The sequence below is a fragment of the Narcine bancroftii genome, chromosome 2, assembly GCF_036971445.1.
Source record: "Narcine bancroftii isolate sNarBan1 chromosome 2, sNarBan1.hap1, whole genome shotgun sequence".
Classification (NCBI taxonomy): Eukaryota; Metazoa; Chordata; class Chondrichthyes; order Torpediniformes; family Narcinidae; genus Narcine; species Narcine bancroftii.
In genome coordinates, this window is record NC_091470.1 from 42,575,015 (window position 1) to 42,686,886 (window position 111,872).

The following is a 111,872-nucleotide window of genomic DNA, read 5'->3' on the forward strand; positions in this document are numbered from 1 at the left end:
TTCCTTCCAATGTCTGTTTTCCTCCTGGTCACCAAGGGTGGATGGTACCCTTACCTTTACTAATACCTATGTTCACTCCTCACCTGCTCCCTTTTCCTGTGCTTGGCTTTGGATATGTGTGAGCTGAAACTGATGATCTTAACAATGTTTTCTACAAACTGGAATATTGCTTCCGCAAGGAATTGCTCGAAACTGACATGGCACAACATCATACATTGAAGAACATCTAATCCACTGTCCTCCAAGTTACTACACTGATCTGAACAAAGGAGTTCAATCCTGAGGGGGCCTGACATAATAATTTTGAAATTATTTTACAAATGGAAAATGTCAAACAAGGCGAAATAATTACAAGATACAGAGCCAGTCAGGTAAAACTCTCTGAAATAGATAGCTAGACATGATCATTTCGAAAGATGGGCAGGCTTGAAGAGCCTGATGACCTACTCTACGCTTATGTTCTTGTGTTCTTTGTGTAGCGAGCAAGTTTACAATCTTGAGTAGTTGGATAATCAATTCCAAAGGAGGAGAATTTGCATGGATGAGAGGAAAGAATGAAATACCAACTGGATTGATGTTTGAAGAAGACATTACATGCTTGGAAGTCTGAATGGCTGGTTCTGTGCTGTATTATTCTGTGATTCAGATCATTAAGCAATTTACTTCTGCAGAGATAGTCTAGATTTGCTCTTGTCTGTGAAAAACTATTTACAGTAAAACCCATTAATCTGGAATTCATGCAATTGGCAGTGTCAAGCAACCGACAAAAAAAATTGTAGAAAATAAATAGGTAAAATTTACGGATTTAAAATTGGCATGTCTCGCCGTTAGTTCACCAATCATGTAACATATAATCTCATTCGGAGAATTCACTTATCTGGCATCTACCAATCCTGATAGGTGCTGGATACCAGGGGTTTAACTGTAGTTCAAGTTTATTTTTTTTACTTTGTGGAATATAAGCATATCTGAACAGCTAGTAATGAGGTGCCTCCTTACCAAAGCAGAACAGTTGTTGAAAGTATTCCAATATGGTCTTGTATTGGGAGTTCAGAATAATTATCTGGAGATTGCAAATGAATGGGGTGATCTCCAGATAGGACACAACCAGAAGAAAATATGGAGGTGTTGACAATCCAAAGCAAAAGACGTGTAGTCCTACCAGTGATAGTTGTGATTTAAAGAGTAATCCGATATCTGATGCACAACCCATCCTTGATGGTGGGGGAAATGAGAATATTTCAGATAGGTCAATGAAGAGGATTACCTTGTTCTGAATCTTTTTTGTTCCTTGAACTGACCTGAAGTTACACTCTTGAACTTTGCAGAATAGTGAAAGGGGTCTGGAGTCCCAGTTTATGATCCTCTTGCTACAAAATACCCAGCTTCTATCTGCATTAATGGTTGCATTCCTTAGAGGCGATAGTGAATCCCATGGATGTTGATGGTCGGAAATTCAACGGTAGTAATGCCATTCATTGTCATGGAGGGGAGCTTAAACTATGACGTGAAGTAGATGGTCATTGTCTGGTATCCATGTTGTAATGTTACTCATCACTTTGACCCTGGATTTTTTTCTTGAGTTTTCTTCTATGGAGGCATTAGCTTCATTTGAGAAGTGGGAAATCCAACTCAACTTTCATGTCAGAATTAAGCATTCCCATTTCCAACTTCCATAGGTGTAGTTCATGGTTGGGCCTCAGCAGCTTTTGCAATGATGACCTAGGACTAAGATGATTAGTACTCAACAACTCTCCATGCATTGGGAGTTGTACCAGAATGACGCAGTCACCACGTGAAGCTGTAGTATGTGCATATTTAACAGCGAAAATAGTGTACAAAAGACCAAGATTGGGAAAAAAAATTCCACACCTGTAAACCAGATCAAGCTTTTCAGACCTGCCAAATCCAGTCCTGAATGTTGATGATGGGCATGTAAACAACCTGTTGAAAAACCCGCATGAGGGGTGAAAGCTAAGGTTGCAATAGTCTTCAGTCAGAATTGCCAATCAGTTCATCCATCAAAACTTTCTACTTTGATCCCTTCCTGTGCAGAAGCCAGTCTTCAGCCCACATGAATAACCATCTGAGAATACAATAAAACCAGCAGGACAAGACAACAGCAACTATTTTTGCTAAAATATACTTCAGAACAAGATGTACCTCCAGCCCAAATGCTGAGGTGACGATGTGGAAAATTGCCCAAATATGAAAAGAAAGCTGGTCAGTTACCATCCTATTGGTCTACTCAACAATTCAGTGATGGAAGGCATCATCAATAGTGCTACAAAATAGCAGTTAACCCATAACCTGGTCACTGATGCATAGTTTGAGTTTCAATAGTTATCCTGATTATACGACTGTCTGAATCTAAACATGCACCAAGGTGCTGAATTCTAAAGGTAAGATGAGGATGAAAGCAGCATCTGAGTATGGTATCAAGAAGCTCTGGTAATACTCGTTTCAATACTTAATTTGCGAGTTTTGATTTGCCCAATTTATTCTCCTAATTTGTATGATGCTGGATTTAAAGATAAGCTAACCATGTCCTTAAATATCTGCAAATATTCTGTTTGGAGCAACGGAGGATGAGGTGATTTAACAGCAATGTATGGATTATGAGAGACATAGATAGGGCGGGTGGGGAGGGGACAGCCCAAGGTAGCAATGGCCAATACCAGAGGATATATGTGTAAAGTAAGTGGAGCAAAGTTAAGGGGAGATGTCAGAGGAAGGCATTTTTACATCAAAAATGGTGGGTGTCTAAAGGACAACTCAGGAGGGGATGGGGAGATTGGGGCTAAAGAAGTTTTAAATAGGAGAATAAGGAAAATGTTTGATGTTTTAGGAATGTTGTCTTATAAAGGGTTCAAAACAAGAAAACAGAAATGGATAAGAAGGAAAGATAATGATGGAGAAACGGAAAGGGAAGATAAACAAAGTATAAAATGGCTACGTTGAACTATATGACTTTAAATATTAATGGAATACATAACCAAATTTTAAAAATGGTGGGTGTCTGGAATGTCTTGTCAGATGGTAGAGGCTTTTGCAATAGGAACATTAGATAGACACATGGGTGGAAAGAAAATAGAGGGTTATGGCTGTGAGAGGGGTGGGGGGGGGGTGTTGATTGATGGTGGAATAGATTTGTATAGGTCAATACAACATCATGGCCTGCAAGTCCCAAACTGTACACTGTTCTATCTTCTAAACTACAGGTGGGAAAAAGGTGTGGAGAGCAGGCACATAGGAAGTAGAGGAGACATGTTTGAGAGTCCTGTCAACTGCAGTACAGTTAAAGCCACATTTAAGACAAAAGGAAGGTATCATAGATGCACCAAAGTAGAAAGTATCATCATCGGAACAGATAAGATGGAGAAAGTAGTAAAATGGAATGAAATGATGAAGTGCTGGTGGAGGTGTATTCAAAATAGGGGTGGGAGCTGTGGGTATGTAATGGATATTGGTTGTGATTGTGTTTGGAAAAGTATCAGATTTGGTGGGTTCATAGGGAGACGAGTCTGGACACAGGTCTTAAAATCAAAGGTAACTTTATTGAAACAAACAGGAAGATATCAAACGATAATTAATTACTCTATTAAATAAAGAGTTAACCGGACTAGGAGACCGATACCATCAGCAGCCAGCCTTTATTTAAAACCAACAATTTGGCCAACTCTCAGTCCTGGCTCCTCCTGGCTATTGTTACAGAGAACCAACACAGGCATACATGGCATCCGTTTAAAGTAATGGCATCCTGGTGTCAGACAACAGCCCAGAAAAATGGGGCACTCCCATGAGAATATGGGTAATCCCTGGATGTACACAAGCCAGCCTGTCCCCTGCCTCACCATGGGATAGCACAGTGACAGGTGCTCAAATGTGAAGCCAAGGCATGACATGGGATGTGCTAGCCAAGAGATGGCTTTGGTTCCTTATGGATGACCTTGCACTGTCTGCTCGCAGACATTGGTGGTAAAGGTGAACACATATGCCAGCTAAGCCACAGAAACCAGGCATGCGAGTCTGAATAGACAATTTTCTTACTCTTTCCCTCCCCCCTCACACTGGGGAGCAGTTCCCACAGCCCCCTGCTCCATCAGGAACACAACAACCCTGTGTGGCCTGTTTGGTGGTGAGGCATAGGGTGGGTGGGGTGTGGAGATGGTGAGGCACTGTCATTGAGTTTGATAATGTGCCTTGTCCATCATACAGAAATCACTCATGTATATATTGATCCTCTTGGATTTGTGTTGTTTTAAACATTTTTTGAACAGTTACAACATTTTACTTAAATTTTGTAGTTTAGAAACCCTTTATTGTGTTTGCAGTGATTGGTGAGTGATGTGACTTCTGAGGGGTGGAATGTTGTATGTGGATTGTGAAGGAACATGTGGCCTCCCTGTCTGGAACATTGTGGGTTGTGGTGGTCACATGACCTCTCTGAAATCTAGTCGGAAGTCGCATCACCTGACAGTCAAGGTTGGACTCCGGCCACCAATTAGTGCACACCTTACCGTTGGTCATTGGTCAAACTTGCAAAGGCTCAGGCACATGGGGGAAGGACATGTCATTGGACTCAATTTCCTCATGGTCATCACCATCCATCCACACATACCCATCCCCCAACCACATGTTGATCCCTTCCCTCCCTCCTACTCAGACTCTGACTGGGTCATGGTGCTTAGCCAAAGCAGCTGCATTTTAATCAACTTGCAAGCTGCCTCCATGCCTTTCATCGTAGTCTCATGCCCTGAGGCTCCCTTACTAGATGTGGGGCCCTTCATGCCAGTCCTGTTCATGAGAAAGCATCCCATCTCTCTCTTACACAAACAACACACACACACGTTAATATAAATTCAAACATTGTTAATCGTTATATGTTGAACCCTGCTCGCAATGTCATTTGTTGTGTTTGGAAATTATCAGGTTCGGTGGGTTCACAGAGAGATGAGTCTGGATACAAGTGTTACAATCACAGGTAACTTCATTAAACACACAGGAAACAAATGGGAAGTTGTCAAATGATACTTAATTACTCCGATACTTAATAGCTATATAGACATTCACATCAGACCCATGTTGGACTTTAATATCAGCCTATCTTCTACACCACACATGTCAAACTCAGGCCCGCGGGCCAAATTTGGCCCGTGATATAATTATATTTGGCCCGCAAGATCATATCAAATATGTATTAGAGCTGGCCCGCTGGCCACCACACCAGTATAGCACATGCACAGCTAATACTACAAATCCCAGAATGCTTTGCAAATGCGTTGGCGTCAGCCCGCTAATCGCCCCCACCTCCTCTGTTTACTTTCATTAGCATCTGCGACCTGTCGCCCAACTCACACGTAATAAACCCCTTATGAAAAATGGCCAAACGAAAGAGAAAACAGGACCTTTCAAGACAGATGGGAGGCAAACTGACCCCAGAGTTTGATGAACTTGCATCTAAGAAGAGATGCCAAGTATCTGCTTTAGACCCAGGTGCATCAGCGTAAATCACAGTGTAGCAAGCTAAGCTTGGATTAATATTTTCTTTGGTTCACTTTGGACTGTTCATAGTTGAAAGATTGGATTTTCATTGAAGAAAGTTGTTATTTTTTTGACTTGTTGGCTTGTGAAAAAAAAATACATTTAAAAGGAACTTAAAGGCTATAGAGAAATATTATTTATTGAATATTTTATTTCTCATTTGTCAATGCTTCTGGAAAGTTTAACCAAAACTATTATTAAACATTTATTTTAATAAGAAAAAGTTTAACATTACATATGTTGAAAGAAGAGAAAACATGCAGATGTTGTTGAAAATTTTCAATAAATATTTCGTTTGGCCCACGACTTAATCCAAGTTTTTAATTTTGGCCCTCTGTAAATTTGAGTTTGACACCCCTGTTCTACACGGTACAAGACAAAAAACTATAACAGTGTAAGCAAACACACTGGGCATAAGGGTCCTCAATATCAGTAGCTGCTTAACCTACCACACTCTCCCGCACATGTACACACTCAAATACACGGACTTCAGCAGACACTCGATTCCTGTACCTCAGTGTTAAGTAACATACAGTTTCTAACACACTCTAACAAGATGGGCTTCAGCAGACAGTCCTGATCCCTGTACCTTGGGGTGCAAGTGCTAATTAATGTAAGACAGAGACACACTCCTGGTTCCCTGTACCAATGCAAGGTGGGGGGGGGGGGGGTGGGGGGGGGGGGGTGGTGGCACTCAATCCTAAGTACTGCCAAACAATACTATGGCCCTGCACTAAGTATGGTGCACACCTTACCAACAACTCCTCTAGCGATGTCCACAGTTACTCAGCCTGGTATACAGCAGCATTCATAATCAGGACCAAGGAACAGAGAGAGATAGAAATGTGGCATGCATCGATGTTCTGAGCTGAGTTTCTGGCCAATAATGACTCTGAATTATTTAAATTAACCAATGGTAAGGTATGCACTAATGGGTGGCCAGAATCCAACCTTGATTGGCAGGTAATGCAACTTCTGACAAGGTTTCAGACAAGGAGGTCAAGTAATCTTCTACAATCCACATATAACAGTTGCCAGGCTATCATCAGAGATGGAGGTAAAGTCAAGAAAGGGAACAATTTGTTGTGAGCATTATGGTGGTAATGAAATTTTAGTTCTATAAGCAGCACCAATGCTGTCAACACACAAAAACAGTTCAAGGAAGTGGGCCCCAGATAGACAGAAACAAAGACTGTCCTCAATATCTAGAAAGAGACAGGTTTCACATGGGCCCCAAAGAGTACCACAGCTGCATCTTTGGTTTCAAGAACAGAGCAGTACATTGTCTATTAGAATTAGATGAGAGTGACAAAAGGATTGTGTGGAGTATAAATGCTTGTAATCCAATTTACCATACCTTGATGAAGGGCTCAAGCCTGAATTGTTGGTGATGTATCTTTACTTTTGCTACATAAAGGCACTGTTTGACCTGCTGAAATTCTCCAGCATTTGTGTTTTTTTTCTCCACATAACCATGGTGTCAACAGAATCCTGTGTTTTACTCCCAATTTACCATCCAAGCTCTGTTGCACATTCCAGGTAGTTTTTTTTCCCCTCTTCCTCAGACACCAGATTGTCAGTATTGTAGTAAAGCCCATGTTATTAGGACTAAAATATTTATAACTGTTCCAAACTAAAGGTGATATTCTGACTAAAAATCCTACAGATGTATATATTTGATTAGGTATTTTGAGGAAGGAAACTGGTTAAAAGATGAGGATAACCTCATCGTTCGTGTGCATGGTTTTTTATGGAAGCTTCTGATTGTTACAAGATGATATTTCCCTCCAAGATAACATTTTGTGAAAATATTGATAAAACTCTATGAAGCTATGGTTGACTAAGATCTGGCTCAAAGTTAAAGGTTAGAAACAAACTTTCATTTACTAATTTGAATGATTTTTATGTCAGATACTGATATAGTTAGAATGGAAACAAGCTTAGTTAATAGTATTTTAATTAGAAAAGAGTAGAGTTGTGGTTATGAGTAGATCAACTGCAACTGTACAGAGAACATTAAAAGTAGTGATGAAAAGAAATTTGATGTGAATATTTTAATGCAGCTTAAAATTTAGAACTTGTATCCTGAAATTGTATGCAAACAGAAAAAGTGTTGGATGACTTTGTTGCTCGTCAGATACAAACCAAAGTCAATTCTTTGCCCTTGTGCTTGATTTCTCCTTTCATATTTATTTGAAGTATGTTGTGTTGGTTTTAAATACTTGGGCCAGATATTTTTGAGAAATATGGAGTTTTTAATATGAAGTTGACAAAAGTCGATTTGTTCAAATCTTTTGTTTCAACGGAAAAGCTTTGATAGGACCCAAGTGCATTCGTAATCTACATGTGTATAGTGTAATTAATCTATTCGGGTGCTACGTGATCTGTGATTATAGTACAATTAATTATACAATACCTCAAAGGAATTAAAAAACATAACAATGTTACATTTTGCTGTATGTAGTAATGTGGAAATTTGACATCCCCAAAGTTGTAATTGATAATAATAGAACTAATAACCAGTCAGAATTTAAAGATTGATCCTCTCATGTTGGAATGGAAATGTCAATGAACTTATAAAATACCACAAATTTTTTTTAAAAATAACTCCAGTGTTTTGGCCCTGCTCAGTACATAAATTAATCCATCAGACACATCATGTGATGGGCTAAATTTTATGCTAAACATGAAGTCTTCTAATCTTGTTGGTGGCTTGGCCTTGGATCATATGGTCTCTTCCAGTGAAGCCCTAGCTCAACCTACCAAAGGTGGTTTGCTCCCAAGCTGTCAAAAATGTAAATGACTAGGCAACAGTCATTTTACTTTACTCTTTGCTCTTTTTCCCTTGCATTGGAGCCACTGAAATGATGAGCAGAAAACAAAACTGCTGAATCAGAGAATTGCTGAGGAACAAAAGTTGTGGCAGTGGATTAAATAAAAAAGTTTTGGCCAACTCAGGGTATTTTTACTCAAGAATGCTGCACCTCCAACACGCTTTCTACACTATCGGAAAAATTTTTAACCTTCATAAATAACATAAGATTTTTTGCATTTATTAAGAATAAATGCATGTTTTAATATTTTAAGGAATCTTAAATTTAATTCACTTTAGAAGAGCTGAAGTTCAGAACAAAAACACAATCAAGAAAATACTGTAAATAAGCATTTTTTTTTATTGCCAAATAGTATTAAAACAATGAAAATGCTTTTTGTTTTTGGATTTATGAGGTGCTAAAATAATATCTAATTTTTGCTTGTCATTTCAATTTGTATCTCATCCATAAGCATTCAAAACCAAATAGCAATTGCTGCCACCATAAAAAGGTACCTGTACAATATAGAAAAATGTGGTTAAAGTTACAAAATGTATTAGTTTTCAAAAGTAAGTTGTAAAAGTTTATTGGGATATTAGCCACAATTCAGCTTTCTATATTTTAAAATATTCATTCAATTTTGCAAAACCACAAGTAAATGTAACATCGAGATAAAGATGCTTGGCCTTCATATGTTTTTGGAATGCACTAATCCTTAAAAATGTGCCTTTTTGAGGAATACCAGCATAGTTTCATACACTGCGAAACTTAATCCGTTGACAGGAAACACACGGATACAGTTCAAGCTCAAGCCTTTAAAAAAAAGCCTTTATCTCTTCTTGTCTGAAACTTTGTGATAAAATTATATTTCTGCTGTGCCATGCCATCCATCTGCATTCGCAATTGATGACATCCAGTGGAGCTGCCAACGTCCAGTAAGTTGTGCCTGCACATCCACCAGCCATTATCTTGTTCAACCAATATGATTATGAGAAAATCTTAATAATTCCAAATTTTTGGTGAGTAAAATATTTCCATATTTTGTCACTCTCCAATGCCAGTCCAAAATAGCATAACAATTTACATGTGTACTCTGCTTATAAAGTTTTTTTTTAATCCTAACCCACTTCACAGAAGCATAGATGAAAGAGTTTTTTGAAGAGATTAATGAAATGCTAATGTTACAGCGATAAAAGAGTTTATGAACCCAAAGAGCACAAGGATGACAATTTGAAATAGGAATAATGTGATGAACAGGAGCTAAATTCAAGCAATAAGGTTGGAGGAGAGATGGATGGCTGTCCTGGTCTGGAAAGGACATCAGGTGGCAGAGCTTCATAAACAGAAGATGAGAGTTGGTTTTATGGCGGGGGTGGGGGGGGGGGTACAATAATAAATGCTAATGATCTCTTTATTTGAAGTATTAATTTTCCTTTAAAACGTGTTCAATGTGCAAGCAGTTAAGTAATTTGATACGATAGATGCATAGAAACTGTTTCTTATCCTAAGCAACACGGAATAATGGACACAATCTTAAAGCAAGTTATTTAATAGCAACACAAATGACCTCCAAGTGTAATTACCTGGTTTATGTTGCCCTTGTGGAGTAATTTGTTCACTGAAAAATGAGTAGGACATAAAATATAATCCAAAACATGGGATATCTCTCAACTATAATGCAGTCATACCTCTGTACAACCCCGATAAGCCTTCCTCTTTTAATATTGTTATCAGGCAGTGGATTGGGCCTCTGTATTTGGGCATTGTTATCAAGCCATGAGATAGAAGACCTTAATATGGCTGATGAGGATGTGTCTGATTCTGCTGCCTTATCTTGATTAAGCCAATGGGAACAAACACCACAGCCTGGATTTAAAAAAAATAAAATAAATATTGATTAATACACTATGATGAATTCAGTAATGAGCTCTGAAATTGGTTATGTGCTCTGAACAGATTTTACAAAATCGATAATATATTGATGTAGAATTCAATTTACAGAGATTTCCCCAATCTAACAAAATTACCTTGGAATTTCTCTCCCTGTAATCAGTCAAAATAAAATGTTTTGAACAACATCAGTTAAGAGTAAAATTTCCTCTATTAAGTGAATTTTCCTCTCCAAAAATCTCAATTTCTAGAGGATTCTCAAGATTTGTTACTCTAACAAAATGAATAGATTTTTTGACTCCAAGGAAAATTAGTGGGGGGAAAAAAAAGAGTTGCTCCAGGATCAGCCATAATCCTATTCAATGGCAGAACATGCTTGGGATAGTGTGAAACACGAACTTCTGCAAACACTGATTGTGGTTAAAAACAGTTTTTGGGCATTGTTATCAAGCCTCAGTAGGTTCTCAAACATTTTTATGCTTAAGGGAGTTGTATAGGCTAATGTTGTTCCTATTTTCAATTCTCTATCCATATTTAAAACAAAAGAACAGGGACATTGACAATATATGACATGCAAATCAAAATAAATATCTTCCTTATGTACAAATCTTATCCTCCATGTGACCTAGAGAACTTAAAAGTAAATGATCATATGGCAACTAATTTTGCATTGGAATAAATTACCAATTAATATGTTTTTGTAGTAGTAATTGAGGGATATGTTTTTTTTATTTTAAATATAAATTTAGATGTACAGAACAGTAACATGACCTTTTGGACTGGATGGTGTCCTTGTGTAAAGGGGTGTCATAGTGAGCGCAGCAAGTTTACACAACGCTTTTGCAGCACCAGTGATCAGGACCAGGATTTGAATCCTGTGCTGTCTGTAAGGAGTTTGTACGATCTCCCTGTGTCTGCACAGGTTTTCCCCGGGGGCTTTGGTTTCCTCCCACCATTCGAAACACACTGGGGGTGTAGGTTAATTGGTTTTAAATTGGGAGGCATGGACTCGTGAGCTGAAATGGCATGTTACCTTACTGAATGGCTAAATTTAAGAAAATTTAGGAGCCTGTGACACCCAATTGACCGACAACCCCATATATTTTGAATGGTGGGTGGAAACTGGAGCACCTGGAGGAATCCCATGTAGATATGGGGAAAAAGTACAAACTCCTTGCAGACAGTGCCTCCAGTTGCTGGTGCAGTTACCACTGCACTAACTGATGAACTCACTGTGTCACCCAAGAAACTGCAACAGATTCAATTTTCTTCACTAATTGCCATTGTACATGTATGTACTGTGAACTGGAATCTTAGTTTGATGGCTCATTTGAAGGAAAAATTTTTAGCAGCACTTCCTCTGTCCTACACCAAAGGTGAAACTTGGTTGAGACCTCATATTCTGCAACTGATCTCAGACGCCAGCCCTCCTTGGAAAGTGATAATTGGCAGAGTGCCCCAATTTTCCGCTGATGCACGCAAGTTAACAGGCTGCTGTTAACAGCGTCGTCATTGTCAGGAGATCTAAAATCACCTTTAAAGCTCACCAGGCATGGGAATGGTTTAATCTAGTGACAATTACTGGACTTTTGTGATTGTTTTGTTGTAATGGAGACATCTTAAGTGCAACAGAGAAGCCATTACTTTAATTTTTAGGACTTTAACAGCAATTCTAAAAAAGCCATATCAATCTAGATTGTAAATTTTCAAACATCTCATCCAGTCGTGAAATGTCAGGTTGGGGGTGGGGGGGGGGGGGCCTGTCAGGCAGCAACTCCCCGCTGCCTGACAGCCCTTCACCGCACTACCCGAGACTCCCCACCCCACTGGAGAGGGGCAGCTGGCGGGGGATGTCAAAGTGGGGGCCGTCGGGCAGGGGAGGTCTGCGGGGGCCGTCGAGGCAGGGGAGTTCGGTGGGCACTGTCGGGCCAGGGGAGGTCTGCGGGGGCCGTCAGGCAGGGGCGGCCAGCGGGGAACATCGGGGCAGGGTCCATGGGGGGGCAGGGGAGGTCTGTGGGGGCCATCGGGGCAGGGGAAATCTGCGGGGGTCGTCAGGTAGGGGCGGCCAGCAGGCGACATCAGGGCAGGGTCCTTGAGGGGGCAGGGGAGGTCTGTGGGGGCCATCGGGGCAGGGGAAATCTGCGGGGGTCGTCAGGTAGGGGCGGCCAGCGGAGGACATCGGGGCAGGGTCCATGGGGGGCAGGGGAGGTCTGTAGGGGCCATCGGGGCAGGGGTGGCCGGCGGGGGACAACACACAGGGTTCCCAACCCATAATCCCCCATGCAGCTGGAACTGTTGTGGGAAACACATGGGGGATTATGGGTAGGGTAGACGGCCATTACTAGGCCACATATTTATGACAGGCGGTGCTGCAGGGCATTACGAGGCGCCTCTGATCGAATAGGCCCTTTCAGGTCGACCAGGTAACACTGCAAGCAGCCTTTTTAGGGCAGCCACCCGAAAGGTGAGTTAGCAGTTTAAAATCCGCTCCTGCCACCGCTAAAATAAGTTACAGCACTTCAGGACATGTTAGACTTGGTCGTGAAAATTTAACAATGGTTCTGCTAATCTCCAATACATTTCGATTTTTTTTTTGTAAATCTAATTATCCCCCTTTGCTTTGCCTAATCTTACCCTTTATTTTTCTTTCCTACCCTTTATCAGACTTACTATTTTGTTCTTTCCTGTTCTTTCTTCTTAATGCACAACTTGAAATCTTAGTCCTCTGATTTTTTTTCTTCATCAATGGACATGAAATGTTAACTTAAATTCCTCTGCAGATACAGTAGGAGCTGCATTATTTCTAAAGAGATGTTACTCTATCAAAATCAATAGATTTTTTTTGACTCCAAGAAAAATTAATGGGAACACAGAGTGGCTAACGAGGATCAGTCATAATCCTGCTGAACAGCAGAACATACTTGGGAGAGTCATATGAGCTGATATTGCTCTTTCCCCAGATTAAAAACAGAATAGGGCAGTGAGAATATATAACATGCAAATCAAAGTAATCACTTTCTATTTGTACCAAATGTTTCACATCCTCATTGTGTTCCAGAGAGCTTCATAATGAATGAATTTATCATGCAATTTTCAACATTATCTGGTTTTATGTCATTTTTTAGGTGATTTATACTTATGACTGAGTTCCCGCCTTGCGCATTTGTTGCAGAACGAATCAAATTATCTAATTAATAGGCTAGAACATTTTTTTTTTAAATGCTCATGAACAAAGGTCAAGAAAATTATTGCATTGGAAGCATCTTACCTCAGCAGCCCCTGCAGTGCAGCCTGCAACATAAACATCAAGCCGGGATAGTTTCAGGGCAGAGCTGAAACTGAGGTATAAAGTGAAGATGTTCCAAAACTAATGGAGCTGCAGAGCAACACCAATAGAACAGGCAATACCATTCCTTTATAAAATCCATAAACCTGTGTAAAGGCAACAGAAAGATGGTCATCTTGGTTCAGTTTATATTTGGTTACATTTTCCCATTTCTGCAGTTGAATTAATACTGTTCCAAATCATTAACATTGAAAAATTAGGTGTTTTAAAAAAAAGTTCATTGATTGCCATCCTTTAAAACTGGAGGGGTAGAATAAAGATTGGAGGATATTGTGATACAGCAATTAAAAGACCTATTCAGACCACATCTATATTTAAGCCCTAGAACGAGTCTTCAAAGAAAGTTGTGCATCTGCACCCAAACGTTGTCAAGGATCTAAGGCAATGGTTCTCAACCTCCCCACCCCCCCCCCCCCCCCCACTCATATACCATCATAAGTAATCCTTACCAACCACAGAGCACCAATAACATAGGATTGGTTAAAGATGGGAAAGGTTAAAGACTAATTGGTTTCAAGTTTTGTGATTTTTGAAATGACTGATTTAAGTTTTTTCTGGTGGTGAATAATTCCAGGACAGATGAAAACAAAGGACAGGATTGTTTTCAAACTTTCTGTTCAGCCTTCCCCAGTCCTCATTTTCCACACCTGCAAAGGTCCAAGTAGTTGCCCCAAAAAGGAGAGCAGCAAATAAGTTTTCAGATGAAGATCCTGGCCCTAATGGCCAGTTGACAGCTTCATCTTCAAAAGGTATTTACATGATTTCCAAATGTTTTTGACAATTAGAAACATTATTAAAAATTGAAATAGGTGTTTTTTAAAAAAGCAAAACTGAAAACACATTTACCTAATATAAATTAAAGACTTTTTTGGTACAAAAAACTGCCCTTCCTGATTAAATGGTTTTGACCCAAAACATCAACTGCCTATTGCTTTCCATGGATTCTGCCTGACATGCTGAGTTCTTCTGGCATTTTTTTTTGTGTTATTTAACTACCATTACTTATAGAATCTATACTATGGCCTTCTTCAACTGCTATTTATGGTAGCTGTGGTTGACACAAAGAAAATGGCTCAGATACAATGTGTACCCTTCCCTCGAGTCAGTATGAAGGAGCTCCATCCCAAGAGCCAGGTAGTGGAATGAGAGGTCAGGTATGCCAGCATCCAACCTTAAACATGATCCTTAAGCACCTGTGAATTGCAGTAGGGAAGTCAGAAATATGCTGGCATGTGTGATGATCCTTACTGGTGGTTCTCTTCACAAATGTTGGCCAATGCATGAGAGAATTTTAGATACATTTCTTCTTGCAAAGGATAGAAGAAATGTGGAATTGTCTCCCATAAAAGACAGTGGGAGGCTATCTCAATGAAGAATCTGAGATCAATATTCTTTGCTGATGTAGAATTTGTGAATGGTGTTAGATTACACATTAATTAATAGTGGTTTCACTGAATGGTGGAATTATATGTTCAAAATATTCAATTTTAAAGAAAAAAACCCAAAATAAAACATAAACAGGTCAAGAAATTAAGCGAATCGGAGATCAATCACCTTTCACTTCAAATAATTTTTTGTTCAGTTTTAATTAACTCTGTTGACCAGCACTTGGCTACCTAAATTAATTTTCACTTTTGAATTGTTGCAGCTTGTGATTTCAGCATATGACATTGAAAGTAATTCAATTTTGACTCAAATTGAAAACCATACAATTTATGATAAATTATTATCAATAAATGAGTTTTATAGACAAATGTATTTTCACCATATATTTGTACAGTATCACTATAAATTAATAATCTTTCATTTCTGGAATTTTTTCACTTTAGAGACTGTAACATTCAAGAAATTTATTATGAAGTAAAAATGATTAAACTATTTCTTAAGTAAACACTCCAAATTTAATTGTTGTACAGGTTTACCTTTTCTCTCTGATAAGTTGATCGAATGCAGTGCCAAACATTTGTGTACATTTGTTGTGTCTGAATTCTCACCTGGTGAGAGAACTGATATTAACTACAATATAATCTATTACTTCTAACCGTAATTCTTATCAATACATTACCTTGATTGTATCCAAGGTATATCCCACAAATGTAGCAAGTCCACCTGTGGTTGCAATATATATTTTACAGCAGTGGGTACAAAACTTCAGTTGAATTACATTCTCATATAATTGGAACTCTGTAACATATCCTATGTAACATTTCTAAACTATGGAACATGCCATGGAATCTACCAAATATGAAAAGATAACTATGTACAACGTGCACACTAAATAAATTGTCACTTAATTTGCACTGTATGTTGATAAAATGAAGAAAATTATATTGCCGCCAAATCCATCACAACTATTCAATTAATGTTTTGGCATTCATCCATAATTAATGTCACTACAACAGAAGCAACTAATTTCAATCCTTAACTCTCAATGTATTATTCACCAAAGAATCAAGAAAAAAAAACAAAGATCAGTTACAGAGTAAACACTTATTCAACTTCATTAATCCAGATCACATTCTGACCTTTCATTTTGGATTTAGTTTTGAATAAAAATGTTTAAAATCTCTCATTGCTGCTGATAAGCCAAAGGTCTACCTAAAAATGCAAGAGAACTTCAAAAAATTGCTAAACACCATATGCTGGAGGAACTCAGCAACATCACTGGGGAAAAAATGAATGGTCTATGCTTCAAACCCAAAGTCTTTATCGAGACAACGTAAAGAGGACATGGTGGAAGAGGGGTCAGAGTCCCCGTGAGGGATTGATGAACTAGGTAGCGATAGAAGATGACTGAGTCAGAGGATTGGCAGGTGGCAGGCAAAGGGGGAGAGAGAGAGAGAGAGGCAAGAAAAACCCGGGTCAGGTGGAGGAAGATGAATCAGACAGGGTGGAGTGGATTACAAGATGCTCTCCCAGTGTTCAAATCTGATGAGAACAGAAGATGAGAACGGTGGTACAGAGAAAGACCAGATGGAACTTGGGGGAAGGAGTAGGGGAGAGCAGAAGAACCCATTGGGGAGTTAAAGGTGGAGGGGAATGATTATCCCACCCAAAGGGATAAAAAGGAAAGGGGGAAGAGCAGAATGGGGTAATGAAAAAAAGAAAGATGACTCATTACCTGAAATTAGAACATTCCACCCCATTGCACCTGAGTTACCAACAAAACTAAGGAAATCTGCTAATTTATTTTGTTATCTGCAGTAATTTGAGAGAAAAATAAAATCAGATAGCATTGGTTTTCCTGGGGGAAAACAGCTTAAACTACAAAATAATTCTTTCATTACTTTAAAGTTAGATCATGACATTCCAATCATGTTTCTGGAAAATAACCATTTATTTCTTTATGCAGTCCAGTTTATTCCTCCAATGCAGCCACATTATTAGTTTTGTTCAATGGATCAGGAATGACTGCGATTAGAAGGACCAATAGCAAGCCTCAGGAGTGACCCAGAAAAGGTGAAAGCACCCAGAAGGGGTACAACTGGGCAGAGATATTGCCTTCTAATTTCACCCACCTGGATTGAATACTGACTTTTTTATGATGTCTGAATGGAGTTTGGTCATTCTCCGTGTGACTGCATGCACATTGCTCTCATGCACTAATTTCTTCCTACATTCAAAGGTGTGGAGATTGGTGGGTCAATTGGACACTATAAATTGTCACCTTGTATGTAACAAGTAGTAGAATCTGAGGGAGTTGTTGAGAATGTAGGGAGAATAAAATCACATTATAGTAAATGAGTGTTTCTGGTTAGGTGCAGATTCTGTACATCAAATAATCTGTTTCTATGTGAAATGACTGACTCATGATTGGCGTGATATCCATCGACTTAAAGCATAATTGCATAAATAATTTAATGCAAAATATTTCCAGTGCTTATTAAGCTCTTATGCTGTGCAAACAGGCCATCCCATCTTTCATTTGTCCAATTATACCATTCCACTGCTAATGGAGTGGCAAAAAATGAAAATCTAGACACTGTGACTGTAGTTAAAACACAAAAGTTCCACAGCGTCATGAAAGCCAAAGATAATGTAACCAATGTTTCAGTTCTAAGCCCTTCGTCAGGTATGAGGAAAAAGCAGGGAGCTGTCTGAATAAAAAGGCTGGGGAGGAGGATAGAAGTGGCTGGAGAAGGATCACAGGCCAACACCCAAGAGATAGACATGGATAGGAGGGAGTGAGAGAAAAGCTGAGAATTGATCAGGGGAGAGAGGTAGTTCTGTAAATGCAGAGCTGGAGGAATGGAGACAGTGTGTGGTGAGCTGGAGATTAGTCTGCCACTGGGAGATCCAACTATTGTAGCGGAGAGACCCGTTTCAATTTCCCACCCCATTCCTATACCAATATGTCAGCCATGGTCTCAAACACTGTCAAACTGAGACCACCTGCAAATTGGAGGAACAACACCTCATAAACCATCTGGGCATCCTTCAACCATATGGCATTAACATAGACTTCTCTAGTTTCCATTATCCACCCCCCCCACCATCTCTCTCTTCATATCCCTATGTCTCCTTTCCGACAGGTCCCCACCTCCTGTCCTCTTACTACTCTCCTCCAGCTTTGAATTCACAGATAATTTCTTCAGCTTTTTTCATCTTCTTGGATGTTGTCCTATGCTCCTCCTCCACCCCTTCTTCCCTCCTCCCCCATCCTTTTTAATCAGACCCCCACCTGCTTTTTGTTCATACCTTAACAAAGGGCTCAGGCCTGAAACGTTGGTCGTACATCTTCACCTCCTATGGTCACTACAAGACCTCCATCACTTTTGTATACTAAATAGATTTAAGCTGCTATCATCCCTTCCCTGAAGATCTTCCCTCAACCTTATTTCACCCCGATTTCTTTCCATCTTTGCTCATCTACTTGGTATGGCCATAAGCAGTAGGCTTTCCTGTCATACAGTCTTGCAACAAAATTAAAATGTGTCCTGCAATTAATATCTAGTGTATTGTTATGACCTAGACCAGGAGCAATAGAAATTCACCAAGTCAATGATATCTTTAAAAGAATAATTTTTATTAAAAACATAACTCTAACTGCTATGAGCAAGTGTGTGTGTGTGTGTGTGTGTATATGTGTGTGTGTCAAAGCCCAAACCATTACAGATTAGGCATAATTCTGAAGAAATTATTTGAAAGTTTAGTCTCAGAAAACTTTTGTATTGAAATGCAAAATATTTACTACTGTTCAAAAGTTCTCAAACTCACAAATTCTTATAGGTTTGTTTTCAGAGAATTGTTTCTTCATATGAATGATTTCCCTCTCTTGCATGGAGATTCCAGAACTTATTTTACACGTTGACTTCAACAAGCAAGGATTACATAAAGTGACCATTTAAAAAACAGATATGAGAGGCTTGCCCTCTTTTAATAAAGAGGCAGCGAAGTGGTTCTTTCACTGCCACTGATTTTGTGCATCTCCCATGACAAGGAGAATACAACACAACAGTACCTCCCTCAGTGAAGGCTACTCCATTTCTGTCCAGGTCAAACTGGTTCAATATATTAAAAATATCTCCTTGAAATGTCTTTAATCACATCGCATGACATCACTGCTGATATTGTTTGGAATTCTTCTCTTCCAAAAGCATTTATGAGGCAATTCCTCTGATCTTTCTCCACCAGTCATTGAAGCAAAAGCCTGTTTGTTTGAATAGATTATACAGGTGTTTCTCTGAGTAACTTCAACATTTCAATGGACAATCAATCCAGGTTTTATGGCTGTTTACACAGCTTCAACCAACAATTGAACCAGTATGCATTTTGTTTCTCAAAATGGTTTCTGTGTGTCCCTGTTCCCCCCCCCCCCACCCCAATAAAGCCTTTTCTATATAATTTTCCTAAAGATTAATAATAAGACAAGTCTGTAACAGTATCAAGGAAAGTTTCCATTTGGATGCAAATTTCGGAGCCAAGGACTCTGACATTTTTTCCATTGTCCTTATGATGTACCTGTAGAAAGGAGCCATTTGGTCAGTTGAATCTAAGGAAGATTACAAAACAATCCTATTTTCATATTTTTTTTCTCTGTGACCTATTTTCCCCACATTCTCATCAATCTTCTGCCAGTTAAAGATCTTTATAAAAATGGAAACAAACGATATTACTACTGTTAAGATGGAAGTGTTGATTTAACTCACAACTACAAATATTTTTATTCATTATAATTATCTAACCAGCATACAAGTAATATTTATATATTTTGGCATGAATTATCAGCAATCCAATTCAACTGAGGAATAGAATATTGTTTATCAACTTGCAGCCCACTAATTTAACAATTTATTGTACCCTATTTATTGATTTATAAGTAGAATAATTTTTGTGATGTATTAATGACTTCATTGCTTTCCTTTATATCCCAACACTATTTTTCAGAGATTGATCAGTAATATGCTAGAAGTGTGCCACTTCTGCAACTAATCTTACGAAATTTCATCAGGTTAATCAGCCCTATCGTTGTTGACCTACCCACAATGTATGACACAATCAATTGATTTTTAAATAATTCCAAGACTTTTATCTTTATTATTGCAGAATCTATTGCCTAAAGTAAAATCTTCTAAATTTCAATTTGTCTTATTGGGAAGAGTATCAGGTTCGGTGGGTTCACAGAGTGTTGAGTCTGGACACAAGTGTTACAATCACAGTAACTTTAATTAACACACGGGAGACAAAAGGGGAGAACGTTAAATGGTACTCGATTACTATTTAACTTAAGCAACGATATACACATTCACTTCAGACTTAGGTTGGACTCCAACAATAGCGAACCTATACTCAACGCACTCGCATGCTTGAGTAGACACACTACAAACAGGGACTCTTACACACACCTGGTTCCCTGTACCAACGAGGGTGTGGATCTCTGCAAGTATTGATCTATTGCAATCCTATGGCTCAGCTTCAGGACACACATTCCAGACAGGCAGGGAGGCCATGTTTCCTCCACACACAACTAAATTCTAAATCAGACTTGCACTATTTAGATTTTGTATCTTATATCTCCAATTTTAAAGTAATTACTCAAATCTGTGCTTTTACTTCTATCATGGAATCTGCAGACTTTAATGTTTTACTTCTCTCTAAACCTTTCCAGTTCATATAGCTATCCAAATATTTTTTAAACATCAAAATAGTCTCCATCTCTACCACTTACTCTGGCAGCTCGTTCCATACACCCACCTTCCTCTTGTGTGAAAATGTTGCCCCAGAAATTTTAAATATTTAAACCTTTCTCCTATGCCCTCCAGGTTACTCTGAGGCAAAGGTTGTAAACATTTGGTAATCTATATCCCTACTGATTTTATAAACCACTATAAATTCCAAAAACAGGAAGCATCTCCATGCCTAACCTGCAAAGACCTTTGGGAAATCTACAGAGTTTCACAGATTCACTTATATCTGGGAGAAGCAGTTCCTCTTCATCTCTGCTGTACATCTACTTTTAAATCAAGTCTGGAGGCCATGTCCCCTACTTCTAGTCTCATCTACCAGTTGAAACAACTTTCTTGCTTCTTACTTATCAATTCTGTTCATATTTTATATTTTGCTACATGACCCCCTCTCATTCTTCTAATTTCCAATGAGTATAATCTGAAGCTACTCAATTTATCCTCTTAAGCTACCCCGCCTCATTTTTGCAACAGAAAGCTTTAATTTTGTTTTCACTTTTCTCCCACCCCATCCCTAAGATTAAGCAAATTCTGAGCTTTGGGACAGACCAGAAGATAAACTATGATGTGAAGAAAGGAGTCCTCGCCCATGCCTTAAGGCTGCTGAATGTGCGTTATGTCAGGAGTAAAACAGGAAGCCGACTTGTCACGTCAGCTCAGATCATCAGAGAGGGACTGAGGGACACACCACAAAAGAGGAAGGTTGTTTTAAATCAAAGCAGGAAGAGACAATTGGCCACACAGCACCAGGATGTTGCCTGGATTGGAAAATAAGTCTCATGAGGCAAGGTTAGCAGAGCTGGAACTTTTCTCTTTAGAGACCAGAGGATGAGAGGAGAATTAATAGAGGTCTAAAAGATTCTCAGAGGCAAAGATAAGGTGGACAGCCAGCACCTTTTTCCCAGGGCAGGAATAGCAAACACTAGGGGACATCTCTACAAAGTGAAGGGAAGAAAGTTTTGGGAGGACATCAGGGGTATGTTTTTTTTTTTTTACACAGAGAGAAGTGGGTACCTGGAATGTCTTGCTGGGGGTGGTAGTGGAGGCTGAAACATTAGGGGCATTTAAGAGATTCTTCGATAGGCACATGGATGAAAGAAAAATAGAGGGTTACAAGATAGCAAGGGTTTAGCACATTTTTTGGTAGGAATATACAAGTCGGCACATCATTGAGAGGGCTGAGGGGCTTGTACTGTGCTGTCATGTTCTATGTTCTACATTAAATCTCTTGTAATGTACTTTAATCTGCCTAAAATCATCTCTCATACCCCTCCTATTGGTGCTTACTCAACTCAACTGTGAACATCAGCATCACAGTTAAGATTCAATAGTTTACATGAATATATTTTCACATCAAGGGAGGCCACTTATCCAGTTGATTCAAAGCTCTCAATACAATCTCATGAATCCCATTCCAATGTTTCCTTATAACCTATTCTCTCTTGGAGGCCCTTCAATTGTCTTCTAATTTTCCCACTATCCACCAATTATAGCCACCAACCAACAATTTGTTAGTGTACTGAAGCACTCAGAGAAACCAAACAATCACAGGAGGAAAATGCAAACTCCACACAGACAGCGCACAAGATCAGAAGCAAAATAGATCGTTGATTCCTCAACCACCTCCCAGTCAAAGAACTTATTCTGATCTAGACTGCTTTCATGAATTTCAAACTAAGGAGCTTTTATTACATGAAGCTTGTTTCAGAAGAAGAATTTATTACAAAGGTCAGAAGATTGGTGTCATTGAGGACTATTCCTTTAAGATTATGAATGAACTTGTTAGATGCAAAAAGATTATGTCAGAAAACTATAATCAAGGTTTAAAGCCTGCTTTGCTTTTTCCAGAGTACCCTCATATAACACTGAAGGACAATTCTAAGAAGTGGTTTCATACCGTTAAAGAAACCCAGAAATTCTTAGAAGAAAAAATTCTCACTTTAATCAAACATGTGAGAGGAGTGTTATCTAATTGGTCACCCCCTTCTTTATCATTTGTTGGCCAAGTCGACTATTAAAATGAATATATTACCTAAATTTATATTCTTTTTTCAGGCTTTTCCTATTTTTACTCCTGTCTTTTTTTAAAATTCCCTTGTCTCAATCTTATCTCCTTATTTATGGAAGACTAAACACCTTTGCCGAAACAAAGTCCATTTACAAAAACTTAAAAAGAATGGAGGTTTAGCCTTACCAAATTTTAGGTTCTAATATCGGGCAGTCAATATACAAAAACTTACATTTGGTTATATATTACCATGAAGACGGTCCAATTTGGATCTCTTTGGAATCTAGTTCTATTTCCCTTCTCGGATCCTCACTTCCTATATCTAATATATATTTGTGCATGTATATCTGTTTGTTTGTTTTCCATGAAAATCAATATAGACCACTCTAGAAATGTTCAAGGAGGTTCAGTGGGGGTAACATTTGATGCTGAATGTCATGACCACATTTAATTTAATCTTTAGGGTTATATGAAGTTCAAAAGTTTTCTGACCAGCTTACACTGACTTGCATTCTGTTCATTATACAAGTATTTACTACAACTGACTTGCATTACTGTTGTTATGGGCCAGAGGATCCTAAAACCCAGCAGCAATGGAAATTCATGGTTACTTCACAAATGGTTACTTCAACAAAAGTTACTTTTAATTATCTTTAAACATTAAAACTTTAAATTAATACTATTAACATAACCTGACTTAGCCCCCTTCTAATTTTAAGCACACATGTATGTAATATATATATATAAATTCAGAAAAATTATTTGATTCACAGTCCAATCTCACTTCTCAGTCCTCCAAGTTCACTGGTATCAGGCAAATCTTATACTGTGCACAGAATTTAACATTTATGAATCTTCACCAGGCTTTGGTGCTTGAAATATAATGAAGTAATCTATATCTTACATTAATAATATTTGTCATAACTTCTTTACACAAATTTTTCCAATCTTCTTGTTCCATGGTGATATCTAAATCTTGTTCTCATTTTTCTTCTGAATTGAAGAAACCTACTTTAGCATCTGTTCTTGTAATATTTATGCAATTGAAATAAACTTTTACTCATTCCATCAACCATACTTTTTTCCAAGTTTGATGTCTTTTAAAATAATTTCTGGTCCTAATTTTTCTCTTAGATAAGCCCTCAACTGAAATTAACCAAATAATGTATTATGAGGAATATTATATATAAGCTTTAACTGATCAAAAGACATCAATCTAGTATTATAACAATCTCCCAATTTGGAAATTCCCTTATGACACCATATATTTAAAAAAAGGATTATCCTTTGAAAAAATTAAGAGAGGATTGATTAATGGTGTTTGTAATGAAAGAATGTTCCCATCAATTTCTAATTTAATTTTATTCCAAATATTCAACAGGTGTCTTAATATTGGGACTTCCTTATCTATTATACTAGATTTAGGTTCCCATTTATAAATAAATTCATCTGGCATAACTTCTACCTTACTTAACTCAATGTCTACCCATGATGGTCTAGATTTAACAAACATATAAGCTAAAAACCTTAATTGAGCTGCTCTATAATATTTCTTAAAATTAGGAAGTTGCAACTCTCTTGGTTCATATTTCCATGTTAATTTCTGTAAAGACTTTCTTACCATTTTCCCTTTCCAAAGAATCTTCCTAAGCTGTTTATTTAAATCTAAGAAAATTTTTTGAGGTAAAAGTATAGGCAAAGTTTGAAATAAATATTGAATTATTGGAAAAACATTCATCGTAATACAATTAACTCTCCCTATTAATGTAATTGGTAAATCAACCCATCTCATCAAATCTTCCTGTAATTTTTACATATTGGTACGTGACGGTCCACCACCACGGAGATCGAGCTGGCACATCACGCAGCACACGCAGAAGTAAACAGCAGCATAACACACTGTAACACGTTCCTTAACACAGTAAACCAGCGCGGATGAAAGCTGGAGCAATACAAGACCAGCAGCCCTAAAATGGCCAAGCTCCCAGCTAACAGATCAGTAACAGGCTGGGGAAGAAGGGTATTCACATGCAAGAATGTTCCCACCCACTATTGTTATTCATGCAGCTGATGTCAGCCAATCAAACAAATGGTGAGAACTCAAACTGTATAAAAGGAGCCTTTCCAGCCTCAATAAATCTCAGAGCTTAATCTCCCACACTATGAGTGTGTGTATTTCTTTGTAGCAGTTGGCTACAAGTATGTAATTTAATTTATATAAATTTTTCAAATTAGTTTCAATGCATTTACCAAAATATTTAACCTCATCAGTCCATCTAAAATGAATGGCTTCTCTACAATGTGAATAGTCTCCTTTAACTAATTCCATCACCTCACTTTTATCCCAATTCATTTTATATCCTGAAAGGTTCCCATAGTTAATAATTGTTGATAAAGTCTTGGAAATGGTGTTTGTGGTTGAGTTAAATAAACTAATACATCATCTGTAAATAAGATAATTTTATGCTGGGTCTGATCTATCTAAAATCCCCTTAATTGTTGATCATCCCTAATCTTTTGTGCCAATGGTTCTATGGCTAAAGTAAATAGAGCAGATGATAATGCATATCCCTGTCTAGTAGATCTATTCAAATTAAAAAATTGGGACACCTGTCCATTTGTAGTCACTTTAGCTTTAGGACTTCGATATAAAGCCTTAACCCAATTTATAAAGTTTACACCAAAACAAAATTTACTCAGCACCTTAGACAAAAAGTCCCATTCTAACCTATCAAAGGCCTTTTCTGCAATCTCAAGCTACAATTCGGCTCAAGTCTTTTTTTTCTGAGCTAAATAAATCATACTTAACCTTACTATATTTTCCAAAGTTTGTCCATTTCTAACAAAACCCATCTGGTCCATTTTATTAAATCAGGAAGATAGTCATTAATTCTATTTGATAGTACTTTTGCCTCAATCTTATAATCTACATTCAATAAAGATACATCTATAAGAAGTTGTTTTAATGGATCTCCATCTTTTTTAGACCTCACAGGTTGGAAAAAAAAATTCACTCAACATGAAATTAGAATGACGATTGTCCTCAATGCAGGTAACTCCCTCTCCTCTCCCTTTCCATTTCTTCTTTTACCTTCCCCTATTAACTTTTCTCTCCACTCTCCCTCTCAAACTGCATGCCACTGTCTCCCAGCTGCAAGCAATTGGATGAATCCCTTGTCTCGGCATCATCAAAGAGAACAGCTTCCTGAGCAAGAGTGGGACCTCGGGCTCAGTGGCGTTTCCTCTCCTCCCCTTCTCTCCCTTCCACCTCGGCATACCCAATGCCAACTCCGAACCTTCCCTTCAGCCTACTACTGCCGGACTCCCCAGTGTGCATGTACAGTAGGCCTAGGGGAGGATTCAGAATCAGGACTTGAGCGTCATGAGCTCCGGTGACCGGGAAGACAGGAGCCCGTTGACTCACCAGTGAGTGTTCCAATGGCCTGGGAAGCCTCCCCATGGATTAGCAGTAGCTATGGGGATGTGTCAGGGATTGGCAGCGGCAGTTGGGAAGTCTCGGTGATCAGCAGCAGTGTGGAGGGCAGAATTTTTTTCTGGTGAGGGTTAAACACTATTTTAATGCTTAAAAAGCCTTCCCTTGTTTTTTTTGGTTTAAATATTGATACAACAGATTTGCTGTTGCTACTGGGCTGTTTTTTAAAAAATTACCAGTTCTCTAAAAAAAATCATTTATCCGATATAGGCCTGGTCCTGACCATTTTGGATAATCGGAGTTGCACAGTATTTTTGTTATTTACAGTTAAGAGATTTTTTGCAATCTCAGTCACTTACATTCCCCAAAGGCACTAATAAGAAGTTAATGGATGTAATTTTTAATTTACAACCTTTTTATAATGGATCATTATTTAACATTTATGGCATGTTGTTGGGAATAAGAGAGTGTCCTTAAGATAAAACTAAAAAAGCCTGGGAACAGGACCTACAGCTTTTAATCTCTGAAGAAACATGGAATGCAATTTTCATATTGGTTAATACCTCACTTTTATGTGCCTACCACTCCCTCCTACAATTTAAAGTAGTCCATAGAGCTCACATGTTGAAAGTCAAATTATCTCATCATTATGCAGATGTATCTCACTGTGGTAGATTCAACAATGGAGATTCTTCATTAATTCATATGTTTTGGACATGTCAGAGCTTTGAGAAATACTGGGATGAAGTACTTCAAACTTTTAAAACTTAATTTTAAGCCTAAAACCTTTAACTGCCTTATTTGGTATTGTTGGTTGGAGAGAGCGGCATAACTTTGTCAGTATCTGATTTTCATGTTGCTCAGGTGGAAGGACATTGCTCCACCTACTCATGCTCAATGGCTACAAGATGTCATGTCGTGTTTAAATTTAGAGATTAGATGCTCAATTTCTGATTTGAATTTTAAATTTCAAACACTGTGAGGACCTTTTATGAATTATTTTCAGAATCCCTGATTTGATATGAATGCAGAAGTGTTGACTGATAAGATAATTTATTACTTTAATTTGGAATTATTTCTTCCTCTCCTTGCCAAACAGCTTTGTTTTTGGTCATGGGGTTAGATCTTTTATAATAAAATATTAGTGTAATATCATTTGTTTAATTGAGAATGCAGGTACAACTTCAATTTCAATAAAAATATTGAAAAGTAAAAATGAAGGAAACCTAAGTTGCTGGAACTGTGCGGCAGCTAAACTGCTTGCTGCAGTATGCTGTCCTTTACGATTCAATGGCCAGGCTACTTTGTATTTAATAGATTTAAGTTTGGAGACTTACCTTCACAATCCAGACAGTCTTGGAGATTGCAGGAAGATTCTGAGGTTCCTAGAGGTGAGTGTTTTTTGCTGCTTCATTTGCTGAGGCATTGCAAACAGAATTCAACATAGTTCTTATCTTAGGATAGAAAGAACCTCAACAATTCCTCCACATTACCCCACTTCTAATCATGCAGTCAGTAGGTATAAACAAGTTTTGGAGGAAGACTCAAAGAAATGTTTTTGCGTTTATTTCATTTTTCATCCGTTGGTCAATTTAATCTTTTGTACATATCATTTTGTACATCTCATGTTCCCATAGATTTCATTCCAGCAAAGATGTTGAACTAGCTGAAGTTGATAATGTGCACACTCATAAGGCAATAACTGAAACAAAAGCTGATGGGAACACGTGAGAGAAACATTCAGACAATTTGAAAAGTGAAAGATGACCATGTATGACATAAAACATGGAGTATTAGCTAGACAGTATGAGTCTACATTCCAAAATAATATCTTGTACTGATTGGAAGTGAGGTCTGAAGAGTCCATGTTGTCCAGATGACTGCAATAGGTGACATATCTGAGCAAAGTGGAAGAACGTGGTGAAAATTTATTCCAGCAGTGAATATAGAACTTACAAATGAAGAGAAAATGCATATAGACTGTAAATTTAGTCAAGATATCATTCTTCAGATCAACTTGTAACTACAATGCCAGAGACCTAAAGACAATTAAGAAAGTATAAGTGACTAAGAGAGCCAGTTGACAGAATTAAATCTCATCTGATTGTTTCCCACAAAGAGGGAAAACAGCATTGTGCGTAATCATGTAAATAATTAATATGAAACTGTAAAGGATTATGTCATATCTATAATGCAAGCTTGTGTGTCAATTCTTAATTTGCAACAAAATGCAATTCTGTCTTGTAGCTCCGTCTGCCTTCCTAGTTAGAATGTAACCACGTTAGACAAATCACCTCCAAGTGCATCACAGTCCCACATGGTTTCTTTTTTGTAACCAGTAAATTCTTCATTCTCAGATAAAATGCAGACTACAACTAGGGGTCATAGCCTCAAGATGAGGGACTACTTTTCCCAGAGGATGGTGAATCTGTGGAATTTGCTGCCCATTGAAGCAGAGGAGGCTACCTCAGTAAATATATTTAAGACAAGGTTGGATAGATTTTTACATAGTATGGGAAAATGGCAAGTAGGTGGAGATGAGCCTATCATTAGATAAGCCACAATCTCATTGTGGCAGGGTAGGCTTTATGGGCCTGATGGCCTACTCCTGCTCCTATTTCTTATGTGTCTAACTTTACTTAAATAAATCTAAATTTATTTAACACCTTTTCAGACCTGTCATTCTATATTCTGAGAAATCTTGAGTCTATCTAAACTTGAAAGCATCTAATAAATAACCTCTTTATGATTTCTGGTCTTAATTTTTCCAACCTCAACTTATAATTGAAATCCTAGCCAATAGTAACAGCAACGGTACCCTTTCCAACCCTTTAGATCCTTTGAAGGAGATGTCCACTACCATTTGTCATAGAAAAACATAAATGCTGTAAAAATGCATCATGTCAGGCAGAAACTGTAGAAAGTGATGGGCCCTGGATCTGAAACATTCACAACTTCTTTTCACAGATGTTTTCGCACCTGCTGATTTTTTTTTCCTGATTCTACTTCAGATTTCTAGTATCTGCAGCTTTTTATTATCATTTTTACTAACTAGAAATTTTTCTTTGATTTTAAATTCTACTCATTTACCAACTCCTGAATCAACTTCACTGTAATAAAATAATGTTGCCTTGGCCCTGGACTTGCTGATCTATTTCAGTAACTCTGCACTCTGTACTGTTTTTACTGGTGTACAGTGTAATGATTGTCCAGCTGAGGTGCATGTAAAACAAACTTTCCCATTGTACTGCAATACATGTGAGAATAAACTTGATCTATTAATCCAAGTAACTCGTATATCTTTTTACTACTTTACAAACTGACAACTTCATGCAATTGTATGAGATATTTTCAAAGATATCTCTTCAGATTTAGTGCACCTGAAAAATATGTGGTTTCAACCAGCTAAGAAACAATATTGCTAGGACAAAGTATATAAAAGTCATATCCCACAGCACCTCATTATGACCTCTAACAGTTTTGTTGAAGCCCTAATAAACCACAAATCTTATAAATACACAATATCAGCATTTTCTTTCCCATCTAGTAAAATAATTGAACTGTAAATCCAAATTTCATAAGCAACATTTGAAATGAATCTACAATTAACAAATGCATACAAATAAATTAGTAGCAGATCAATCAATTTGCAGAGTGAGAAAGCTACACGCAGGCCTGGGAGGTGTTTAAAACAAGGAACATTTCATGGATCTCAATGCATTAGCAGTGGCCCAATCAAGTCGCATAGCAAGAAAGAAACACCCAGGTAGGTGTTATCAGGAAAGATGACAGGGAAAGGCTGTGGATGTTGTCTATGTGGAATTTAGAAAGGCATTTGACAATGGAGGTTAGTCAGGAAGGTTCAGGGTGTTAGGTATTCATGGTGAAGCAGTAAACTGGATTCAACAATGGCTGGATGGAGAAGCCAGAGAGTAGTGGTGGATGATTGCTTCTCAGACTGGAGGCCTGTGACTCTTGGTGTGCCCCAGGGATCAGTGCTGGAACCATTGTTGTTTGTCATCTGAATGATAATATGGTAAATTGGATCAGCAAGTTGGCAGATGACACAAAGATTGGAGGTGTTATGGACAGCGAGCAAATCTTTCAAGAGGGATCTGGATCAGCTGGAAAAATAAGCTGAAAATGGCAGATGGAATGTAGTGCAGACAAGTGTGAGGTGTATTTTGGAATGACAAACCAAGATAGGACATACACAGAAAATGGTAAGACACTGAGGAGTGCAGTAGAAAAAAGGAGTCTGGGAACAGATGCATAATTCCCTAAAAGTCGAGTCACAGGTACAGTAAAAGAGAGCCTTTGGCATATTGGCCTTCATAACTCAAAGCACTGAGAATTGGGGTTGAGATGCTATGGCAAAGTTGTACAAGACCATGGTGAAGCCAAAGTTGGGAGTGTTGTGTGCAGTTTTGATCATCTAACGACATAAAGAGATCAATAAGATTGAAAGAGTGCATAGAAGATTTACTTGGTTGTTGCCCGAATTTCAGGAACTAAGTTACAGGGAAAGATTAAACAGATAGGACTTTATTCCCTGGAGTGTAGAAGAATGAGGGGAGATTTGATAGAGGTGATGGCGACTCGCATCAAATCACACAAAGCAGAGTGCAGGTAAAACGCTAGTTTTAATAGATTAATATATACAGCTAGGTCTGTGCAAGCCTAGGCCAGAATAAGGGGGGGTTGGGTCTCCACCATTTTATATATAACATACCACCACAAGAGATATACAAAATTATGAGGGGTATGGACAGAGTAAATGTAGATAGGTTTTTTTACACTGAGGTAGGTAAGATACAAACCAGAGGACATGGGTTAAGGGTAGATAGGTTTTTTTTTTTACACTGAGGGTAGGTAAGATACAAACCAGAGGACAGGGGTTAAGGGTGAAAGGGAAAAGGTTTAGGGGAACCATGAGGGGGAACTTCACACAGAAGTGAAGGTGGATCGAGCTACCAGCGGGCTCAATTTTAAACTTTAAAAAAAATTGGACAGATACATGGATGGGAGAGATATGGAGGGCTATGGACTGGGTGCAGGTCAGTGGGAGGAGGCAGAGTAATGGTTCAGCACAAACTAGAAGGGCCTGTTTTCTGGTTCTAAATCTATTTGAACTCTTAAAAAAAAATGCTGTATTAAAATCAAATATTGCCTTTTGTCGGTTCTTTTCAGTTGCGGAAACTGCCAAAATGTTTGGCCTGGAAGTCAGCCTGAAGAAAACTGAGGTCCTCCATCAGCCAGCTCCCCACCATGACTACCAGCCCCCCCACATCTCCATCGGGCACACAAAACTCAAAACGGTCAACCAGTTTACCTATCTCGGCTGCACCATTTCATCAGATGCAAGGATCGACAATGAGATAGACAACAGACTCGCCAAGGCAAATAGCGCCTTTGGAAGACTACACAAAAGAGTCTGGAAAAACAACCAACTGAAAAACCTCACAAAGATAAGCGTATACAGAGCCGTTGTCATACCCACACTCCTGTTCGGCTCCGAATCATGGGTCCTCTACCGGCACCACCTACGGCTCCTAGAACGCTTCCACCAGCGTTGTCTCCGCTCCATCCTCAACATCCATTGGAGCGCTCACACCCCTAACGTCGAGGTACTCGAGATGGCAGAGGTCGACAGCATCGAGTCCACGCTGCTGAAGATCCAGCTGCGCTGGATGGGTCACGTCTCCAGAATGGAGGACCATCGCCTTCCCAAGATCGTATTATATGGCGAGCTCTCCACTGGCCACCGTGACAGAGGTGCACCAAAGAAAAGGTACAAGGACTGCCTAAAGAAATCTCTTGGTGCCTGCCACAATGACCACCGCCAGTGGGCTGATAACGCCTCAAACCGTGCATCTTGGCGCCTCACAGTTCGGTGGGCAGCAACCTCCTTTGAAGAAGACCGCAGAGCCCACCTCACTGACAAAAGGCAAAGGAGGAAAAACCCAACACCCAACCCCAACCAACCAATTTTCCCCTGCAACCGCTGCAACCGTGTCTGCCTGTCCCGCATCGGACTGGTCAGCCACAAACGAGCCTGCAGCTGACGTGGACATTTACCCCCTCCACAAATCTTCGTCCGCGAAGCCAAGCCAAAGAAAGAAGAAACTTTTACCAATGCTCAAAATAAAATGGACATCGCTATAAAATAACAACTTCACACCATGAATAAATTCCTCGCTGACTTGGAAATTATTTTTATCAGCGATTTCCTACCTGCGACCCACCCAGCTAAAAAAGTCAATGAAATGCACTTTACATGAACTGTCAACAGCTCCCGGGCGTTTCCGTTTTGCCGTGGGCATTGGGTTCTGCCCACAAGAGCATCCTTTTGAGAAAAAGGGGCACTCCGACCAACACACGCTGATCATCGGTCGCCCCGCCTGCAATACAGTTCTCTAATGGGGACAAGCGGGGTAAACAGTACGAAGAGCCGAACGACGGCGGCGGAAATAGCCGAATGACGGCAGCGGAAAGAGCCGGACGGCGGCGGCGGAAATAGCCGAATGACGGCAGCGGAAATACCCGAACGGCGGCGGCGGAAATAACCGAACGGGGCCGAGTGACTGCGGCGGGAGGGTGGCATCTTGGCGTCGGCGCTGAGTGAGGCAAGTTTTCGTCAGTGGTTGTTCCTGGCGGAAGCGGTTTCTTTTGATGCTCACCTGCGGATTCGGGGCGAGGGCTGTATTGAGACTTAAAGCGGGCCCTGATGATCGTCAGAGGACGAGAAGCGGCCGAGTAGCCGGTGAAGCTCCCTATTTTACTTCACGTTTCCAAAACTTTTTGTTTTCCACGTAAATAAGTTCACGGTCGCGCCGAGATTCGCCCTTGGTTTTCGGAGAATCCTTCTCTGGGGATCAGTTCCTTCTTATTCGGCCACAGGCCCGAACTGTCAACGTTTCTCCAGCACTTTCAGGCCCTGCTTCAAGCATCAAAGCCGGTTCTGTTCAGAGGCTAGTCCTGTTCTTCTCATGTATTGGGCCAGTACCCCGTTTACATTAAACAACTAAACAGCTCAGGGTTCCTTCTGAATGTAAAAAAAAATCTTATTGCTTCTATTTTCAGCTCTGCATCTTTTTATTTCCTGTGCCCTTCCTTGCCCAGTGTCGTGGATGGTTCCGGATTTCCTAATCCTTGCTGGGATTGAGTGCAATAGTGGAAGGCCGGCCACTTGTCCTGCTGCTCTGATGTTATGTCCCCCAATAGAGAAGATTTATTCTGCAGAGATTTAGAAGGATGTTGCTGGGACTGGATTGCAAGGAAAGGTTAAACAGGTTGGGGGCTTTATTCCCGGGAATGTAGAAGAATGAAGGGAGAATTGATGGAGGGGTGCAGATAAATCAGAATTTATTGTCAGGAAATTCGGTGTTTTTCCCCACTGACGTTATATGAGACAAGAGCACATGGGATAAGAGTAAAAGGGGCAATGTTAAAAGGAACATGGGGGGGGGGGGCTTCACACAAAGTCGTGAGAGTGGAAAGAGCTGCTGGCTGAAGCTCCATTTTGGCATTCAAAAAATATATGGTCTGGGTATAGGCCATTGGGACAAGGCAGAATAGACGAGATGAGCTGAAGGCCCTGTTACTGTGCTCTCTAGTAGTGTTGGTGAAAGATAGTAATAATTTTGTTTACCTATCTAATATGTAAGTGAAGAATGGCTTTAATTCTAACTGATCAATCACCAGATCATCTTACGAATAAACACAAAGCCATGTTCTGAAGATGTCATCGCGATTTGGGTTTTCAATGTTGTATTCAGGATTGGGTGAACCCTGAGCAAACTAGAATCTATAGCTGTACCTGACACAGCATTCCATTCCTGTCATAATGTGATGCAACTGGATTATGTTACCAGTACTGTAGTTCCTTTTAAGGTATTGTGGCTGTCCAGGGGATTCCTGACCCTGGCCTGTCGTGTTTATTGGTTTTATTGGAAAATTAACATTTCTTATTAACATAAAATAGAACAGTTGCTGGAAAATTCTGAACAACACAGGACTATGGCAGCCCTAGTTGCAGTTTAAAAAAAAAACTCTTGCTACTTTGAGATCATCCAGCAGTCCAGAATGCTACTTATTTTCACTTGGGTTGGATTGCAGTGTCTTCTCCAATATGACTGTTGTGTTGAGTTTGATGCATCAATTAGCAACTTTGGAATCATGCATGCTTTTTATTGGTACCATTGATGATATATTGTATTGTGAGCAATGCATACAATTCATGAATGAGATCTTTAAAAATTCAAGAAGAATATTGTAACATTAGCTGTGTTTAATGGTGCCAAGTTCATTTTGGATGGATAGATGAAAATTTGGTTAAGTCTTATTTGATCAGATGTTGAATTCTGCAGCAAAATTCAATTGTTTCTGAAATGAATTTAGGAGTGAATTAGAAATTGCTGCTTAATAAATATAGAATTTGCCAAAATAAAATTGAAATCTGTATTAAAGCTGTATGTTTCTAATAGGCAAGGCAGGGACATTTTCACTCTTCATTTGTTCTTACTTTTAGTATGTTGTGGTGGGGAGTGCAAGGTCTCTGCAGCAGCACTTTGAGTGTTCACGTCAGAGACTCTGGCAGGACGTAAAAGAGATAATGCAGAAAATATTTGTGTCACTAATGTATGGCAGTGTGGATTGCACATCCAATTATTGACATCTGATCAAGAACATAAGAGATAGGATCAGGAAGAGATTGTGAATCTCTTGAGTCTGCTCTACCATTCCATAAAAACATCTCATCTCCACCACAAACACCATTTTTCTTGCCCTACCCAGATATCTCTTGATTCCTTTAACATACAGTAATCTAGTAATTTCTGTTGTAAATTCACACAATGACTCCGCAGCCCCCTCTCAAGAAATCCAAGAACTGTTTAAATCAGACATACCCTTTAATCAGAGGCTGTAATCTCTAGTTCTATATTCGTTAGCTGGGGATCGTAATAATCTCTCAGTGAGCTCTGACTGAATGATAATCATGTGTGCGATCAAATTTCTACACCTAGATGCAGCCATGCAGAATAAGTGATGCAGCCTGAAGGAAACTTGTCTAAACAGATGGGATCTTGAACATCAAAGAGTTAATTGTCTCAACTTAAGACCATATAGTATACAGGTACTTGCAAAAGAAAATATTGGCAGGGAGATTTTTGAAAATTAAAGGCTGTGGAGAAGAGATGCTGGTAGGAAGATGGTTAATGCAGAAACCAGAGAATTCAAATTCACATCAGTATCTGATTCAGCATGGATGGTAAAAATGAAAAAAATCATGGGGTTAATGTGTGAACAGAGAGGTAAATGAGTCCACTGAAAAGTGTGAAAGAGGAAACAAAAGACATACATCCCTAATTTTGACATTTTAAATTTAGGATTATAACCTTAATATTACAACAGTAAAACTATTGTTTTTTAATGTCATAAGCGCTTTCATCCCTAACGTCGAAGTACTCGAGATGGCAGAGGTCGACAGCATCGAGTCCATGCTGCTGAAGATCCAGCTGCGCTGGGTGGGTCACGTCTCCAGAATGGAGAACCATCGCCTTCCCAAGATCGTGTTATATGGCGAGCTCTCCACTGGCCACTGTGACAGAGGTGCACCAAAGAAAAGGTACAAGGACTGCCTAAAGAAATCTCTTGGTGCCTGCCACATTGACCACCGCCAGTGGGCTGATATCACCTCAAACCGTGCATCTTGGCGCCTCACAGTTCGGCGGGCAGCAACCTCCTTTGAAGAAGACCGCAGAGCCCACCTCACTGACAAAAGGCAAAGAAGGAAAAACCCAACACCCAACCCCAACCAACCAATTTTCCCCTGCAACCGCTGCAACCGTGTCTGCCTGTCCTGCATCGGATTTGTCAGCCACAAACGAGCCTGCAGCTGACGTGGACATTTACCCCCTCCATAAATCTTCGTCCGCGAAGCCAAGCCAAAGAAAAGAATATGGTAAGAGCTAAAAAATTACTTGCCTTAAATTTCTTGACTAGCAATGCTCAAGTAAATAATTTATCAAATGATTTTTTGTGCCAATGTAAACATTAACTATTGATACAGTAATTGTTCTTAATGTGACATTAACAAGTTTGTTTAAGATAATCATTTTAAAATTCTATGGGTAATTTAAATTGTAAAACAATAAAAGGTAATGCCTTGGTGCACTTCAGTAAATATTAAAGGGAGAAAACACAATGGCATCTTAGTAGATCTAGAAAGTACTTTTCCTGAAAAGGTTTTCCAACTTTACATTAAAAAAATACCACTTGCAATGAGGTCTTTGTTAAGTAAGCCTGCAAGATGTAATATACAGGTAATAATGGTATTGCAGTTAATAAAGCTAACTATTACATCTGAGAACATAAGAAATAGCAGTATTAGACTATTTGGCGTCCAAGCTTACTTTACCACTCATCAGGAACATATCTGAACTCCTATCTCAACACCATTTTCTTGTACTTTTCTCATAGCCAGAAAATACAATTCATCAAGTGAGCAGAATTATGAAGTGTTCAAATAGATAGCATATTTCTACACTTCAGAAGATGCTTCCAAAGAGCATTTTTATTCAGAATCTAACACGTAGTAATTAAGGCTTGTAATATTTTTATTTACCCTTTTAGAATTTTGGTATTGCTGACAAGACAACATTTGTTATTCATTCCCTTAAGATGATTGCTATCATCTAGGGTTGGAGCAATCCTATCTCTTGCTGCTATTGGGGAGGGAATTCTAGAGTTTAGACCAAGTAACAATGAAGAAACAATTAAGTATTTTAAGGATGATGTTTGCCCTCTTGAATTACATTCAGGCAGTGTTGTTCCCATGAGCCTGAAGTCCTTATCCTTGGTGCTGAGTTCAGGGTTTAAGTGGTGTTGCCTAGTTGAGTAACTGCAGTGTATTTTGTCGGGAGTACATGCTGTGGCCATTATGGGCTGGTTGTGGAGGGAGTGAATGTTGAGGTTTGTGGTTCAAGTGCCAGTCAAATGGGTTGCTTTATTAGATGGACAGTCAGTGCCAATTACTGTAGCTACACTCATCCAGTGAATGGAGGGTAGTCATGTTTCAGACTTATTGTAGATGACAGAAAGACTTTGGACATTTAGGAGTTGATCACTGGCTGCACGATCCCCAAAGTTAAACTTGCTTTCATAGACACAATATTTTTACTGTCATGTACATAGGTAAATATAAAAATGCACTGCCATTCTTATTTTCTCTATCTGCAGGTGCATATGATGCACCAACTCTAATAGGATAACTTAAAATACCATAATATGCCAAGACAGAAAAAGCCAAGATAAATATAGAAGAATGATAAATAAATATTCACAGTTGCAGTTAATATAATGGTTTCAATAGTGCAGATAAATATTTTCGTGGAAGTTTAGAGTTAATGTAGTGTGGGGAAGTTGGAAAGCCTGATAGCTGTTAGAGAAAAATAAACTGTTCTTGAACCTAGAGGTGCTGGAATTCAGGCTACTGTGACAGGTGTGTAGTCCCTTGGCCTCCCTTCTTAAAGTCCACAATAAGCTCCTTGGTTTTGTTGATGCTGAGAGCAAGGTTACTATTCTGGCACCACCCAAACAGGTTTTCAATTGTCATTCTCTATTTTTACTCCATCATTTCTTATTCATCCATTAATGTGGGCGTTGTCAGTGAATTCATAGATTGCATTTAGCTGAACATGACTATACAGTTGTGACTATAGAGGGGGAAACTAATCATGCAGCCTTGAGGTGCCCCTGTGTTGATGGTCAGTAAGGAGGAGATAATGTTGCTGATCCATTCTGATTGGGATCTCCTGATGAGGAAATTGAAGATCTTGTTGCAAAAGGGCAAAGAGAATCCCAGTTCCCTGAGTCTAATTATCAGTTTTGCATGTATGATGGTATGAAATGTGGAGCTGTAATCAATGAACAACTGATGTTGGTATTCTGTGGTCCAGGTCTAGGAGATTTAATGCAGAATGGAGGACCAGCAAGATTCTATCTCCTGTTGAGATGATAGCCAAATTTACGTGAGACAGGAGTCGATTTGCTCTATATTCAAATCACTTTATCAAATCACTTCCTCTGGCTGATAGTTGTTGAGCAAGGTTACCTTGCTCTCCTTTGGCACCTGCATAATGGATTTCCTTTTGATACATGTGGGGACCTCAAAATGTAGCAGCAAGAATGTCTGCAAAATCTTTAGCCAGTTGGTTCATGTAGGTTTTTGTGCCAGGTACACTGATTGGGCTGAATGCATTTCAAAGATTCACCTTCCAGATTATTCTTTTCACTTCTGCCTCAGAAACTGGAAGATCAGAGTCACTGACGACTGTGGGGGCTTATGAGGATGCCTCATTATTTTCCCATTTGAAGTGAGCATAGAAAGCATTGAGCTTCTCTGGAAGAGATATTTTGCTGTTAATGATGCCAGCTCATTTCACCTTATTGGATGTGGTAGCGTGCTAGCCGTGCAATAGCTGCCGAGTGTCCATTTGAGTTTCCAACTTAGTCTGGAATTGTCTCTATGTTGGAAATGGCCTTTCAGAGATTGTACCTGGACTTTCTGAATGTCTCTGAATGTCTGATGGGAGCACCATAGAGCTGTTCTTCAACAGGTTGCAGATCTGTTGATTCATCCATGGCTTCTGATTAGGGTGCACTCAGGTAGTCTTAGTAGGATCAAATCAATAGCCAAAATAAATTCTCACCTTTCCTCTTATCATACATATTCAATTAATGGATTTTGGTCTGGACTCCTTCCCCTTCCATTCTTACCCCTTTCTCTCTACAGTGTCCAGTCTTTATTTAGATGCCTTCCTGTTTTTTTGCTTAAATCTTTTTTTTTCTCTTTCCACACCATAAATCACATTAGCCATGATATACACTATTTCTTTTTCACACATATACAGTGACTTTTTCTCCCCCCCCCCCCCCCTTTCCTCCCAAACCACCCCCCCTCTCATCAATTTTAGGTATACAATCTAGGTTGCATTAAGCCAGTCAGACAATGTTGTCATTCAACAAAATTACACCAGAAATTCTACTGAGTCCATTCTTTTCTTTCCTTCTCCTTCCATCAACTTAGGTAATGTTTGTCCCCGGTAGGTTTTCGCTATTGTATTTAATGTAAGGCTCCTATACTTGTTCGAATATTTCAATATTATTTCTTAACCTATATGTTATTTTTTCTAATGGAATACATTTATTCATTTAAATTTAGTAGTTTCTTCCTTTTAATTTGGTTATGTATTCCATTAATATTTAAAGACATATAGTTCAGCGTAGCCCTTTTATATTTTGTTTATCTTCTCTTTCCGTTTTTCCATCATTACCTTTCCTCCTTTTCCATTTCTGTTTTCTTATTTTCAACTCTTTATAAGACAACATTCCTACAACATCCAACATTTTCCTTATTCTCCTATTTCTATCTTCTTTATCCCCAATCTCCCCTTCACCTCCTGAGTTGTCCTTTATCCCTTGTCGGACAACCACATCTCCCCTCTCCATTTGGATTTGCGAATCCACTCGCAAGCGTCAACTGATTTTGCAGTGACCGCTATTTCCCCCCACCCCACCTCCCCCAGAAAAGATTTCACTTTTCATATGTCACAAAGGTCACTCTTTTAATTCCCTCCTTATTCTCTCTATTCCATTACCTTCCCTTATTAATTCTTGTCTATACTATCTATATTTTCCTCTAAGTACAGATACATTCATGTATGCTCATTGTCTCTATTCACTCTTATACCTCTTTACCCGCATACATATCAATCGTGATCATTTTAACTCTCATTACCCGTCTTCCTCCCTCAGTCTATTTTTGTAATTGTTCTTTTTTTTGCTTAAATTTTGAAGAAAGATTCAGCCCTGAAATGTCAGTAATATATCTTTACCTCCTATGGACACTGTGAGACTGGCTGAGTTCCTCCAGCATTTCTGTGTGTTTTTACTTAGTAGGAACACAAGCACCCATGCATTTTCTAATAAAGTCAGTAATAACTGTGACATATCCATTGAGGTCTGTCGCTGAGTTCTTGAATGTGGTATTCCGCAGGAAATCACATAGCTAGTCTTCTGCCTCACCAAACTAGTTCTCTACAGTTTTCTCTACCAGTGGAGTGCTCTTTGCTTTCTGTATGCAGTGTTATGGAGTCCAGAGAACCCCAAAACCCAGCAGTAATAGATATGCACCACAACACAAAGGGGTACTCAAAACAAAAGTAGTTTTTAATTATATTTGAACAAGAAATCAGAATTAAACTTTAACTTATTACTATCAACTTACTTAACCTACTTAATCCCGCCCCCCATCTAATACTAAGTGGAGGTGTGTGTAATGTGTATATAGGCTTAGAAAAGTTCTTTGGATCGCAGTCCAATCTCACTGGTTGCAGGCAATTCTTGTACTGTGCACAGAAATTAGCATTAATAAAGTTCACCAGGCTTTGGTGCTTAACAGGCAAATGGTTACCACTCAGCAGGGTTCTGGTTGGTTTTCTGAGAGAGATTCCTTTTGTTCCAGGACATCCATACCTGATTCCTTTCCAATTAGTCTTACTGACGAAACTTGCCCCCTTCAGGGTTCTCCAGCTGATCCTCTTTCTTTCAGGTCACCTTTCAGACAGCTAGTCTTCTCCTTTGACCAGGCATTCTTCCAAAGTTTGCCAGCTTGTCCCTCTGGAACGGATTTCTCTGTCTCTCCTTCTCTCTCAGCTCCCTCCCTCTGAGAGCAAAGCTGTTCTCCCCTGCCTGCAAAGATCACATGCTCTCCCAGGCACAAAATAGTCCTGCAATAATTCTGTGTTTTAAAATGTTTGTGTGCAACCTGCTCTAACAATTCCTCCCAAACCACCTCTAAATACTCTGTCACAACAGGAGGGAGAAACATAATCATATGGTCTGATTTTCCTAAGAGTGGGCACTGAATGGAGCAATAGGCGTTCTTGATGATAGGCCAAGTATGTCGGATCCCCTGGAACTGTGCTAGTGGTACTCTAGGAGAACCTTCTTTAAACTGGCCTGAAGTCCCTGGTGATAAATGAGAAGGCATCAAAATATGCTGTCTGATGTTTGTTGATCACAGTGCTGGCTTAACATCTACATGTGGAGGAATGTAGACTGTAGTTTGGACACCACAGGTGAATTCCCTCAGGATGTAAAAGGGTTGGCACTAGAGCAAGGTGCTCCAGATGAGGGAAGCAGACACATCTGAGCACTATGTAGAGTTAACCATGATGGAGAGACTGCCACCTCTACAAAAAAAAATTTAACTTTTTTTAATTTAAAATTTAGACCTACAGCACAGTAACAAGGCATTTTAGCCCATGAGTCCATGCCACCCAATTAACTTGCACCCCTGGTATGTTTCAAATGATGGGAGGAAACAGGAGCTCCCTGGGAAAACCCATGAAGATATGGGGAGAACATACAAACTCCTTACAGACAGTGTGAGATTCGAACCCTGGTCCTGATCATTGATGCTGTAAAGGCGTTGCGCTAACCGCTATGTCAACTGTGATATCCCTTAATGTAAGGATATCGTCCAGATTTCAGATTTATTGTCAGAGTACATACTGTATATGACATCACATACAATCCTAAGATTCTTTTCTCTGTGGGAAAGCAGAATTACCTTAGTGGTAGCGTTAAAAAAAATATACACAGCGTATACATGTAAACAAATAAAGAACTGTAAATAGATAATGAATGTAAACAAACTGCAAGACAGAGAGAATTTTAAAAAATCAATAAAATGCACAAGTAAAAGTCCTTAAATGAGTCCCTGATTGGGTTTATTGTTGAGGAGTCTGATGGTGGAGGAGTAGTAGCTGTTCCTAACCCTGGTGGTGCGAGTCTTGTGGCACCTATATCTCTTTCCTGATGGTAGCAGCGAGAACAGACTGTGTGCTTTATTGTATGGATCCTTAATGATTGCTGCTGCTCTCTGACAACGGTGTTCCTTGTAAGATGTTCTCAAAGGTGGGAGGATTTTTCCTGTGATGTCTTGGGCTGTGTCCACTATCTTTTGTAGAGCTTTTTGCACAGGGGTATTGGTGTCCCCATACCAGACGGTGTTGCAGCCAGTTAGCACACTTTCCACCATACTTCTGTAGAAATTTGCCAGGGTTTCCTCCGAAAACTCCTGAGGAAGTAAAGGTGCTGACGTGCTTTCTTTACGATGCCATAGTGCGTTCGGTCCAGGAAAGATCCTCCGAGATAGTGACTCCCAAGAACTTAAATTTGCTCATCCTCTCCACCTCTGATCCCCCAATGATCACTGACTTTCCTTTCCTGAAGTCAACAATGAGCTCCTTAGTTTTCGAGACATTGAGTGCCAGGTTGCTGTTGGTGCACCATTCAGCCTTTCAATTTCCCTTGTGTATGCTGGCTCACCACCTCTCTATACAACCCACTACTGCGGTGTCATTGGCAAATTTATAGATGGTGTTATTGTCATACTGAGCTGCATAGTTGTAGGTGTAAAGTGAGTAGAGCAGGGGGCTATGAATGCAGCCCTGTGGTGCTCTGATACTGATGGAGATTATGGAGGAGATGTTCATGCGATTAACGGTGACTCCCAGGAAGTTTATTCTTATGAGAGCATTGGTGATGCCACTGAAAGGCAAGAACAGATATTCGTAATCTGGCAGCTTTATGGCATATTATTTGACATTTATGAGCCCAAGCCTGAATTTTGAGCAAATTCAGGAGTGGTGTAATAGTTGGGGAAGGTTATCGTGATAGGAAAAAATTATGCCCAAGAAGGGATTTGAAAATAAGAATCAGGAATTGGCAGTGATAATTGTGGCCATCAGTTCATTTTGAGAGTCGAGCATTGCTTTGGTTTGACTCTATTTTAATATCGATATCAATATTTTAGGATAATAAACAAATCTTGTTAATAATGCAGTAACATTTGCAAATCAGTGTGGAAGCTGGTATGCAATAGGCATGCACATTTAAATAATTCACACATGGGTATCTTTAATTCCTCAAACCAGAACAATAATAGAAACAAGTTGTCCTTGAGCCTAAGGTACCATTTGAGAAGAAAATATATTTTGAGAATAGATCTAGTTTTGTTACAGTAGAACAAGATTGGAATTCTTTTACACGTAATCTGATAATGACATCAACATTTAGTCATTTTTCAATCATTTTTGCTTTGTAAATCATTTCAGTGTGTTATGGATCTGTGTTAATATTAATATTTAGGCTAATGTTAAGCTCTATTTCTTATAAATATGTCAGGTTAGGTTTGTTGTGGGTTGGTTACAGGGTTAATTACATACACAGGTCGCAGTACATTTACAGAGAACCATTGTACTCAGAAAAGAGGGTTAATTCTCTGTTGCAGTGAATAGGAAGACAGAGCTAATGGAAGTGGAGTAGACTTTAATTGATTTGAGAACAAAGAAGTGTTTGCTTTATTGAAAACTGAAGTATTCAAGTACTCAAATAAGAACGACTGAAGGAAGCTATCTGTTTTGAACAAACCAAACCACTTAAGGCTCTTGGAACAGAGATAAAGTTGTAATGCATATGGAATGGTTTTGGAAAAGATAATAAATTTTTGCAGAAATGAAACTAAAAATGGGACTGACCATGTTGATGATAAATTGTCACATTATTTGGAGAAATATATTATTAAATTAAGACATTTTTTGGGTCATTTTCAGAAATCAAAATCCTGTGACACACACAGGAGTTGGAACCTTGTGGAAGACGGTAACCAGATGTGAGCTGTTATGTGTTAGTATTAATAAAAGGGGACACAGAATAAGTAAATTTCAAAAGAGAAGCCTACTTCTGACTGTTTCTTTAAAATAAAGAGGGCAATTTTATCATTTGGGAACACAGATTCCAAAGTCTTCATTCAAAAGAAGAAGATTTGATCTCCTGGAAAGACAGCAATTGTATTATTCATTTCATAGGAGATACATTTGTGGCCCAGAAGATGGTCACTTCTGCTTGAAGAATATCTCTCAAGGACAACTCATTGAAAGAATTGTGAGTTTAAAGAGGTGTAAAGATATGATATTTAAAAGTGCTTTATTTCTGAACTGAGAATTTACGACCTTCAAGCAAGACTAAAATTATGCTGAAGTTTTAAAAATTGACTTTTCAGAGTAGGACTTTATCTCACACACACACACACACACACACACACACACACACACACACACACACACACACACACACACACACACACACTTACATTGTGCACAGTGAGGTTAAATTTAGAGATAAGTAAAAAATGTTATGTTATTAATAGTTTAATAAAAACTGCTGTTCCTTTGTTAATGCTAACAAAGACCCTTTAGTCCCAAACAAAATTTAAAAGGGTGTTAATTTGTAACAAGTGTATTAATTAAATACTGATAAAATTAAGACATGCTTTAGTGGAGCTAGAGATTACATGGATTATTTTGGTAAAATGGACAAAGCTTCATATAACTTCTCCATTGTTGGGACAACTAACATAATATTTCTTTGCTTCACTAAAAATCTCAGAAAGGAATTATTTTTCATTATTCCTCTTGGAATATGGAATTGGGTGGAATTCATCAGAGAAAAATTGCATATTGAAAGCACTCACCAGTCCCTCGGACCCAAGAGAGCCAGCAATCAGCAACCATGGCCAGTCTTGGTAAGACTTTTGAGTTACTGGGAATGGGAAACAATTCGGTGAGCAGCAAATGAATGCTCTAAGCAAAATAATGGTCCGCCCGAGATTGACCATGAAGGTTTTAGTCCAACTTTGATTAAGCAAAGGAAGGAGTTTGAAGATGCAAAAAGACAACTGCATTCCAAAATCTTAAAATATTCGATGATATACCCCTCGACTCTGAGGGTCAAAGTAGCAGAAGATAATCGATGATTTTTCAAGACAAGGTGGAAGACTTCCTGCGTTAAGAACTTTATTATAAACCACAAGCCAAAATTATAACTAACAATCAGATGTCAGCGGGTTTTCCCTTGAGTAGATCGAGTAAACAGGGGTGTTCTTCCTCTGTCTCCAACACTTTTTATCCAAGCTATTGAACCATTGGCGGAGATTATAAAAAAAGATCTGGATATTAAGGGGTTCAGATTAGTTTATTTGCTGCTGATGTGCTATATATGTCTGACCCGGCTGAATCCTTGATAAAATTACAAACAACGTTAGAAAAATATGGAAGAATATCAGGTTATAAAATAAGTATGGACAAGAGTGAAATATTGAAAAATTTGATTATAAAATATATCAAAAAAGTAGTAGATTTAAATGGAATTAAATATTTAGGAAGAATGACAGATAATAATTTACAAAACTCATTTAGAAAAAATACAGAAATGGAAAGACCTGCCAATTACTCTAGTGAGAAGAGTAAATTGTATTAAAATGAAGGTGATGCCAAGATTGCAGTGTCTTTTTCAATCATTGTCTATTGCACTACCTCAAAATTTATTTAAATTATTGAACAAGTACTTAAGTTGATTTCTATGGAATATCAAAGTGCCGAGAATTTCATTGGAAAAGCTAACATGGGACTATAAACCGGGAGGACTTAGACGTACGTACTTTAAGAAATACTATTTATCAGAGCAAGCAAGATTTCATCATTCTTTTTTGAAGAGGACAGTCTTCCTTCTTGGACCCGAATAGGATTGAATTCAATAGAAAAAGAAACAACAAAGGATTTTATTTATGTGGAATGCTAAGTTAATAACAAAAAAGACAGATAACCCTGTATTAATACATATGATTAGAATATGGCAAGAAATAAATGAGTATATTGGGGAAAAAAAAAGCAGGTATATCATTAAGAACACTATTATGTAAAAATGTATTGATGCCTATGAATCTGGGTCACAAAATATTGAATTCATGATATCCCAAAGGAATAAAGATATATTGATGATTGTTATATGGAGGGACCTCATGTCTTTTGAACAATTAAGAAATAAATAGAGTAGCTAATGGAACTTTTTGTTTTCTCCAACTAAGATTGTTCCTAAGAGAAAGATGGGGGCAAAACTTGACCCCACCTGAAATTAGTGATAAAGAATGAATGATTTGGCTAGGGAATGCGCCTAAATTTATAACCAAGATGTACTATGCTCTCCAGAATGCAAGTGTCAAACCGGGTTTACAGAAATTGAGAGAAAGATGGGAGTCAGATCAAGGTGTTGTAATAATGGAAAGAAGTTGGTTTGTTTGGTGTTTGGATAGCATGACGACAATTATAAATGCAAGATATGGATTAGTGCAATATAATTTTCTACACCAATTATATCTCACACTACAGATGTTGCATACATCAAAATCGGAAATGTGTGGGATAGAAATGGGAATGTTTTTACATGCTCTGTGGTCATGTGTGAAGGTGAAACTTTTATGGTGGGATATTACTGAAATATTAACAAGGATAATGGGGTGGCCTTTACAGACGACCAGGAGCTTGGGCAATTTCATTGAAAATAAACTGAGTAAATTCCAAATTTCATTTGTTAAAATAGCCTTAGTGGTGGCTAAGAAATGTGTTGCGATTACTTGGAAATCCAACTCCCCATTACATATAACACGATGGACTGCTGAGATGAATAGTTGCATACCTATGGAAAAAATTACATAAAACTTAAAGAACAACTATGATATATTTATTAAGATATGGCAGCCATATATTGGATCATATAGGGGCCCAATTGTAATTATAAATACAATAATATAAAGGATAATGATATATGCTGCTATAGTATAAATACAAGTGACTTCCCCAGATAGAATTTTTGATGATCAACATAAATATGAGCCCTGACAATGTGTGGATTTATAATGTGAAAGGGGGGGGGGGAGGAGTTGTTTTGTTTTTTTTTGTTAAGAAAAAGTTTCATATATACCAGTATATATTTAATATTGGAGAGTTTTTCTATGTATATTTATTGGAAAAATACAAAAATAAAATATATAAAAACCAAAAGCAATAAAAAATGATACCAACTTCAAAATGAAGATTCTTTGACCTTAAATGTTGGACTTTTTACAAAATAATGAGTAAATATTTACAGCATTTTTTTGCCTTTTTTCAGAGTATTAATTTTTTTGAGTTTCAATTACTGAAGAAGAGATGCTGTGACAGATGACCAAAAGCTTAATCTAACAGGCATAAAAGAACAGAGAAAGATGGAGACAAGAACATAATTTAGGGTTAAAGCAGGTGAGAGTATTGCCAGTAATAGTAGAGTGACATCTGGAAGAATTATTAATTGGAGAAACGTGGAGACCTTGAAACCTTGGTGTACCATATTTGTGTTTATTGACTCAGATTCTGGGATCTGGGTTTTGCAGTCAAGGCAGCATTTTTTTTCCCATCCCTAATTGTCTTGAGGTATTTGTGTTGGCTATCATCTTTAGTTGCTGGAATCTTGATTTTAAACATTCTGATGGAACATTTCATATTACATTTCTTTTTTTAATATTTTATTTATTAGAAAACCAAGTAATAACCACAATTACACAATTGAAATATTAACAAATTATCATAAGTTGTGGTGACAGAGAAAAGAGCTAAAAGAAACTACAAGAAATCCGAAAGAAAAAAAACCCTAATCAAACCTTACCCCTCCCCTTGCCAAATTCTAACCTACCTATCCCCCTAATTAGCTAAAGAAACTAAGAAAGAAATAGATAAGGAGAATAACTCACATCATTAATTTACTATATGATACGGAGATCCACCAGCCTCAAATTTTCAAATTGAAATAATCTGAATATGGGCTCCAAATCATTTTAAATCCATAATATTTATCCCATAAATTATGTCATCTTCTCCATTGGTATACAGGTCCTCATTTCTGAGTCCTATATTTGTAAATTAAGCTCCGTTTGATCTTTCCATGAAACAGTTATACATTTTCTTGATACTGCTAAAGCTAATATCAAGAACGCCATTTGAAATTTATCGAACTTATAAATCAAAGCCATTTCACTAACTTCCCTAATTAAAAAGATATTTGGACCTAGAGAAAATTGTATTTTAAAGATTTCTTGCAAACAGTCTCTTAATTTAGCCCCAAAACCCTTAACTTTCTCACAAGACCAAACTGAATGCAAAAATGTACCTTTTTGTTCAATACATCGAAAACACAAATTGGAAGCATTCAGTTTATATCTTTTCAGATGCTCTGGAGTTAAATATAGTTGGTGTATAAAATTATAAGTCACCAATTTATACCTAACATTAACTAACTTTGTCATAGTATCTCTATTAATCTTCCTCCAACAATCCATTTCAATCCAAATCCTTCTCCCATTTAAGTCTCGATTTATGCAGTTCAATCTTAGGCATTTTTTGTTGCAACAATTTATACTTTTCCAAAATAAACCCCTTCTTTCCTCCATCTAAGATCAAAACTTCAAATGTCAATTCTTTAGGTAAATTCATATATCTACCTAAACAATCATGCAACATTGATTTAAGTTGATAATAACAAAGAAGAATATTATTAGGGATTTGATATTTTTCCTTCATCCAGTCAAAAGTTAAAAAAATGACTCACCTCAAAACACTCATTATTCATTTTAATTCCTTTCTGATTCCAAATTTTAAGATGGTTATCATCAATCGTGAAAGGTAGACCTTTATTCTGAAACAAAGGGGGTATGTTTAGACAATCCACCCGAAAATCCAATAATTTTACTAACCTCCTCCCACATACTTATCAAATGAAATAAAACTGGAGATTTATGACTACTAATAGTTTTACTATTCCATTTATAAATAAAATGGTCCTTTCTGTCCTCTCCAATTCTCTTCAATTCAATATTTAACCAAGTTACAGAACTATCTAAGTCAAACATTCTATTAATTATTTTCAATTAGGGAGCATTATAATAATTTACAAAATTTGGAAGTTGCATACCACCTAACTAATATTTCTGATTTAAGTTATGCATAGAAACCTGCGCCAACTTCCCCTTCCACAAAAATTTCCTCATCAACATATTTAAATCCTTAAAAAATCTCTTCGGTACCTTACAAGGTATATACTGAAAAAAAAATTGGCGTCTAGGAAATATATTCATTTTTATACAATTCACTCATCCTACTAATGTAAATAATTCAAATCCACTCATTGATTTTTTTTCTCACTTTAATACCTAAATATTTAATATAATTTGACCACTAAATCCTACTATGCCTTTACATTCAGAATAAGCAGCTTCCGACAACGGCACAAGTTCACTCTTATTCCAATTCACTTTATAACCAGATAACTCCCCGTATTGTAACAACCTTTCCTGCAACGTCTTCAAGGATTCTTTTGGGTCAGTCAAATATACCGATACATCATCTGCAACTAAACTAATCTTATGTTCCATTAAACCTGATATAATCCCCTTTATTTTATCTTGTTGTCTTATTAATTGTGCTAAAGGTTCAATTACCAATGCAAACAAAGCAGGTGACAGAGGACATATTACATTTCTTAATTTAGGATTTATAAAAATAATCAAGTAATGGTAGAAAAACTGAAAAACCATTGTGAAAAATTAGAACGCTTGATATGGTGCAACAGTTCTGCAGCAATTTTGATTTTCTGAGGAAATAAATGTGATATTTAGACTTATTTCAGAATGAATAAATTGTTTCCAAAGTACTGTAGCCGACCACTACAAAGGAAGACACACACACACACACAAAGTGTGGCAGGTTAAGCTCACTTATGTATTAGGGCTGCAAAGGCTGTTTTTATACTGTTCAAGTTCCCGCCATTTTTTCTGATCGACTGAGTCAGCCGTATTTTATTGTTATCATACTGCAATAGCGGGCAGGAACATCCATGCATATGAATGCCCTTCTTCCCCAGCCTGTTTCTGCTGAGTTAGCTGGGAAGCTTGACCAATACCATTTTAGGACTGTTGGTTTGATGCTGCCCCAGCTTCTACCTCCGTCGGTTCATTGTCCTGGGAATTGCTTTAGCGATCTCTGTCCGTGTCTGCTACCGCGCGATGTGCCGGCCCGATCTCCGCAATTGCAGGCCGCCACAGTACAACAATATATTTAAAAGGAATTGCATTGTGTTCAGTGAAAAGAGCACCAGATGAATTTTATCAAGTTCCTTGCCCGTTTTGCATGCTTTTGTTGGAAATTTGCATGGGGAAGAAAGCAGATGTTAAGGTGGGCCAGGAAGGTTTTTCCCATTTGACCACTGCAGATTTAATACTTTCAGGGAAGTGGTCAAAGGAAATTCCACCTTTTCCTGCAGAAAGATCCTCTGTCAGTAACAACATTCTCTTCTAAAACAAACACTTGTTTTCAGTTAGTTCAACCAGTAGGAGCTCTGCACACTTTCAACAGCCCCACCTATTCTAACAAACTCCATGGATTAAATTCAGGAATAAAATAATCTGTAAAATAATAGAAATTAGACTTTAGTGACAGGGAATATGTAGTATGTGCTTTATATCAGTTGAACAATTGTTATGAGCATTCTGCTTCATTTGGAACAATTAATGATGATGCTGCTTTTGTGGGAGAATTCAGAGCCAAAATAATTAACATTTAAATACAGGTTGATATGTTGGAGTGGATAACAATTTGCTTTATCTGTTTAATTTAATCTGCAAATCAATTGATATCTACTGTGACTTAAATCAAGTAAAATCAAGAAAAGACTTTCTTATTTCCAATAAGAAAAGTATTGTTGGTTTATTGTTTGCTAGCAATAGGAGCTGAAATTACAGCAAAAAAAAACTGCTGAAGGAACTCACCCAGTCAGGAGCAGAATTCCTGCCATTTTTATCTTCTACCTTCTATATGTTTGCAGTCTCCATGAACTGCAACTAGGCCATTAGTAATTCTACCATCTATGGGGGACTAATTTATCAGTATGTACTCATGTGGTGAAAATGAAAGTACTTTACACAATAGACCCTTTTTGCAGTGAAAAAAATAGTTGTGCCCTACTCTTATTGTTTTGTCAAGCAATTGGCACAATCTTGTTTTAAATTGGAAGTCCTATAATCACTTGACTGCCTGATTAACTATATGAATAGAACCTTGTTTAATACTTACATCTCTGGTTTTATTAAGGATTTTGTGTAATGGGACAGGGTTTACTTTTGTAGTTTAATAACTTGGAAAAAGTTCCAGAAATTCCAGGGCATACATAATATGTGTTTATATGTGTGAATCTACTGCACTTTGCTCTGTTAGTAGAAGTAAATCTGCCAAACAATAGGACAGTAAAATTTCATCTCCTGGTGAATTTTAAACATAAAAGTCCATGTGGTGGTGGATTATGAGTCTTCTGTGGCAAATCAGCAGAAAAATTATGGTTGACCAGAACTTGATGGGGTAAGGAAAAGGATTTTAAATGAGCTTGTATTTACGAAGTATTGCTATCAGGAAGCTAGTAGGAGAGCATTGAATGTCTGAGTGTGTGATCATTTTGGGAGAGGATTCAGCATAGCTGAGCTATGTTGACAATAGACAATATAATAGAGATAGAAATAGGTGGCCCAAATGATGGGAATAGTTGGGTTGGTATTTGGAAGTTCAGGTTCACCATCTTGAACTGTCTGGTTTTGTCTGCTTCCAAACCATAAAGGGAAAGCCATGAGTGAAAAGCACTAGAGTTGATGTTTAAGCAGCAGTGTTTAATTGAGGAAATTTCAGTCCATCTGGATGTTGGGTTGACCAACTGGACAACATACTGGCAGTGGGATCAAGAGGAGGTGGTTAAAAAAAAAAGAGATGGAAATCAGCATAGTGGAACATACAGAAAAACCTGGACAACATTCAAATTAAAACTGTTAATATTTTTTGTACACAAATGTAGGCAACCGTTATTTCCAATGTGGAGAAGCATTTGACATCAAATGGGAATGTTATAATCATTGTGTGGGTTAAAGTAGACTATAATATAATTAGACTAACCCCAACACACCCCTCAAATCCATGCACCGATCCAAATTTCTCTTAAATATTGAAATCGAACCCTCATCCTCCACTTCCACTGGCAGCTCGTTCCACACTCTTGCCACCTCTGAGTGAAGAAGTTCCCCCTATTGTTCCCTTAAACTTTTCACCCTTAATCTATGTCCTTTAGTTCTCATTTCACCTAACCTCAGTGGGAAAAGCCTCCTGAGTATTTACCCCTCATTATTTTGTAAATCTATCAAATCTCCCCTCATTTTCTGATGCTCCAGGATATAAAGTCCTAACCTATCCAACCTTTACTTATAACTCAGCTTCCTTGTAAGTTTTCTCTGCACTCTTTCAGTATTCTTGATATCTTTCCTGTGAATAGATGACCAAAACTGCACATACTTCTTCAAAATGGCCTCACCAATGTCTTGTACAACTTCAACATAATATCCCAACTCCTGCATTTAATACTTTGATCTATGAAGGCCAATGTGCCAAAAGCTCTCCTTTTGACCTTATTTACCTGTGACACCACTTTCAAGGAATTGTGTATCTGCATTCCCATATCCCTCTGTTCTATTGCACTTTATAGTATCCTATCATTTAATGTGAAAGTCCTACCCTAGTTTGTCCGCAAAAAGTGCAACACCTCACACTTGTCCACATTAAATTCTAGTTGGTTCCGATCCCGCTGCAAACTTTCAATGTCTTCCTTTCTCTCTATTATACCGCAAGTCTTGGTGTCATCCAATTTACCACAAAGTCATACACATATTGATATTAGATGACAAACAATGATGCGCCCAGCACCCATCCCTGAGACACAATATTAGTCACAGGTTTCCAGTCAGAGAGGCAATCTTATAAAATCACTCTCTTAGTTTCTCCTACAAAGCTAATGTCTAATCCATTTTACTTCCTCATCCTGGGTATAAAGCATTTGAATCTTCTTGTCCAACGTCCCATGCAGGACCTTATCAAAGGCCTTACTTAACTCCATATAGACAACATGCACTGCCTTTCTTTCATCAACTTTCCTGGTAAACTCCTTGAAAGGCTCTATAACAGGGGTGGCCAAACTCGCTTAATGTAAGAGCCACATGTGATAAACTTCAGATGTTTGAGAGTCACAAGACATGAAAAATATTACAAACATGTTTTTTCTCTTACATGCACATTTAGTTACAAAAATTTTATAAATATTAGAAATACATGTACGTAATAATATTTATTCATGTACATAGTTTTTAAACTGCTACTTCAAAAAGTACACATACCAAATATTTTCAATCACTCGTCATTCCCTCTACAAATACCATTGTGAATACTGGCTCATAGGATTCCTGTCTCAGCCAACATATTTACGCAAGCTGCATATTATATGTCAAAGAGCCACAGTTTGGCTACCCTCGTCTCTATAAGATCGATAAGACATGACACACAAAGTCATGGTGACAATCGCTAATCAAGTCCTGTTTATCAAGGTTTAAGGTTCTTTTTCTTGTCACACAATAAGACATTAAAAATATAACAGACATACTATATAATTTAACTTTTGCCTACCGTAAGGCAGAAAGAGTCAGTGTTAGTATTGCCCAGTGCCCCTCACAGTAAGAGAGAGAGAACCAAAAGAGTTCCCTCAGACTCATTGAAGGTCTGTGGATTTGACTCCAATGCTCCCACATTCTCTCCAGCTACACGGACTCCTGTTTGATTCATTGGCATCCCAAGCTCCAGATACAAACCTCCAACACGATCAGGAAGTCTTTAGAACCTGAGGCTCTTCAGGAGCCCTTCTTGCCCTCAGTACCCTCTCAAAGCTCGGCTCTGACATCTGGTTCCATGAGCTAGTTTGTAGGAGCCTGCAGCCCATGCAGTTCCCCGACTACATCACCTGCAGCCTGTGTGGGGCCTTCAGCCACTGAGCCCCTCACTGGTTTGTTGCCATAGTTAACTTCTGTTTAGGGTCCTTCACTGATGAGCCCCTCGCTGGTCCACTGCTGTGAACACTGAGCTGTAGGGTAATTTCCCATGCTTCTCCTTCTCAACAGGAGTTGTTCTCCCCATATCTGATGCCCTTTGCTAGTCGGCTGCTTCCCAGAGTCTGCATAGCTGCTGCTGCAGGCACTGCCATCTTGGTCGCAGATCTCACAGTTACAGGATTTGACTTACAAACACCGTCCACTCCTTTAACAGGCTATTTAAGGCCCGTACAGAGCTGCCAGAATTAAGACCAGATGGCTGAAACCTTCAGAGCACTGCTGTGTCTTTGCTCACCTGGGTCCACACCAGTGACAGCGCAGCCAAGAACTTGTACATCCAGTCTCTTTAGATACATTCCGATAACTTGGCCATTACTGATGTCAGGTTCCCTGGCCTATAATTATTACCAAAGTGATTCTTAAACAACGAAACAACACTAGCTTTCCTCAAATCCTCTGGCACCTCACCCATTAAGTATAATGCATGTTTAATGTTAAAAGTGATCCTCTGTATTAGTTTATTTCACAAACTTGTTTCAAAGCCCAAACTAATATTCTTATGTCAAAACAACACGAGAATAGATGTGTTCATAATTTCAAATTCATCATATTGATATGGAATCTTGTTGAATTTAAGGACAGTTGCAGCATTTGTCTTTACAGAACTGAACTTCAAAGAAATTGATTGAATATGAAGAAATTTGATAAGAAAAAGATTTCAATAAGAAATGAATTGAAATGCACAAACTACTTCTATGCACTTTATGTGAAATGATATTTCAAAAAAAAAAGAATGGCCAGAGTTGTTTGCACAACTACCAATATAATTACTTTATCAGCTTCCCAGAAAAAGTTACTTTCAATATGAGAACCATATGAATTAGCTGTATTTCGTTCACTTCCTTCTTTCATTGACAGGAAAAAAGTAGCATTTTGAACAATTTATTATACAGTATTGAAGAAAAAAAACATTGTGAAATCACATATTTAAGTGCTTTTTTATTTTAATCCAGAATTTTAAAAATGTTAATTTCTAGAATTGTCCAAGTTTCTGGATCAAAGTTGGTCTGAACTAGGTATTTCATCATATTACCACCCACCTGTCCATTTCTACCTCATTGCCTTTCAGGGTCTTATTTACTAATAACATCTATGATTACATGCAGATATTTTTCTGGGAGGGAATTCTCGCACGATGTTTAGTTGATCGGAGCAGGAGTGCATCTTCAGCTTGTACTCCACAGAAGCACTTGAAAGAAGGGAAATTAACCAAAGCTTGTCGTAACTTTGGTGAGAATACTTTTATATAATAATTTATTTATAGAAACCAAATTAACAGTTTTGAATAAATCAGTTTACCCAATAGCTTCCATTAACTCCAAAGCCCTGTTGCCATTCTGGTAAGCATGCACATGTACAATCTTCCCCAAAAGTGAATGCAGCTCTGTAGATGGGATGTGAGCAAGGTTTCAAAGGTATGAATTTCATATAGTGATCATTTTGAATATTTGATATACCTGTATGTACAGGTATACAGGCAGTATACTGTATACTGCCAGTATTCAGGTATATACAGTATGTACAGTATTCAACAAACTTGAATTATTTATTGTGACATACCAAGATACAGTAAAAAGTTTTGTTTTGCCTGCTATCAGGCAAATCAGCTCATACCGCCAGTTAGTGTGATAGTAAACAACAGCAAAGGGAGGAAGTTGTATTACAATAAGTCAAATAGTGCTAGGTAGAGAGACAAGTAACAAAAGTATAAAGCAGAATGTGAAGAAAAGTTCAGTTAAAAACAGTGCAAGGGTGTCATCTTTTGCCTGTGAGAGATCCAATTAAGTCTGATAATAGCAAGAAAAAAAATCTGTCCTTGAATCTGGATATTTGTATTTTCAAGCACAAGTATCTTCTTCCCATTGGAAGGTCAAAGAAGAGTGTGATAGATGGTGGGTCCTTTAACATGTCAGCAGCTATCCTGAGGCAGCAGGAGGAATAGATGGAGTTGTCGGGGAGGTAGTTTCCAAGGATAGGAATGCATATGTTAGTATCCTCTCCAAGCCAAGGTTTCCATTATTGAGGCTCCAATTACACTTCACCTTCAGTAATAAGCTAGTCACCGTTCACACACATAACAGTGAGTTCCTGAAACAAAAACTTACTCTGAATTCTGTTACATTATAAAGTTACTAGGATCTGGATCCCCATCAAGTCTAATGGCATTATTAAGGAAGAGCCTGATGACCTGGGAATATCACTTATTGCTTCCTGAAACAAAAAGGGGATTAAGGTAGACAACTTCAAGCTGAACACAAAGCTAATTTCAGATTTGGTATAAACACCATATTGGAGCAACTCAGCAGATCAAACAGTGTCTTTTATATAGCAAAGATAGAAATACATAACTGATATTTTGGACTTGAGTCCTTCATCAAAAAATAGAAAAATGTTGGCAGGAGTCTGAATTAAAAAGATAAGGGGGAAGCGTGGGGGGGGGGGGGGGGGAGCATGGTAGCAAAGGGAGGAGGTAATAGGTGGAAAAGGGAAGGAGGCCACACCAATAAGCAAGGGGAGAAGGGATAGCTTGGTAAATAGAGAGGGAAGAGGGAGAGCTGACGGAAAGAAGATGGGGAAAAGGAAGGGATGGGGAGAAGGGAGAGCAGGTTAGCAGAAACCGAAAAAGTCAAATTCAGATTTCAGATTTACTGTCAGAGTACATACATAACATCACATACAACCCTGAGATTCTTTATCCTGAGGTAGTGCAAAAAAATAAACTGTACACAGTAAACAAATAAAAGATAAAAAATGTAAACAAACTGACTGTGCAATATAGAGAAAACAAAAGAAAATCAATAAAGTGCACAAGTAAGAGTCCTTAAATGAGTCCCTGAATGAGTTTGTTGTTGAGAAATCTGATGGTGGAAGGGTAGCAGCTGTTCCTGATCCTGGTGGTGCGAGTTTTGTGGTACTTATACATCTTTCCTGATGGCAGCAGTGAGAACAGAGAAAGTGCTGGGTGGTGTGGGTCTTTGATGATTGCTGTGCCCTTTGACATAAGATGTATTCAATAGTGGGGAGGGTTTTGTCTGTGATGTCCTGGGTGGTGTCCACAACTTTTTGGAGGGTTTTACGCTCAGGGGTATTGTTGTTCCCATACTAGAAAGTGACGCAGCTGGTCAGCATAATTTCCACCACACCTCTGTAGAAATTTGCCAGGGTTTCTGGTGTCAAACCAAACCTCGGCAAACTCCTGAGGAAGAGGAGGTACTGATATGCTTTCTTCACGATGCCATTGGTGTGTTGGGTCCAGAAAGATCCTCCAAAATAGTGACTTCCAAGAACCTAAATTTGCTCACCCTCTGATTTCCCTCAATGATCACTGGATTATATACCTCTGGTTTTCCTTTCCTGAAGTCAACAATTAGCTCCTTAGTTTTGGTGACATTGAATGCATTATTGTTGTTGATTCAGTCAAGTTTTCAATCTCCGTCCTATATGCTTTATACAACTCCTTTATATAACTCCTTTATACAACTCACTACCAAGGTATCATCAGGAAATTTGTAAATGATATTATTTGTCATACTGAGTTGTAGGTGTAAAGTGAGTAGAGCAGGGAACTGAGAACACAGCCCCATTGTGCTCTGGTACTGATGGAGATTGTGGAGGAGAAGTTCTTACCTATCTTCACTGATTGTGGTCTGAAGGTGAGGAAATCCATGATCCAATTATACAGTGGGGTGTTAACTGCCAGATCTTGGAGTGTGCTGATCAGTTTTAAGGGGATGATGGGTGTTAAATGCCAAACTGTGGTCGATAATGACCATCCTGATGTATGTCTCTATGCTGAGCAGGTGTTCCGGGTCTTTGAGTAGAGCCAATGAGATGGCATCTGCTGTAGATCTGTTTCTATGATAGGCGAATTGAAATAGATCCATGTCACTGCTCAGACAGGAGATGATATGCTTTATTATCAGCCTTTCAAAACACTTTATCACTGTTGATGTAAGTGCTACTGGTCAATAGTCGTTAAGGCAGCTTACTGTCGATTCCACTGTTGATTCCATTTTATTACTTCAACCACAGTTTTTGCAGACTTTCTAGAGATAGCATTTACAAACCACCAGCACTGAGTGCATGCCCAGGTCTGACTAAAACAGCTTGCTTTGTAGGCAGTAGACTTGAAATATGACAAGAAATCACAAAAATAGGTTATACATCAAAAAAAGGTACACGCTTAGAAAACTTTACGGTGATTTTCAGCATCCAAAAGCCATAAAGTACACCCAAAAGTGTTCAGGAACCAAAATCTTTGTTGTCCAGTGTAATTATCCTGCAATCAACAATGGTTAAATAAATGTAGGAGGAGGATGCAGATGCCTGAAAATGAAACAAAAACAAACAGCTTGATGAATTCAATAGGACAAGCATTAGTGGAGGCAAAGAGATGTTTAATGGATGAATAGTTTCAGGTTAAGCCTCTGCATCAGGACTAAGAATGAGGGAAGGTGGTCAGTACGTATAAGTGAGAGAAAGGAGTTCAAATTTATTTATCATCCGATTATAACAGTATAATCCAACAAAACAGCAATTTCGAATCCACGGTGTAAAACAGTGCACACATACAAACATATATATATATACATACACGTCTTATATGCATATATTAAAAATAAATATTATTAATAAATAGTAGAGTCTCAAGGAGTTGTTTTCATGCTTCAGTAGTCATTCAGCAATCTCACTATCTGTGCAAAGAAGCTGTTCCTCAACCTGGTGGACATAGCTCTAATACTTCTGTATCTCTTTCCCAGTGGGAGTTCTTGAAAGATGCTGTGTGCGGGGTGGTAGGATGAGAGAGAGGTTGTAAGTGATAAGTGAAACTATATTAGAAATAATTAGGCAAATGGATTTGGGTGAGGAGAGGATGGGGAAGGGATGAGACAGTGGAACCTAATCAAGGATAGTGAAGGGAAAATGTTGGGAGAGAGGATTGGAAAGATGATAATCAAAGTTAAAGAAATCCAGGTAGATAAGTATGAACATGATGGGCAGATAGAACCAGGTGGGAGAGGGTATATCTAGATAATGAGATGGGGAGGGGTGAAAAAATAGGGAGAGAGGTCCGAATTGACTGGTGGGGATAGATAAGGAAGACAGGGGGAGTTGGAAAATTCAATGTTTATTCCATTGGGTTAAGGAGGTGAATCTCTGTCTCACCTGGAAAAATGATTTAAGTCCTTCATTGCATGTCCACTTCCTCCAACATGATCTATTGCATTTGATGTATCCTCCTCTACACTGGAGAGACCAAGCGCAGATTACAGCAAGAAAAAGTTAAAGTATATCATTTATGTTACATTTTTAATGTATTATTACATGGCAATAAAAGGAACCTTGAACCTCCTACCTATCACCTCACCACTGGTTCCATCTGCCCATCATTCTTAACTAGTTCCATTGATCACCTATCAGTCTCTGTTTTAATATTCCTCCTACCACCTGACTCCATCTGCCGATTATCTCTTCTCTTCCTCCCCCCACCCCGCATCCACCTATCACCCTCCTCCATATGTCTCGCTGCTCCTGTTCACTTCTTTATACTGGCCATCTACCTTTACATTCTATGTCCTGATATTGAGTCTTGACCTGAAATGTCAACCATCCTTTTGCCTCCACAGATGCTGTTTGACCCATAAGGTTTTGCCCAAAAGTTTAGTTTTTACTCCCTTAAATGAATTTCATTACCACATAGTTATTTGTTGCAGTTTGTTGTAAGAAACTGTGGGTACTAAGTTTCCTACACTACAATAGTGGCTTACACTAAAATATTTTGTTGGCTCTGGTGAAGACTTCATATTGTGCAAGTTTTTCTTTTTTGGTATGTGAGAAATGATTTGTTTGCTCAATACAGAACTTCCTGAGTGAGGGGTTAAGTTGAGAAATTGTGACTTCAATGGCTTCTGAAAAGTTATTAGGAAGGAATGAATGTAAAAAATTAATTCTTATGGAGTCCTCCTGACATCATGCTCGGATCAAGGTCTAGAGATAAGCAAAACTGTGTTTCATCAGAGAATCACATACACTCCATGGATTGCTACTGGCTGGATCAAATCATTGTCTAAATAAAGGTCTGAAGGATATCCATGTTACAAAACCATGGGAGCTGTTGACAATTGCTGCACTGACTGCCACCTAATCTGGTGTGCCACCTCCATCAATTGGACCCCAATTGAATATTACAGTACAGTACAGACCCTATGGCCCACAATATTCTAATGGCAAGAAAAATGATACTGCAGGGGAATCAGTGTTGACGATCTCATGAAAAAGGTTCCATCAACTTCCTTACAGAAAATCTGATGATCTACAAGAGCTGCAGAATAACTACTATTCCCTTGAAATGAAATCCACCATCATTAGTAATTAGTGAGGAGACTCTTGGCTTCTCTACCAGAAAATACTATGATTGGATTGCTGAAAATGACCACGACATCCAGGAACCAATTGATGGTAAACAAGTCTTCTTGGACTAGAAACACTGACATCTCAACAGAAAAAAAATGTACACCTCAAAGTCTGAAGGTGAGAACTAACAAAAAACATTAGACCTAAAGATCAGATGTTGGGTGGAACGCATGCACGAGTTTCTTCAGTATCACTAAAACCATTTACAGTTCAAAAATCCAAAGATCTCCCTGCTAAGAGCAAAAAACAGAGGAGAGGTTATCAAGGACCAAGAAGCAGCCAGTGCCTGCAGCAGAGAGCACCTCAAAACCTTTCAAACAGCACTCTTGTTTCTGATATGATTCTCCGTGACTCCTTTTCACAGCACATATCCATGAATTTCTGATGATGTACCCCACCAAAAGATTGAAAATATTATATGACAGCTAATGATCAACATTGCCCCTGGATCACATGAAATCTCTGCAGAAGAACCAAAATTAGGTGAAGTTCTTGAGGCCCACATCATTCATCTGGAGAGATCATGCCAGAGAATATTAAAAGGAGACAAGTCCAATTGTGGTAATTACATAGGGTTGATCACCATATGGAAAGCTATCATTCCAAGGATTTTCCAGTTATTTCTTCCATTGACCAAGGAGTTATCCCCAGAGTCATGGCACGGATTCCATTGATCAGAAAATGCAATAGACATGGTCAGCCCTTACACCACACGCCCTCCCCACCCCCCAACATGGTACATCTACCCACATTTTTACTCCAACTTTCAATCCTGATCATGTTCCATCCCTGCTTCCTATTTGCATACCTAGCTCCATACCCCTAGCTTTCCATTCATAACTTAACCCAATTTCTATGCCTGGCCTCGTTCTTAGCCAATACTAGGTTGCCACACTTGCCTCATTTCTGACTCTGCTTCATCTGCACTCACTGCTGAGTGCTCGTCTTCAGGCTTCTCTACCTTTTCCCAGATGAGAGTAGAGTGCAGAGGACATGGCCTGGGTGGAGGGGGTCCTTGAGGATAGAGGCTGTTTTCTTAAGGCACCGCCTCTTGTAGATGTCCGCGATAGAGTGAGGTGCCTGGGATGTCGCAGGCCGAGTTATCAACCCTCTGGACTTTTTTCTTGTCCAGAGCATTGGCACCTCTGTACCAGGGAGTGATGCAACCAGCCAGAATGCTCTCCATGGTACACCTGCAGACGTTTTTGAGAGTCTGACATACCAAATTTCCTCAAACTCCTCATAGTGGAGGTTCGAGGACCAATCCTTGGTGATGACACCCAGAAATGTGAAGTTCTTCACCCTCTCCACTGCTGACCCCTCGATGGGAGTTAGTTTGTGTGGTCCTGAGGTGAACAATCATCACCTTGGTTTTGCTAACATCTTGTGGTGAGACCACTGAAGGAGCTGAACCATCGCCCTCCTGTCCGCCTCCTCACTGCCGTCTAATCGAATGACAGGAAATATTTCACAGGGGGCACAACATTCTTTCTGAACCCCACTCACTCACACGCGCAGTATCACATGGGGCATTCTTGCCTCAAAGTGTGCAGCTCTTCCGAACCGACAGAGGTGTTTTCATCCCTGTGGACTGCCTAAGAACCTCTTCCTTTGGTTTAAAAAAAAAACGATTAGTCTGCGAAAGATGCAAGGAGGCGCGTGAGAGGGAAAATTGTGAAACGAGTCCGGGGGCAGTGGAATTAGCGCTGGTCTTGTGGCCCATATTGAGTCTGACTGCCTGGTCTCGCAAGGAAGAAGCAGGCCAATGAAAAGAAGGGGCGGGCTGGTCGCCGGGGGGGTAGGGGGGAGTGTTAAGTTACGAAGGTTTGGATTGGCTGGCACTTGATCTAAAAAAGGCTATAAACTCCCGTCGGAGATTTTCGAACTGGAGAAGTTTGATTGCTCGCGTGCACTGTGGCTGAAGCGGAGAGAATCCGCATTGGATTAAGCTCGTAAACCCGAGAACCAGATCTTCTGTGGGCGTTCCATTGATGCATTGGAACCACAGGAGCTCTGCAAACCCACGGCTCGTCACGCCATCAGGAGCCGACGAGGGTGAGGGCCCGGTAGTGTGAGCGGCTCTCGTCACCGGACGGTCCCATTCACGTTCAGCTCCGGAACGAGACATGGCATTGGATTTCGTCGCAGGGTGTCTGGGAGGTGAGGCTGTGCAATCTGGAGACGTGATGTGTCCCCCCCCCCCCTTTTTTTTTCTGGGTGCTGCGAGTGCCACGTATTTCCCAAGCGGGTCCTTTTCACGCCAGGGCAGCGCTCGGTTTTTGCGGCGGCTGCGATTCAAGGTCAGCGCAAGCTGCGGTGGGAGCCGGGGCGGGGAGGGGAACGATGTGGGAGGCGAGGCGCAACCCATCCCGCACGGCACTGGCGGCGGTGCAAGATTCCCTCTCTGTTCCGAGTTCAAGCGTCGGAAACGCGGGGATTATTTCCACGTTCTGCCTTGATCCTGGTGCAATCCCAGTGGCCAATGCCGATCCCCCACCCCCCTTGCGGCTATTAATAGCCGTGTGATGGTCGTGGAAATCCGTGTCGGTGGCTCGTACATTTTGTTTTGGCAACAAACTTGAAATGTTTGAAAAAATACAGCGAAATGTTACATTCCGTTGTCGGTGTTTCTGCAAAGTTTCTGGTCCATTGTTTTTGTAATCAGCGATTAAGAACTTAGTGAGTCGAATTTGTTAAATCCATTTGGAGTATAAAGCGATCTGCAAACCTGTCTGATCAGCTCGAGTCTCCTGCTTGTGTTTTTATTGTGTCGAAAGGCTAAAGAACAAGAGGGTATAAATGCGAATTTTGCGAACCATGTCTTTCGGGTTGGCGTCCCGGTAGCGGCAGAAGTCACGACAAACAGCCGTGTAATCTCATCAAATGTTCAACCTCAAACTGCAGAAGAGTGGCCAGAGCACACGTCTTGAGTCATTTGTTTTATTCGCTCCATTTTTTAAAGGGCTTGGTGTGCTGTGTTTCCACGTGTTCAGCTTGCATGGCTCAAATGGTGGGCTTTGGGGAGGGGATCGAAGGCAAATAAAGAGAGATGATCTTGGGGTTTTAACTCCTGCCATTCAGAAATGCTCTCTTTGAGAATGGCACTTGTTAATTTGCTGGACCTGGAGCGCAGGTCAATATGAATGTGACAAATGAATGCCTGGCTGTGTAAAGCCCCATGAATTATTAAGTTGCATTATTTGAGTTTGAAGCCTATTAAATTAATGCACTCTTTTTCTTGAAGGAAATGCTTAGCAAATTTGTTGTGGCTCCTTTTTATTTTGTTTCATGGTTTGAATTGGCAAATTATTATTTGTTCTTGCAACACATTGGGTCATACATGGTCCTAAGCATGCAATTTATAATATTACCTCTCCACCATGATCCTCATCACTCAGCCCACAAGGCTCTTTTCTTGGGGCCCCTCCTATAATATCTGTGCGCCCTTTCACTGCAAGCCTATACAATACTCCAACTCCTATAAATTACTGAATACCACCCACATCATAGGCAGGATGAAAAATTGAGGTGGAGTACAAAAGAGATGGGCATTTTTGGCTTAATTCCAGGACAATAACCTCTCCCTCAATGTCAACAAGAATGAGGTTACAGGAGGAGATGGTCACTTCCCAATACATACTGACACTGCTGGTGTGGAGTTAGTAGAAAGCTTTAAATGACTAGGGATAAACATCTCCGGTGTCTTGTTCTGCTCCATCATTAATGGCACAGTAATTTGGCTTGTTTCCTGCATTCCTTAACAATTTCTGGTGTGATATTGGATGCATTCAATATCTCTGCCCAAATCTGCAAGAAGCTGCAGAGGGTGTGAAAATGGCTCAAGCCATTTTTATTATCTATCTATTTATCTATCCATCCTTGCACTCCATCTACAAATCCTGCTGCCTTGGAGAAGCAGCTAACCTATTAAAAGACTCATGCTACTCAACCACACTCTTTAATCAACTCTTGTCCGTTAGAAGATTCACCCCAATGAGATCTCGCAACACCAAATTCAAGGACAGTTTCTTTCCTGGCATTTTCAGGCTCCTGAAGGAATCATCAAATAGTAACATTATATTGCTTCTTAGCTGAAACAATTGATCTTTCTCTGTAACTCTGCAGAGTTGTATTATGGATATACGAGATGTCTAACATGTCTGCTTGCATCTTTGGTATATATGACAATAATCATTATAGTTCTCTGGCTTACAGGTGTAGTTCTGGACCATTTAGTCCAAAACCATGTATTTGAATTGGATCAAGGCAGCTGGGGAATTTAAATTCAAGGAATTAAATAAATCTAGAATTTATAATAAAACTAATCAAAGATAATGAATTGCCAGACTGTTGTAAAATCCCATTTGATTCACTAAGGAATCGTCCATCTTGTTCCATCTCGTGTGCGACAACAGATGCTCCAATGTGGTTGATTCTTCCTCAATTCAGGGACAAGTAGGAGTAGAGAATAAATGCTAATGTTGCCAAGGAAACTCATATCCTAATGAACAAATTGAAAGTTCTCACCATGAGATGAAATGTGGACTGGTGGTACAATTAACAATGAGGAAGGTGCCCAAGGTTATGAAAGGATAATGATTAGCTGGAATTTTATTCTGACAAAACCAGGCAGATGTACACACTGAATGGCATGGCATGGGGGAATGTTGTTGAAAAATTTAAATTTGCTGCCCAATAACACCCAATCCTACCTCCCCCATATGTTTTTGGAGGGTGGCTTGGTGCCAGGACAACTACCTGTCCCTTGATGCCATCAAGACTAAGGAGTTGGTTATTGACTTCCTGCTGAGGGGCACATCAATAGTGCTGAGGTCTAGATAGTAGAAAGTTCCTATGAGCATTATCTCCAAAGGGTGTACAAATACCTTACAGATCGTTGGCGCTGTACCTGAGTTGCTCTAACTTCCATGCTGACCATGTTCAAGTTGAAGTGCATTGTCACATATAGTGAGGTGCAGTGATAAACTTTGTTTTGTGAGTAGTTTGGCTTGTCAACCCATAAACAGCAGAGTTATAGAGACAGGTCAGTTAGTACAGAGTGAACGTACCATTACTTTACCAGCCTGAGGATCATTTAGGAGTCTGATAAGTGGGAAAGAAACTGTCCTTGAATCTCCTTGGTGCCTGATCTTACACTCATGAGCCCCCACCCAACAGAAGGAGGGTGAAGAGTATGATGAGCATAGGATGAGACTTGATATATTGGCTGGAGAGGGGCATATCGATGGAGGGGGATTCGAGTAATTTGTGGCGGTCTTGGAACAAGACAGGTTGCAATACTTGATCTCCTATTGGGGAACAAGGTAGTTCAGGTGACAGATGTATGTGTGCTTGAACATTTTGGGTCCAGTGACCATAATGTCATTAGCTTCAAATTAATTATGGAAAAGGATAAGTCTGGTCCTCATGTTGGGATTCTAAATTGAAAGAAGGCAAATTTTGTGGAAATGAGAAAGGATCTAGGAAGAATGGGTTGGGATATGTTGTTTTCTGGAAAGGGTGTGTTAAGTAAATGGATGGCCTTCAAGGGTAAAATCTTGAGAGTGCAGAGATGGCATGTTCCTGTTAGGATTAAAGGCAAAGTTAACAGGCATAGGGAACCCAGTTTTTCAAGGGATATTGGCGATCTGATTGTTAAGAAGAGGGAAATGTATGGCAAGTATAGACAACAGGGAGCTAATGAGTTACTTGAAAATACAGAAAAAGCAAGAAAATACTTAAGAAATAAATCAGATAGGAAAAAAGAAGACATGAGGTTGCATTGGCAGATAATGTGGAGGTAAACCCAAAGGGCTTGTATAAGTAGGGACACAATTGGCTCCCTAGCGGATCAGAGTGGCCAACTATTTTCGGAGCCTCACGTAATGGGGGAAATCTTAAACAGATTTTTTTGTATCAGTATTTACTCAGGAAACTGGCATAGAGCATAAGGAAGAAAGGGAAACAAACAGAAGGTCATGGATCATATGGAGATTAAGGAGGAAGAGGTGCTTCTGCCTTACAATGAATAAAGGTAGATAAATCACCCGATCCGGAAATGATAATCCCTTGTACCTTGAGGGAAACTAGTGAAGAAATTGCAGGGTCTCTGGCTGATATATTCAAAATGTCCTTGGCCACAGGTGAGGTGCAAGAGGATTGATTGGAATGTTGTTTAAAAAGGCTCCAAAAATAAAGCAGGTAATTATAGGCCAGTGAACACAAAATCATTGAGGACCCCTTCCATCCCACACACAGCATCTTTCAGCTGCTCCCTTCGGGAAAGACACAGGAGTATCAGAACCGACACCCTTCCATCCCACACACAGCATCTTTCAGCGATACAGGAGTATCAGAACTGGCACCACCAGGCTGAGGAACAGCTTCTTCCCATGGGCAGTGAAAATGATGAATGACCAAAGGAATTGCTCACACAAACCATCCGAGACTCTCATGTTCATGAAACTTTATCTGTATATATGAATACTTGTCCTGCTTGTATATTATTTGTCTGTATGCATATTGTGAACCAAGGACTGGAGAACACAATTTCATCGGGTTGTATTTGTGCAATCAGATGGCAATAAATTTGATTTGACACCAAGCCACAAGTCCTATGATCTCCCTTCTCCATTCTGAATCGTTGAATCGTCATTGTTACAAATCCTGCCTACCACCATTGTGTCATCTGCAAATTTATAAATTGAATTGGAACAGTGTTTGGCTAGGTAGTCATAGGTGTACAGAAGGGGCTGAGTAGGTGTTGAGGATGATCATTAAATTGGTGTTGTTACCAAACCTCACTGATTATAGCCTGCCAGGCTGAATGTCATGGATTCAATTGCAAGAGGATGTGCTGAGGCTAAGGACAGAGCTTAAGGATGTGTTTATTTGATGCTATTGTTTTGAAGATGGAGTTGTAGTCGAGAAATAATACTCTTAACATGGATGTCCTTGTCCAGATGTTCCAGGGCCAGGGAGATTGCATCTGCTGTGGGTATTTTGTGGCAGTAGGTGCATTGGAGTGGGTTGGGGCTCACTGAGAGGTTGGAGTTGATGTGAGCCATGACCAAACTCTCAAAGCACTTTGTGATGTGAGACATCAGAGCCACTGGCATTTAGACCTGTCACTTTGTTTTCTTTGGCATCAGGATAATAGTGGCTTCTCAAAGGAGGTGGAGAGGTTGGAGCTATTTGAATACTACCTTTTGGAACTCCATCTGGCCTAATTGCTTTCCTCCATTTCTTCCGAAGGCCAATCTGATGTCTGCAGTAGTGACTATTGGTGCAGGTGTATGGCATGGAGGCGCAAACTTTCAGGACAAGAATAAATTCCAAAGGGTTGTTAACTTGGCTTGCGACATCACAGGCACTAGTCTTCACTCCGAGAACATCTACATTTTAAAAAAAAAAAACAGCCTCTATCATCAAAGACCTCCACCACCTTCTTCACTCTGCTACTATCGGGGGGAAAAGTACAGGAGCCTAAAGACGAGCACTCAGTGGCACAAGGACAGCCTCTTCCCCATTGCCATCAGATTCCTAACGAATCAATGCCTTACTTTTCATGCACCATTATTTTAATTTTTTTAATAGTAATGTTGTAAGATGGCTATCACATGAATGTTTGCTCTATGATGCTGTCACAAAGCACCAAATGTCATGTCTTATTTATGATTCTGAGGTGTGCCTCATGGAATGAGTTGTCAGAGGTGATTGAGGCATCATGCAAGAGGCATTTGGACAGATACTTGAGTGAGTGTAGAGGAGGATGGAAATACAGTAATGCAGGCAGGTGAGATTGGTATTGATGGCTGTGAGGGCCTGTTTCAATACTTTTAAACTCTGAATGGATTGTATCCGTTGGTGCGGTTAATTGGGGATGTGGAATGAGCTTCCGGCAGACGTGGTCGAGGCGGGATCATTGGTTACATTTAAGGAAAGACTGGATCGTTACATGGATAGGAGGGGACTAGAGGGGTATGGACCGGGTGCTGGTCACTGGGACTAGGAGGGTGGGGATTTGCTACGGCATGGACTAGTAGGGCCGAACTGGCCTGTTCTGTGCTGTAAGTGGTTATATGGTTATTAATGTTTGCAAATTTCTTGATAATTAATGCATTGTACTTTTAATTTTCAGGAAGTATTTTCAATTAGTTACAACTTAAATCACATTCCCCAAGTCTTCCACAAGTATTCAAATAAAATGAATTGCTATCTGTAATATAGTGTGTCTAAACATAATGGGCAATCTTTCCATTGCAGCATCCATTAATGCTTTTTCCTAGCATTGTCTCTAGTTTTTTAAGAAGATCCCTCTAAGACAAAACAAATGGAAAGAAGTACTTGGTGCAGGTAAATGGTGTGATCAAGCCTAAAACAAATGAAAGAATTGATACATTAATGTATCTGTTCAATGTAGACCTGAAAGGATTAGATCATGTGACTGTAAGCGAATAATCAAGGAAGATGATGGAAGATGAAAAGGAGGCATCATTTACAATCCCTTTGAGATTGATGTCACTGGTAGACAAATGTATCCAAGGAAGACGAGGTCAAGACCAGAATTTTGAGGGAGATGACTGCAAAAGTATTGTTGAAAATCCTTTTCTATGTTTGGGTACACAAGGAACTATATAAGGAATGTGACCTGAAGCTGGATGATGGAGGAGAAATATTTGTGGCAAAAAATGTGGTCAGCTGTGTTGAAGATATGAGAGGTTAATGAGGATCCAAAAAGTACGGATATAGTGACTGAGAATATGGTTCACTTTTCTCATTGGGTTTGTTTTAGATTTGGAGGAATTCTAATTGGAAGTCAAAGAAAGATCTACTTATTGTTTTTAAAAAAAATTACTCAACCTTAGATGAGCTGGAAGATCAATTATTTGTTTTCCTTTTGGGTACTAAAACATAGTTGTCTGTTTCACTGTGTGTATTCAGGAGCAGGCTGTACTGACATGAACGGAATTGAGTTTCAGACATGGGGTCCATGTGCAGCTGGCTCCTAAATATCCACTTTAGTGTGAGAATGGCCGCATGCAAAGCAGTGATTTCAGATTTATTATTTGTTGAGAATATAAATTAATTAAAATAATTGGCCATTAAGTGTTTTGAATCCTTAAACCACCTCATGAGTGAACATAATTTGACCAAGTTAGTTATGATACTGGGCCTTTTGATGTGTAGTCACATGCCAAAGCTTCTGTTTTTCTGTTGTTGTGGAGAAGTCTGTCATTTAAAACAAATTATTTAAATTGTACATGCTGTAATATGATGCAGCCAGTTGGCCCTGGGATAAACAATGCCCCATTATCAAGGTGAATTTAACAATTAGGAAATGTCTATAGTTAGATACTAAAGAGGAGAACCTACATGAGCAACCAGATGTAATTGTCTTTCTTTTTCTTTGGCTTGGCTTCGCGGACGAAGATTTATGGAGGGGGTAAAAAAGTCCACGTCAGCTGCAGGCTCGTTTGTGGCTGACCAGTCCGATGCGGGACAGGCAGACACGATTGCAGCGGTTGCAAGGGAAAATTGGTTGGTTGGGGTTGGGTGTTGGGTTTTTCCTCCTTTGCCTTTTGTCAGTGAGGTGGGCTCTGCGGTCTTCTTCAAAGGAGGCTGCTGCCCGCCAAACTGTGAGGCGCCAAGATGCACGGTTTGAGGCGTTATCAGCCCACTGGCGGTGGTCAATGTGGCAGGCACCAAGAGATTTCTTTAGGCAGTCCTTGTACCTTTTCTTTGGTGCACCTCTGTCACGGTGGCCAGTGGAGAGCTCGCCATATAATACGATCTTGGGAAGGCGATGGTCCTCCATTCTGGAGACGTGACCCATCCAGCGCAGCTGGATCTTCAGCAGCGTGGACTCGATGCTGTCGACCTCTGCCATCTCGAGTACCTCGACGTTAGGGGTGTGAGCGCTCCAATGGATGTTGAGGATGGAGCGGAGACAACGCTGGTGGAAGCGTTCTAGGAGCCGTAGGTGGTGCCGGTAGAGGACCCATGATTCGGAGCCGAACAGGAGTGTGGGTATGACAACGGCTCTGTATACGCTTATCTTTGTGTGGTTTTTCAGTTGGTTGTTTTTCCAGACTCTTTTGTGTAGTCTTCCAAAGGCGCTATTTGCCTTGGCGAGTCTGTTGTCTATCTCATTGTCGATCCTTGCATCTGATGAAATGGTGCAGCCGAGATAGGTAAACTGGTTGACCGTTTTGAGTTTTGTGTGCCCGATGGAGATGTGGGGGGGCTGGTAGTCATGGTGGGGAGCTGGCTGATGGAGGACCTCAGTTTTCTTCAGGCTGACTTCCAGGCCAAACATTTTGGCAGTTTCCGCAAAGCAGGACGTCAAGCGCTGAAGAGCTGGCTCTGAATGGGCAACTAAAGCGGCATCATCTGCAAAGAGTAGTTCACGGACAAGTTTCTCTTGTGTCTTGGTGTGAGCTTGCAGGCGCCTCAGATTGAAGAGACTGCCATCCGTGCGGTACCGGATGTAAACAGCGTCTTCATTGTTGGGGTCTTTCGTGGCTTGGTTCAGCATCATGCTGAAGAAGATTGAAAAGAGGGTTGGTGCGAGAACACAGCCTTGCTTCACGCCATTGTTAATGGAGAAGGGTTCAGAGAGCTCATTGCTGTATCTGACCCGACCTTGTTGGTTTTCGTGCCAACAGTTGGATAATCATGTTGAGGAACTTTGGGGGACATCCGATGCGCTCTAGTATTTGCCAAAGCCCTTTCCTGCTCACGGTGTCGAAGGCTTTGGTGAGGTCAACAAAGGTGATGTAGAGTCCTTTGTTTTGTTCTCTGCACTTTTCTTGGAGCTGTCTGAGGGCAAAGACCATGTCAGTGGTTCCTCTGTTTGCGCGAAAGCCGCACTGTGATTCTGGGAGAATATTCTCAGCGACACTAGGTATTATTCTATTTAGTAGAATCCTAGCGAAGATTTTGCCTGCAATGGAGAGCAACGTGATTCCCCTGTAGTTTGAGCAGTCTGTAATTGTCTTTATCAGTTAAGAATATATCTGGATTGATATTTATATTTACACTTTCAAGTAACTATGTAAAGAAGTAATTTGTTCAGATGCCTGTTGTGGTCTGGAGCCATAGAAAAATTCAGGAAATGTCTGCTATGCAGCTCTACAGAAGGTGTGGGGGCTTATGATAACAGAATCGTCTATCGAGTTATTTTGGGAAGATGTCTCTGAGGGGCCTAGTTGTTGCTTATAACATGGCATTAAAGTAAAGGGTGCAGAGGGCTGGAGAGTTGGGATCTTTGCATCTGGCCCAAGTAAAATATACGTCCAAGAAATGAGAGCAACATTTCCAAACCGTGGGCAGGCCAAGCCCATTTTGAACTGCCACAATGTGGTTAATACTCATAGTCATGTTCTTTCATCTTGTGGATTTATTTATCAGTATAAACCCAAAAGGTATATTCAGTTTCAAAAGGCTGGTTTAAAATCTTTCCTTTAGAATTGCATTCTGAATAGTTTTAATTGCTTTATTTTGTGCCAATAAATGGATTATTGCCTGTATTAAAGGACATGGTATTTGTAAGTAACTGATTTTTTTTTAAATCCAAATTCAGCTATTATTAATTTCTCAGTTTTTCATCTTTTTAGAGCCATTTCTGCCAGGACTTTAATTTTTGTTCTTTGTTTACTAGATTGCATTATAATTTTATAGTAATATGATCGTCATGAATATTGAATGTCACCTACCAGAAGGTTGGTTCACGAGAGATCCAAGCTGAGCTAGAAATGATCTTAATGATCATTTCCTTTTAGATACACTGTTAGAGATCTGGGTACAAATTCAATTCTGTCTGCAAGGAGTTTTGTATGTTCTCCCCACGACTGTGTGAGTTTCCTGCAGGTGCTTCAGTTTTTTCTGAAGTTTTAAAAATGTATGGGTTAGTTGGTTAATTGATCATATTGGTGTATTTGGGTGGCATAGGCTTATGGACCAGAAGGGCCTGTTATCAGGCCGCATCTCTTAAAACAAAAAAACGTGGTGGTGAAGAGTTGTTTTTCAGATTGGTGGCCTGTGTCAAATGATGTGCTGCAGGGGTCAGTACTCGGTCTGGATCTGGATGAGAATGTAGGAAGCACAGTTAGTACATTGTGAATGATGTTAAATTTGTTCACTGGGAAAGTAATTCACTGGGATTACAATGGGATTTGGAACAACTGAGTCAGTGGACCAAGTATGGCCTGTAGTTTAATTTGGATTTTGATTGTACAGGCACAACCCAAAGTAACATCACTCTCTGATCCTTGGTGCAAACACATGTACAAGCGTAACACACATACAGACACTATACATATGTTTCGTTTGGTAAATCAAACCAGGGCAGGATTTGCACAGTAAATGATAGGGAATTTTGTAGAACAGAGTGACCTAGGGATACATGAGAATAGATGGTAATGAAGAAGACTTTTAGCATACTTGGGTTCATTAGTCAGGGAATTGGGACATCATGTTATATCTGTACAACACATTGGTAAGTCCACATTTGGAATACTGTATGCAGTTCTGGTTGCCTTGTTGTAGGAAAGATGTGTAAATCTGAAAAGCAAACAAAAAAGGGTCACCAGAACATTACGGGAACGAGGGAGCTTGAGTTATGAGGAAAGGCTAGATAGGCTGGGACGTTTTTACCTGGAGCATCGGTGGCTGAAGGGTGACCTTGTAGAGATGTCAAAGTCATGATGTGAATAGATATGGTGAATCGTCACAGTCTTTTCCAAAATTTAGGAGTCAAAATCTAGAATGCATAAATTTGAGAGGGAAAATATTTGAGAGACCTGGGGCCACCTTTCACACACAGGGTGGATACCCCTGGTATCCGGCACCTATGTGGATTGATAGATGCTGGAAAAGTGTATTTCTGGTTGCTTGAGACTTACTCTTACATTGCCTAACTAATACAAGGGCATTTAGAATAAACTGTTTAAAAGAAATAAGGCAAAAATGCAAAACTGTGCTTACACTGATCAAACTTAATTTGCATGAATATAAACCTTAAAGCTATTTACTTTATTTTCAGTCACATTCTTTGAAAATGTTTAACTGTCGCTGCATCTGCAGGTTCCTACCACTCTACAGACCCACCCAAAAGATGAACGTTAATCCCTTCTCCTCCTCCAAGCCCCTGACTGGGGTGACAATTACTAAGCAGGGATAAGGAAACACTTAAGAGAGTCACCGCAATGACAAGTGGCATCAGCCAGCTCTTCATCATTTTATTCAAACACTGCTTTATTCAAATTTTACTCAAACAGCTGCTAAGAGCATGACCAAGACACCTTGCCAGCTGAATATTTGCTCCCATCTTCACCAAAGGTTTATGTGTTACTTCAAAGAACATTTACTTATACAATTTAAACTTGGGTTATTGTATCATTCATTCTAATTATTTTTTTGCCGGTTTCTTGTGGCTTCTGGTTGCTTGAATTCTGGATACCGAGGGTTTTACTGTATATGCAATGAGTTGCCAAAGGAAGAGGTGGGGAAGGTACAATTATGTCATATAAAAGAAATTTGAATAGGTACGTGGATAGAAAGGGTTAGACGTTATATGGGCTAAGTGCAAGCAAATGGGATTAGCTGATGAGCAACTTGTTTTCATGCTGATTTGCTGTATGACTTTAGGATCATAAGATTATTCCATGAAATGGTGGTGTAACTTTGAAGGCTGTCATCTTCATCCTGCTAAAGTAATCATAAGGGCGGCATAACTGGAGTAGTTAGGGTGGCACAGTTGACGTACAGGTTAGTGCAATGCCTTTACAGCACCAGCGATCAAGGCCGGAGTTCAAATCCACACTGTCAGTAAGGAATTCATATGTTTTCCCCATGTCTGCATGGGTTTTCCCCAGGGTCTCCGGTTTCCTCCCACCGTTTGAAACCTACCAGGGGTGTAGGTTAGTTGGATGTAAATACGGCGGCACGGACTAGTGGGCCCAAATGGCCTGTTACTGTGCTGTATGTCTAAATTTAAAAATGTTTAACTTCTGACAAGATTGGTAATAAGATGGCGACTGAACTGCAGAAATCTTTATAATGACTATTGTCAGTATAATTAGGTAGGAAGTTTTAGAATTTTGAGCTATTTACTGTAAAGGTTACTGTTAAATATTTTCAAGTCCAGGATACTATGATGTGGAGGAGGAATGGGAAATGGGATTCTGGTGAGGGAATTGTTGCAATAACTACTTTCGTGTAAAGGCCCCTGTCACCTCATCTCTAGAAATCAACATGTATGGACCATAGCTGTTATGTGTGGAGCAGAGTTGTCCTGGTGACATTGAAAGTAAACATTAATGTTTAAGTGTTTTGATAAATTGCACTCAATATTTGGTTTGTAGATGCTTGGGAACGAACCCATTTATTGCTCTTTGGACGCACGGAAATTCTGTCCACAAAATTCAACCTTGGATTGTACACGAGTGAACTGTCCAAGAGTTGTCGCTTACTTAGATACAGTGGAAAACTTTGTTTTATATGCTTTCCAGCAATGTTCCCTCTAATTTTTAGTAGTAGGTGCAAAAAAACTCTTGTGTTGTGCAAATTTCTTTTCCTGTGACAAAAGTATGTGTGCTCTGAATGCTTGTGCAAATGTAAAATTGAAATTTTCAAGATAATTTTGGTGCAGCCTGTCTCGTGGCTAATAAAACTGTATTGGAATGTTTTAATATAATACAAGCATGATTGCATTCTATGAAGTAACATATTTAGTTAAGATTTTATTCTATACTGTACTCTGAACTACTTTGTGCACACATGAATTTCCTTTGTGCGCTGGTTACAAAACTCGCACAGCCTGGAGGGAACAGACTGTCCACCTATCCTTGAATACAACAGGTAGTACAAAGCAAAACAAAAGTGCAATGTTACGGAGAAAAAGTTCAGCTAAAACAATGCAAGGGCATCATTTTTCTACCAATGCGAGGTCCACTCGATAGTCTGATAACAGTGGGGAAGTACGTTGGTGTGTGTGTGTGCTGAGAGGGGGGAAGAAGAGAGTGCCACCAGGATGGATTGGAGCTTTTAATATGTTGACTGTTTTCCAAGGTAGTAGAGAGTCTAGATGCAAGGGTAGGTTAGTTTGCGCGATAGCCTGGCCTTCATTCACAACTCTGTTATTTCTTGTGGTCTTGGTACTGCCAAGTTGCTCTGCCCAAGCTGGGAATCATCCAGACAGGATACTTTCTGTGCTGTATCTGTCTAAACTTGTAAGAGACATTGGATGCATGCCAGGTTTCTTGAAGAAAGTTGAGGAATTGGTGTATTTTCTAGGCTGTAGCATCAACGTGGTTGGGTTAGGAGAGCATATTGGTGACATTACACCTGAAACCTAATATTGATTACAATATCAATTTGTGATACTGTCCAAGGCATGTTCTTCACCCCACTTTCTGAATTTGTTTTGTTGACCTGACACCATGCCACTATACTCCTTGTGTCTGGCTGATACGCGGTCTTGTCATTGTATGAATTCTTCTTTACACATGTGGTAACATCTGTAAACTTGTAGAAAGAATCAGCAGGCATTTGATAGAAAAGCAAATGTTGAGGAAAATTTCAGACAAGTTCACAAATTCAGTAGGTCCTGATATTATTGTTAATTATAGAATGCCATTGCAACTACAAATATTGGATATCACAAGCTCACTTTCTTGGTAGTTTAGATAAATTCATATGCAGATTGGTTTGTAAACTGTTTCAGTCTGGGGCTGAGGTAATCTCCTATTATTAGTTTAGCATCTCCAGACAGTTCAAATTTATGCGACAGACACATGATGAAGAAATCTTAGGAAGGTTATATTTGCGAGAGAGAGAACATGTCTCACCCCCTCCTTCCCCATTCCCTGTCCAACTAGAATGGAATGATTTTTCTTTTTGTTGCTTCTTTCTGTCCTCTTACCGTTTGGTTGGATTTTAGTCTTGTAAGATACATTTTATCAGTTCTTTATAGATTGGTGTGTACTATTGCCGTTTTGTACTCTCTGATCGTTGAAAGTCAACAGCTGTGTACTGTTCATGTTGGTGTATGAAATAAATTTGGCAGAGTTATCATTATTATTGGTATGAGCTAACCATTTTGATCTGTTTACATGACAGGTATAGTAAAAACCCCTGGTATCCAGCACCTCTGGGGACTCTATAAGTGTACTTTGTGATCGCTTGTGACTTAATCTTGCAATGTCTAATGCCTAACAGGCAGCACAGTTAGCATAGCGGTTAGTGCATTGCTGTTACAGCGCCAGTGACATGGGTTCAAATCTGCCACTGTCCTTAAGGGGTTTGTACGTTCTCCCCGTGCAGTCGTCTGCAACCCCTTGAAGCCACTACCAAACACGGACACAGCCATCTTGGGTCTAGATCCCATAGTCACATGATTTTTAAATAAACTACTGTTGGCTCCTTTAACAGGCTGTTTGAAACTAGTACGGAGCTGATGGCGATCGGACTAGGTGGTTGGACCAGCGAGGGAGTGCTGTGTCTCTGCTCCCTGCTCTCCAGGGTCCACGCCAGAAGCAGCGTGGCATTTTTCCCCCTGACATGAATAGCCCTACAAAGATTCATCTTTTCTCTTGAATCACCCTTAACGTGCCTAAAGCTGACTTGAGTACTTTTAAGGTCCATTGACTGATATGTGAGTAAGTATAGCTGACATTTTATGTACCGTAATGAGTATTACAGATTTAATGAGCCAAAACGTCATTGTTGTTTGGGTTGTGCATCTTTTATTAATTAGATTTGCCCTTGCAGGCCACTACATTTTTTCTAGAGATACAACCAAGTTGCAGGCCCATCTGAGCCCGTGCTGCCATAATGCATCAATTTACCTACAAGCTCTATTCATTTTTGAGGGTGGGAGGAAACTGAAGCCCACTGATGAAGCCCGTGCAAACTCCATTTGAACACTGGTCGATGGCGCAATGATAGTGTTGTGCTAACCATGCCACCCACTGTAGGACAAATGCTGAAAATGGAAACCAATGACAGCGCAGGGAAAATTTGAGGATTAATGAACAGGGGAAAGAACTCCATAACTTATCAAACTGGAGGATTTTTAAAAATAACCAAATTAATGGCCAAGAATGAAATCAGAATTGTGATTTTTTTTTTTTAATAAAGAGGAAAGTAAATAGGGGAGAAAAAAAATATTGAATTAGAAGACAGGAGGCTGCCTGGAAATGGTGAACTTGATGACCTTGTGTGTAAAATCATTGGCTGATAAGGATCAAGTCTTGGTTTCAGTTATTTCAATGCCAAATTAATTGTTGCGAGATATATTTTTCAATGAAACAAAGAGCTAGCATTTTGTTTCTCTCTGAAGTTGAATCTTGGATATATGCTTGAATTATGATTAGTTGGCTATTTTTTTCAATAAACTATGATAAATTGTTGTCTTAGTTTTTGCTTTCATTAATACTCTAAGTTGATAATTTATTATAACTTTTTATGTAAGAGTAAAATTGTTTTCCAAATACCAAACAGAAAACCTCCCCATTTTTTTGCTTCAAAAACCCTCTTACTTTCTCTTGTTTCTCTGACCACATTCCTCCTCTTTCCCCTCCCCTGCCCTCTTTACCTGTCTGTCACCCGTACCTTCCTTCCTTTAGCTCCCCACCCCCTTCCCTTCTACTGTCAGAGTGCATCTTCCTCAGCCCTTGGTTTCTTCCTCATCACCTCCTAGTTTACTCTTCCCCTCCTACCTATCATCTCACGACCTATACTCCACGTCCACCCTTTTTCAGGTATCTGCCCGTTTTTTTTTTGCTATTTGTACAAAGGGTTTTGGCCCAAAACAACTATCTTTTTACTTTCCGTGGATGCTCCTGACCTGCTGACTGCCTCCAACATTTGGGTTTTGTTCCAGTTTTCCAGCATCTGCAGTCTGACATGTTTACCAGATGTTGTAGCGTTGCATAGAGCTGCATGAAAGATATCTATTCAGACAAATAGTGCTGGTACCGTATATATTGGTGTGCAAGTCGAGTTGTGAAACCCAAAAAAAACTCTCAAAAATATGGGTGTTGACTTTTACACTGGATATACTCAAATTCACCTCAAAATCCAATCTGTGCTGATTTGGCGTATAAGTCGACACTTGAAAAACCAAAAAAAACTGTCTGCAACAGATTTTCATGGACCCTCCAGCCATTGCCCATAGATCAATCCATGCGATCTTTGGGGATTGATGTATACGTTGGTCAATAGCCCATCTCAGGCATTGCAAGCTTTGGGAGTCAACTTGTATGCCAGTCAACGGGCACCTCAGGCAGCAAGAAAATTGGGGTCGACTTGTATGCCAGATATACCATAAACCCTTAAAATGAGGCTGACATAAGAGGGTCAACTTGTATGCCAAAATATATGGTATTTATTCCCCTCTACCCATTCTGTGAATCTCACCATCCTTCCCGTGGTAGTAATTTCCACTTTTTAAATTTTCCTCTTGGATTCATTAGTAATTTATTTTAAAGATTTTGATTCCCAAAAAGAGGCATTCTCTACTTAATTCATAAATTTAAAGTTGCCTGCTGTCTTTCCTCAGAAATGAAATGCCCCTATTTGTTATCAGCAGGTAGTTGTAACTCCTCAGTGCAAGATTATTTATTTTTTGTTTTGTTTCCAGTGCTAGTCCTTTCAATATGGCACTTGGTGATTGGTGTTCACTTGTCCCAGTTCCAATGCTGGTTTCATATAACATCACTGTAACTGAATTCTCGCCAAGGATTGTATACCATGGCTTTGTTAGCACTTGTCATTCCACTGTGGCTTTTAATTATTTGTTTGCCTGTAGATTCCATTCAGATTCTTGTTTTCTGTTGTGCATGTATTCCTAGTTTATCCTTAAGATACATTAACTCGTATTTATCTGTACTAGACTTCACTTGCCACTTAACTGTCCAAACTTCATTACACAAGTGCACAACAGGGGAAAAAAAACCACAATTGAAAATGTGAATTGTTTCAAATCAGAAAGACTGTAATTTTTACATCTTTCATAAAACCAGACATTAAAGTGTTTTACAAAAATTCTATTCATATAGTTAGTTAGGTGAAGAAAAATTTTGCATCTATCCATTAATGACCTGCAAAGCATTGGTGAAGATTTCATTTTTCTGATTTGGAGCATTGTAATTTTGTTCAGGAGAACCTATTATATTAAAGATCATACTTGTTTAAAATGTTGGTGAGCAAAATCTGAAAATCAGTTCACCAATCATCTACTATCCTCTGGCTCACCCCTCTCCCTCACTCTCTCTTGATACAGGGTCTCAACCTGAAACATTGACAATTTCTTTCCTCCTATGGATCTTGCTTGAGATTCTAGATGAGAATGGAAACAACGAAGCTAGGCCTAAGTGACATAACCTGCTACAAAATAAAATCTAGGGCAGTAAGAGACAATAAAAGCTGCCTTCTATGCCCAATTTGACCATCAGAAAAAGGAAGAACCACTACACACCACCTTGTACTCTGCTCCTCTTCTGTCAGTATCTGAGGATGATGTGCAGGCTACATCCAAGAGAGCATCCAGTCTGGATTCAACACCATAATCCCCTCAAATCTTAAGCTAAACTCCCAAGACTTGGGCCTCCATTCCCACTATGTATTTGGATCCTGGATTACCTCACCTGCAGACCCCAATCTGTGAGGATTGATTAAAAACCGCTCCTCCACAATCTCTATCACTGCCGGAGCACCACAGAGCTATGTACTTAGCCCCCTTTTCTACACCTATGACTGTGTGGCTCAGTAGGAAACACCATCTACAAATTTGTTGATGATACCACCATAATGAGTCAGCATACAGGAGGGAGATTTTAAAAATTTGCTGGATGGTGTACTAACAACAATCTCCTACCCAAAATCACCAAAACTAAGGAGCTGATTGTAGACTTTAGGAAGGGAAAACTAGAGATGTATGATCCAATGATCATTTGGGTTTCTGAAGTAGTAAGGATGAGTAAATTTAATTTCTTGGGAGTCACTAGCTTGGAGGATCTTTCTTGGACCTAAAACGTGAATTGTGAAGAAAACTCCTTAGGAGTATCGAGAACCTTGGCAAACGTCTTGGGCACGCAGTGGAAAGTTTGCTGACCGACTGCATTGCAGCCTGGTTTACGGGCACCAATATCTCTGAGCAGAAATCCATGCAAAACGTAGTGGACACAGCCGGGACACAGCAAGTAAAACCCTCCCCGCCATTGAGAACATGTACATGGAACACTGCCATCATAGAGCAGCAACAGTCATCAAGGATCCAGACCACCCAGGACATGATCTGTTTTCACCGATCAGGGTAGCACAGTTAGCACAGTGCTGGTACCGCACGGGAGTCTAATGGGCAAGATCAGGGAGCATGGTATTGGAGGTAAGGTGCTGACATGGATAGGAAATTGGCTAAGAGATAGGAAACAAAGGGTTGGAGTAAATGGGTCTTTTTCAGAATGGCAGGATGTGACGAGTGGAGTGCCTCAGGGATCGGTGTTGGGTCCTCAGTTGTTTGTAATTTATGTTAATGATTTGGATGAGGGGATTATAAATAACGAGCAAATTTGCAGATGACACTAAACTGGGTGGCGGTGTGGGGTGTGAGGAGGATGTAAGGAAAATGCAGAGGGACTTGGACAGGCTGGAGGAGTGGGCGGCTAAATGGAAGATGAATTTCAATGTTACAGCACCATTGATTGGTATGAGAATCTCGTGCAGTTTGTGCGTTCTTGTGTCTGCCTGGGTTTCCTTCCAGGTGCTCCAGTGTTCTACCGCCCTCCAAAACTTACCGGGGTTGTAAGTCAACTGGCTGTAATTGGGCAGCTCAGGCTTGTGGGTTGAAAGGGTGCTCTATGTCTAAATTTAAAATTAAAAAATCGGGAGGGAGATATAGGTGCTACAAGACTCATATCGCCAGGGGTTCAGGCACAGTTGCCAACCCTCTACTATTAAACTCCTAAGCGACAAACTCAATAAGAGACCACATTCTTTGCACATTATGTATCACTGTATTTTTTTTTCTCTGTATTGCACAGTTTGTTTATGTTTTTCTTTTTGTACATATATCTTCAGTACATTTTTTTTTGCACTACCCATAAGTAGAAATGCTGCCAGGAAAGAATCTTGGGGTTGTATGTGATGTCACGTATAGACTCTGATCTTTGAACTTGTTGAGTTCCACCAGCATTTTTTTTGCTCTGAAAAATTATGCTACTTGGCAACATTTTAGGGAGACCTAAAGTTGATGCCTCTCATTCATTTTAATAACTGGACCAATTACCTGGATACTGATTTTAAAAGCTGGAAAAAGCAGTCTTGACCTGAGCTTAAAAAAAAATTCAAGCTCTAGTAAAGGAATAAAGTTGGATTATTCAAGCAGTTACCCTTTGTAGAGCTCGTCGAAAGAACCAAAGACTTGTTGATCCAAACCAAGGCTTTTATTAGCAAAAGACCGGAGCTCTTCACAGGTGGCCGACCAGTCCGGAATGATCCGACCTGGCTAGGGACACAACCCTTTAAGGCCCAAACAATAGGTGTGGCTTAGCTCTCAGCCAATCGCTGTAAGCACAGTCTAGATACAGTAACTATATACACTATGTACATTGGTGATAGATCTGTACTATCACACCCTTGAATTCAAACACTGGAGGATCTTTGGAAATGATCACTGACTGATCTTTTTCCTGAATTGGATAAACTTGAGTTGGTGGGGGGGGGAGAGAGAAAGAGGTTACAGAAAACCTTTGGACAACTGTAAGTTCAAATAAGAGCTGTGGATTGATGTACAGTGTATCAGTTATGAAATTGAATATGATGGTTACAACAAACCTCACCCCCCCCCCCCCCCCCCCCGCATCACCTACCTGAAATGTTATACATGATGAAATGTGAAATATTTAGAATCCTGTCTATATGGTATTTTAGAAATAGAAACCTTCCTTGCAGTGTAGACAGCCTGGCTCTGATTGACAGGAATTTCAAATGAACTACTTTATGATAGATATTGATGTTTATATTAATCAGTGCATTCACATTTTGTAAGGCCATTTAACACAAACTGAAAAAGAATTTTTACATTTTCATTTGTTTGTTACAGGTGTTGCAGGTGTTCTTGTAGGGCATCCTTTTGACACTGTAAAGGTGAGTTTTTAATTTGAAATGTGACTTTAAATATTTCTGACACTTTTACAATCCAATCTCTGCTTAAAGTACCAAAAAAGTTATTTTCTTAAAAGAAAAATATTTCACAGTTTTGCTGTTCTTCACAATTGTATCTCGAAACATATTAAACAATCACAGGAAAAACTATTGTTAATGTTGTTTTCTATTCAGACACATTCAGCCACTCCAGGTAATGATTATCTGATTGGCTCCATGATTAAGCTATTACCTATTTAAATGTTCAACAACTCTTTGTGGATTTTGAGCTCTGAACTGTTGGAGCATTGAATGTGTCTGAATGAGTGAACATTATTTACCTCAATGGAATAGTTTATTTAAATCTATGATTCAGTAACCTTTTCCCAAAGACACACAGAAGTATAAGCCCAAGTCCCCCATTTTAACTTTATTGAACTTTTTTTTTGTATGGTTTTAGTGATTTATTTTTGTGAAAAAATTTGTTAAGGTTAATATCAGTGTTCATGGATTTAAACATTGATTTTATATCTTAAAACTGCAATCCCATCGTAAAATGTTAAAATCTTTGGACATCCTGATTTTATCTGGTTAATAACAGTAGTCTTATAGCTAAAGTTTAATCAGTTGAATTAAATTGTTCGAAGCTCCAATTGTATCTCTGTTTCTGGTCATTGAACTATGTGATGACTGAGAGAAGCTCACATGGCCCACTTGAATAAACAGGTTTTTGGCTTTTTAAGCCAGTAGAGGACATGAAACTGGCAATGTGTCAGTCTGGGTCTGATGCCATCAGCCTCACCTGTTCTGTAGATCAAGGGGGAAATCTCATTCCAAGCTATATTTCTGTCCCCAATATCACCTTATTTATACAGCAACGTGAAGTAAAGAGCAGGATACAGTATCATTGGTGGAAATGTTGGACATTAGTGATTCCTGAAGTAAAATAGCTTGAAGTACTGAATCCACTGGGTATACCTGTTATTGATTAGGCCACAAATTAGAATGTGTTGCTATAACAGTGCAGGGCTTAAAAATTAGCTTGTCCACATGATGTATCTGCACCTCCTATCTGCTAATTTTAAACCAGCATTTATGATGGACTTCTGGAAGCGGGAAACTAGTGGTGTGCCTCCATGAAAAGGTATGATAGCACACAGTGAGAAGCTTTTTAAAAAAAAAAAAATGAAGACATGAGACTGCAGATGCAGGAATCTAGATTACAAAAAAGCAAACTGCTGGAGGATCTTGACAGGTCAAGCAGCATCTGTGAAGGAAGAGATGGTCGAAATTTACAGTTGTGACCCTCCTCAAGTCTGTTGAGACAAGATTGTCAGTTTAAAGAGGTGAAAGGTAGGGACTATCCACCTATCATTTAACACCCTTCACTTTCATCTCTATACTGGCTGTTTCTGTTACACTGTTCTCAGACACACTCTGAAACATTGGCCATCTTTTTTGACTCTGTAGATTCAAAGAGTTACTTAAGCATTTTGGATTTTTTTAAAAATAAGAATCATATGTTAGTGAACACAAGAAAGAAAAGTCTAGTAACATGTAAGCAGAGGGGCTATAAATGATGGCATGTGTCTGCATCAATGTACACCATGGTAGATTCAGAAGTAAGCTTGATACCTGCACTATAGATCTGGTCACAATTGAAGTAATGTGATGGTACTCACAAGGGGAAGAACATGAATAAAGGACAAGGACCTCTTTGGTAGAAACAAATTATTTGGCCTCAATGTATGAGATTGCAGGAGAAATTTAGAGATGGGGGTGGGATTATCAGGAACTGCATAACATCCTCTCCCTGCCAAACAAAAGTTTGTTGTATTTGATTCGGCATTGCATTTCAGTCATATCTAAACATTTGTTTACTCTGTGACAATGACTGGTGCAATATTAGTGTAGGTAAATGGGAATTATCATTCGAAGTATTATGTTTAATGGCAGCCAAAAATTTTAAACTATGCTACTGATGCATTCATGTCAAATTATGAAGCCACCTTTTCTTGTTATATTCATGTAATGTGTGAAGTTTGTTGCGTTTAACTGCTTCTACTTTCTGAGCTAGGGGCTGTCCTCATTTACAGCAAAAGTGTACTTTGTGATGAGAGATAAGCCTCATCACGGGAGAGTTTCTAGTAAGTACAGAAAAGGTGATGTTATATATCCTTGTTTCTGTCCGAGTAAATTTAAACTAAGTGACTGTTGCTTTCAACAAAAGCAAAACTGGTTTTAAAAACATAAAATATATATATTTATTTCTTGTAAACTTTATAGAATGTAAATTTTAAACATACGATTTTAAGTATTTGTAGCAATAAATGAATGCTATTTAATCCAAAATATCACTCCACAATTGCATTTATGCTTTTAGAATAAGCTGTGGACAAAATGCCTTTTTATTAATCCTTCCCAGCCAGACCTTTTCCTTTTTCTAGACATGTGTTTGTTTTCTAGGTTCGACTTCAAGTACAGAATCCTGATCAACCACGTTACCGTGGAACACTGCATTGTTTCCAATCTATCGCTAAACAAGAGTCTGTAAGTAGCAAGTGGTTTAACATTTTTCTGGTTGCACCAATTTTTATATATAAAAAAAAAACTTTTATATTTTCTTAACTCATTCCCCTATTAAGATGATTAATTGAGCACAGCAGATGTTTTGGAATTTTGCTTTACAAGACCATTTTCAACTAAAGGTATAGAAGAGGAATACTGTCAATCTCTTCAATTAAAGAGAAGCATCATAGTCCAGTAAACAATGTCCTCACTGAAAATCAAATTTTCACTTTCATTGAGGAACCATTGGATATTAGGCCTGGCCATGACCAATAAGATCACTTGTTTGGGTAACATGAGCCAAGTTCACCTAGATCAGTGATCAAATTTGGAATACTTGTTCTTTATGCAAGAAAATAAGACTTTGTGGATTATTTTTAAAAACACTAAACAGATGGATTGCTTTGACAACAGATTGTTTGTCCTTTTGGCAATGTTTAACACATCAGTTTCACATTTTTGGTATTATGTACTGTAGAAAAGAGCTGCATCCTTTCTGTTTAAATCACAAGTTCACATTCTTTTACACAAATTTTGCTTAGCTATCATTCTATTCCCACCACTTTACATCTGCTTATTTTAAAATACATTTTGTTCATTTTCAAAAGCGTTAAATTGGCACAGATTTTTTAAGTATTCATATTAACACTTACAAACCTGAAACTTCGAAACATCCTAACAAACAAATTGGACATTTGAAGTGCAACTACAGTTAAGATCCCAAATTAAGAACTTCCGACTTACGGACTACGCACGGCTTCAGCAGTTCTCAGCTCGAGTAAGTAGAATGCTCTCTGCCATTTTAAATTGGATCACGTTGCTGTTGAATGTGTGTACTTCAAGAAATTGACTCCAGTAGTTTTATATGCATAGAAAGGTAAAATATATACTATATCAGTGGTTTTCAAACTGGCCCCTAAACTCTCATTCCACCTTAAGGAATCCCTATGCCATAAGTCCTCTGTGATTAGAAAGGGATTCCTTAAGGTGGTATGCAAGTGGAAAGAAAAAGTTTGAAAAGCCACTGTTTTAATTGTACCTAATTGACTCGTTATGTGCACGGTTTCATAGCTCCAAAGGAAATGGGCCAATGACAATTTTTCTCAAGCAAAATATTTCAGTAACATTTAGGTCTAGAGCAGTGATTCTCAACCTTCCCTTCCCACTCACATATCATCTTAAGTAATCCCTTATTAATCACAGAGCACCTATGGCATTGGGATTGCTTAAGATGGAATGCAAGTTTAGGGGAGCAGTTTGAAAACCACTGTACTAAGACAAATATTTGACTAACTCATGCTAAGTAAGAACCATATGGATCTGTTCTGTCTTACTACAAATTCGACCTAAAGACAGACTTAAGAATGGATCTCGTTTGTAACCCTGCGACTGCCTGTAATGCTTTAATTTAGTTGCTGTATATTGCAATCTCATCAGAAGTGAGAGGATGATTCTGCAATTGATTCCAAAGAAACCTACTCCGAACTTAATGAACTTTTGAATTTTTTTCCCCCTTTCTAATGATAATGCTTAGATTGTAAAATTTTTCAAATAACCCCTTTCCTCCCACCCCTTTCACAATGTAAATCCATACACTGTCAGGGCTTACAGTTGGCAAGGTCACTTACATTTTTATAATAGTAGCACTTTTTAAAATTAAAATTATTTGAACCATATTAGTCCAAATATGGTTGCCATATTTTTATAAATGCAGTACAACTCTAATTATCTGAAATGGTCGAGACGGAGCCTATTTCGGTTCAACTTTTTTTCGGAGAACCAGTCATTTTTTAGAAACAGCCCAGTAGCAACAGAAAATCACTTATAACAGTGTTTACACAACAACAAACAACAATGGAGGGCTTTTTAAGCATTAAAATAATATTTAATTCTCACAAAAAAAAAATGCTGGCCATCGCCAATCACCAACACTTCCCCACCAAGGCTCTACTCGTGCCCAGGAGCCTGAGGTCTGCCTGCTGCTGCAAAAGCCAGAATTCCCGGGACATTTTGGGTCCGGAAAATTTTCGGATAAATGAAGATTTCTGATTTGTTTCGGATATCCTAATTTATCGGAATATTTTTTTTTAAATTTGGAAAACTGAGCATTTCAGAGAATCTGATTTCGGATAATCGGAGTTGTACTGTACATTATTATTTGTTCTTTAGACTATAGGTGATTTTTTTTTTTCCATAGGTATACAACTGTTCATCTCTGTCTTCCATCATATTTTCTGTAGAGGGAAGTCGGATTTCCAAGTAATCGCAATACGTTTCTTAGTCAAAGCTAAGGCTATTTAACAAATTACATTTGGAATTTAGTTACTTTATTACTTATTTCAATAAAATTGCCCAAGAGATTAAGCTGCCAGTTGTCCATGAAGGCCACCCCGTTATTTGTGTTAGTGTTTCTGTAATATCCTACCAGAAAGGTCTCTCCTTCACACAAGTAGCATGTTACACATCTAAACATCTCCGATATTTTTGATTTATGTAATTTCTGTGGTGTGAGATATAATTGGTGTAGAAAATTATATTGTACTACTCCATATCTTGCATTTATAATTGAGGTCATGCTCTCCAAACACCAATCAGACCAGCATCTTTCCATTATTACAACTCCTAAATCCGACTCCCATCTCTTTCTTGATTTCTGTAAACCTAGTTTTGCACTTTCATTTTGGAGCACAAAGTACATTTTAGATATAAATTTAGGTATGTTCTCCAGCCAAATCATTTGTTCTGTCTCACTAATTTCAGGTGGGGTCAAATTTGGACCCCATCTTTCTCTTGATCTTTTTTTACAAACTTTGCAGACAGTCTTCTACCTCGTTCTTGGTGCTTAGATTGGTCTTTCTGTAGGGTCTCTTAATATCCAGTCAATCAGATTAAAGATTTTTTTGGGCATTAAATCAGGAAATAAAATGCAATAATTTTTTTCACTCATTCAAATTTTTAGGAAGTTAAATAAAGATTGGGACTTGCACATAGGTAGAAGATGAAATGTAGTGAAATTTTACTTTTTGAAAGGGTGGAATTTTGAAATGGCTTCACTTTTCTTTAGACCAACATTTCAAAATTCCCTATTTTTTTTCCCCCAAGGTCAGAGAGTGATTCCGAGGTAATTTTACCTCAGTATGCTATTTAGTTAAGTCATTATTTCATTTGAGTAAGCTTAACATTTTCAGTCATTTTTACAATAAAAGTAATTTGAAATTAAAGAATGAAGGTTGACTCAAGTCATTTCTTTGTTGATTGCTTGTGTGAGAGCTAAGCATGTGTGCTTGTGGAGCTGAGGACGTGAGCTCGGAGGTCATGTTACACCTTTACAAAACATTGGTGAGATCATTCTTGGAGTTCTGTATTTGATTTTGGCCACCTAGTTCTAGAGGTTTATAAACATGATCAAGCCCTTCAGCCCACGTGACTTTGCTGAACATGATGTCCAAGAGAAATTAAAACGCTGCTTGCACCATTTAGAAATCCCTCCATCCCCTTCATATCCATGTTATCTCGAAGCCTGCAACTCCTATATTTGCTTACACTATGACTCCTAGCAGCCATTTCCAGGCACCTACCACTCTTTATAAAACAATGGCCTTGTACATCTCCCTTAAACTTTCTCCCCCTTACCTTCATCACACTCACATCATAAGGGGTAAAAATAAGGTAAATAGTCTTACTATTTTCCCAATAGTAGGAGAGTCTAAAATTTGAGTGCAGAGATTTAAGGTGAGAGGGGAGAAGATTTAAAAGGGATTTGTGGAGCACCTTTTCAGTCAAAGAGCATGGTGGGTATATGGAACAAGCTGTGAAACAGTGGTAGTAGCAGGCAGTGGTAGAAGTGGGTACGCATAATGTTTATAAGACATTTAGGCAGATACGTATATAGCAAATGTTGAGAGGAATATGGGCCAACCACAGACAAATGGGAACCGATTCGGTAGGTAACTTGATCATTATGGACAGGTTGGATAAGAAGGCTGACTTCCATGCTGGAAAAGTTGGGAGGAGCTATCACTAACAGCTGATCTTGAATTCTCATATTTAATTATCTGAAGACTTGGTGCTTGGAAGTGCAGGATGGTGGCAGCTGGTACTGATAATAGAACTAATTTTCTGCCATTGTATTATGAACACTTTTTCTGGTATTTTGTTGTTGAGAGGCTAGTTGCAAAGTTAATACTTATCCTTTGAAATATGTTCCTGCTGTAGTGACAAATGTTCATCCATTATATTCTGTTTGAGGCATTTAGAACCATAGAGAACCATATAAAATGACAGCAAAGAAAACAGGCCATTTGGCCCCTCTAGTCTGCTGAAACATCATTCCTCTGTTCCCACTGACCTGCACCCTTTCCATAACCCTACAGACCTCACCCATCCATGTATCTATCCAATTTATTCTTAAAAATTAAGAGTGAGCCCGCATTTACCATGACACATGGCAGCTCATTCCAAACTCCCACCAGTCTGAGTGAACAAGTTCCCCCTAATGTTCCACATAAACCTTGCACCCTAAAGCCATGTCCTCTCATATTTATCTCTCCTACTCGAAGTGGAAAGAGCCTACTCATATTTACCCTGTCTACATGCCTCATAATTTTGTAATCTTCTATCAAATCTCCCCTCATTCTTCTACTCTCCAAGGAATAAAGTCCTAACCTGTTTAATCGTTCCCTGTAACTCCACTCCTGAAGTCCTAGAAACATCCTAGTAAATCTCTGCATTCTTTGGATCTTACTGATATCCTTCCTCTAGTTTGGTGACCAGAACTGCACACAATACTGCAAATTTGGCCTCACCAATGTCTTGCGCAACTTCGCCATAACATCCCAACTCCTATACTCAATACTTTAATTTATGAAGGCCAAGATGCCAAAAGCTTTCCTTACAACTCTTTCTATCTGTGACGCCACTTTCAGGGAATTGTGTATCTGTATTCCCAGATCCCTTTATTCCTCCGCACTCCTCAGTGCCCTACCATTTACTGTGTATGTCCTACCTTGGTTTGTCCTTCCAAAATGCAACACCTCACACTTATCTGCATTAAATTTCATCTGCCAATTTTTCAGCCCATTTTTCCATCTGGTCCAGATCCTTCTGCAAGCTTTGGAAACCACTTTTGCTGTCCACAATACCTCCAATCTGTGTGTCAACTGCAAACATGCTGATCCAATTTACCACATTATTATCCAGATCATTGATAGAGATGACAAATATTGATGGTCCCAGCACCGATCCCGGAGGCCTCCAGACTGTGAAGCAATCATCCACTACCATTCCGTCTTCTCCCATTCAGCCAATTTTGAATCCATTTAACTAAGGAAGGATAAATAGTCCTTCACAACACACTCGTATCAAAACTTGTACAGTCTATTTTTATAGGAAATTTATTATATTATTAAGAACTGCAGAGTTCTTTTGTGTGTTGACTCTCATTTTTGGAAAGATACATATAAACACATTTCATGTGTGTCTTTGTTGTCTGTGATATTTAGGGTAAAGTTTAACATTGGCCAAAAAAGAGTGGCAATTGTTTGTTCGGTCCTGTTCTGCAGGTTTATAAATTATATAAACAAATATTCAATGATCTGATCGTTCAGAAATGTCATTAGTTGAAAATAAAACATTGAAAATAAAAAAACAGTACAAGTGCTACAAATCTGACTTAAAAGCAGAAAATCCTGGAAACATTCAGTGGGACAAGCAGCATCTAGGGAGCAGGGGGAGGGATTTGACATTTTGGTCCAAGACCTAACTGACAAATCTTGATAGTTTTTTATTTAAGAACAAAATTTGTTTCCTCAAAAATGTATACAAGAAATACAAAACAATACAGAATATGAGTTTTTGTTTTTTTTGCATTCATCATATCATCATGGTGGCCCTAGAACACTAAACATTTCAAGTCTTTGAAGGGCTATAACATTGGACCCAGCCCCTTGGTGTCTAAAGGTAGCAGGACCCTAAATTCTTTCCCTTCCTCACAAACCTTCTATTTGACTGTGTCAAACTTCAGGACATTCCTTCGTAAATACTCCTATAACTTGGAATGTACAAGGTGAACATCTCTGTCATGAAAAACAAAAGTATATATTTCATAAAGTTGATAATTTGCCAACATCTCTTGATGTTTGTCTTAGTCTTGGCACCTGTAGATCAGGCATTTGTTGTACAGCTGCTCAGGATGAATTTTGATAAGGGCCCTTGCATTCGATAGATATCTTGAGGATAGCATGTATAGGGAGTGAGGATCCTACTATTCAGGAAGGGTCTGTCTGGGAGGGCTCTCTCACTGCCAGCCAAACAAGTGAGTTCTAGTTTGGACAGTCTGCTTGGGAAACCATCCCACAGGATCCATTATGTCTGTCTCCAATGTAGGACGTTCTGCAAAGCCTCTGCAACCAAGTAAGAGATGGGCAGCAAGTGCATGAGAACTCCATCACTGCAGGCTCATCTCCAAGTTGCACACTTTCTTGACTTGGAAAAGTTGGGAGGAGCTATCACTAACAGCTGATCTTGAATTCTCATATTTAATTATCTGAAGACTTGGTGCTTGGAAGTTGCAGGATGGTGGCAGCTGGTACTGATAATAAGAACTAATTTTCTGCCATTATATTATGAACTCTTTATCACTGGGTCTGAAACCAGAAACTTACTAACCAACAAAATTGTGGAATTGTCTTGTACAGAGCAGTGCCATCTCAAGGGCATTTGTGGATGGGCAATAAATGCTGCCTTTATTAAATGCAGAAAATATGTGAAAGTACCAAAGTATAAATTGTTAATTTCATATAAATTTTTTTTTTTTAAAAAGAGCATAACTCTTTTTGAAGACTGGGTATCATTGAACAGGGTACAAAGATAGAATTTGTTTCTAGGTATATTATAATTGTATCTCATTTTTAAAATCTGTCTTTTCACATTTTATGCTGCAGGTTTTTGGATTTTACAAAGGTATTGGTTCACCAATGATGGGTTTGACGTTTATCAATGCGATTGTTTTTGGCGTTCAAGGAAATGCAATGCGTCATTTGGGAAAAGATACACCATTTAATCAATTCTTTGCAGGGGCTGCAGCAGGAGGTATTCAGTGCATCATCTGTTGCCCCATGGAACTAGCAAAAACCAGGATGCAGCTTCAAGGCATGGGTGAATATCAAGCTAAAAGTAAAGTCTATAAGAATTCACTGGACTGTTTGGTTAGAATTTATAAAAAGCAAGGAATTCGTGGAATTAACAAAGGCATGGTGACCACCATTTTAAGAGAAATACCTGGCTTTGGCTTCTACTTCCTTACATATGATTGTCTGACTAGGGCCTTAAATTGTGAACCTGATGATAGTTTTGTAATTCCTAAACTCCTGTTTTCTGGTGGCATGTCTGGGATTACATCTTGGATCTCCACCTATCCTATTGATGTGATTAAATCCCGATTGCAGGCTGATGGAGTTGGAGGAAAAAACCAGTACAATGGCATCATGGACTGTGTCCGTCAGAGCTACAGGAAGGAAGGGTGGCAAGTGTTCAGTCGAGGGCTCACCTCTACCCTTCTGAGAGCGTTCCCTGTCAATGCTGCTACTTTTGCCACTGTTACACTCTTCCTCATGTACTCAAGAGCCGATGAGAGTTGCAAGGAGCAGGAGGCTTCCCCAGCAATCCAGCAGCCTTCAAGCCTCTAAAACCAGTGCCCCCTTCATGATGCTTTGTGCAGAGTGTAACTGCTGTGATAACTGGATTTTACTTGGTCTATTTTTATAAGTGAAATGATCAAAAAGCATTGGTGTGTAAATATGTAAGAATTAATTCTTTATAAAATATAGCCCTGTGTTTTACTTTTAACAGAATTCCATTAATTACATTGTTTTGTGAGCCTACAGCTTCATACAAATGAATGTATATCTATTTAATTAATAAAAATATGTAGGAAAATGTGGGGTTTTATTTATTTGCCCTTCTGCCTCCACCCTCCCATTCTCTCCCATAGTTGTAGCATGTACTGTATATAAAGCTAATTAACATAGCTAATCCAATGCCCACCAGTTTCCGTCTGGCAAGTAACAATAAATTATACATGAACTTTTGCCGAATATAGTTTACACAGTCATCTTCTGACTGTATCCAGCGTACTGGGATTTTATAAGCAATAAGTGGTTTATTAGCATCCCATGTCGATGTCACGAAAACAGATCATTTGATGTTTGTAGGAATGTGGCTGCTTCAAAAGCAATTCATTGCTTGTAAAGCACTTAGAGCATTTTGAGGCTGTGAAGTAAGCTGTAAATGCAAGTCTTCCTTGTGTATAATTTAACGTTTAGTTGCATTACAATGTACTTGTACTTTCTCAGCAGTCAACATTTAAAGTGAGAGATTATCCTGAATGATTTATTTGAATGTTACAATCAATACCTAAATGGTAATAGGCCTTCAGTACTCTACATATGTTGCATTTATTTTTGTTGTTGCACAACATTGCAATCCTGTAGCCATTTTCAAATTTTCATTTAATTTCCGATTTGATATTACACGAGCTCAATTTTAAAATCAAGGCTGTTCCTGCAAATCTGGCTGTAACATTTTAAATTTTTGTCCTCCATCTTTCCCCACTTAATGAATTTTTATTTAGTTTGTCTTGATGTTTTGAAAAGGAATTATTACTGTATAGCAGCTGGCCAGCAAGTCCTACAGGTGCCTGCTGAGTGGATCAGCTAACAGTTTCCATGCAGATTAGTTTCCTAATGCTCAAATAAATTCTTCAATGTTAAACTATTAAAGATTCAGACTATTAACTGTTTTGCCTTTCCAAAGATTGACATATTGAGAGGATCCATACTGGTGGATTGTTAAGATACTGGGATATACAGTATTAGCTACATTGAGATCTGTTAAAGAGATTTGTGCATCTTAGTATGTTTAGCAGCTGAAAGTTAAATGTTTAATTTTGCCTTCTGGTGAATGAAAAAAAAAACAAAATGCTGGTCTGGGTAGCAGTAGGATTCTGACAATATTTTTTAAAATGCAATCAAGTTATTGTCAATGTACAGTAGTTTTAAGCTTTATTTTTCAAGGAGAAAGTTCAAGCGCTCCTGGTTTCATCTCCCAAAGCTTCCATCACTCCTTTTTATTGGGTCATTTTTAATGCATGAATCCCACCTGCCCATTTTTATACATTTCTGTGAGGCATGTTTTGATTCTGGGCAGTTTACGTAACATTAAATGACTGACAATGGGTAGAATTACAGGATTTAATTTACGCTGTAATTTGGGATAAGTGCAATACATACTGGTCTGAGATGCTGATTAGCAAATATTGTACCATCTCCAGGACCCTTAATGGGCACAGAACACTTTATTTCAGTGTGGGGGGTGAGAAATTGTATGTTCCTAGCACCAGGATCAACTTTCTATCAAGCAAATTGCATTTTTGAAATGTTTGCCTCTGGAAACCTTGATGAATGTCTGAACAATTTCCATTTCAGATTGAAAATGCATGCTTGATTAACACTGGTTTGATTTTGGTCAGTGAGTTTGTGTTGTCAATTACTACTTTCGTCCTATTTTACAATGTGTACCTTACTATGTAAAGTACCTTATGAAGACTGGAAAGGAAAATAAAATCCATATTCAGTTAAAATTCTTGTCATTTTGTGACTTTTAAAATATTTTTGCCCTCTCCAGCACTACTATTCGAATACAAGTTCTAACCAAATCTTTGCAAGTTACTGTTGAGTTCTTCCCTTCGGGAAATATCAGAAAAGTGTGATCTTTTGAAGTAATTTACAAATTCTTTTTCAAAAATAATCTTAAGTTTCGTGTGGATTTACTTAAAATAACTATTGTTTTGCTTATAATACTGATATTTGGAAGAGTTCTACATAGTTAAAACATTAGCAAGACAAACACAAGTAAACTTAGAATTGTCTCGTAATTTTTAATTGAAAAGTTTGAAATGAAATCCAAATTAAAGGTGAAGGAGGCTATTCCTATTTGTTCTTACTGCCTTTCTACCTCTGCTAACTAAATTACTTCTAACTTTTCAAGCCCCGATTGAGCTGAAACCCTGTTGCACCATGCAGATGCAACCTGAGCTCTGAGAACCATCAGCATTTCTTTTAATTTCAGAAAATACATTATTTTGCTTTGGCACACAGACTATCATTATACACTTGGAACATGAGGGTCGGGGTCACGTTACTAATCGGTGTTCGGGAGATCAGCAGCAAAAATTGAGAGGCATTTTTGAATTTCACCATGGCAGCTGTGAAACCTCAAATTCAGTTTCATATTTTAAAATTTAGACATCCAGCACATTAACAGGCCATTCTGGCCCTCAAGCCCATCCTGCCAAATTTATCTACATCTGGGTAAGTTTCAAATGGTGGGAGGAAACCAGAGCACCTGTTGAAAACCCACACAAAGAACACAGGAACTCCTTACAGACAGCAATGTGATTTCAACCCCAGTCCCAATCGTTGGCTCTGTAACAACATAGAGCTAACTGCATCGCCCAATTAATTAATAATCTGGAATAAGAGGTTAGAATCAACAGTTGTAAATATCTAGTTATCAAAAACAATTTAAAAACACCTAGATTAAGACACCTATCTCAGTCATTCCTAAAAAGATCTTTGTGCATTTTAATGAAAGAGTTGCCTTTAAAATAGCAGCTCTCAATCATAACTTTCTTCCAATGTGCACCTATTTCATCATCATTTCCTTTCCAGTTCATCTGTAGGATAAACCACTACAAACAGGCTAACGGGTGCATTTAATGGGATTGAGCCTGAGTGACTTTAACATTGGCCAAAAGAAACCAGGAGCAATCCAAACCAGTGGATCCACTCTCCATCAGTTGATAGATTAATATTCTTCAATGTTGTAGACTTGAAATCCAAGGCCAGGAACATGGAATGTTGGAATTGGAATCGGAATCTAGGCACAATTTGGAGGAATTCTGCAGGTCAAGCAGTATTTATGGGAGTAAAAGAATGATCAGAATGTGGGCAAGAGCCCTTAATCACCTGATAATGAAGCATTTCGGCCTGCAATGTTGACCATTCTTTTTTTCTCCCACTGATGCTGCTTGGCGCACTGAGTTCCTCCAGTATTTTTTAAGCTCCCATCATCCAGTGGATTGGCAGAGCGCCAAACAACATGCCTGCCAAACTGGACTCATGATAATTGTGTGCTGCAGTGCAAAGAAGCACAAACTATGAAGGCAGTATCTCAGGCTTAAAACGCACTCTAAGGTTCAGTATCCCTTCTGGCTCTGTGTGCTCTACTCCTGCCCAAGAGTCTTTATATGGGGCCAGTGATTGGCAGGGAGTAGGTGGAGCCAGACTCCCAGGTTACCTCCCTGAAGGTACAGTAGGTTGTCCCCTGCAGTAGGCAGTGCAGGAGGGCAGACAGTCCAGTGGTTGTATCACCACATTCACTCCTTATAATGTCCTGGGGGAGAAAAAAAGTGTCCACCACAGTCTTCGTGCCAAGTATCCACTAAAATATAGAGTAGTTGGGAGAGAAAACATTTACAAATTCAGGTGATCTGTTGGTCGCCGTTGCCTCTGCGACCATCGCACGACAGGCTTTTGGTCAATGGTCAGTGGAGACAGGGCCGCCTGAAGGTTGGCTGGTTCTGGGGTGGTCAGGGCAGCCAGTGGTGTGCATGGTAGTGAGGGGATGTAGGTCAGGGGTGAGTCCACAGGTAGTGGGGTCCTGTGGTTGATGGTGGGTGGAGGATGTCTGTACAAGGAGAGTTCTGGAGATGCCAGGGGTACCCGGGTTGGGGGGCTGGGCTCCTGCCACATCTATTGGGGTACACCACATAGTTGTAATGTGGTTTAGCATGGAGGAGGTGCAACTGCTCAACCAGGGGGTTGGATTTGTGAGCCCTCATGTCTATGGAGGAGGATTGGTCCCAGAGACATCAACTGATTTCCTGGGGAAGGAAAGGCGTTCCTGCGGGGTCTGGTTGGTAACTACATCAGAGTGACCATATGGCATGGAGGGCCTCCTGCCAGTAGTTAGTAGACCATCCTTTCAACCCAAGGACCAGGAGGACTGCCTTCCAGATTACCCCGTTCTCACATTCTACTTGCCCGTTGCTCCTGTGGTTGTAGCTAGTCGTGCAACTAGATGCAATGCCTCGTATCACCAGGTACTGGTGCAGCTCCTCACTCATGAAGCTGGACCCCCGATCACTGTGGATGAATGCCGGGTACCATAACATGGTAAAAAATCTGCACCAGTGCCTTTATAACAGAGGCGGTGGAGGTATTGTAGCAAGAGATGGCAAACAGGAAACTGGAGTATTCGTCTATGACCTGGAGGAAATAGACATTCTTGTTTGTGGAAGGCAGTGGTCCCTTAAAGTCAATGCGAAGTTGCTAGAAGGGCCAAATGGCCTTTATTACATGGGCCTGTGCTGGATGGAAGAAGCGTGGTTTGCACTCCGCACAGACCCAGCAGTGAAGGGGAGATTTGGGGATTTCACAAAGTGGTACAGGTGAGTGATGCCTGGGTGGCAAAGGGTGTCATGCAGCACCTGCAGTTGGTCGGACTGCATGCTGGTTCAGGTCTGGGACAGCATCGGGGGAGTCGTTGAACTTCCCTGGCCTATACTGCCTTGATCATGTGGGGGAGGGGGAAGTTCCATCAGAGGGCACATGCATTTGAGGTCGAGACTGATGACATTATGCTCCACGACACACCCAATGATGGCAAGGTGGGTGGTGCTGAACACGCACTTCTCCCTATTATAGGTGAGATTTAATGCTTCTGCCATCCAAAGGAACTTCTCCAGGTTAGCATCGTGATCCTGCTGGTCGTGGCCACAGATGGTGACATTTTACAGGTATGGGAAGGTCGCTCTTAGATTATGTCAGTCTACCATATGGTATATCTCCCTCTGGAACACAGAGACTCCATGTGTCTCTAAAGGGGACTCAGTGGAACTGACGCACCTGTCAGCTTCAAAGGCGGTAATAGGGCTTATCCCGGGCATGTTTGGGGACCTGATGATAGGACAAATTTTAGGTCAATGATTGAGAAAACCCTGTACTGGGCTATCTCGTTGACCATGTCAGCAATATGGGGTAGTGGGTAGGCGTGCAACAGGGTGTACTGGTTGATGGTCTGACTATAGTCGATGACCATCCTTGGTTTACTACCCCCTTTTAGTACCAAGACCTGGACTCACCAGGGGCTTGTGCTGGGTTCTATTGCCCCTTCTGCCAGAAGCCGTTGTATCTCAGCCTTTATGAAAGCCCTGTTGGCTGCACAGTAACACCTGCTCCTGGCAGATGGTTGAAGAGGGAGGGAGGGGGTACCCATAGGGTGGACAGCTGCAGGTGAGGCAGGGGCAGTTGCTAGGTTTGGCATTGTGGACGGTGAGTGGGGGAGTGGGCCATCGAAAGCCAGAGTGACACTGTGGAGATAGAACTGGAAATCTAGTCCCAGGATAATCTGGGCATAGAGCTCTGGCATGATCAGGAGCCTGAACCCTTTGTACGTTTCCCCTCCCACAGTCAAATTTAGAGAACAGCGCACGAGCATCCTGGGCCGCACAAGTGATATAAAGTTTGTGGGGTGTACTTTGAATCCCAGCGTACAGACCACATGCGGGTGCACATAGCTCTCAGTACTACTGCTATTGAACAGGCATTTTGTTACCTTCCTGTTGACAGCGATGTCCATCATTGATCACCCAAATCCATGGGGGATGTTGTCTGACAGTGTGGTGGATGCTAGGACCAACTCAGGGTCAGAGTCGCTGTTCCAAGCTGGCGGCAGCGAGTAGCGGTTGGTAGGTGCAGTTCCGATTAGCCAGGATGGTGGGGGCATCATCATCTGAGCAGCGTAGTGGGTCTGGTACATTGTATGTGTCAGCGTTGAGTGCAATGCGTGCGCAGTCCAGGGGTCAGGTCGGCAGGACAGATGTCACCGGTGCAGGAGGAAGTGCTGGACGGAGCAATGCCACTACCCGATACTCACACGTGGAGGCGCCTGGAGGGTCGAGGGTGCTTCCGACTGGTCATGGAGGGCGTTTGGAGTGGCACACTTTGGCAAAGTGGGTTTTCTTACCACATCAGGAGTAATACGAGTTCCTTGTGGGGCAGTTCTTCCAGGAGTGTCTGTTGGACCCACACCCGGCCCCGCAGCACTTACAGTGGTGGGATGGATTGGTGGTGGCAATCGCTTCTCCACAGTAGGGCCCCTCGGTGGTGGCGGTTGTCTGCATCAGCCAGGTGAGTATCAAAGGCTTCTGCATGGTGGGCTGCAGCTTCCAGAGAGCAGACCACATCAATTACCCTCACATTGCTTTCTTCCAGCAGTCTCTGTCAGGTCGCCTTTGATCGCAGGCGTCACACATGCACATCCTTGATGAGTTGCTCCACTTCCCCAGCAGTCACCCAGGTCTTGGTCATGCATGGGCACACCAGTTCACAGTGCCCCTAGGTAAGCCTCTACTGTCTCACTCAGTTGTTGTAGCCCGATGCTAAGAAGGTATCTGGAGAGGAGTACATTCACTGGAGGATGGTAGATGTTTTCCAGGATGGTCGTCGCCGGTTTGTACTCAATACAGTCACGGGTCACCTGGAACACGAATGGGCCCAGTTTTGTACGCAGTACCATGAGTTTCTTTTGGTCTGAGTTGATGACCTCAGCCTGAGTGGGGATGATTGCCCTGATCGCGTGCTTCCAGATTTCGAAGTGGGCCAGAGCTTCCAGATCTCAAAGTGGGCTGGAGCTTCCAGGAGTTGGGGGTCAGTTCCAGTTTTTCTATGCTGAGCAACTTCACCATGGTTCTTTAAAATTAAGCTAATTTAATTGTGGTGTCCCTGCATTGCGAACAAACGAGTAAAAATTACAAAGACTACTACAGGCTTTAATTAGTGTAAAACTTGCACACAAGGTTCAGTATCCCTTCTGGCTTTGTGTGCTCTACTCCTGCCCAAGGGCCAGTGTGAGCCTTTATACGGGGCCAGTGATTGGCAGGGAGTAGCTGGAGCCAGCCTTCCAGGTGACCTCCCTGCAGGTACAGTGGGTTTTCCCCTGCAGTAGGCAGGCAGTCACAGACAGTCAAGTGGTCGTATCATCACGGTAATGGATGAGATAACCACTTGGATGAGCGGGGTGATTACTTTGCACTGACCTACCATACAAAAGGCATTCATTCCAGGACTTCAACCTGTACCATCATTGCAGGGACCAGTTATGGTTTATTTCTTTTTTCTTTGGCTTGGCTTCGCGGACGAAGATTTATGGAGGGGGTAAAAAAGTCCACGTCAGCTGCAGGCTCGTTTGTGGCTGACCAGTCCGATGCGGGACAGGCAGACACGATTGCAGCGGTTGCAAGGGAAAATTGGTTGGTTGGGGTTGGGTGTTGGGTTTTTCCTCCTTTGCCTTTTGTCAGTGAGGTGGGCTCTGCGGTCTTCTTCAAAGGAGGCTGCTGCCCGCCAAACTGTGAGGCGCCAAGATGCACGGTTTGAGGCGTTATCAGCCCACTGGCGGTGGTCAATGTGGCAGGCACCAAGAGATTTCTTTAGGCAGTCCTTGTACCTTTTCTTTGGTGCACCTCTGTCACGGTGGCCAGTGGAGAGCTCGCCATATAATACGATCTTGGGAAGGCGATGGTCCTCCATTCTGGAGACGTGACCCATCCAGCGCAGCTGGATCTTCAGCAGCGTGGACTCGATGCTGTCGACCTCTGCCATCTCGAGTACCTCGACGTTAGGGGTGTGAGGGCTCCAATGGATGTTGAGGATGGAGCGGAGACAACGCTGGTGGAAGCGTTCTAGGAGCCGTAGGTGGTGCCGGTAGAGGACCCATGATTCGGAGCCGAACAGGAGTGTGGGTATGACAACTGCTCTGTATACGCTTATCTTTGTGAGGTTTTTCAGTTGGTTGTTTTTCCAGACTCTATTGTGTAGTCTTCCAAAGGCGCTATTTGCCTTGGCGAGTCTGTTGTCTATCTCATTGTCGATCCTTGCATCTGATGAAATGGTGCAGCCGAGATAGGTAAACTGGTTGACCGTTTTGAGTTTTGTGTGCCCGATGGAGATGTGGGGGGGCTGGTAGTCATGGTGGGGAGCTGGCTGATGGAGGACCTCAGTTTTCTTCAGGCTGACTTCCAGGCCAAACATTTTGGCAGTTTCCGCAAAGCAGGACGTCAAGCGCTGAAGAGCTGGCTCTGAATGGGCAACTAAAGCGGCATCATCTGCAAAGAGTAGTTCACGGACAAGTTTCTCTTGTGTCTTGGTGTGAGCTTGCAGGCGCCTCAGATTGAAGAGACTGCCATCCGTGCGGTACCGGATGTAAACAGCGTCTTCATTGTTGGGGTCTTTCATGGCTTGGTTCAGCATCATGCTGAAGAAGATTGAAAAGAGGGTTGGTGCGAGAACACAGCCTTGCTTCACGCCATTGTTAATGGAGAAGGGTTCAGAGAGCTCATTGCTGTATCTGACCCGACCTTGTTGGTTTTCGTGCAGTTGGATAATCATGTTGAGGAACTTTGGGGGACATCCGATGCGCTCTAGTATTTGCCAAAGCCCTTTCCTGCTCACGGTGTCGAAGGCTTTGGTGAGGTCAACAAAGGTGATGTAGAGTCCTTTGTTTTGTTCTCTGCACTTTTCTTGGAGCTGTCTGAGGGCAAAGACCATGTCAGTGGTTCCTCTGTTTGCGCGAAAGCCGCACTGTGATTCTGGGAGAATATTCTCAGCGACACTAGGTATTATTCTATTTAGTAGAATCCTAGCGAAGATTTTTCCTGCAATGGAGAGCAACGTGATTCCCCTGTAGTTTGAGCAGTCTGATTTCTCGCCTTTGTTTTTGTACAGGGTGATGATGGTGGCATCACGAAGATCCTGAGGCAGTTTACCTTGGTCCCAACAAAGCTTGAAAAACTCATGCAGTTTGGCATGCAGAGTTTTGCCGCCAGCCTTCCAGACTTCTGGGGGGATTCCATCCATACCTGCTGCTTTGCCACTTTTCAGTTGTTCGATTGCCTTATATGTCTCATCCAGGGTGGGAACCTCATCCAGCTCTAGCCTTAGGGGCTGTTGAGGGAGCTGGAGCAGGGCGGAATCTTGGACTGAGCGGTTGGTACTGAAAAGAGATTGGAAGTGTTCTGACCATCGGTTGAGGATGGAGATCTTGTCGCTGAGGAGGACTTTGCCGTCTGAGCTGCGCAGCGGGCTTTGGACTTGGGGTGAGGGGCCGTACACAGCCTTTAGAGCCTCGTAGAAACCCCTGAAGTCGCCAATGTCCGCGCTGAGCTGTGTTCGTTTGGCGAGGCTAGTCCACCACTCATTTTTTTTAAATGTATTTAAATGTATTCCAAATGCTGAGCCAAAAGGAACAAAAATAAGTGTCCTGAATTCTCCATAAAAAGGTACAAATTAAACCTAATTACCTTCTCAGTCTACTCAATATCCGACTATTAACATTAAATTAATTTGATTCAAAATCAGCTTGGTCATAGAAGACAAGAGGTGATAGTTTGACTAGACGTTTATTAAAATTGCTGTTCCACAAGGATCAGTACTAGGATTGCATTTTAATTCTATAAATTTGATCGAAAGGAAGGAAGGTGGCCTGATGACACCAAAAATGTTAGAATTGTGGATAGTGTCAATAACACAGTGGGAAAACTGGGCAGAGTAATGGTCAATTGAGTTTAATCCGGCAAAGTAAATTTAGATTTATTGTCAGAGTACATACATGACATCACCCTGAGATTCTTTTTTTTCTCCAGGCAAGGCAGAATTATCACAATGTACACATGTAAAGATATAAGGAAATGTGAACAAACTGTGCAATTTAAAGAGAAAAAAATCAATAAAGTGCAAAAGTAAGAGTCCTAAAAGAAGTCCCTGATTGAGTTTATTGTTGAGGAGTCTGATGGTGTAGGGGCAGCACCTGTTCCTGAACTTGGAAGTGTGAGTCTTGTGGTTCATGATGGTAGCAGAGAGAACAGAGCGTGCACTGGGTGGTGCGGATCCTTGATGATTGCCGCTGCTCTCCAATGGCAACATTCGTTGTAAACGTTCTCAATGGTGGGGGGGGGGGGGGGGGAGGGGGGTTGCCTGTGATGTCCTTTTGCAGAGAGATTTTTGCTCAGGGGTATTGGTGTCCCCATACTCAATCATGATTCAGCTCACTTTCACCACACCTCTGTAGAAATTGACTAGGTTTTCAAATTTCACACCAAACCCCAAACTCCTGAGGTGCTGATGTGCTTTCTTCATGATGCCATTGATATGTTGGTTCCAGGAAAGATCCTCTGAGATAGTGACTCCGAAGAACTTAAATTTGCTCACCCTCTCCACCTCTGATCTCCCAGTGGTGATCTCTGGATCGTACACCTCTGGTTTTCCCTTCCTGAAGTCAACAATCAGCTCCTCGGTTTTGTTGACATTGAATGCCAGGTTGTTGTTGGTGCATAATTCAGCTGAATTTTCAATCTCCCTCCAGGATACTGACTCATCACCCCTTTTTGTACTACCGTGGTATTGTCAGTGAATTTGTAGATGGTATTAGTTGTACCGTCCCACACAGTCATAGATGTAAAATGAGTAGAGCTGGGGGGCTAAGAATGCAGTCTATGGTGCTCCGGTATTGATAAAGATGTTCTTACCAGTCCTCAGAGATCATGGTCTGGAGGTGAGGAAATCAAGGATCCAATTACACAGTAGGGTGCTGAGTCCCAAGTCATGGAATTTTCTGATCAATTTTGAGGGGATGATAGTGCAAAACTGTAGTCAATAAACAGCATCTTGATGTATGCATTTTCGCTGTCTAGGTGTTCCAGGGCTTTATAGAGCCAGTGAGATGGCATCCACCATAGACCTGTTGCTACGATAGGCAAATTGGAAAAGATCCATTTCACTGCTCAGATAGGATTTCAACACTAGCCTTTAAAAACACTTCTTCACTGTTGATGCAAGTGCCACTGGTCGCTAGTCATTTAGACAGGTTACCACTCTCTTCTTGGTTACCAGTATGATTGATGCCTGTTTGAAACAGGAGGGTACCACAGTCTGCCAGAATGAAATATTTAAGATATCTGTGAATACATTGGTAAGTTGGTCAGAAGATTTTTTTAAATACTTAGCTGGGTGCTCCATCCAGACCAGATGCTTTCCTCAGATTCACTCTCCTGAAGGCACCCCACAAGTCATCCTTGGATATTGACAGTAGAGGATCATCAGGGGACATGGGGGTGTGCAGTACATGCTCTTATTGTCAAATCAGGCATGGGAGGCATCGAGTTCACCTGGGAGTGAAGCTTTGCCATCTCTTACTGCACTACATTTGGTTTTGTAGTAGGTTAGATAATTTAGGTGCTGCCACGACGGTTGTTTCCATTTTCGTGCTGGAACTCCACTTTGCGTGGGTGATGTCTTTCCATTGGTCATACTTGCTCCTATAATGATCTAGCTCTCAGCAGCCTCTGGAGTTTATTGTTCATCCAGGGCTTCTGGTGGGGAAAACCATGAAGGATTTGATGGGGACACACTTATCCACAGCTATTTTGATAAAGTCTGTGACAGCTGTGGTGTAATCATTAGATCCTGAGATAAATCCAAATCCACTTACTTGAGGAACCATTCTTCAGCCTCCAGCTGACTACCTTCTAGCAGTCCTGATCTCCTTAGCCTTTCTTTTAAGGCTCTGTTTGCATGAAGGCAGAAGGAGCACAGCCAGATAATGTGACTTTCCAAAATGTGGTCTCAAGGAAGAACGATAAGCCTTCCAGATGGAAGTAAAACATAAAAATCTGTAGGCACCATGGTTAAAGTAAAAATTCAGCAGGTCAAATAATATCCTTTATATAGCAAAGTTAAAAATACATAACTGATGTTTTGGCTTGAGCCCTTCAAAGTATGGAAAAATGTTGGCAGGTCTCCAAGCAAAAGAGTAAAGGGGGAGGTGCAGTCACAAAGGCAGGAAGTGATAAGTGGAGAAGGGAGGAAGGGGACAGCTACCATCAAGGGGAGAAGGGATGGCAAGGTGAAGGGAGGGGGAAGAGAGGAGGTTAACAGAAAGTGGAGAAGTCGATGTTAATGCCATCTGGCTGGAGACTGCCCAGACAGAAAATCAGGTGTTGTTCCTCCAATTTGCGGGTGGTCTTGGGGGGATAGTACACAAGGCCATGGACAGACATACGAGTATGGAAATATGACAGAACTGGAATGGTTGGCTACTGGGTGGTGTCTGTCACTGTTGCAAATGGAGCAAAGGTGCTCAGCGAAATGATCTCCCAATCTGCGCCCAGTCTCTCTGATGTAGAGAAGGCTACAAAGGGAGCACCAGATGGAGCAAATCAGTCCTGTGGATACACAAGTGAAGTGTTGCTTCATTTGAAAGGCCTATTTATATTTGGGGGTCAGGACTGTGGTGAGGGGGAGGTGTGGGTGCAGGTATGGCACCTCCTGCAGCCACAGGAGAAGGTGCTGGGTTTTATTTTAATGACGGGGGGGGGGGGGGGGGGAATGAGTGCATGAGGGAGTGACCCCTACAGAAGACAGAAAGGGGAGGAGAGAGGAAGATATGTCTGGTAGTGGGATCCTGTTGTAAAGTGCTGGAAATTTCAGAGGATAATGTGTTGGATGCGGTGCTGGTGGTAAGTGAGGATAAGGGGGACAGGGCAGATGAGCAGGAAATGGAGGAGATACAAGTGAGGGGTGAGTTGATGGTCATGGAGGGGAAGCCATGTTTGTGGAACAGACACTTTGGAAGACCTAATCTTGGGAAGATGTGGCAGAGAGGGAGAAATTGAGAGAAGGGGATTAAATCCTTGAAGGGTTCAGGGTGTGAGGAAGTGTAGTCAAGGTATTTGTGGGAGTTAATGAGCTTGTAATGTGTCAGTAGAATGTTTGTCTCCCGAGACAGAGAGATCCAGGAAGGGGAGAGTGTTATTGGAGATTGACCAGGTGAGATCAAGGTGGAAATTGGGCACAAAGTGAATGAAGTTGACAAGCTCATCACAGGTGCATGAGGCAGCCCCAATGTACCACCATCCCTTCTCCCCTTGATGGTAGCTGTCCCCTTCCTCCCTTCTCCACTTATCACCTCCCCCCTTACTCTTTTGCTTGTGTAGGTTTGCAGCATGGATTGCTCCACAAAGCTCACAGGCAGGTGTAACTGGGACCCATGTGGCTACTCCATTGATTTGGAGGAAATGAGACATTAAAGAAGTTGTTTAAAGTTCTGCCAGGAGGAGGAGGGTGGTGGTAGAGGGTGACTGGTCAGGTCTTTGGTCCGGGAAGAAGTGAAATGCTTCAAGACCTTCTGTATTAAGGGATAGAAGTATAAAGGGATTAGACATTCACCATGAAGATGAAAGGGTCCAGTTTGGGGAATCTGAAGTCTTCCTTATTTTAATTTAGCAGTGGTCAAATGTGCTGGACCTCTAGTATACCAGGTTACAGGCTGGTGGTAGTTGGGCAGAGTTTTCTGGAGATAGGCCTGGTTAATGTCTCCGACTAAGACAAAGATTTAAAAAGATAAAGTTATTGCCCTCTTGCTAATGAAATCTAACAGGAAAGTATAAACTAAATGGCGGAATGCAAACATTAATGTGTAGAGGGATCTACAGTACAAGAGGAAGTTCATAGGAAGTAACCTGCAAGTGGTAATACAGACAGTATGGTAATGAAGGCAAAGAGTATACTTGCCTTCAAATTTGTCAGAGTTGAAATTTATTGTCGAGTACCTACAGAAGATACTTTCTTCTTGTAGGCCAGGCAGAATTTCTACTTATCAGTAATTAAACTGTACTTGAGGATTATGTATAAAGAAAAACTAAACAAATTGACTGCCAATACAGGGGGAGAAAAACTTCATTACTAAACAATGTGCCAAGAGCCCTTAAATAAGTCTGAGATTGTTGTTAAGGTGTCTGATGGTTGAGGGATAGCAGCTGTTCCTGAATCTGGTGGTACAAGCCTGAAGCACCCACTTTCTTGATGGCAGGAGTGAGCACAGAGCATGTCCTGAGCGGTGTGAATCCTTGATAATTGCTGCTGCTCTCCGATTACTGCATTCCATGTAGATGTTCTCAATGGTGGGCAGACTTTTGCCTGTGATGTACTGGGCTGTGTCCATTATCTTTTGCAGAGCTTTACTCTCAGGAGGTATTGGTGTCTCCATTTCGGGCCATGATGCAGCCAATCAGCACTTTCCATTTTGCTGTATATGTTTGCAAAGGTTTTCAATGTCATACAATACCAACTCCTGAGAAAGTAGAGGTGCTGACAATACTTTCATGGTAAGTAACATTGGTATGATGGGCCCAGAAAAGGATCTCCAGGATAGCAACTCCCAGGAATTTAAAATTGCTTACCCTCTCCTCTGAATTCCCCAATGATTACTGGGTTTGTACTGCTGGTTTTCCTTTCCTGAAGTCCACAATCAACTCTTAAGGTCTTGGTGATACTGAATGTGAGGTTACACCATTCAATCTTTCCTAGATGTGGACTCATCACCCTCTTAAACAGCCCAGTATAACTAAAGCCACACAGTCAATAGTGTGGAATGAGTAGTGAAGGGGGCAAAGTGTGGTCCTCTGGTGCCAATAGTGATTCAGGAGATGATTTTGCCAATCACACCAACTGGGGCCTGGATGTGATAAAATGCAGGTTGACGTAACGGATCCAGCACGAAGTGATTGGGTCTGGACCTGGGTTCAGATCCTGCACTAAGCTCTTTCCATGTCTGTGTGGGTTCTCCCTAGGGTCTCTGGTTTCCTCCAACCATTCAAAGTGTACCATGGGTGTAGATTAATGGACTGTAAATTGAGCTGCATGAAGCCATGAGCCAAAATGGCCTATTATTGTGCTGTATGTCTAAATAAATAAATACATTGCACAAAGGGACATCAAGAGTTTACTGATTAGTTTTGAGGGGTGCTGGTGTTGAATGCTGAACTGTAGTTGATAAAGAGTACCCTGATGTTTGCACCTTTTCTGTCCTGGTATTTCAAGGCTTTGTGTAAAGCCAGTGAGATGGCATTTGCTGTAGACCTGTTGCAGTAGGCAAATTCTAATGGATCTATTCCACTGCTCAGACAGGAGTCGATATGCTTCAACAGCCACCTCTCAAACTACCACCACTGTGGGTATGAGCACTATTGGTTGGTAGTCATTGAGGCAAGTTACCACACTGAACTGAGGCCTTTTTGAGGCCATTAGAGGGCAGTAATCACAGTGGTTGAATTCAATTTGAGATTTAACAAAGGAGAAACCAGATGTGTTTATATTTCTTTCCTGTTGGATTGAGATGCTGAAGATATTTGTGAATTCAGGATATCTGGGATTCAGCTAGTAGATGTTAAATAGATAGGCAAGGGGAAAGTCAATGTAGGGTCACGCTGTGGCCATTACCCTCAGCAACATGTATATCCCTTTGGATACTGCTGAGGGGGATGATCAACCTGGGCAAGGCAGCAGCCAGACTTAGCACTTTGGTCAGCTTTGAGCCTCAAAAGGGAAGGGCAAAGTCATATTGTAGAGCAATAGTCATAAGGGACTCAAAGTTAGGGGACAGACAGGATAGTGTCTCCCGGGTGCATGGGTCTAGTATGTCTGAGAATTCTTGAAGGGGTGAGCAGAGGTCGTGGTCCATATTGGTATCAATGACAGGACTGCAAACCAAGTTTAGCAAGTTACAAGAGGCTAAAGAGGACCTGCAAAGTTGTAATGTCTGGATTACCCCTGGTGCTGTGAGCTAGGGAAAGCCAGAACAGGAAGCTAGTGCAAATGAGCGATGGAGAAGATTGTACAGGGATCTGGGTTTCAGGTTCCTGGATCATTGGAATCTTTCTGGGGAAGGGATGACCTGTACAAATAGGAAAGGTTGCACTTGAACTGAAAGAGGAACTGAAATACTGGCAGGGAGGTTTGCTAATGCTGTTGGGTGGGATTTTTTTTTGGGGGGGGCAAAGAGAGGAGGTTTAAACTAGATATACAGGGGGTAGTGAAGAGGTAGAGGCAGCTGGCACACATAGTGACAACTAGTAGGGAGTTTGTGTGGTAGGACAGGCAGATAGTGCAAAATTGCAGCTATTGGGATGAGTTACAATGCAATATGGACACAGTCAAAAAGTAACAAGTATATGGATAAAGATTTTATAATGTAACATGCATGTAAAATAGATGACCTTGTAGTACAGCTACAGATTGGCAGGTATGATGTGGCCATCACAGTTGTGACTGAAGGGTGGCTGTCATTGGGAGCTGAATGTCCAAGGATGCACAATGCATGGAAAAGAGGGGGTGGTGTGGCTCTGTTGGCAAGGAATAACATTACATCAGAAAGAGGTGACATAGAATCAGAAGAAATAGAATCACTGTGGGTTGAGTTAAGTAATGGCAAGGACAAAAGAACACTGCAATTCAATCAGTAGCTCAGATGTGGACAAAAAAATTAACAGCAGAAAATAGAAAAGGCAAGTCAGGACAATAATATGGGGGACATGGGAGTTTTTAAAAACACAAGTTTGGAAAAACTAGGTTTGGATTGGATCTGGAGAGAATTTGTAGAATGCCTACAAGCTGATTTTTATTTTAGAGCAGCTTGTTCATGAGCCCACTGGGGGAATCAACTGTACTGAATTGAGTGTTGTGTAATGCACCAGAGGTGATTAGAGAACTTGGGTAAAGGCACCATTAGAGGGCAGTAATCACACAATGGTTGAATTCAATTTGAGATTTAACAAAGGTGAAACCAGACGAGTTTATATTTCGGTGGAGAAAAGGGAATTACAGCAGCATGAGGGGAAATGGCCAGATTGGAAGGGGGACACTATAAGAGGGTCAATTGATGGAGTTTCTGCTAGAAATGAGGAAGGTGCAAGATGGAAATAGACTAATAAAAAAAAAATAGAAAAATGTGCAACTGTGGCTGTCAAGGGAAGTCAAAGGCAAAATAAAAGCAGGGTTTAGAAGTTTAAAAAAACTTGAGGGGAAAGATGAAGTATGAAAGTAAGCTTGCAAATAAATAGAAAAGGCTTCAAGTATATAGAGTAAAAGAGAGGCAAAAGTAGATAGAGGACCACAAGAAGATGCTGGAGAAATAATAAGACAAGGAGATGACAGAGGAGCTAAATGAGGATTTTCTATCAGCCTTCATTGTATAAGACATTGGCAGTGTGCTGGATGTCCAAGGGTATCAGGGAAGGAATCTCAGAAAGCTGAATGGTCTAAGGTTACATCACTCTCCTGGACCAGATTAATTGCACCCTTTGTTGCTCAGAGGAGTTGTGGTAGATTGTGGAGGCATTGGTAATAATCTTACAGGAAACAATAATTATGGTATGGGCCCAGAAGACTGGAAAATCAAGAACATCACCCCACTATTCAAGAAGGAGGCAGCAGAAAGGAAATCATAGACTGGTTAGCCTGAAATCAGTGGTTGGGAAGATGTTGGAATTGATCATCAAAGAGGTTACAGAGTACTTGTAGTACAGCTACAGATTGGCAGGTATGATGTGGCCATCACAGTTGTGACTGAAGGGTGGCTGTCATTGGGAGCTGAATGTCCAAGGATACACAATGCATTGAAAAGAGGGGGTGGTGTGGCTCTGTTGGCTAGGAATAACATTACATCATCAGAAAGAGGTGACAGAAGTTATATGAAGGGGAAGTTTGCTTGACAAACCTAAAGATGCAGTGGATGTGCAGTTAGACTTTCAGGCCTTTGACAAGGTGCTGCACATGAGGCAACTTAAGAGCCCACGGTATAACAAGAAACTTGCAAGTATGGATAAAGCACTGGCCTATTGGAAAGAAGCAGAGTCTGAATACAGAGATTATATTCTGTTTGGTTGCTAGTGATGTTCCACAGGGGTCAATGTTGGGCTGCCTCTCTACAGGCAGACTATTTTCTAAATGGAGAGAAAATTGAAAATTGCTAGTGCTTGGCCTGTTCTTGTTGGTATTTAGAATTAGGGTGGGGGCAGGGAGAGAAAAATCACATTGAACCATTTTGAATGTTGAAAGGCATGGGCAGAGTAGATGTAGAAAGGATGTTTCCCATGGTGGGAGAGTCTAGGACAAGAGAGCACAACTTCAGGATTTAAAGGCCTCCACCATGAACAAGATGTGGAGGAAATTCTTTAACCAGAGGATGGTGAATCTGTGGAGGGGTTTGTGGAGGCCAAGTCACTGGGTGTATTTAAGACAGAGATTGATAGGTTCTTGATTAGCCAGGGTATTAAAGGTTATGGGGAGGCTAGACTGTGGAGCTGAAAGGGGAAAGTGGATCAGCTCATGATTGTATGACAGGGCATATTCAATGGGCTGGATAGTCTACTTCTGTTTGTCTTATGGAATAGACTGGTCAGCACAGGTTTTGAGTACTTAGCCAGGTACACCATTTGGTCCAGATGCTTTCCTTTGATCAGTTAGGGTGTTGAGTATAAAAATCAGAAAGAAATTTATGCAGCTGAACAAAATATTGATTAGGCCAGATTATGAGCACGGTTTCCAATTTCTGTCTCTGCATTACTGGAAGTGTGAGGAGGCGATGGAGAAAGTGCAGAAATTCACAAGT

At 40.1% G+C, this 111,872-nt stretch overlaps 2 protein-coding genes across 6 annotated transcripts; one reads left to right on the forward strand and one right to left on the reverse strand.

Annotated features, from left to right (window-relative positions):
- Positions 1-8,927: 8,927 nt before the first annotated feature.
- Positions 8,928-32,822, reverse strand: slc25a47b (solute carrier family 25 member 47b). Its single transcript, XM_069915479.1, is given in 10 exon segments — positions 8,928-9,221; positions 9,224-9,259; positions 9,262-9,325; positions 9,481-9,532; positions 9,898-10,147; positions 10,385-10,400; positions 13,587-13,679; positions 15,516-15,587; positions 32,496-32,599; positions 32,762-32,822. Coding segments are annotated over 10 exon segments (897 nt in total). The 3' UTR covers positions 8,928-9,072.
- slc25a29l (solute carrier family 25 member 29-like) lies at positions 32,305-94,950 on the forward strand. Of its 5 annotated transcripts, XM_069916439.1 has the most exons (9): positions 32,936-32,981; positions 35,661-36,182; positions 43,903-44,233; positions 44,738-44,873; positions 47,297-47,424; positions 82,705-82,748; positions 84,823-84,892; positions 85,212-85,295; positions 92,255-94,950. In XM_069916439.1, exon 9 carries the CDS (start codon positions 92,288-92,290, stop codon positions 92,996-92,998), a length of 711 nt encoding a protein of 236 aa, XP_069772540.1. In that variant the 5' UTR covers positions 32,936-32,981; positions 35,661-36,182; positions 43,903-44,233; positions 44,738-44,873; positions 47,297-47,424; positions 82,705-82,748; positions 84,823-84,892; positions 85,212-85,295; positions 92,255-92,287; the 3' UTR covers positions 92,999-94,950. The 5 variants fall into 5 exon arrangements, with proteins under 5 accessions (XP_069772539.1, XP_069772537.1, XP_069772540.1 ...); XM_069916438.1 differs by lacking the exons at positions 35,661-36,182; positions 43,903-44,233; positions 44,738-44,873; positions 47,297-47,424; positions 84,823-84,892 and having other exon boundaries at positions 32,305-32,981; positions 92,255-92,273; positions 92,388-94,950; XM_069916436.1 differs by lacking the exons at positions 35,661-36,182; positions 43,903-44,233; positions 44,738-44,873; positions 47,297-47,424; positions 84,823-84,892 and having other exon boundaries at positions 32,641-32,981.
- The last annotated feature ends 16,922 nt before the right edge of the window (positions 94,951-111,872 follow it).

Bases quoted from the DNA above. Each gene is read 5' to 3' on its own strand.
- slc25a29l (XM_069916436.1), top strand. From the start codon at position 32,891: ATGCTCACCTGCGGATTCGGGGCGAGGGCTGTATTGAGACTTAAAGCG. The intron at 32,982-82,704 runs GTGAAGCTCCCT...TGTTTGTTACAG, and splicing joins GAGAAGCGGCCGAGTAGCCG to GTGTTGCAGGTGTTCTTGTA. The intron at 85,296-92,254 runs GTAAGTAGCAAG...TTTATGCTGCAG, and splicing joins CTATCGCTAAACAAGAGTCT to GTTTTTGGATTTTACAAAGG.